This window comes from Zalophus californianus, chromosome 10 (assembly GCF_009762305.2).
Source record: "Zalophus californianus isolate mZalCal1 chromosome 10, mZalCal1.pri.v2, whole genome shotgun sequence".
NCBI lineage: Eukaryota > Metazoa > Chordata > Mammalia > Carnivora > Otariidae > Zalophus > Zalophus californianus.
This window is the reverse complement of record NC_045604.1, coordinates 21,326,569-21,453,493: the sequence shown is the minus strand read 5'-3', so window position 1 is coordinate 21,453,493 and position 126,925 is coordinate 21,326,569. Positions and strand designations below refer to the sequence as shown.

General features: G+C 37.0%; 3 protein-coding genes across 9 annotated transcripts in view; 2 read left to right on the top strand and 1 right to left on the bottom strand.

Moving 5' to 3' along the window:
* The window catches only part of GLRX2 (glutaredoxin 2), a 7,165-nt gene extending 1,475 nt beyond the window's left edge, over positions 1-5,690 (top strand). For both annotated transcript variants that reach the window (XM_027613682.1, XM_027613681.1), the window contains exons 2-4: positions 1,854-1,917; positions 4,374-4,550; positions 5,412-5,690. In XM_027613682.1, coding sequence (XP_027469483.1) covers positions 1,855-1,917; positions 4,374-4,550; positions 5,412-5,528 — 357 coding nt within the window. In that variant the 5' untranslated portion in view covers position 1,854 and the 3' untranslated portion in view covers positions 5,529-5,690. The remainder of the gene's footprint in view (positions 1-1,853; positions 1,918-4,373; positions 4,551-5,411) is intronic.
* A 4,601-nt stretch (positions 5,691-10,291) lies between these two features.
* RO60 (Ro60, Y RNA binding protein) lies at positions 10,292-39,166 on the bottom strand. Of its 3 annotated transcripts, none has more exons than XM_027610014.2 (9): positions 38,412-38,548; positions 28,432-29,031; positions 24,688-24,908; positions 24,040-24,186; positions 23,420-23,557; positions 20,081-20,197; positions 18,979-19,092; positions 18,549-18,695; positions 10,292-16,767 (listed from the first exon to the last, which is right to left on the bottom strand). In XM_027610014.2, exons 1-9 carry the CDS (start codon positions 38,446-38,448, stop codon positions 16,615-16,617), a joined length of 1,674 nt encoding a protein of 557 aa, XP_027465815.2. In that variant the 5' UTR covers positions 38,449-38,548; the 3' UTR covers positions 10,292-16,614. The 3 variants fall into 3 exon arrangements, with proteins under 3 accessions (XP_027465815.2, XP_027465817.2, XP_027465816.2); XM_027610016.2 differs by lacking the exon at positions 38,412-38,548 and adding an exon at positions 38,920-39,166 and having other exon boundaries at positions 16,453-16,767; XM_027610015.2 differs by having other exon boundaries at positions 16,453-16,767; positions 38,423-38,522.
* Positions 39,167-39,303: 137 nt separating this feature from the next.
* UCHL5 (ubiquitin C-terminal hydrolase L5) lies at positions 39,304-80,326 on the top strand. Of its 4 annotated transcripts, none has more exons than XM_027610020.1 (12): positions 39,380-39,497; positions 43,163-43,203; positions 47,715-47,778; positions 49,172-49,277; positions 63,699-63,824; positions 63,906-63,967; positions 64,045-64,175; positions 65,732-65,795; positions 70,933-71,035; positions 72,449-72,562; positions 74,743-74,841; positions 80,081-80,326. In XM_027610020.1, exons 2-12 carry the CDS (start codon positions 43,167-43,169, stop codon positions 80,123-80,125), a joined length of 951 nt encoding a protein of 316 aa, XP_027465821.1. In that variant the 5' UTR covers positions 39,380-39,497; positions 43,163-43,166; the 3' UTR covers positions 80,126-80,326. The 4 variants fall into 4 exon arrangements, with proteins under 4 accessions (XP_027465820.1, XP_027465819.1, XP_027465821.1 ...); XM_027610021.2 differs by lacking the exons at positions 39,380-39,497; positions 43,163-43,203 and adding exons at positions 43,254-43,794; positions 58,003-58,156; XM_027610019.2 differs by lacking the exon at positions 43,163-43,203 and having other exon boundaries at positions 39,304-39,497; positions 72,452-72,562.
* The last annotated feature ends 46,599 nt before the right edge of the window (positions 80,327-126,925 follow it).

Sequence of the window (126,925 nt, the reverse complement as noted above, 5' to 3'; positions counted from 1 at the left end):
AAACGTTTCTTGTGCGCTTCTCTGTTGATGTCTCTTTCCTTACTAGGTAATAACTTTTGCCAAGCTCAACCAGAATTGAAGGAGAAAGGTGCTTTCCAGAAACTTTTTCTTTTATTTGGGAGGGTAGGGGGTGATATTTCAGATGCACCTCCTACCTCCTCTCACTGCCCAAGATAACTTGGAGATGAAGGTTCTACTGGAACTCCTGCTTCAATAGTAAATATTGTGGTAGATGGTTTGGGGATGACAGTTAGATGTTGGACCAGAGATGAAAAGGACTTGTTTTCTTAGTTGATAAACCAGATAGGCTGCTGATTTATCACACCAAAAAAAGTTTTTGGGTCCAGGCCATGCCGATTAACATTTTGTTTGTTTGTTTACGCTCCAGGAACTCAGCCTGCTTTTTTCTTAACGCAGCTTCTGCCCTCCACCTAAGTTGGTTGCAGTCTCCCTAGCATGCTACTCCTAACCCCTTCCTAAGTACACAGGCCCTTTTTGTTTTAAAGATTTCCTTACCGACTATTGGGAAGTAAGGAATAATAGATTGTAAACACTGGGGAGTTCTAATGTTATAATGTTCCCTTGGAGTAGTTCCTGCCTCTAACTCTAATTACTGAAGGTGATGTTTGTTACAGCATCCTTATTCTAAGTGTGTGGGCATGGCTGTGTAGATCAGCCACTCATCATCCAAGGATAAAATGTAAAAAATCCTTTTAATTTTTTTCTTTTAAGTAAGTTCTACACCCAATGTGGGGCTCAAATTCATAGCCCCAAGATCAAGAGTCACATGCTCTACCAACTATGGCCAGCTAGGTGCCCCCAACATTTAAATTTTAAATGCACTCAAAATGAATGAATGAAGTGTTTGCAAGGAAAAGGTTTTCTATCAAAACTTGAATTTGGAACATAATCATAAGGAGACTATTTTTGGAAATATTTGAAACTTCAATTCTTTATCTTATTCTCTTAATCTTTAGATATTCAAGAAATTCTCTTTTGAAGCCCATATTATTCTGATTCTTTTCTAAGATTTGTAATTTTGCTCTAACTAGTTTGCATCAGGATGCTGTATATGGTTTGAACAATGCAATAGGGCCTGGCTGATCAAGAAAGATAAAGTGGATGGGGAAAAGCTCTAGGGGTAGGCAGAGAGATTCGATGATATAAAACTGGTCAATATTTTAGTGAATATATTCCTGTTACAATGAATGCCTCCTTTTACAAGCTCCCAACAGCTGGGTTTTAGATAATACATACCTACAGGGTCCCTGTAATCAGGAAATTATACTAATAGTGTTATTGAACATTTACTGTGATCAAGGCACTGTTTTGCTTTCTATCAATTCATTTAATCTTCATAAAACCCTTTGAGGTGGGTGTGACTATTATTCCTACTTTACAGATTGGGAAACTTAGAGCTATGAATGTTGTGGTTGACATACCTTAGTTTCCTTAAAATCTTTGAATTTTTGTAGGTTCTCTGTGTCACAGCGTGTTCATGGAGATTTGGCATATTTTAATACGAAAATGGAAACTTTTTTTAAACTAATGGTCAGGTTAAGGTCAGTCATTAGGACAGTCTATTCAAAATTTGGTGTTCGGAAATAAGAGTGTGCCAGGCTTTAAACACAGTAAATGTGGTTTTACCAAATAATTAAGAACATTGGGAGGCTAGAGAAGCATACAGTCCCTTTTGGTTATTTTTGTACTAATAAGTAAAACTTTTTTCTGTTTCATAGGTTTGGATATATATTTGCATATCAGGTTTTCTTCAAATGGATCTCATTTGCTATATTATCATTAATGATTATTTTTAATGTTTAAAGCTGCACTGCCTTTTAAAATCTTTTTAGGATGGGGAACAGCACATCATCATCTTGGGGGAAGTCAGCAACTGTTCCTGTGAATCAGATTCAAGTGAGTGATGTGGGAGATGTAGGAGAAACCTTTCCTCTGTAGAAAAAGAATTGTGTTTTACACATTTAATATGCTTATTCATTATCCAGCCTGACATAGTTCAGCAAATGAATTACTAAATGTATACTTTAAAATCTGCTATCAAAATAATCCATGTGACAGAAAAGTTCTAGATCATATTGGCAGTCAAAGTTTATGAGATTTATTATTAATGGAGTCTTTACTCCCTCTAAGTTGGGTCTGTGAGGTTAGCTCTTCCTTTCCCTCAGACCTACCTCAGGTCTCCTGTTGATACCAGGCAAGCTGCTCTTAGCCAGGGATGCTGTTTGATGTTGGCCTGGGAAGCTGCTTAACAGCTTTCTCCCCTAACACAGAACTTAGTATGCTGTAGTTACTCTATAAATGATCCTCTCAAGATCAAAAATAGGTCAAAAATAGACCAACTTGCAGACCATGCGCTGCTGGGTACTGTTTTCCTCTCTTTCACTGCAAAACCCAGTTCATTCTGCCTCAGAAAAACTCTCGTATGTTTTTCTTCCCTTGCAGTCTACAAGACATACTTATGTTTTCCTTTCTCTATTCTTCATCACCAACCACCACCACATGTATAACATTTCTGCCTTTAATTTATTTGGCTAAGAAAGTATTCACTCACAGCTGATGAAAGTAACAGCAATGCTAAAAACCTGTTGTGAGGGAATTCCTTTTTAAAACAAGAATACAAAATGATGAAAATTTAGCAAGGTTGAGCTTGAGAGAAGGTGAGAAGGATTGTTCGAGATACTCTGGCACTGTCATCTTGAGTTTCAGCTCACTTTGGAATCTCTTCATCAGTGTTTTTACTGCATATCAGCACCCGGGATGCTCAGCTCTCTCTACACGATGGTCTCAGTGTGCCTATAACCTGAGAGGTGGCATGGTGGAGGAAAGAGTGCTGGCTTTGGTGTTGGGACAGGTTGCGTTAAATCCTAGTGTTGTGAACTTCTCAGCCTCAATTTTCTCATCTATAAAATGGATTCGTTCATACATCTCTGGTATGGCTGGCTTTCTCCAAGACAGACTTCTATACTGAATATTATGAGTAATTAGAAGAGAAAGCATAAAAATAGACCAACTTGCAGAGAGCTAGACTGTGCCTTAAAACCCTTCTGACACCCAAGGATGGATGTAACTTTAGAATTACTTTGCCTGGGTACTCTACTTTCTGATTTTTGGCTTTCATCTTGAAGGTGTTGCTTATGACCCACATAAGAACAACTTAAGACAGATGCTTGGGTGCTACTTATCTATTCAGAATCTCTTGAAGGACCTGGACATTCATATACTCAGAAACAAAAAAGAAAACAAATTTTACAAGCAATGCAGATGCATAGCAAAATCATAGTCTTTGTGATAAAGGCCTGGAGAGTAGTTTCCAAACCGGGTTGATAATAGAATCATCTGGGAAGTTAAAAAAAAAAAAAAAAAAAGTTTCTGACTTCTGTCTGAAACCACCCCCCCTTTTTTTTTTTAAGATTTTATTTGTTTGAGACAGAGATACAGAGAGAGAAGGAACACAAGCAGGGGGAGTGGGAGAAGCAGGCTTCCTGCTGATCAGGGAGCCCGCCGTAGGGCTTGATCCCAGGACCCTGGGATCATGACCTGAGCCGAAGGCAGACACTTAACTATCTGAGCCACCCAGGCGCCCTGCCTGAAATCCTTTGAATCAGCATTTCTGGTAGTAGCTTTTCCAGGAACAACAATATAAGAATGCCTTAGCAATACTGTAATGACAATGACAGTTTTTTTTAACTATAAAGATATATAGGAAGGAGTGGAAGTTGAGGGGGTAAGCTGTTGTCTATACCTGGATCAGTGACAGCCTTACATGTTAAACAGAAATCATATATCAGTCCTCACCATTAAAAGTTAAGGAAGGTAAGGAGTTAACTCCTAAAACACCTACTGATTATTTAAGAGGCAATATAACAGAGTTTAAGTGCCTGGACTGTAGAATCAGACTTGCCTGGGCTCAAATCTCAGCTTTCCAGTTCTTATTAGTACTATGAGTAAGTCACTTATTTTCTTCTGTGTCTCACTTCCCCATTTGTAGAGTAGAGATAATAATAAGACCTATCTCAGGATTACAGTGAGGTTTACATGAGCTAGTAAAGGTCAGATGTGAAGAATTGTGTCTGGCACACAGAGATGTTTGCTGTATATGAATTGACTGTGATTATTGTTATCACTTCATGCCACCTTTGCATCTGTTCTATCCTTTTTTCCTAAAAACATCCCTTTTAAATGAATAATAATATTCTTAATCTGCAAATGAGAAAATAGCTGATGGAGACTTAGTTTGAACACTGAATCATGAGACTTCAGAATCCATCCTGTTTCCACTATAATAATGATTTCTTTCCAGAAGGTAATGTCTAGAATTAAAGAAAAAATTTTGTTTGTTTGTTTGACTTCAGGAAACAATTTCTGATAATTGTGTGGTGATTTTCTCAAAAACATCTTGTTCTTACTGTACAATGGCAAAAAAACTTTTCCATGACATGAATGTTAAGTATAAAGTGGTGGAATTGGACATGCTTGAATATGGAAGTCAATTTCAAGATGCTCTCTACAAAATGACTGGTGAAAAAACTGTAAGTGTATCCTCTATGGTGCTTTTCCTCCAAATAGGTGGTACCTGGGTCACGTAGAGCCTAGACGCTTACATAAAGGGAGCCAGGCATTCTCTCTGTCTCATCCTCTGAGAATCTTTTTTGGATAAAGAAATGGCAGATCTGGGAACAAAATTCAGAGACTGGGAAACAGCAGAATTCATTCATTTTATTTTTATTCTTGCCATATGTGTGTGCGTGCGTGTATGTGTGTGTGTTTTGACTAGGAGAGTGGGGTGATGGTGTTGTCATGGGTGTTTGTCTGTGAATCTTTAAGATCCTCCTGTAGCTCTTCTCAAGACGAAATCCTTCCTCCCTTTACTTCAACAGTACAGACCATGGGTCAGTCTTCAGTTACTGTGCTAATAGGAGTGCTTTAGTTCTTCATGTTTTTAGATTCCTGAAATTTGTCCAACCATATGCATTTTTTCAGTGAAATGCATTATTGGGAAAATATATAATGTTGCCATTTTCCTTCTTGTTTTAATGTGCATGGAAGATGTTTATAAACAATAATTACAGACTGTGTTATTTTATCTTTTATATGCCATAGCAATTAGAAGGAAAGGCTTGAGTGTCAGATTGCCCTGGATTTAAATCCTACCTCTGTCATTTGCTGTCATTGTGATTTTGGACAAGTTCCTGTGCCTCATTTCCCTCCAAAATAAGGCTAAAATTAGTACCTACCCCAAGAGTTGTAAAGATTTAAGTACTTTGTGAAAGAGCTTAGTCTGGTGCCTGGCCCATAAAAGTACCCAGAGTATGAGCATCTATTACTATTATGTGAAAGGTCTTAATACTTCCGACAATAGAGTGACAGCTAATCTTTTGTTTATCCAACAGGTACCAAGAATATTTATCAATGGAACTTTTATTGGAGGTGCAACTGACACTCATAGGCTTCACAAAGAAGGGAAATTGCTTCCACTAGTTCATCAGTGTTATTTAAAAAAAAAGTAAGAGAAAAGAATTTTAGTTATGTAGGTGCTTATAACCTTGCTGGTAAAATGTCAGTGATTGAAAGTGATAATGCCTTTTAAATGTTTGAGGATGTTTTAAATATGTAAATTATCTTGCTGAAAAAGTTGTAAAACTAATAATAAATTGCTGTGGAAATCTCTTCTTCCTACTTGCCAATTCTTGACCAAAGGAGATGATATTTAAAACTACAGGAGTGAAATTGTATCAAAAGATAAGCAAAGAATGTTTTATTAATAATTCATATATGAATTTCACAACCATGAGCTAGAAGGTAAGCATTTGGGATTATTTATTCTGTGTAATATTCAGAAGGAGCTGACTCCTTACCATATTTTATGGCTTTTAGTGGTGAGGACTGATTTGTGATTTCTCTTTAAAATGGAAGGTTCTGGGCGCCTGGGTGGCTCAGTTGGTTAAGCGACTGCCTTCGGCTCAGGTCATGATCCTGGAGTCCCAGGATCAAGCCCCACATCGGTCTCCCTGCTCAGTGGGGAGTCTGCTTCTCCCTCTGACCCTCCCCCCTCTCGTGTTCTCTCTCTCATTCTCTCTCTCAAATAAATAAATAAAATCTTTAAAATAAATAAATAAATAAATAAAATGGAAGGTTCTCCCAGATAGAGTTGTCAACTCAGTAGGGATATCCTTGTACTGTATTGTGACAAAGCTTCACACTTTGTACTTCTAGAGTGAGAGAAGTATATTAAATTTGTAGGATGGAATGAAATTTATTTCAGAGGAACCAAATCACTCCTTTAATGTCTTAGTAGTTCCAGAGAATGGAACTAACTGTACGTAAGGGGCAGAAATTAAAAGGAGGAAGATTTCAGCATTGTATGAAGATGAACTTTTGAAATAGTTCAGAAATGTACTTGAATTTTATTGTGAGGTGGAAAGTTCTGCTTTCCAAAATGTGTCAAAAGGCTGTTGGAAACATTCCATAAGAGATCCAAGTATTGGGTGGGAGGTTAGACTGTCCTTAATTTCTGATGTAGATATTCTTCAATTCTGTGACTGATTCAAACTGATCTTTTTTCAGATAAACTTAGCAAGCAAGATTTATTCTATAGGAAGTCTTATTTTAGAAAAATTAAAAATAGGGGCGCCTGGGTGTCTCAGTTGGTTAAGCGTCTGCCTTCGGCTCGGGTCATGATCACGGGGTCCTGGGATCGAGTCCTGCATTGGGCTCCCTGCTCAATGGGGGGCCTGCTTCTCCCTCTTCCTCTGCTGCTCCCCCTGCTTGTGCTTTCTCACTCTCTGTCAGATAAATAAATAAAATCTTAAAAAAATAGAATAATTAAAAATATTTTGGATACTTGATTAATCACATCCCTATTTCAAGCTTGTTATCAAGAATTTTTTAAGTGCACTTTCTAGGAAGCATTTTCCTAGCTGATCCCACAGAGTCACTAGGGCAGATTGCCAGATGCTAGGAAGAGAAAACTTCCTCAAAGGTGGAAGGACAATGCATTTTAAGTGAAGTGCTTCTGCTTTCTGGTCAAGATGGACCAAGGAATCGGGGACAGTTCTGCAGGAGACAGCTGGTGGCTTTTTTGGCCATATACCATCAGTGGTGCTTCATACATGGATTTATTAAACTGCCATTAGGAGACCTTGATAAAGCAAGAATTTGAATTATTTCATTCTCATGTGGTAAATTAGAACACTGGAATGGAACAGAATGGCATGTCCTTTAGTCCTTTATCTTGCATTGTGCCAATGAGAAATTTTAGATGCTTGCTATGTTCTCTCTTCCATCTGGATGTTCCTCCTATGTCCTTTTATAATAAACTTGTAATCTAATAAGTAAAATGTTTCTCTGAGATTGTGAGCCATTCTAGCAAATCAGTCATTGCAGGGTCCTTGGAACCCTTAATCTATAGCTGGTCAGTCAGAGTAACAGGTGACAACCTGGATTTCAGATTGGTGCCTGAAGCAGTGTTTGAGGGGCAGTCTTGTAGGACTCACCAGCTGCCCTGACATGCCCATCCCAGATAACCAATACTTACTTACTTTTAACTGAAAGGAGCTAGTTACAAAGCCTAGGGTTAAGGGGGAGGGATTTGAATAGGGACTAAACAAACCACCAAATCCTCAGTGAAAGAAAATCATCCCTAGTACTTAAACAGTGATTAATACATATTAGATCAAGACAGAAAAGTGTTCAAAACACAGATCACACACTTAACACCTACCCGTAGGTAGGTGAATCTCTTGGAACGATAAATTCCTTTTTATAAAATACGGATACCATCTTCCTTAGTGTTTATTTTGGGAAATGGAAATAATGTAAATCACACCGCATGGTCCTTAGCATGGACAGTAGACTTCAGTATGTAATGGCTGTTATAATCACAATGGCTCAGAAGTATGTATGGTTTTCTTGTGGACCCATCAGGATTTTCCAGCATCCTAGTTAAGATTTTAGAGGGGTAGATTTCCATTACTTCTCTATTCGCATGTCTTAGCTTGGGCTTTTAGAGCAAATTACCATAGACTGGATGGTTTGGACAAGAAGTATCTATTTCTCAAATTTCTGGAGGCTGGGAAGGCCAAGATCAGGGTGCCCACTAATTTGGTTTTTGGTGTGAACCCGCTTCCTGGTTTGCAGATGGCCATCTTCTGTGTCTCCACGTGGCAGCAGAGAGAAAGCAAGCCCTGTTGTCTCTTCTTACAAAGGCACTAAACCATCACGGGGGCTCCACCCTCACAACCTAATTACCTTCCTCATGGCCCTATCATCAAATACTATCACACTAGAAATCAGGGTTTAACATACAAACTTTGGGGAGACAATTTACTCCGTAACACTGTATTTTACAGCTTGATAAAAGTATAATACAGATCTAAGGCAAAACTAGGTGTAAGTTGTCTCAGCAGCTATTTTTCTAGAACCAAAGGCTAGAAAGAAGAGAATGGTGATGTTTAAGAAAAGGTAATATTACCTTTTTTTTCAGTCTATTTAATTTTTAATGTTGAGATTTGGAAGATAAACTTTATTGTAGCCTACTAATATTAAAAAATGGATCGTTTCTCATTTAATCACTAATCATTTTATCCTTGAATTGACAAAATATCTAATAGGGAAGCTAAAAAGCTGTTGAGAAAAAAATTGTCTTTTGTCTAAATGGATCTGGATTTACTAATATTAAAAATACTATTTGAACAAGGGGCACCTGGGTGGCTCAGTTGGTTAAGCGACTGCCTTCAGCTCAGGTCACGATTCTGGAGTCCCGGGATCGAGTCCCGCATCGGGCTCCCTGCTCAGCGGGGAGTCTGCTTCTCCCTCTGATCCTCCTCCCTCTCATGCTCTCTGTCTCTCATTCTTTCTCTCTCAAATGAATAAAATCTTAAAAAAAAAAACAATTTGAACAATAGTTTTAAAGTCAATATTAAATAGGTTTAATATTGTTAAATGTTTTTTTAAACTTTTTTTAAAAGATTTTATTTATTTGAGAGAGAGAGAATGAGAGAGAGCACGAGAGGGAGTAGGGTCAGAGGGAGAAGCAGACTCCCTGCTGAGCAGGGAGCCCGATGCAGGACTCGATCCCGGGACTCCAGGATCATGACCTGAGCCGAAGGCAGTTGCTTAACCAACTGAGCCACCCAGGCGCCGTTTTTTTAAACTTTTTTTTAAAAAAAATTAAGAGAGTAAGCGGGGGGGGGGGGGGCAGGAGATAGAATCCTGAAGCAGACTCCCTATTGAGCAGGGAGCCCAGCGTGGGGCTCGATCCGAGGACCCTGAGATCATGACCTGAGCCGAAATCAAGAGTGGGCTGCTTAACCAACTGAGCCACCCGGGCACCCCCTACTGTTAAACATTTTTTAAGTCTGGTTTTCTTCATCCATGAAGAATGCATAATTTGTGATCTTACTTTCTCCATACAACTGCTGTCATCTTTAAATAGAGAACTATAAAATCAACCAAATGTTCAAAGTTTTGGTAGGTATATTCTGATGTAACTTGCTTTTACTCTTTTGTATAACCTATATGCTCAGATCTTAGAGGTTTTCGTAGTTTTATGGGAGTTCAGAGAGAAAAGAGGAATGTCTGCATTGGCACTAAAACTTTGTTTACATAATTGATTTTTGGTGTTAACATCACTTCCCAAAGGTAACTTTTGAGTAATTTCTTCACAAAAGAATCCTGTTATAAAACTCTTTTTAAGAATGTGCATTTTGGTTAAATCCAGAAATCCACTGGGAGAGATTCCTCAACCACATGTATTTTTTTTTTTTTTAAAGATTTTATTTATTTATTTGACAGAGAAAGACACAGCAAGAGAGAGAACACAAGCGGGGGAATGGGAGAGGGAGAAGCAGGCTTCCCGCAGAGCAGGGGGCCCGATGTGAGGCTCGATCCCAGGACCCTGGGACCACGACCTGAGGCAAAGGCAGAGGCTTAACGACTGAACCACGCAGGCGCCACACACGTATTTTAAACATATATAACTAAACTAGAAGGCATTATAAGGCTAATGTTAATTATCAAACTAATTTCGGGCGCCTGGGTGGCTCAAGTCGTTAAGCATCTGCCTTCAGCTCAGGTCATGATCCCAGGGTCCTGGGATTGAGTCCCACATCGGGCTCCCCACTCAGCAGGAGGCCTGCTTCTCCCCCTCCCACTCCCCCTGCTTGTGTTCCCTCTCTCGCTGTGTCTCTGTCCAATAAATAGAGTCTTTAAAAAAAAATTATCAAACTAGTTTCATCTTATTGAAATATTAGATTACTAAGAGCCTCAGATTCTATAAGGCATATTATAACCTTAAAATTCTTATTTCTTTAAAGAAACGAAGACCATTATTTGATGTGCATAGAGTTTATTTGGTGTATCTATCAATTTCTACAATAATACAATTGATCAGAAGCAGTTCCCATAATGTGCATCTGCACCCCATGTCTACAGTGATGTATTCAGTATGGTATTTTGCAAGGCTAGAAAAGGAGAGAAAGTCAAGATTTCACAGTATCGGTGAAAACTTTTATCATGAAATAAATTTAATTCATTAGTATTTCATCCATTTTCTACCAGAAAACATCAAAATTACATTGTTAAGTATATTATTTACAGTGAAAACATGGAAGACTCAACAAAGCATCAGTAAGTTTATCAACAGACCTAAGAACCCCCCCTTTTGCAGGGTCCCTTCCTTTGAAATGAAACTTGTATAAATAAAACTTTGTATTCTTAAGCACCAGCTTGACAATTTAAAGTTTTCTTTCAGTTTTATAAAATATTCCTGCTTTGAAAGGCAACGTGAATGTAAAAATGTGAATGTAATTAAATGACGGGCCTGGTTTTTATTGCAACAATCACAATGTTTTACAACTATATTCACTTCATTGAACGAATGTGCTTATAGATTTGAAACAAAGTATTTGCCTTTTGTCTTGAAAAATTCCCTCAAAAAAGTAATCATTTTTGAAACTGTACAACTGTGTTTTTCATTCATAGTGTTTAAATATGCAGCTTGGTCCTTGGAGATTATGTTATACAAAGTCCAGCTTCTTGGATAACTTGTTATACCAAACAAAAAAACCTTAAACTACCACAAAATATTACTGATGTTAACAGTCTTGTATGTAGAATGTATCAGTGTACCCAGATTATCCTGTAAATGGGTGCTTAAACTACTAATGTACTATCAGGTTTTAAAACTTAACAGTTAAATTTCCATTATGTAAAAATGAAAGCTCTAAAAGACCCTTTGAGTTCTGTACTTCAGAAACACTAACACTATTAAGGCATTACTTAATGAACAGACGCTATCGAAAGTAACTAGTATGCCTGTTGGAGAGTTAGTCATATTTTAAGGCAGTCAGAAGATTCATTTTTTTCACTTTAAGGCTCTTGCATACTTATATTTTATTCTATGCAGGCATTATTCTGTGTAATTTAAATATTCAGTAAGTGGTCAATTATGGAAATCAAAGCCTTTATATAAAACAAATGGACAGTTTTTTAGAACTAGATTATAACCTCTCCCCTAACCAACTTTTTTAAAAAGATGATTTCATGTATCTCATCCCTTTAGAGAACTTCTTCATTATCAGAAGCTGACATAAAGGAAGAAAATATAACTCAAATGCATTGCAGAAATGTTGTCTACTCACACCAAACCACATTATCTATAGTCCGTATTTAAAATAATAGTACAACAAAAACATTTGATTACTATTCATTAGTTGTATAATATTTTAAACTTAATTTGGCTGTATATGAATTCTAAAGTTTACACTGCAAATAAAGCCCAGTAAGTATTTAAACGAAAGTTTCAATATTCTATCGATTATATGTGGTAATGATATATAAAATAGCAAGGCTTTACCTCATTTACTACCCTCAACAATCCAAGTGTTCATTAAGTGAAACCAGCAAAAATGTAGCTAACTTACTGTTTCTTTTGTTCAGTTTTCTGATAACTTCTAAAAGTACAGAAATCCAAATATATTTTAAAATTCAGTATGACTTATGTTCATAAAATTAATATGACACATGGTGGTGCTAAATTAAAAAAAAGCAAAGGGAAAAATCTCTTTAGGCTCAGAAACAGCTTTTGTGTATTTTCATTGTATTTATAAAATTCATAATCATTGAAAATAATCACCTTAATTTCAGTAATAAGAATTTTGCAATGCAACTCCTCTAGTTTATGTCTCTACCAATTTCTAATATAGAATTTGATACTTTCATGGTTTAGGAAAATGTGTTATTTATTATAATTTTATTCAAACAGTATGCTTAAGTACATGAAAAAATATTGCCATAGAATTTTAAAATTAACTTTATAATTTTTTAAAAGCAAATAACTTACCAATTAAAAAAATGTTAAATGTGAATACAAGTTATTTACAAGATCCTGTACACCACAAACGATGTATATATAAGCTCAGTGAAGTACTTAGTAGATGAAAGATTTGAAAGTCGTTTTTATATGGAAATATGAGCATGATGCTCATGATGCTATTTTCTGAGTATTCAGTTAATTATTTTTCTAAGAGTGCTTTTTCTAAGAGCAAAGTAGATCCAGAGTTGCAAACAAAGGCTAAATAATCTTACTTAAAGGCCACAAAATTTTTGCAACCATCTAACGTAAAAAGTATACAATGTAATTTGATTTGGGGAGAAAATATATTAATCCAATTATTGTTCCAAGAGACCTGCCCATTATTAGTTTGAAAAAATATGATCTTAAATCTGTATGGAACAAATGGAAATCTGCAAAGAAATTCATCCCAACCCTAAATATGGGTGATTTTCCTGTCATTCATTTTATTATTGAGGTAAGAGCAGGACTAGAAACAGAAGACAAAAATGTCAGAATAAAATAATTTTAAGAAAAAGGAAAAAAAAAACAAGGTATAATCTTCGAACAAATAAGATTAGGAAGCGGATAACAGGGAAATGCTAAATAAAATCTGTACAGTAAATATAACTGAATTCATACCTTTTTTTCTAATTCTTCCTTGTGCATGTTTATATTGAGGCTATAGAGCATTTCTCTAGAGGGGATATTGCCTTAACAGATCACCCCAAACCTGTGGCATATAAGACTAGAATTTTTCATTTTTGATAATTTACTCTAAGGGCACAATTTTTCAAGAAAGTTTTATTTGTGGGTATGTAATCTTTCGGTTAAATTAGGCCAAGTGCAATAAGTGATCACAATGATTTCCTTTCACTTATTGATTTAGATGTGCTTTTAAAATGTTTTTCACTTAACTGTCAGATCCTCCAATTTATTCAGGAATTTTGCTTTAAATTTCCAAAACTTTATATTATTTTTGCAAAATCTCTGAAAATGAGGGCTAAATCCTGATAAAATGTTATACTATCATTTGTAGATTTATCTGTTATTTTAAAAGGTTAATCAAATGCTTATTAATAGTGTTTCTTCATTTAGAGTATAAGTTTTTCTAGGTCTATCCAAGTGGATCTTAAGACTTGGAATATGTTACTTTCTCTTGATCAGACAGTAGTGACTTCTTAGTCAATAATACTCACCTTCACTGTGAACATGTATCTTCCACATTTTCCCACTCAGAACAGGAATGTTTTAACGAATTACTGAGCCTACTGAACGGTTTTTTGAAAACATTTTATCATTTGAAACATGTATCTCCTAATAAGAATGTTTTTAATTAAAAAAAGTTCTAATTTGTATTGCAAGCCCTCCTCCTAATTTAAACTTTTATACAGATATTAAATCATTGATTCTTCTAAGATCTCAGCATCAAGATAGGTCACATTTCAAAAGATAACAAAAACTGAAGGTTACACTGGTTGTCTACAGTCACAGTAAGATAAAGCAAGAGGTTCCAGAAGGGTAACACTAAATTCCATTCACTAGCATCTTCCTCACTCATGTTCCCATAAAACAGTAACTAAACTAAATAATATATAACGGTGTTAATAAATGGCATTTTCAAGAAATTTCAACTAATAAGGAAGGGTATGAGAATAAGATTAGTTTTGTTTGACTAATTATAACTATATCCTGAAAATATTTACATATTTTCTAAGAAATAAAGTTTTTCTTAGAATTGTTTTTAAAGCAAATTTCCCTAAATATTAATGTAGCAATAATCCTAAAAGTAAATCAGAAAATAAAACTTTATCACTTGAGTAAATTTTATTCATAATGAGGTAAAGTTTTAAAATTTTTTCTATAGGGTTATGTTATATATAGCAACACAGGTTGTTAAGACATTAATCGTAATTGAGGATTACTATGAACTACAAAAGTATACATGTTCACAATTTGTTTTTCTACTCCTAAAGCAATCATGTAGATACATTATTTCCTAATACCTAAAAAGATAAAAGTCTTGAATAATTTTATTTTACCTCCTACTCTTGTGAGTCATGTCTTCCCATTCTGTGGGGAGATGAATTCTGGAATGGGGATGAAGAGTCCAAGATGGCTAGATCTAGTACTCCAAAGCCATACTATTTTAGACCTTGCCTAACCTACACTTAATAATCTTTTAAATTTCAGATTTTCTTCTTCTTTAAATTTTACCCTAATCCATTTAATTAGATGTACCTAAATACTTCAAAAAGGTCACATCTAATCTTCTCTGATTGATTAGCTTGTGAACATCTAAAAGCACTATAGGAACAGTACGTAAGTGAAGGAAATAAAACTTTTATGCTATATTCCAGTTAACATTTCTATTAGGAATAAAAAGTTAGATCATGTTATTTTTAATTTAAGATCTTGAGTTTACTTAGAAACTTCAAAAACTATTATATAATTTTACTAGGCTCTTTAAACTTTAAGTTCAATCTGAACATATTTTAATGTTATCAAAAGGAGCTAACACCTTACATCCAATGTTTGACAGAGGGTCAAAAAACAATGACATCAGAAGCAATGTATGGGGGTGGTGGTATGCACATACTACTTTGTTGACAAAAAAATCTCAGGTAAATCACAATGTTTACTAATTGCTACCAGTTGCCTTGAAGGAATGACTCATAGCAGAGCCAGCATTAATGTCAAATAAGGTTGAAAGGGACATTTTGTCACTTCCAGAGCCCAAATTTCTCATGAAACAAAATATCTTCACAAATCGTAACGCTACTGAAGTCCCCTTTGCCCTCAAAACAAAACCTCAAACTCCTAACCACAGAAGGCTATAATTTACATTTACTAGTTTGACTTTTCACATGACAGCAAGAAGGGCTTTATAAATCCTCAGTAAATCATTATTATGAAAAGAACACATAAAAATTGAAATTTTATGTTATCTTAAACAACCATGATATAATTATGAGCAAAAATATTGGCATTTCAATAGGTTAAGCCTCCCCAGAAAGAAGGGACATTTGCTCAAGAAAATAATGCACTTTAGTGTAATGAAAAGGAAGTTTAATCATACACAAGTAAAAAAGAAAAAAAATTTTCTTACAGACTGGTTAGTAGTAATGTTACTCAAAAGTTGCCTTTGAAACGTGAAAGACCTAGCTTGCTTTATTATTATTTTTTTTACACTATCAAAAAAGAATGTCTTGCCACAAATGAATAATGGACAGAGAGATATGTCATTGACATGTTTACAATTAGGAAATAACTAAAACCCACTGACAACTGACTAAAAAAATAGTTAATTAGAATATTTATTTTCAAGTAAGGAAAAAGCTAATCTGGTTACAGTTGAGATTTTAATTATCATACTTTTAGATTTATGAGTGGGGGAGTTAAATGCTTAAAAGTTTGTTGTTTTCATTTGGTAGGACTATGAAAAAAAGAAAAAGTGCGGCTACACCTGGCTATGTTGTTATATTTTAGCACAAACTGTCAAGTCATGCCCCCACTCACAGCAATAAAATGCACAAAAACAAAAAGCAAACCAAACAGACTTCCTCACCTGACACAAACTTCTCAGGGGTTTTTCCACTATTTTTCTGGTTAATGTAACAATCCTACAAGTGTAAATAAAATATCAAAGCATCTTTTTCACCCAGTAAGAAAGCTGCTAGTTATGTGATCTTAGAAAACTCCAAGGAATTTGTAAAACTTGTTCATAATTTAATCAAATGTCTTTTTTTTTTTTTTAAACTGCTTGGTATAAAAATTTACATATGAATTTCATATTCCATCACAGTTACATGGTCCAGTGCATTTCGGAGTATTTGGACATTATCATAGCTGTCCTTTCCCAATGCAAACATTTAAAAAAACTTTTAAGCACTTTTCAAACAAGTGACATGATAAGGAACTACTACTTTTGGCTCTTACTTCTTTTACGTACAAATGTAATTATTCACCACAGCAAAACTGTTTGACTATTTTACAGTGTCTATCAACAAGAAGTTCTCTGTTAGATAGAGGGAGCTACAGTGTATTTTGAAGCTATTTCCCAAGAGCTAGTTTAGTAGACAGAAAGAACTTTGGGCTCATCTTTTTTTTTTTTTTTTGGTAAGGTAAATTTTCCATTATGCACATACTATACTATCATCTTACCATCTTTCATTGGATTAAGATTAGCTGGGAAGTAGCTACATACTTTTAGTGAGATCACTGATGGCAACGGACCTCTTAGATCATGCTGGTGCTTATGGTTAAATCACATCTAATGTGAAATTTCGAATTACATCCAGAGCTCCAGTATCAAAGCCACACATATCCAACATGCCTCTATCATCTGGGTCTGCAATGGTAAAACCATTTGACGTCATTCCACAAACAATCAATTTAGCTGGAATGTCCATTTTCTGTAGGAAAAGATCAAAATACATATTTTAAAAATTTATGTAAGCAAAAGCAAATAACCTCCGAAATTAAAACACTTCAAATTCTATCACAACTTTTCATTTCAAAGTCTTATTTTTTTCTCCCCATAAAATTGGTTAATCTTTCAGGGTCAGACTCTGTGATCTTCAGAACAGGAATGTAAACAGCCTGCCTGAAATTCCCACTTCTCTGTTCCATGGGCCATAGAATGCATTCTTTTTTTTTAAGATTTTATTTATTTATGTGACAGAGACACAGCGAGAGAGGGAACACAAGCAGGGGGAGTGGGAGAGGGAGAAGCAGACTTCCCCACGGAGCAGGGAGCCTGATGAGGGGCTCAATCCCAGGACCCTGGGATCATGACGTGAGCCAAAGGCAGACGCTTAACGACTGAGCCACCCAGGCGCCCCCATAGAGTGCATTCTTTTTTTTTTTTTTTTACGATTTTATTTATTTATTTGAGAGAGCGAGAATGAGAGAGAGAGAGAGCACATGAGAGGGGGGAGGGTCAGAGGGAGAAGCAGACTCCCCGCTGAGCAGGGAGCCCGATGTGGGACTCGATCCCGGGACTCCAGGATCATGACCTGAGCCGAAGGCAGTCGCTTAACCAACTGAGCCACCCAGGCACCCTAGAGTGCATTCTTATGCAGCCTAGACTTTCTACTTATGAAACCTGTCAGGACATTTGGGGGCATCAGATATTTTTACCAATATATGAAACACTGGGGCAGTGTGTGTGGGTATATATAAAGAAATATTTCCCTGCGATTATCAACTTTTGGTCTATAGTTTTGTTATATATACATGTCACATGTAAGAACTTGTTCTCTACAGCTATGACTTTAGGTTAAAATAATTGAATTTTGGAGAAAACCCAATAACCACTGAGTATACAATATGCCAGATACCATAATGAACTCGTTAAGTAACTTATCTAATGTAATTGTTATAACTCTAAAAGATTAGTACTGTTAAATACTATGACATGTATCAGTTAAATAATTTGCATAGGTCCACAGTTAGTAAAAGAGAAAGACCCAGGACTCAGAATCCAGGTTGCCTTGACTACAATTTCTATTCTCTCCCTTTTTCTCAAACTTAACATACATTAGAATCCCCAGGAGGGTTTGTTAAAACATAATCCCACTCTCTCAGTTTCTATTTAGCAGGTCTCCCATGGGGTCCAGGCATTTGCAATTCTAACAAGGTCCCAGGCTAAGGCTGCTGATAGGAAAACCCCAATCTGAGAACCAGAACTCCTGAAGTTCTAGTTCTCATCATACTAGCCACAATTCAAGTGCTTGATAGCCATATGTGACTAGTGGTTTCCACACTGGATACTGTAGATAAAGAACATTTCCATGATTTCAGAGAGAGCACTGATGAGAACACAGAAATAGCCATACAACTTAAAACACAGATGATAGCTTTGCTTTAACTTTATGTAGTGCTTTAACAAAATTAATAAATGATACTTTAATTTTTCAAGGAGCACAATGAATTATTAAAAATTCAGAGTTAAGGGAAAATATTTTTATTATTGCCAAAAATATTTTGCAGAGGATATTTTAGTAATGTCTAGAATTGGGACTAGTTGAAATAAACCATGTATGTATAGCCAATATTTTTTATTTCAAGTACTGTTGAACTGGCATATCCCTATACAAAGGTACAGAACTATCTTCAGTATTTTTTGGAAAAACAAGATGGATATTTGAGAACTAAGTCTTATTTGGGGTGAGAAAGAATATTAGAATTTTACCTTTCGATACTCCCTGAGAGCAATAGCAGGATGGACACTTCCAGCAAAAGTCTCATTATCAGTGAAGACAATGAAGACATCAGCAGCTGTGTTTGTCTTTTGAGCCCAGATCATTGGAAGAGAGCAATCAGTTCCACCTGCTGGGATCTAACTCAGAACAAAAACATGGATAAGAATAAAAGTGTCCTAGTTTCCATACTGAGATGTCTGAAATAATTAAATACTTAAAAATACTATTTTTTACATTATCACTTTGCTTACAGCTAATACACAGACCTTCTCAAAGCATGTGTATATATTTATTATTTTGTGCTCATGGGAAAACTGAGATAAAACTATTTGTTCTCATAAACTTATTAATATCAGGCATAACATCAAAATAAGATTATTACATAACACGTTAAGTAAACTTAATAAAACAGTTCCTTACCTGATTCATAGCCATTAAAACCTGTTGTAATGTCATATCTGTAGTCACTGGACATGGTACCATTTCATCTGAAAAAGCAACTACATAAGAATCTTTTTCTGTTCGTGTGACAACCTGAAAAATTCAAAGATGGTACTTTTCAGCAGATTTGGGTGAAATAAACACAGTATCTTGAAGTTCATAAAACTTCATCTTTAGAAAATATTTAATTTGGGGTGCCTGGGTGGCTCAGTTGGTTAAGCGTCTGCCTTCAGCTCAGGTCATGATCCCGGGGTCCTGGGATGGAGCCCTGCATCGGGCTCCCTGCTCGGTGGGGAGTCTGCTTCTCCCTCTCCCTCTGCCCCTCCCTCCTACTCCATGCTCTCTCACTCAAATAAAATCTTTAAAAGAAAAGATACTTATTTTATTTCTAAACTTACTTTGTTTTGGAACTACACAGTAACAGTATAGCTTTCAAAGTACTTTCACAAACTGTTACAAAGCGATTGGTTCTCATAACTATCCTTTGAAGCAAACAGAGTATATGTCCTTCTCATTTTATTAAATAAAGAATAAAGCCACAGAAGAGAAGTGACAGAGTCAGGCTAGAACCAAAGTCTGTTATTCTTAGTTCCTGATTTTTTAACTTCTGTATTTATTAATAATTTCTCTAAGCATTATCTACTTTCTCAACAATACATTATTTAATATTTGATAAAATTAAAATTTCTATTGTTATTAGACATGCTTTATAAATATTACCTACAATACTGTATGCATACAGTATACTTAAAACTTGTTTTTTTTCCTTGAGAGAAAGAGAGAAAAAGCACGCACATCAGTGGGGAGGGGCAGAGGGAAAGCGACAATCTTAAGCAGACTCCATGCCCAGTGTGGAGCCCGATGTAGGCTCAAACTCACTACCCTGAGATTGTGACCTGAGCCAAAATCAAGAGTTGGATGCTTAACTGACTGAGCCACCCAGGCTTAAAACTTTGCTTATGAAGCAAAATGACAAAAGCGAGTGAAAACGTAATCCTGATCATACCTAACTTTATAGTTTTGCCCCACATTAAACATTTTTTAGGGTGGCAAAAATTCTAAATTGTCTTAGTGTTCTCACCATGCACATTGCTGCAGCAACTGTGCTAGCATTGAGTACACTACCCAAAACTCTCTGGTTCATAGAAGCACTGACATCAATAGCCAGCAAGAAACGCTTTCCAGTTGGCTCCACTGTCTGAAAAAAACAAAACAAAACGAAACAATCATTAAAAGCAATCACAGAAATTACAATTAGATTCCTAAAAATCATTATTTACTCATCTTTCACTTGAGAGACTTCTAAGATAAAAGATGTGATTTTTGATTTACCAATTAATTGACAAGTACTTGAAAATGCTTAGCTTTTACTAGAGGGGAAAAACAAAGGAAATAAGATAGCCCACTTAGTAATTTTATTTAAAGAAGTTACCATATTCCTGTGTTTTCTTTTTTAGAAATCATTCCTCATAAAGTAAACTGAGAATTTCTAGCAAAATGTTTGTGGTAAAATATAAATAACATAAACTGCTTTTAAATCATTTTTAAGGGTACAATTTCATGGCATTAAGTACATTTACAATGGTATGTAACCACCACTATCTATTTCCAGAACCTTTTCATCATCCCAAATAGAAACTCTGTATCCATTAATAACTCCCCATTCCCATCCCCCCTTAGCCCCTTGCAACTGTTTTACTTTTTTATGAATTTGCCTATTCCAGATACCTCATATAAATGGAATCATATAATACCTGTCCTTTAGTATCTGGCTTATTTCACTTAGCATGATGTTTTCAAGGTTCATGTTGTAGCATGTTTCAAAATCCATTCCTTTTTAAAGCTGAATACTCCACTGTATGTATATACTGTATTTTGTTTATCCATTCATCTCTTGATGAACACTTGGGTTGTTTCTACCTTTTAGCTATTGTGAATAGTGTTCCTATTATCATTCATTTACAGGTACATTTGATTCTCTGTTTTCAATTCTTTTGGGTATATACATAGGTGGTGGAAATGCTGGATGGCATGGTAATGCTATGTTTAACTTTCTGAGGAACAACCAAACTTTCCACAGGCCTATACCAGTTTACATTCCCACCAGCAGTGCACTAGGGTTGCAATTTCTCCTATCCTCCCAAAGGCTTGTTATTTCTGCTTTTTTGATAAGAACCAATGATTTGCATTTCCCTGATGACTAATGATGTTGAACATCTTTTCACGTGCTAATTGGCTAGTTGGATATCTTCTCTGGAGAAATATCTTGTTCCAGTACTTTCCCCATTTTTGAATTGGTTTTTTTGTATTTTTACTGTGGAGTTAGAGCACTTTATATATGTTCTAAACATTAAAAAGCTATCAAATATATATCTACAAATATTTTCTCCTATTCTGTAGGTTATCTTTTCATTCTCTTGATAGTGTCCTTTGATGCACAAAAGGTTTATTAAATTTTGATGAACTCCAATTCATTTACTTTTCCTTTTATTGCCTGTGCTTTGGTGACATATGTAAGAATCTATTGCCAAATCTAATGTCGTGAAACTTCCACTCTTATGTTTTCTTCTAAGAGTTTTATAGTTTCAGCTCTTAGATAGAGGTCACTGGTCCACTTTAATTTTTGTATGTGGTGTAATTTAAAGAGGCAAGTTTGTTCTTTTAACGTGGTTATCCAGTTTCCCCAGCACCATTTTTTGAAGACCAGCTTTTCCTGCGTTAGCCTGTTTTGACACTCTTGTCAAAAAGCAATTGATCACACGTGTGAGAGTTCATTTCTAGCCTCTGCATTCTACTATTCCATTGGTCTATGTATTTGCTTTATGCCAGTACCACACGGTTGTGATTACTGTAGCTTTATACTGTTTTGAAACCCTTAAGTTTGGAAGTGTGAGTAGTCCAACTTCATTCTTTCTTTTTCAAGATTGGTTTTTTTTTTTTTTAAATATTTTATTTATTCATTTGACAGAGAGAGAACAGAAGTAGGCAGAGCGGCAGGCAGAGAGAGAGGGAGAAGCAGGCTCCCCGCGGAGCAGGGAGCCCGACGCAGGGCTTGATCCCAGGACCCTGGGATCATGACCTGAGCTGAAGGCAGATGATTAACCGACTGAGCCAAGATAGGTTTTGTTATTTGGGGGTCCCTTGAAAGTCCACATAAATTTTCAGTGGGTTCTATTTCTGCAAAACATGCCAGAGGAATTGCACTGAATGTGCAGATTGTTTTGGGTAGTACTGTCATCTTAACAAGTCTTCCAAACCATGTCTTTCCCCCCATTTATTTATGTCTTTTTAAACTTCTTGCAGCAATGTTTTATAGTTTTCAGTTTATGAATCTTGCACCTTCATAGTTTATTCCTAAGTCTTTTTATTTTATTTTATTTTTTTGATACTACTGTAAGTGGAAATGTTTTCTTAAGGCTAATCAAAAGCTAAATCCTTTGTTCATTGCTAGTATATAAAAATACTAATGATTTTAGTATTTTAGAAAAACATATTGGTTTTATATCCTGCAACTCTGGATTTGTTTGTTGGCTCTAAGCTCTCTGTGAATTCTGTAGGCTTTTCTCCTTATAAGATCATGTCATCTGAGAACAGAGATAATTTTTCGTCCTTTCCAATCTGGATACCTTTTATTTATTTTTCTTGCCTAACTGCTAGAACTTCCAGTACTTTGTAGGACTAAAGCGGAAAAAAGTTGGCATTTTTGTCTTGTTCTCTAGATTTAGGAGAAAAGATTTCAATCTTTCACCATTGAATATAATGATAGCTCTGGGTTTTTTATATATGGCCTTCATCATGTTGAGGAAGTTCATTTCTATTCCTAGTTTATTGTTTTTTTAAATCATGAAATGGTACTGAATTTTGCCAAATGCTTTTTCTGCATTGAGATCGTGTGACTGTCCTTTCATTCTATTAATGTGATGTATTACATTGATTTTGTATATTGAAGATAAATTTCATTTGTATAATCCCTTTAATTTGCTGAATTTAGTTACTATTTTGCGGAGTAACAAGAAAATTTTAAAGCCAAAAACTTTAACTTATAGCTCTGATGTAGGATTTTCAGTCCTAAAAAAAAAAATCACTTCCCACCAAGACAGAGGAGATCCACTACTGATTAAGAGAATGACAGAGGACCAAGTCAAAGGACTCTACAGGAATAAAAAATTTTAAATTTGGTATCTTAAAACTTAACAAAATGATTTTATGATTGGGTATTGTCCATAGGTAAGGAGAAATTCTTTACTCATAAACTTAACAATGTTAATTATATATCCACATTTACATGAACTATGGAAAAACAAATGAGTATCTAATAAAAAATGGTTAAACTACTAGTATCATCTTTAAAATGTGTTTTTATAAAATATATCAAGTCCCAACTGGGTCATTTGTTACAAAACAAAAGTCAAACCATTACCTTAAATGTTTTATAAAAAGCAGCATCCAAAGCTTTCAAAATTTCCTCATCAGGGCGCCACTTTAGTTTTCCTCTGAGACCATGACCTGTCTTATAAGTTTCTGATGCAATTAAAACATGAAACGGATGTATACGAGCCTAGAAACAAGACAGAGACAGAAAGTAAATGCAAAATTCAAATGAAAGATAGTCATTATGTGTCTTAGGTTTTGTTACTGTAGCTAATAAATGTATTTCATAGAGAAAAAACAAAAACGAGGACATAGATTTCAGAGTTAAATGAAATCTGGTATGATAAAAGTATCCAAGTCTCAGAACATCTGAAACTGCACTGGCTACATTTCCAAAATTTAGGAGGTGACTTTTTCAATTAGTAGTGGCTAACAAAGGTAATGCTTACCTTTTTCTTTTCTTTTCTTTAAGATTTTATTTATTTATTTGAGAGCGTGCACGCTCACACACACACACACACACAAAGCGGGGGGGGGGGGGGCAGGAGGGAGGGGCAGAGGGAGAGGGAGAGGGAGAAGTAGGCTCCCTGCTGAGCAGGGGGATCTGAGGAACCCGGGATCATGACCTGAGCCAAAGGCAGATGTTCAACCGAGCCACCCAATGCTTACCTTTTTTAACAGTTTTTCATTACACAGTTTTTCACATACTAAAGATACTTCTGAATTTCCTGGTTCAAGCACTGAATTAGCCGTCATCTTTCCTAGATTCCTTAGTAATGTGGTAAGAGGCATTTCTTGTAACAAAGCCTTCCATACCTATTGAAGTGACACAGGTAGAAATATAAGAAATTAAGGGCAAATGAATCAGTATAATAGTGGTATCAATAATAATATTACTAACATATTCTTTAAGGCTTTCTTTTGGGGTTCTAAGTATTTCCTAAATAAAAAGATTTGTACATTGGTTAAAGGCTTATCAAATTAATTTGCTCTTTACTAGAGTAAGAAAGTAAAGTATATTTTATGAAGGAACTGCACAGAATTTTATTTATTTTTAATTAGCAAGGCAAATTAGCCAGCCTTTATGAAGCAGAAATAACACTTAACTGAATGCCAACTACATCTGGGCACTGTATTAAGTATTTTAAATAAATATTAATTTCAAGGTATTAATTACATTTTTGTTAAAAAGAACTGATGTTACCCATCTTATAAATTACATATCTTAAATTTTATACATATCACATCATAAATTTTAATACGTAATACAAACCACAAATTACTCACATGTTTAATCACATGCTATAATATACTTACCTCTTTAGACTTTAAATGATTTGTTAGAAGATGTTCCCTAACTAATCTATGCTCTTCTATTAGATGAATGACTTCCAGTTCATCTTTTGTGCGTTTCACTTTCTCTACAGCCTCCAGATACTTTAATAATTTTTCAGTCTCCACAGAAAGTGCTTTTTCTTTATACAATTCATGGACTTCTTTCCAGCCCTTTGTAATATATTTGGTCACAATAGCAAGTCCTTTAAGAAAATAAAGAATTGAAATGGCATGAGAATTTCTGGGTGAAAAAGAAAAACAGAACATGTTTACTGAGAATGAAATAACTAGATACAGAGGAGCTAAACTCTACACTGTGAGGCTACTTTCTATGATATAAAAAAGACATTTAAGCCAATGGAGTCAAATAATTTTGTTTATTCCATCATAATAGTTTTAATATGAGGCTCTGGAAAAAAATCTCCTATATTCTAAGTCATTTTATTATAGAGTTTTTTTCTTTTTTGAGACACCAGCATTAGAAACTTTGGTAGACAATACCTATCTCAGGTCTACAATCTCAGAATGATTCACAAAGTACAGATCTGTCTCAAATAATCTATTCACTTGTCCCTTTCCACTACTAAATAAATAAACATTTACAAGTAGCAGAGATAAGTGGAAGTGGACAGGTAGGTAAGTAATTCGTTTTTTTTTTTTTAAATAAATGAGAAACTATTACAGGCCAAACTAAAGGAAAACAAGGTGTTCATTTCTTTTGTAATTTCTTTTAATAGTGGAAAGAACTTTGGATTGGGGTGCTGAGGAAGCTTGGGTTCTAGCCTACATTTTATCAATAAATGGCTGTGTGACCAATCTGGGCCTTAGCTTTCACTTCTGTAAAATGGGGAAGAGGATGTTTGAGTTATCAGACTCAAAGAGGCCTATGGGGTAAATGTTGGTAAAATAAATAAATGGCACAGGTCATGTAATAGAGAGTGGTTAAGATGATGGAACGAACTAAAGAGTACAACCTACTAATGTTTTAGCGAAATTTTGGCTTAGTGCTACCAAATAAAGTATTTTCAAGCTAGAATAGGTATTTTTATGTGATGTCTTCTGATTTTTTTAAAGTGATGTTAGCAAAGAATTCATTTTTTCCTTAAAATATTGTGCAGGCGAAATAAAATCCATCCTTAAGGCAGAGTGAGACTATGTGTTATCTCTGGACTCTAAATAATTTGATCAAAAGTCAATACTAATATGTAGGGACTTCTAAAGTATTCTGACTCTTGCTAACATCCAGTTTTTAGTACAGAATTTTATATTGTCTTAAATTACTAAATGTTTCGTATGTGAGCATGTCTTCTATTTTGTCTTTCCAACTAAAATATAACTTCCTTAAAGGCAGGCTTATTATTATTTTTATCTTACTCAAGTTCTATGTTGGCCACACAGTAAGTATACAATAAATACCTGATTAATTAAATTACATTTTGATGTGTTTCATCTGTTTCAAATACACATTTCAGTTAAAGTATTCCAATATTACTTATTTTGGAAGCTTAGAGTTTCTTTCCAAATTCTTTTCACTCTGAGAAGCCTAGGGATCTCTTACACCTGAACATGTTGCTATTACTACAAGATTTTAAGTATGAGTTCTGCCCTCAAAAAGTTTAGAATTAAAGAATACTGTCTGTGGGAGCAAGTTTAGGGAACATCTACTAATTCCTCATTTTATAGAACAAGAATTCAAAACCCAGAGTAACTATCTGCACAAATTCAGAAACTAGTTTTTCCAATTATAACTAGCACTTAGGTACACACCACCATGTAGTGTCTCAAGAGACAAAGCTGGATCCCTACATTCTTCTTATACTGAATTAAAGATTTAAAAACAAAAAATTAAAGCATGAATATGTTAGAGAAAAAAACAGGTAAATATTTTTATGACTTTAGGTTGGAAAAGGCCATTCTAAACCTAACACAAAACAAAAATCTATGGGGTGCCTGGGTGGCTCAGTTGGTTAAGCGACTGCCTTCGGCTCAGGTCATGATCCTGGAGTCCTGGGATCAAGTCCCGCATCGGGCTCCCTGCTCAGCAGGAGTCTGCTTCTCCCTCTGACCCTCCCCACTCTCATGTGCTCTCTTTCTCTCTCAAATAAATAAAATCTTTAAAAACAAAACAAAAAAATCTATGAAGAAAAACAGTCAAGTTTCATTACATTAAAATTCCAAACCTCAATATGCCAGAAACCCCCATCAAAAAAAACTGAAAGACAAAGAAAAAAAGGGGGGGAATGCGCATGATATGTATATAATATGAAGTTATAAATTCCTATGTGTCCCAAGTTCTTAGAACAGCGCCCATCCATTTGGTGCTCAATAAATATTTGTTGAATGAATGAATGGTGACAATCAATATTAAGATAAGCAACTCAATGGAAAAAAGGACAAAGATATACTCAAAAAATTACATATAATCAACATATGAGAAGATGAACATTTGCCCACAAATTCAATAAGATATAATTTTTCACCTATCCTCTTGGCAGAGATTAAAAAACACTGGTAATAGTCGGTGTTGAAATGTGGAGAAACCGGCCACTTCTATATACTCTGTGGGTTTACCCATTATATAAATATTTACATTATGCAAGTTTTTTCACTGTAGCAGTTTTCTAATAGTATAAGAAACCAGAAGCTATTTCACTGTCATCAGTAAGAGACTAGCTAAATTACAGTATATTCATACAATGGTATATAAGCAACTATTTCTACTGACTTGAAGAAATATCAATATGCTTTTAACTGAAACAAAGAAGGTATATAAAAATTTAAAACACTGTATGTTTAGGAGTCATATACAACACGTAACAGTGATTTCTTTTGAAGGGCAGGACTCCTACTTTCTGCATTATATTTTTATGTATTATCCAGCTATTTTAAAACAAACATAATTTCTAATAAAAAACCAAAATACAAATGGGTTTGTTTATATAACTATTTGCAATAATTTACTGTTTAAATTTCATTTTAAAAAGGCCACTCATAATAAAATGGATAAATGAGGAATTAATGAGGAGCTGTCTTTTCAAGTTTCACTTGTGGTATTAAAAAGGAGCAAATTTTGGAAATGTTATGGAAGTTCATATTTTACATTATTCTTGCCCAAATGTTTTTCTTATTTCCGTTCTAAGAAGGACTAAGTAATTATCATACATCCAACTAACTTCTCAAAAGTCTCTTTCCATAGACACAGAAAAACTGCCCCAAGTTACCAGGTCCCCTGGCTGACTGCTTGGAGACAATTAACATCCTGAATTGTTAAGTTCAGCACTATTTCAGGTAGCCTTTAGGTTCCATGGAACATATATCCTAGGAAGACAGGGAGGGAAAAAAATCATAAGGGACTAGAGCAGTATAGCCTGGCTATCTGCCATCTATTGGCTAGGAGTTGTTTTGCTTATTACTACAACTTTAATCATGTCCATGCTGCTTTCATAGTGCATAATCACTTGGATAAGCATTCTAGTTAGCATGGTGACATTTTGAGATTTAGATTAATCTGTATCTGTCATTCGATCCTTGATTAGTAACGTCTGGATTGCCTGTGGTAGGGGTTTAATTCCAGGTTGGCATTAAACATTTGAATTAGTCAACCAATGTGTTTTGAAACTGAAAGGCTATTTCTAGAAGATATTATATAATTATCTTATGTCAAATAAAAATTTGGTGTTTACCAGATATCTGCAACCTCCCCCAACCCAAAGATCTTATGCTTACCTTCACTGGAAGGTTTAAGATGTGACAATCTTAATAGATCTTTGTGAGACCAGCCATTTCTTTGTTTATACTTTGTAACTGCCAGAGCAAGGGCCATGCCCCCCTTTTCATTGTACCAGTCGGCTATAGCCTTCCGGAGGGCACGACCCCACATGCCACATTTCATGCTTTCCTTCAGATCTTTCTTAAACTGGATAAAAGTAAAGAGATGTGTAGGAATGCGACAAACTTCAGAAACAGCTTTAAATGCTGCTTGTTTTGTGCTTATGTCGGAACACTGAGAACAAATGGCAAGTGCAAAGAGCATAGGCTCTTGCTTTGCGGTTCTGCCTTCTTGACTAAATGACTTTATTTCCTGGATCACTTCACATCCTCTTCCATCTTCAATCAGTCTAATTAAAGCTTCAGCATTTTCAAGGCCCAACTTCTGTTCTTTGATATAATAAGTCCCACCTTCAGAACCAAAACATAAGAATCGGTGTAGTCGATTCATATCAGTGACTTGCCATACATATCCATCTTCAGAATTGGGTATTTGTTTCTCATTCAGTGGTTGCATTTGGTTTACTGATTCCTCCATTTTTCTGTCTTTTAGGAAACCTATCAAAAAGCAAAATGTTATTATAGCTAGAAAGAAAACAGTAAAATTATAAAAAGGAAAACATTTATTAATCTATGCTTTTTGAAATCTGTTACAAAATCTTTGATTTTTTTAAAAAAAGATTTTGAGAGCATGTGTGTGTGTGCGCGCGCACGCGCCAGCGTACACATGCGCACGATGCACACGTGCACTCACAGGGTAGAGGGGCAGAAGCAGACTCCCCACTGAGTGTAGAGTCTGCAGCTCAGGGCTCCATCCCAGGACTCTGAGATCACGACTTGAGCCGAAGTCAGAGGCTTAACCGACCCAAGGTGCCCCTGTTACACAATCTTTTTAACTTAACAGGTATTTTTTTAAGCTCATTAAGTGGTAGCATGATAGCCGGAAGCAACTAGGTTACATTTCTGAGGTATAGTTTGTTGTTTCAGAGACTAAGCCCACAGCTCAGCATGGGGCCTGGGGGCCTAGAAAGAGAATAAAAGGGTTAGGGAGGGCAGCTGTGGTAGCTGAGGCTAAAAAAGATCTTACTCCCTTTACTCTCCCAATAACTGGGTACACAGTTTTGGTTGCATATCCAACATCCATTCCTTCCCTCCCCTTTTTTTCCAGGCAGGAAAGTTCTTCAGGGGAGGCTAGCCTTTTCTCCAGCCCTAAGGGATGAATCCTGATTGCTCTAAGCCAGTGGTTTTCAAACTATGTGCATCAGATGTACTTGAATTGCTAGTTAAAACACAGAGTGGTGGGACCCACCCACCATCCCCAAAGTTTTTTTTTTAGATTTTTTATTATTGTTATTTTTTTATTTGACAGAGAGAGTACAAGCAGGGAATGCGGCAGGTAGAGGGAGAGGGAGAAGCAGGCTCCCTGCTCAGCAGGGAGCCCGGATGTGGGGCTGGATCCCAGGACCCCGGGATCATGACCTGAGCCAAAGGCAGATGCTTAACCGTCTGAACCACCCAGGCGCCCCTCCAAAGTTTCTTTTTTAATTCAGTATGTCTGGGGTAAGGCCTATGCATTTGTACTTATCACAAGTTCCCAGATGATGCTCTCATTTCTTTGGCCATGTGAGAAGTATAGGAAAGGGCATGTAACTGGCCACTGTGGCACGTTTAAGTCTGCAGAGAATACTTCTGAGATTTTCTTCACTCTTAAAAGTGGGCTTGGGCTCTTAAAAAGGAATGTTCCCCTTTCTACCTTCAGACATTCATTTACAAGTGATGCTTGGAGTGGTGGGTTAGAGCCACAGGGGAGTCAGTTTATGAAGACACACTAATTTATAAGCACAGAACTGAAAAAAGAAAAAAAATTAAGAATCTGGGTCCCTGCTATCTATGAGCTACCTGGAAATGCCTTACTTACAAATTTCAGAATATATCATAAATGTATCCTTATTGTTTAAGCCATTTGTAAGTTTTCTGTTACCTATGGTTGAGAGCATCCTAATTGATTAAATTCCTATCAACTATGCTCATTTATAGCTTATGTGATCTGTAACTACCTGTGCTTTCCTCCTTCCATTAACCCTAAAGCTACTAGAACTAGCTGTAAGACAGCAATATCCCCTTTCATCCTAACAGAGCAACCATAACCGTCCACTACTTTATCAGTCCACTGCTACTCTTAATACAGTAGAGCTGCTTATCCAGGTGCTCCAAGTCTCCTGCCTATACCATTATAGTGCACTGCACTAGGCTTCTCCCCATGGCAAACAAAACAAAACAATACAACCAACAACAACAACAAAAACTTAACCAGCATTTACTGCATGTTATGTGTAAGACATTAAAGAGATTCCTGTTCAATTAAAAATATTTTTTTTAAATTCCCCCCCATCCCCCCTAAAAGGTTTTTTTCTTGCCCTTAGAAAAACCACATTCTGTTTGGTGAGGCAGAAATATATACATATACAAAGCCAACTGTAATTAAGTGCTTTAATAAAAAAGTACTGTGAGTCAGCAGAGGAGAATAAAATAATGCTGTTTCAATAATACAAGAAGACTTGTGCAGAGAAGGCAAACTGAAAAACTGGTATATTAAGTTTGGGGGAATGTGTTCCAGAAAGGGATTCTGAAATCTTGCTATCTTTAGATTTTAGAAAAAGAACTAAGTATACTGGCACAGCTATAAAGAAATGACAGATAAGGTAGTAGCTTAAAGAGCAACACAAGGTAAGACATTTTGTTTTGGGGATGGTACAAGTTTGAACATGTCTATATATTGTGGGTAAGCCTTAAGATGGAATCCTGGTGAATATTAATAATTAAGAGCTAGGGAAAGGGGCACCTGGGTGGCTCGGTTGGGTGTCTGCCTTCAGCTCAGGTCGTGATCTTGGGGTCCTGGGATGGAGGCCCACATTGGGCTCCCTGCTCAGTGGGGAGTCTGCTTCTCCCTCCCCCCTGCTCCTGCTCTCTTTCTCAAAAATAAATAAATAAAATCTTTAAAAAAAGAGCTAGGGAGAAAAAGGCCCTTTTTAAAGGAGAAAGAGAAGGAGGGGTACATAGCAAACCAGAATAGTAGTATCATGGACCATAGGGAAGAGAATTTCAAGGAGTCAGTGGCTGGTAATTGCCAAATGCTCAGAGATGAAGTAAAATAACTCGGGAAAATGACCACTGGATTAGCAAACAGTAATGATGAGGAAGGGCAACTGTAGTAGAGTTCTGCAAGAGAGAGCCTGATCACAGTGGTAAGATTAGGAGTATGCGGGCGCCTGGGTGGCTCAGTTGGTTAAGCGACTGCCTTCGGCTCAGGTCATGATCCTGGAGTCCCGGGATCGAGTCCCACATCGGGCTCCCTGCTCAGCAGGGAGTCTGCTTCTCCCTCTGACCCTCCCCCCTCTCATTGTCTCTCTGTCATTCTCTCTCTCTCAAAAAATAAAAAAAAATAAAAAAAAAAGATTAGGAGTATGCAATGAGGGAGAGACTTCAAAGGTGGACTACTCTTTTCGGACGGTAACAGAGAAGATGAGAACATGAAGAAAAATCTTTTTACCTTTCTAGATGAGAGGACACTGAGGCTGAAGTTGAATGATTCAATTTGGAGACTGGAAAACAGTAAAGAAAGAATATAACTGAGGGAATGAGATCACTAAAAGCAGAACAGAATGAGCTTTAGAGCGTCCAGGTTGAGACTGGCCTATTGACAGCAAAAGAGGTATCTCCTTCACTAAGGGTGAAGATGGGTTTGAGAAAAGAGAGAAGAATACGGAAACTGAGGAAGTTTCCAATGTGGGAAGTCTGGTATGCAAGGGAGCAATGAGGTTGGGTCTCAGAATGGTGTGGGGATAAATGCATTGGAGAATGGAAACCCTCACATTTTGAATGTGACTGTGGCGGGGGGGTGATTTGGATTGTGTTGGAAATAAACAGCGTCACATTTCAAATAAAGCTCTGGTATAAAGTAGCTTATGTTAAGGCAGGCCTAGGCCTCAGGTGTCAAGTGTAATGATCATATTATATTAGTCATTAGGGACTGATTTATAGTTACCCAGTGCAGTATAGACTGGAACTCCTGGTGCAACAGATGATGCTTCTGCTATTTATTCTTACCCTTTTCAATATGGCTTCTTATCCGCCTTTCAATCAAAAAAACTTTTGAGAATAACAGGCTTCTCAAAGACTGACACCTTAACTGCTAATTCCAGTGGAAAATTTTCTATTATTTTGACTTTTACACTGCATTTGACATTGCTAGCTTCATCTCTAAGCTTTTACAAAAATATCCTTGGGTGGTACTTTAACCTGGCTATTCCTGCTTATTAGCTGTATTTGTTAGATGAATAATATTGAAATGATACTCAATATCAGATTATGCTAATAAAACAGCTTTCCTGAACCAAAATCCAAGAGGTGTGATTTAAAGGTCCCAATCCAAATCTCAAAATTCCCTCTCCTCCAAATTCTTTCCCTTGTTATTATTCTTTGTGAGTATGTCTAGCTAATATTAGTTCCTTTAAGAGCAGGGATCTGGTTTAGTTATGTATCCCTTCTCTGAACCTAGAGCACCACTAAGTAATACATACTTGAGGATAACTAAGCAGTATTAAAGTGATTTTCTGAACCATCTAAGAATCATGTATGACTGGTTTTTCTCTCCTGTAACATATTTATTTTGAAAATAAGACTCAACGTGTGCAATTAAAAATGTAATTCAAGCCTTTAAGATAAATTCTGTAATCAAGAAAAAATATACTATATACAGGTAGTGGATATACAATCAAGAAAAATTAAACGTGAAAAAGTTACAAAGAGGAAGTAATGAGTACGGAGTAAAAATGTCTTTTGAGCAGAACAGTATCTCTTTGTAAATTTTTCTAATATATTTAATATGAGGTATTCAACTTATCTTTTGTTGAGCAAGCAGAAAAATGAACTTTTAAATCTAGGGTAGATGCTTAAAAGCAATCCCTAAATGTAATCCTTGTAATCCCTATTACAAGAAATGTAGTTACTTACTCACTGCCTTATCAAAGGAATCTTACTCTTGTATATATTAAAAACAACCACGAAGACCTACCCTTTAAACATTTCTGCAGGAAAAAAGGCTCAGCTTTTCACATGCTTTGGTGACTATTCTTTCCAGGATGCAACATAAAACAGTGGAACAGATCACATGAATGGCCCTTCTCTACTCATTTGTATAAATTTGCCAGAATCAAATTTTTAAAAGTAAAATATGAAAAGCGGAATGGCAGCAGTTCTAAGCTACTCTCCTTGTCCCTAAGTGCTGATATATAAATTAACTTTAAAATTGGCTGGGTGATAAGACAGTGGTATAATAAAGAGTATCTAGTTTTTGTCCATGTTTCTTGGCAGGGCTTCAAAAATCCTTGGAATTTCCAGATTGATGAGTCTTTGTTATGCTAATGTGGCAATTCATTCTGGGCTTCAGGATGGGGGAGGGTCACCGGAAAGCCCAATCATTTGATTAAAGAGTTGGAATTCTGGGCCAGATCAAACACCCCAGGAGGGGTGTAGGGTCCAAGGCTGGGCTCAACCACATAGTCAACCAGTCACAATCAATCATGCCCCATGATAAAATCCCATGTACAAACTCTGAACATCGAAGTTCAGTGGAGCTTCCTAACTGGTTAAGAAATTGATGTGCTGGGAGTATGAACTACCAGGATTCAACACAGAGGGTATTCCCTCTCCTGCCTCTAGACTTTGGCCTATATGTGACTTCCACTTGGCTGTTCCTGAGTCATATCCTTTATATTAAAACTATAATCATAAGGATAGTGCTTTTAGTGAGTTATGTGAGTCATTCTAGTGAATTATCGACCCCAGGGGGGTTGTGGGAAGACTTACTGTATTTGGTTGCATAGACTAGGGACCCTACTCTAGCTGGTGTCTGAAATAAGGGCAGTCTTGTTGGGGATCTTGCCCTCTAACTTGTGGGATCTGAAGCTAACTCTGGAACTGAAATGAATTGCAGGACAGAGTCTGTGACAGAGAAGTGATCTCAAAACAGACACCAAAGGCAAAAGTAACAAAAGAAAAAAAAGATAAACTGGATTTCATCAAAATTTAAAACTTGTGTTTCAAAGAATACCACCAAGAATGTGAAGAGATCCCATGGAATGGGAGAAAATAGTTGCAAATCATACCATAAGGAACTTATATCTAGAATATATATTAAAAAAACCCTCCTAACTCAATAATAATAAAATAAACCAATTAAAAAACAGGCAAAGCATCTGAGTAGGCACTTCTTCAAAGATACACAAATGGCCAATAAATACATAAAAAGATGCCGAATATCAGTACTCACTGATGTGGAGAACAAAGGAGAAAGAAATACAGAAAAAATTAAATTTCCTTTGCAGCCCATTGACAAGTACTTGGGACAGGCAGAGAGAACTTGGTTATCAAGGAGCTTAGGTAGCTGTCTCAACGTTAATAAGGCAAAAGGCAACCTTAGCTTGACATTAGCCCAACCTCCAGGATCCTATCACAATCCTTTTGAAAATTTCCTTTATCTCTATCCCCTTCCTCCAGATATGTTAGCAGTCATCCTCCAAGCATCTGGCCTCCTGATATACATCTGAGTCTTATAACTAAGGTTTTATTAGACAGTAATAAATGACATTTTCCTAACAGCTAGCCCCTCAAGGTCCTGGAAACCTTGCTTTAAGTCTCCCTAACACCTTCCCAATTTGAAAGTATATAATCAGCCACTCCTCACAACCCCAATTCAGCTCTTTCTGCCCACGGGTCCTGTTCCTATGGTTAAATAAAACCACCCTTTCTGCACTAAAGACATTTCAAGAATTCTTTCTTGACTGTTTGCTCCTGAACCCCAACAGTTCATATCACTCATCAGGGAAATGCAAGTCAAAACTGAAATGAGATACCACTTCACACTCACTAGGATGGCTACAATGAAAATGACAGTAAGTGTGGGTAAGGATCTGGAGAAATTAGAACCCTCATACATTGCTAGTGGTAATGTAAAATGATGGATCACATGGTAACTCTATATTTAACCTTCTGAAGAACTGCCAGACTCTTCTCTGAAGTGGTAAGGGGTTTCTTTTTGGTGTGGTGAAGATGTTCTGAAACTAGATAGTGGTGATGGTTACACTGATAGGGAAACTGAAGGGAGTCCATGAAGAACTGCTTTTTTGCTCCCTTTCCTGCTTCTACTCTTGCTAGGACCTGCACCCCCACCTTACACATGTATGCCTTATACTTATGGTACAAATAATGTATGCCCTTCTTGTAAGGGTCCAGGAGTTAATGATTTCTTTGGAGTCTTCATTACAATAAATAGGAGTGACAGGGCAAGTTGTCATGTACATTTTGCAGACCACTGACTCTAGACACCCCGACGCCAAGCTTCCTGGTGTAAGTGACTTAAGGAGGACACAGAGGACTCGTCCTTGTTTTGCCCAGTTTCTGGACGTCTGAGAAGACATGCACACCAGATCACAATCCTCAATAAAAACCCCATCCCCCAAGCAAAACAGACTCACTCTCCTTTCCTTTTGGAGTCTCTCAGATACTGTGTCTCTATCTGTCCTCTCTCTGTATCTTCAAAAAAACTCTGCTCTCACTTCCTCTCAAATGGTGTTTGATTTCTATCCTTTGTAAAGCCAAGGACCCTCTTGGCTGGTCCTGCAGGACTCCTTCTGGTTCCATGGACTCAGTCTGCCTATAGCAACACAAGTCTGTGAATATACTAAAATTCACTGTATGGCATATTTTAAAAATAGTGAATTTCATGACACAGGAATTGTCTCAAAAATCTGTCATTAAAAAAATGAAAACTAAAAATTAACTATATTAAAATATAGCCAGGAAGTTATTTAAATCAATAGACATTCAAACAATATTTAACCCTGTATTTTTTATATTTGTCTTCAGAAAGCAATTTGAGATACACGCATACATATACAGGACCTTAATCTCCCTTTTCCCCAACTCCCATCATCTCCCTCCTCAAAGCTTAAGCTCCATTGTCAGTGATTTAGAAGGCATTCTGGACAGTGAGCGAGGTCAGAGCCTAGTCATCAATTAATCCACTCCTGAATAATCAAGTGTTGTAAATCCAGATTAACAACAACAACAAAAAAAGACAGTTAATTCTTTGGGTTGGCCTGTCCTATCCAGTGCTCTTACAGCACACTACTCCAAAGACTTTAATAGAGCTAAAGTTGTTTTAAACTTCAGTAAATTAAAATTTAGGGAAGAATTAAACAGATCACAGTATTTTTAAAGGTATGGCCACGATTTGGAATCGGTCGTGGCCATTTTATACATTGCCCACTTCTCTCTTAATATTGAATGCAAAAATCAGTGAACACTAGTAATTAATACACAATATGTAATAGCACTTCTTTCTGCTCTGTGTTCATGAGAACAACATTTATAGTTATCTTTTTTTAAAATTTGTTTTTAGACTTTATTTGTCAGAGAGAGAGAAGAGAGAGAGAGAGCAAGCACAAGCAGGGGGAGCTGCAGGCAGAGGGAGAGGGAGAAGCAGGCTTCCCGCCAAGCAGGCAGCCCGATGGCGGGACTTGATCCCAATACTTTGGGATCATGACCGGAGCCGAAGGCAGACGCTTAACTGAATGAGCCACCCAGGCGTCCCTATAGCTATCTTTTAACAATACTAATATTATTTCTTGGGTTACTGTTTTTCTTGAATGTACACATCTGAGTATCTTTCCAAAGTCTCTTGATCATTTGTTATTTGAAAATGCTTTCATCCCAAGAGGTCAAACAAGTTTTGCAGCTTAATCCTTTCTAAATGAAGTCAAAGCTGACATACATCTATGAGCATGCAAGACAATTTAAAAGAAACATTACTGCAAAAACAGGCCACAAATTCAAACTGTATCATTCCTGGTAGTGTACCTGAGTTGATCAAGTCAAATGTGATGCAATAAAAAGTGGTGAGGAACTGTGGCAAACATGACAGCATGCCATCCTGAAAGGCACACACTTTCAGCCAAGTGGCTGCCATGCGGTAGGGACCTTGTATTACCAAATCTTATTTTTCTCAAAGACCCAGAAATCTGGATTTTCATGTGAAGTTGGGATTAAATGTTAACATAACTGAAGAAATTTTAACCCTCCCTTCTGGTTACTTCTAGGTTGTGTAAAGGGCTAAATTTTCTGTTTGGTCTTTCTGCAACAGGCACCATGTTAAGTTGGATATCAAATAAATGTTAGTTATGAGTGCATATTCAGCACAGAAAATACTTTCAAGTTCACAGTAATATTATACGTTAAAATTTGCCACAGACAGCTTTGGGAGGAAATACAGCTAGACAAGAGTGCCTCACAAACTTTTCCATTTAGTATACTTAACGGAATAATGAACAAAAGTCCCCCCCACCAAAGTTTCAAATTAAAAAAAAAAAATCAAACACTTGATACAAACTTTCATTTCTACTCCATAATATAGCCATGCTCCCCCCCTTTTTTTTAAAGTAATCTCTACTACGCCCAATGGGGGGCTCGAACTCACAATTCGTAGATCAGGCGTTGCATGCTCTACCGACTGAGCCAGCCGGGCGCCCCATAGCCACGCTTGTTTTAGTATAAAACTGTTCTGTTGTTTCCCTCAGTAATATTTGTCATGTTTATTTTGTGGCTTCACATAGTCCGTAACACAATGCTCGCTAACTCTGAGGTCAGTTTTGTCTACTGAAGTATTTTTGTCTGGAATCCAAAGGCCCTTCTTGGAATTCAGAGCTTTAAGGAGTGATGCATAAATACACATACTCCTGAAGATTTTATCTTAACACTATTATTCTGCAAAAGCCTGCTGAATGAGGGCAATTTCACGATTTAGCGAAAACAGGCATTTTGGGGTTAACTCCTCATTTAATCTTAGAAACATTACAAATAATTTTAAGTTAATACACTACGTTTTTTCAACCTCCTTTTCTTTGAGGCATCTATCATCTCCACGAACTACAGCTCTTCCTCTCGTCATTCCCTCGAGGATAAATTCACCTTCTGTCTTCCCACAAAGATTCCTCTTCCCAAACTCCAAATCCGGGGCAACGCCTCTGGGCGCAAAAGCCGCGGGAGGAGGAGGAGGAGAGGAAGAGGAGGAGTAAAGCTAAAGCAGGCCCTCCGGACGCTGGCCTGTGGAAAGCTATGCAAGCACAAGACGGAGCGATCCGGGATTTGGGAAGGGCCCACCCTCGGGAGAGAACGAGCCGGGCCAAGCAAGGTTGTGCCCGCAGAGATGCTGCTTCCGCTATCCAGCAATGGCAGGACGCGAGAACGATGGTTTGGCTAAGTGTTTGTTCCGGCCTCAGCCGCTGGGATGCTGGATGAGGGACATGGAGGATCAGCCAAACCCTGCACGTCCCCGGGGCAACTCAGACCGCACAAAGGGCCCCAGCCGGCCTCCCGCAGTTTCCTCACCTATGCTTGGCGGCCGACACTCCGACCCCGCAGCGCCACCGGGAGAAGCCCTGCGCGGTGCGTGGAAACGATAAGAAGCTGCTGCAACCCCACGGCCGGTAACTGCTCCAACTCCACCGCCGCGGGGGACTCCGGGCTCGGCTCCCGGGAACGAGCCCCGCCCCTCTCCTTTTGCCCCACCCCCGGCTGGAGAGGATCCCGGATGTTACCTCCTACGGCGCTCTGAATCCCCGCCCTTTCTTCTTAGGCCCTAGCCCCTTCCGAATCCGCTACGGGTCCTGCATGGCCTAGGAAGAGTTTCTCTGTCTCCTGGGTGGCTAGAGCGTCCTCCCGCGCTCTGTCGCGCTGCAGGTGACGGCGCCCGGAGGCTGTCGGGAAGTAGGCGGGGTGACGTGGGATTGACGAGCTCAGCGGCGGGTTTGCCCAGATCAGTGGCTGGCTGCAGCTGGTGTGGGGGGCGGCCAGAGCTTGAGGTGGAGCGGGGCGGTGTGTGGCCGGGGCCATGACGGGCAATGCCGGGGAGTGGTGCCTCATGGAAAGCGACCCCGGGGTCTTCACCGAGCTCATTAAAGGATTCGGTGAGAGCCAAGGGACAGTCCTGGGCCGGGGGTCACGGGAGGAGGCCCAAGCTGGGCATGGAGTGGTTCTCTGCGGCCACCGCCGCCTCGTGTCTGAAGGGAGGCGACTCCAGAAACCTGGATCGCGGAGGTCTCTCGCCCCCTCCTCAGTCCTGGGCAGTCGCGTTTCCGCAGTAAATTTGAGAGCCACATCACGAGGGCAGGGATCGTATCTGTCTTGTGCGCTGTCGTATCCTCAGGACTCGGCACTCAATTACTTGTTAATTGACTGGAGCGCTCCCCGCCCCGCCCTTAACGCACATATCCTTCCCTTTCCACCGTCGCTCCTCTGGGGCGCGTTCCCCTTACCCAGCAGGTGTGTCTAGATGCACGTTCTCAGGCCATCAGTCCTGCAGGAAAAGCTAGGGTGTGCCTCCTCGACGGTGGGGTGTGTATGGCCCAAGCCGCGCAGGAACCCGAGATTCTGGTTACTCAAAGCAGAACACCTGGAGTGTGTGAATCGCTCTGCGGACGTTCACACACGCTGACTGCATGGGACTGACGAGCCACTTGGCTAGTTCTTCTCCCTGCTCATTTTTTGGCTTCCGGTAAAGTGTGGTTTCTTGATCTAGTGCTCTAAACTAGAGGCCACATGCTTTCCTCAGGTTTTTTTCTGGCCGTGTTCCTTGTCCTACATCCTAAATAGTCAGCGTATTTGACTTTATATCCTTTCTTGTCCTTGTACCTATCCTTTTCTTTGGGCAGTAACTTTATTGCTACATTTCTTCAAGTATTAATTCTAGCTATTATGTTAAAACTTGTCCTCGGGATAAAAACTAAACGTTGATACAGATACTGTCTATTGTACGTAGCTGAATATTTGGAATATAATTTATCAAGCGTATATTGTTTACCTACTATATCTCAGGCACGCTTGTTGGGCTTGGGAATTCTCAATGTGAATAAACCATGACTGCTCTTCTAAAGATATGACCCTCAAGTTAATATGGTGTATCAGTTGCTATGTTAGAGCATATGCAAAATGTTATGGGAACACACGTTATGGAAGAACACAGGCAAAGAAAAACAAAGTGTAGTAATGTTAAAGTATAGCCATAGGAAATAGCAAAGTGACGGAAAGCACATAATGTAACAGACAAGAGGACTATTTGAATCTGAAGCTGAAAAGTAAACTGAGGCCAGATTGTATGCTGAGTTGTATAGTTTGTCACTGGGACCAAGGATATTGAATGCTGAAATGACATATATAATTAAAAGGGTTTAACTATGTGTAGTGTGCAGGGTGGAGTAGTATGAAGGGAAAGAAGCTAGAAGTCTCTTAAAATGGTTGGAATTAGTTGATTAGCTTGACATAAAGTAATGGGTTAAAGAGGAGTTGAGGTTGTTGCAGTAATTTTGCTCTATTTAAATCAACAGGACTGCTGACTGGATGTAGGGGAAAGTGTGAAAATGACTCCATGGTTTCTAGCTTAAGTGGCTGGTGAAGCTTGATGAACAAGCTTGATGGACAAGAAAATGAATTCATTTTTGGATATTTAGTTTGAGATGTCTGCAGGTTTAGCCATAATATTTACTTTCAAAACCTTAACTATTATGACATACTAAAGTTAACTTTAAGAAATAGTATACTAGGCAAGTTTGTTTTTAAATTAATCCACTCCATTAACAGTTATTATTTCAGTTCCATATGTATAGAAAACTTAAAATTGAAAATGATTGAAAGTCGTGCATAAGAGAGTGATATGTAAATGTATCTTCTGCACTGGCACATATAAAAAGTGGAGCAATTGCTATTAATAGATTGGTTACATTAGCAGAAAAACTTTGCAAAAAGTTAAATGATGGAAATTGTATATCATCATCAGGTACTTCAAAGAGAAAATAAGTTTATTCCAAGCATTTCCATTTTTTTTCTTATCCAATTCATGGATTTAAAAAGCTTTTTGAAGTTCATTCTTTAAAAAGTGGACAATCTTACTGTGTTATGAATGCTATTGTCAATTTATTTTTAAAGTTTCTTCACTGGTGGGGAAAGTATTTGTGGTATCAGTGAATATATAAATACAAGTTTTAGTGGAATATAACGTCATGGTAAAACAAGACTTTTTTGTTTTTTAAAGACTTACTTATTTGAGAGAAAGAGTGCATGCATGTGTGCAAGTGTGGGGAGGGGCAGAGGGAGAGAGAATCCTCAAGCGGACTCCCACCTCGGGCCGACTCCTGGATGAGCACAGAACCCAGTGCAGATGCGGAGCTCAGTCTCACGACCCTGAGATCATGACCTGAGCTGAAACCAAGAGTGGGCCACTTAACCGGCTGAGCCACCCAGGCGCCTCAAAAAACAAAGTTCTTATTAAGAAACTGATGGAGCAGAACTTAAACTTTTAATTGGTGTGGTACATACATAATTCATAAATGCACCGAAACAAACTATTATGGTCTACTGATTAAAAACAGAAGCTGTAAACTTCTGTTTCCAGCCAAAATGGAATAACAGGGACTGCATTTACTTTTCCTACAACTTCAATGACCCCAACTTTTCATGTCAAGAAACTAGAAAAAGAAGAGCAAATGAAACCTGAAGTAAGCAGATGAAAGGAAATAATACAGATCAGAGTTGAAATTAGTAAAACAAAAAAGAAAAATAGTGGAGAAAATCAATGAAACAAAAAGCTGGTTTCTTAAAGATCAATAAAATGGATAAACCTCTAGTCAGCCTGATCAGAAAAAGGAGGAGAGGGGCGTTGGTAGAGCATGTGACTCTTGATCTCGGCGTTGTAAGTTTGAGCCCCATGTTGGGTGTAGAGATTGCTTAAAAATAAAATCTTAAAAAAAAAAAGAGACACCAATGACCAATATTAGAAGTAAGAGAGAGGATATCACTATAGATTTTATAGATTAAAAAGATAATAAGGGAGTATTCTAAACATTATGACCATAATTTGACAACTTGGGTGAAATGTATAAATTTCTTTAAAGACAAAAATTACCAAAACTCAAACAAGAATAGATAACCAGTATAGCCTTATATTTGTTAAATAAAATAAAATTATAATTTAAAATTTTCTCACAATGAAAACTAGCCAAAATTGCTTCACTGGTAAATTATTTCAAATATTTAAGGATTAAGTAATACCAATTCTACACAAACTTCCCCCCAAAAATGGAGAAGGAATTATTTCCCATCTCATTCTATGAGGGCCATCATTATCCTAACACCCAATCCAGACAAAGGCATTACAAGAAAAGTAAACTGCAGACCTAACTCCATCACCAACATATATATAAAAATTCTAAACAAAATTTCAGCAAATCAAATCTAATAGTATATTAAGTGGACAATATATCATGACTGAGTGGAATTTATCCTGGGAATTCAATGTTGGTTTAACATTTGAGATTCAATGTGATTTACCATATTAACAAACTAAGAAAAATATATGATTATCTCAATAGACACAAAAAGCATTTGATAAAATCCAACATCTGTTAAGAAATAGGTACTATTATATTTTATCCTGTTTGCCAGCTAACGAGTTAGCCTGCCACTGTTTTATAAAGAATTGTATTATTGATAGATTGATAAAGAGATAAAGAATTATATTACCTTTGGCACAGTAAGCAGCAGGGGATTCATGTTTGTTGTTGGTTCCTTTGTCCTACAGGTCCATGGGAGTGAAGGTGGATCCAGGTGGATGTTGCACACGTGGGTCTATGTCATAGCTAAGGAACCCTGAGCTTAGGGAACTCCCAATTTTATTAAAGAGGTTGCTAACAAACCTGATCTACCTTTAGCTTTAGGAAGATTCTATGGATAGCAAATAAGTCTTGTCTCTGCACCAGGAGGAGACGCTTTGTCTTTTAAGTTTGTTTATTAAAATAACGTCCTTGAAAAGGTAGTCCAGAACTCTCAGAAGACAAGCAGAAACAGGAGAAATTCATTGAAAATTGTTTTCCCACAAAATCCATTCTTGTTTTCTATACCAAACATGCCTTTCCCTCAGCTACTCTGATTTATTTGATCTGACCCACAGGGCTGGTACCAAATCTATTTAATTTACCTCTTGTAGTGTTTACATTAGAAAGCAGGTGGCTTTCTCCTTAAATTTTTGTATTGACTTTTCATCTTGGCTTAAGGCATGAACTCAGGTAGAGCAGGGTATTTTAGTGATTGCACGGACTCCTCCTGGGCTTGCAAGGAAGACTTGCAGAATTCCATCATCCACAACTCTGGCCCAGGAGTTGAGACAAATCTGAATGACTTTTGGGGCCAACATAGTGTTTCCTTGACAAGAAGGTTGGTTATCACTTCTCTTGAGGTATATGTTCCCTTGTTTTCAGGAGAGAGGCAAGTTAATGCCTGGCTTTCACACAAGAAGTAAAAGTATACTTAATGAGAGTGCACCTGGTACCCCTAGAAACAAGTATTTATAATCGTTGGAGCCCCCAAAATGGAACCCTCTCATTAGGGATACAAATTAACAGCTTTCCAACTTGAGGTTCCCAAATAGTTGAGTCTAGTCCTTGGTTTTGGAGTGCTTGCCTGGAGTGCCCACCACAATCCACTTTTTCCTGTTTGGTCACATCACTAACTAACATGAAATGACACGATTAAGGAAGATATCTGGGACTATTTTTTTTGTAGGAGGTACAGAAGCTGGGGCCATGCCTTTATTTCTGGTAGACTTGGTGAGGTTAGGGGATTGGAAGATAGCATTAAATTTAAATTTAAGGCACTGGCAACAGTTAGGGAGGGCCCCACCAGGGTATTTTTCTTGGGGAGAAATGCTCCAGGTATATTTTTAAGAGAATTAATTTTGAAATTAGTTTTTGAATAGAACTATTTTATGGAGCCATCATAAAATCACACATCATTGTATCATGATGCAAATGTGTTTGTCAATACGTAAATATTTTAAACATATTTTAATTTTAGTACTTTCTTTCATTTTGGAGTAGTGTTCCAGTTTGGATGACAGATTCTATGGTCATCCTATTTAAGACCCAGTTCAATTATCCAGGAAAGTTTCTCTGATCAGCAAATGTAAGAATGGTCTCTCCTACCTCTTAACTTCCAGAAGGCTCTCCACTGTACCTTTCATATGCAAATTATGTATGCTGCATTGTCTTTGAATTTTACATACTTGTTTCCTACTAGCTGTGAAGCCCTTTCCCTCCTTTGCTCCTTCCTTCCCTCCCTGCCTCCCTCCCTTCCTTCCTTCTTTCCTTCCCTCCCTGCCTCCCTCCCTTCCTTCCTTCCTTCCTCTAACCCCAGTGTGGGGCTGGAATTTAGGACCCTGAGATAAAGAGTAACAGGCTCTACTGACTGAACCAGCCAGGCGCCCCCTAGTTGTGATGTTCATTCGTTCATTCATTCATTCGTTCATTTTGGCGCCCCCTAGTCCTGATGTTCATTTATTTATTTATTTATTATTTATTATTCATTCATTCATTCATTCATTCATTCGCTTCCTTGCTCACTTGCCAGAGAGAGAGACAGCGAGAGAGAGAACACAAGCAGGGGGAGTGGGAGAGGGAGAAGCAGGCCTCCTACCCAGCAGAGAGCCCGACCTGGGGCTGGATCCCAGGACCGTGGGATCATGACCCGAGCTGAAGGCAGACGCCCAACGACTGAGCCACCCAGGTGCCCCTAGTTGTGATGTTCTTAAGTACTGTGACAATAGTTTATTTTCTGTCCTTGCCAGGGCCTAGTACTATGCTTGGCACATAGAAGGTGTTTGTAAAATACCAACATTTTGTTAACTTTTTAAAGCCTCTCCCCACCCTGCCCCCATCTTTTTACTTAATATATGTTAGGGAGTCTGCATTAGGGGATTCTTTATATTTAGTGTTTAATAATGTATACCTCACAAGAATTGTGTGGATTGGATGAAGCAGGGAGTAGGAATACCCTTGTTTTTTACACAAGGAAAGTGATGCTCAAAAACATTATGTTCTTGCTCAAGGTTAAGAATATAAGGCAGTGCTGGGATTGGAACCCAGGTCTCTTGAATCACTGCTTTTTTCTCTTTCCTATACCATGCATTATTTGAAATTGAGTGTACATAAGGGGATTATTAGATATTGAATGTATATAAGGAGATGGATACTAAGAGTTGAATACAATGTTTTCTTTACAGAAAGAGGTGTGTGTGTGTTTAGCATAAGGTTGTTTAAACAGGTGTGACCACTTGAAATTCAGCCTATGCAGATTTTGGGACACGTTTATTCAATGGGTTTTTGTTGTTGTTTTAGTATGATATGTGCAGTGTTTTAATGTTTGACCTCTTTATAATTGATTTCCAATAGCAGTAACCAGTGTTAACAGTTGCATTAGTGGACACCTGGGTGGCTCAGTTGATTAAGCGTCTGTCTTTGGCTCAGGTCATGATCCCAGGGTCCTAGGATCGAGTCCCGCATTGGGCTCCTTGCTCATCAGGGAGCCTGTTTCTTCCTCTGCCTGCCACTCCCCCTGCTTGTGCATGCTCGCTCTCTCTCTGACAAATTAAAAAAAAGAAAAAGAATCGTCTCCGGGATGCCTGGGTGGCTCATTGGGTTAATCGTCTGCCCTTGGCCCAGGTCATGATCCCAGAGTCCTGGGATCAAGTCCCATATTGGGCTCCTTGCTCAGCAAATACCCTGCTTCTCCCTCTTCCTGCTGCTCCCCCTGCTTGTGTGCACGCTCTCTCTTTTTGCCTAGCAAATAAATAAATAAAATCTTTAAAAAAAAACCCCAAAGAACAATTCCATTAGTGTCCTTTCGTGCCCTTTTCAACACTCATGTAAATATAGGTTCACACTTACAAGGCTTTTTCCTCCAGCTTCCTATATGTGAATGTCTAGCAACATGTTTTCTACTACAGACAACCTAGTAACTCTCCCTTGTACATATGTTTAATACGAGAGTAGGTACTTAATAGATATTTGCTGAATAGAGCAAATTGAGTCCTGGGATGGTATGAATGCCCAAAGTCATGGAGTTGGTTGACCCACCTGTTTTTTTCCTCCCCATGTCAAAGGCTTCTCTAGCTTTTACTTGAAAATATCTGGAATATTAAAAAGTGTCCAGACTTTGGGACCAGATGTGGGTTTTAATTTTTTAGCATATACTAACTGTAGTGAATTTAGGCAAGCCACTTAACATCCCTAAGCTATTTTTGTATAATACTTGCCTTGCAGTGATTAGGGAAATGCATTTAAAGCAGTTTACAGATAAAAGGCATGGTAAATATGGCTGGTTTTTGTATTGTGATAATATATTAATTAACTGTTAGTAAGCCCTTATAGGGTGCCAGGCACTGTATTAAATGTATCTCATGCATACTAAATTATCTCATTGATTCCTCATAACAACTCCCTAAGTATGAGGAACAGAGAGGTTAAATGGTCATATAGCTAGTAAATGGAGGAGCCGGGATCCAAACCCTGGCATTTTTGAAGCCAACATCTTAACCAGTACACTCTTACTATGATACATCTACTAGGACAGGGTTTCTCAACCTTGGCAGTGTTGACAATTTGGGCCAGATAATTCTTTGCTGTTGGTGGCTGTCCTGTGCGGTGTAGGATGTTTAGCATCTCTGGCCTCTATCCATTAGATGCCAAGGCCTTCCCACTGGTGACAGTAGTGACAGTAAAAATGTCTCCAGACATTGTAAAGTATTTCCCAGGCAGCGAGGTGGGGGCAAAAAACATCACCTGATTGAGAAACACTGTCCTAAGGAAGGGTATGTTTGGGGGACTCTGAGGTAGTTGAAAATAAAATTATATTAAAGACAGTATAGAATTGGAATTTAGGAAAAGGGTCAGAACTAAACATGTGATATGAAAGTTACTGTTAAATGGTATTTATTACCACTTAAAAAAATTGTCTAGTTAAGAAGAGGGTCAAGAGCAGAGCTAGGCAAACGGCAGTTGAGTGAAAAGAGCAGATGCAGAAGAGACAGATCGAGACTGAGAAGTCTGGGGTGGTGTTTCAGTGAAAACAAACTCTTGAAAATTCTTTAAATTATGAAAGGAATATACTCCCATTATAAATAATTAAGAAGTAGTAAAGGAAGTAAAAAGATATGGCTGTGAGCTTTATCAGTTTTACCATTTTAATTTGTCTTGTCTCATTGTCCCTAAATGTGCATTTCTTTCACTTAGTATTTTATTTAATGGTGAAGGAAAAAAATGAGTTATTTTGTTTTCTAAAGAAATAATTTCTTATTTCAGGTTGCCGAGGAGCCCAAGTAGAAGAAATATGGAGTTTAGAGCCTGAGAATTTTGAAAAATTAAAGTAAGTATGATCTTAGTTGTGTTAAAAATAATATGTCTGTACTTTAAGCAGACTGTTGTCTGTTTATTTTACTTGGATTGCTACGGGCTGATTACATCATCTCCTTTAAGTCTTTCTTTGATCTTGTGAGATAGGTATTATTACTCTATTTTATAACCCAGACCTGAGACTCAGATATAATTAACTTTTAAAGGATTAAAAACTAAGTCTCTGTAACTCCATATCAGAATTGGTTGATTGTTTTTTTTACAATATTCGCTTATAGATCAATAGGGTTAGATCGTAGAACACATTTTAACATTAAAAACGTGACTACAAAAACATATTTAGTAGATAACATATATGAATAGTAATTCAGAACTTGTCTATATATTATCACATCGCTTCTTGGGGAGGTTACAGTTCAAATTCCAAATTTAGATGCCAGGGAGTATCTTCCTTTTCCCCCATCCTTCTAGCTAGAGACTCTCTGAGACTCCCCTTACCTTCAACCTCCATGCCCCCAAGCATTGACCCTGTATTGTAAATAGAGGGCTAGAGGAATTTTCACTGGAGGGAGAATTCTTGGATTCTTGGAATGTGACAGAGAGTAGGCTTCTAAAGGGGAAATGGGGATTGCAGGGATATAGCTACTGTTTTTAATAGTAAAGAGATCGTTTGCTTCCCCCTACTTTCCCCTTCCCCACAGAAAGAGCAATGACTTGAAATGAAATGAGGGATTAATTCTGGCTGAGTAATCAGGAAAGGTTAATTAAAAATGCATCATTTGAACTGTCTTCAAAGGATAGGAATGGGTCTTGTTGCATGGAAGACAGTTATAAGAGACTGAAGAGAATCCTAAAGTGTGATTTAATGTTTCATGGGCAACAGGAGTTCCTTTAGGAAAGTGGATGACTTAATTATGTATAAGATGGTAGCATCCATTCATACTGCAGTTTGACAATTTTTCATGAATCCAACAATTGTATAAAGATGACTTAATATATTTTGTAATATATATGCTATAAACCATTTATCTATAAAAATCCCACATGGACTTTATTCATATAGATTAGAATTCAGTCTAGGGTTAACAGCTTCTTTTAGTTTTGCTACGTTCTTATTTTTAGTTTTTAAGTGAAGTGATACAAGGCGGAAGTGAATAATCCAGATTTGACAATAAACCTTCCATTATAATTATTTGGTTTGTAGGTTTGTGTAATTTTAAGGTTTATTAGCCATGTCATAGGCAACATTCTAGTGACTGTGAATAGCAATAGAAATCTTAAATAGTTTTCTCAAACTTAATTTTGTTGCAATGTATTTGTTAAGTAGCTGCTAAAATGTAATGTATTGACAGCATGTTCACAAAGAAGCAGGATTTGGTGTCACTAATTTGTATTTTATTTTGTAGGCCAGTTCATGGGTTAATTTTTCTTTTCAAGTGGCAGCCAGGAGAAGAACCAGCCGGCTCTGTAGTTCAGGACTCCAGACTTGACACAATATTTTTTGCCAAGCAGGTATGGTCCTTGGATACTCTGAAGTCTTGAGAGCAATCCTTTCTATAAACAGAACTCTATTTCACTTTTGTGTTTTTGGTGTAGCAGTCCACAAGCTTTTTTGTCTTAGGACCCCTTTACATTCTCAAAAATTACTGAGATCTCCAAAGAGTTTCTCTGTTTATATGGATTATATTTATCAATATTTATTATATTAGACATTAAGACTGAGACATTTTGAGAATATTAATTGATTTTAAAAAACAGTAAATGCATTACATGTTAACATAAATAACACATTTTTTAGTGAAATACAATCACACTTACCAAAATAAAAAAATAGCAAGAAACTTTACATTTACGTTTTACATTGTTTTACATTTTTGCAGATCTAATATCTGGCTTTAATAGCAGAGAGCTGGATTCTCCTATCTGCTTCTTTATTCAGTCTGTTGCAGTATTTTTGTTTTGTTTTGTTTTTGGTTGAAGTATATGAAGAAAATTCAGTTTCACACATATGTGTAGTTGGAAAGGGAGGAGTATTTTAATATCTTTTTATATCAGAGAATTATGGATATTCTTTGATATCAAAACTCCAAAAATGTTGCTTTCATAAAGGTTAGTTGCAGTGTGAAATCTGAAACCACATCAATGAACTTTATTCTTTATTATATTAAAATTCTTTGGTTTATCTTTTTCTGCAAATGGATCTTTTACTCATGTAGAATTTGATAATATGGTGCATTGGTCATTTTGAAAGTTCACTGACTTATACAGATCTTCTAAATGTTGACACATTTGATTACATACATTATCAACAAGTCACATGTGTATCATCAGAAAAGTTGTTAAGTATCATGAAACTTTTAAACTCACAGTGGGTTAAGTATCATGACACTTTTAAACTAACAGTGGAGGATCTTAGTCTTACCAAATTCTGATTTTCACTTGAAAGTTCAAATTTTATCAAAAAAACCCAAATACTGTCAGGTATATTCTTTGAAGTAACAGTTTTATTTCACTCAATTCAAAGAAAAATATCTGCCACATACCCTGTTTGGACAACTGTATTTGTCTGCCATTTGTGTTTTCAAGTGAAAAAGATGTTCCAAGGTAAAAGCAGCCAACCTAGCTCACAACTCAATCATCCTACTGCCTTCCCTTGAAATGACTAGCATATTTTGTTCTGCAAAGTGCTTTATTTGTGCTACCTATTTCATTTGATAGAATATTAAAGACTTATACTTCAGATTTTAATAAAAATAACTTTTACTGCTTCATTAAAGACAGTCTTCAGTAAACCTGGCTTTTTTTTTTTTTTAAACTATCTGTGTCAATCAAACAGTTTAATGCCACTGCCCAGATTGGTGCTAAAATACCAGCAGTATTATGTAGCATTGCTATTATACTATCAGTGCAAATATGAAAGCAGGGAAGAAGGCAAAACTGTCTTTAAATTATTAAGGAAACAATTTTTGAGCTCATGAACCCCTTGAGAAGTGTCTTAGGAATTCCGAGGGGTCCATGGACCACACTTGAGAATTGCTGTTCTAGTATATACAGTGAAGTGTTGAATATTATTAGATGCCTCCATACATTTGGTCCATTTTTGGAAAAGCTGAAAACGAAAATGATAAAAGGGGTTTGATTAATGTTTAAAATCTAAGCTAAATATGATGACATTTGTTTGAAAATTGCACTTATTTCTGAGACTCAAAAAATTTCTTAGGATAATCTATTTAACCTTTAGAAAGGTTGAAAATAGGGGCACCTGGGTGGCTCAGTCGTTAAGCATCTGCCCTGGGATCAAGCCCTGCATCGGGCTCCCTGCTCCGCGGGAGGCCTGATTTTCCCTCTCTCACTCCCCCTGCTTGTGTTCCCTCTCTCCCTGTGTCTCTCTGCCAAATAAATAAATAAAATCTTAAAGGTTGAAAATAAAACTGCTAATTCTCGTTACTGCCCTTTTGGATCAAGCCTTTGCTATTCAACTTAGTAACTTGTTTTCCCTTTTTCTCTTACTACTTCTTTCCATTTTCCCCCAACTTTTTAAAATTGAGTGTTTTTTTAGAGAAATTAGTACTTTCTTCTTTTTACTTTAAAGGTTTAGAGAACATTATTGTGTATTTTTTTCTGATAGCAGAACGTAAAGTACAGAAATAGATAGTGATAAAAGTATCTTTGTAATCCCACACCCATCTCTACTAACCACTTTTAATGGTTTGACTCATTCATTTAATTAACAAGTAGTTATTGAGCATCCACTTTGTGCTAGGCATTGTTTTAGGTACTAGGGGTATAATGGTGAATAAGACAGGCATGTGTCTTCTTAGTTTCAACAATAATGAAAACAATACCAACAGTAACTAACCTTTACCATTCTTATTGTGTATCTGATATTGTGCTTTAGAAATATTTATTTAATCCTTGCAACAACTCTGTAAGGTTATTATCCTAACGTCACAGATGAAGAAATTGAGACCTGGAAAAATTAACTTATTTTTCAGAGGTCACACAGAATTTAAACCCAGGTCTAAAACACAGGTTTGTGATTCCACATGTTATACTATCTCCCACATTGTCTTTTTATATGCTAACACATTCTCATAATTTTCTTACTAAAACTGGATTGTTATACAAAATATTTTGTATCTTTTTTCACTTAATGTTAAAAGTCTGACTCTGTTCCATTTCCATACACATAATAGTATTAGCTAACATTTTCTGAAGGCTTATTAGATACTTCCATATGTATTATTTTTTATGTATTAATTTATGTATAGTAGCTGATACAACAATGCTTTGTGGTTTTATAGATTCCTTATTATTTCACAGATGTGGAAACAATCCCAGAGAGCTTATGAAACTTGCCCAGGTTATGCAGCTAGTCATTGACAGTGCTGGAGTATAGGCTCAGGCACTGTAGCTCTGAAGTTTATGCTCTTGACCACATGACAACGTTGCCTCTTTTAAAAGTATTCTTGGTGTAAATGTCCTATAATTTATTTAACTAATCTCTTCATGATCAACATTTTGAGTTTCTAGTTACTTTTCTAACACAAATAATTTATACATTTATATATAACTATATAATTTATATATTACTTGTACTGATGTATTATTGTACAACAATAATTATAATTTCAAAACCACAGTTTGTGATTTTCAAGATCTCAATAGTAGAGAAAAAGTAGGAGACAGGTAATTTTAAAAGCCCTTCAGGTGTTTTTTCTCCTTTTAAAGAAAGGTTTTATATTTTAAGTTCTATGAATATATATATTCATTTTACAAAATTTAAGCATTGTAACTATATGATATAGGAAATTAAAGTCCCTTATAATCCCTGCTTCAGAGATAACCACTGAAAATGATTTATATTCTTCCGGATTTTTTCTGTGTATATGTGTGCATTTAATTTCTTCCACACTAAATTGTGAACCTGGGAGTCTGGGCTTTTGTTTCTATGTACAGTCCTTGGCGCATAGTAGATATCCAGTAAATGTAGACTGAGCTCTTCATCTCTAAGAATATTACAATTAACACTAGTATTCACTAACACTACGGCGTTAATGATTTATAGAGGTCTAAGTATTTTTAAGGTAAAAGAAAGTACTCTAAAGAAAAATGGTACTAGGGTTTGAATTTGTGATATTTTTCTAGGTCTGTATTTTTTTAGGTCTGTCTTTCTGTCTTAACTATAATTTAATGTTTTATTTGTATTATTCCTGCCATGTTTATTAATGTCTAGGATTAGTGATTTTCCAATAATACTGGGTGTTTTTTGTACTGTATTATCTCAATAGTTCTTAGTGAACGGACAGATCAGTAATTTCCCAATAGTATCTTTTAGTCTTTTTAGTGTATGCCTCCTATGAGCCTATGCCAGAAACTTTGCATTGCATAAATATAAAATCCTTAATTCTAGGCTTCAAGAACTAATAATTTTATCCAGGAGTCTCCTATTTTCAGAAATTGTAATTAAAATTATATTTATTTATGATAGAGTTCATAAATATTAACTAAGTATATAGTTTTGGTCTTTATGGATGGAATCGCACCAATTTAGAGAGGTAATAGTAAAACTGACTGTCTTAAGCTGGTCATACACTCTAATTGTAGGAATGCATGTACACGGATCACTGATTAATAAAGTATTGAGAAAAGAATCTCGTAATTATAATTTGTGGGTAGGAAATGACATTTTGGTAATACTTCTCTGCAAAACATCATTGTCTTGTTATCATTTTTCACTGATTTACTTGCTAAGATTGTACTTGCTAAGTTTGTACTGGGTTTGTCTATCTATTCAGCCTTCCAGGAAAGGATGATTGCCTACAATGTGCCAGATACTCTGCTAGGTGCTTGAAGAATGAAAAACAGTCATAATCCCTTCCCACAAGGTGCTTAGAGTTTAGTTGAAGAGATTGGTTTTAATCAATGAAATACAAAATTATGGTGGTGATAAGTACTAAGTAGAGTGAAATGACAACCATATCATACTGTGAAGTTTGAAAACAATCTGAGACCACCCTCACTTCGAACACCAACTACAGAATTCAGGTTCCCCAAGCCACCCTCACTTCTGACAATTACAAATTTGGGGGGTCCCCAAAACCACCCTCAGTTTCTGTAATTTGCCAGAAAAACTTCATAGACCTTATTGAAAGCTGTTATAGTTACAGTTATGATTTAATACAGTGAAAGATACAGATTAAATTCAGCCAAGGGAAGAGATGGATGGGGCAGAGTCTGGGAAATTTCCTTGCTGAGAGCTTCCAGTTGTCTTCTAACAATAGAGTCACAGATGGCACTAACTTTTCTGGTAACCATATGTGACAGTATATACAGAGCATTGTCATCCAGGGAATCTCAACCAATTCTTGGTATCCAGAGGTTTTTTTTTTGGCCTCAGTCTCATAGACCTGGCTGACCACCCAATGTGGCTGACTTCAGTCTCCAGTCACCTTGGAGGTTGAGCTGATACTGTTGACCCAAAATTCTACCCGAAATCACAGTGTTAGACTACCTTTGTGGACCATATGCCCAGGTAAACAAAGATGCTCTTATGAGGCCTGGCTTTTCAAGAGCTTAGGGTTTAGCTCCCAGGAGCCAAGGGCAAAGGTAAGGCCTCTTTTTGGGCAAGATTAAGTTTTTTATTATATATATATAAAATGGGACTTGACCCCTTTAGGGAGATCTGAGAAAACTCTGAGAAAGTGACGGTTCAGCTGAAGTCTAAAGGTTAAGTAGGTGTTAAATGGGGGAAAGAGGTTGAAGATCATCCCAGATTAGTAACAGCTTTATAGCAAAAGGGAGTAAGACGTAAAATGCACTAAAAGAAGGCCAGTGTAACTGACATATACAGAGCAGGGGGCAGGTGGCATGAGATGTGAGGCTGAACAGGCAGCATGTTAATCAGAATTAGGTAAGTTAGGTGTAGAGACACAATGGTTTATAAGAAATAGAAGTTTTTCTCTTTCACTTCCGAGAACTGTCGGGATTACAGGCTCTTTTGTTTTGTTCCTTTGTGTGTGGATTCTATTCTAAAGATTACTTCGCGGCCCAAGATGGTTGTTGGAGTTTTAGCCATTCTATCTTAATTCCACATTCCAGAAAGCAGAAAGAGGATGACAGCACACTTCTCTCCTTTTATGGACATTTTCTAGAATTTGCCAATGTCACATACTTAATTCTCTCTGGCCAGAACTCAGTCACATTGCTGTACTTAGCAGCAAAGGAGAGTGGGAAAGTTGTCTTCATTCCAGGTGGTCATGAACCCAGATAAAATTTGGGTACTTAATTTATATGGAAGAAGGAGAAGATGGTTATTAGAGAATATCAGCCTTCTGCCAAATATGCTGACAGAGGTCATATCATGCATTGTATTTTAGGCCATGATTGAGGCTTTTTGTCTGTATCCTAAGAGTAATAGAAGGTTATTGAAGTGCTTAAAGAAGTATGACACGATCAGATTTTTATTTAGAAGAGATTCCCTTTGGCTATAGTGTGAAGAATGCATTTGAGGAGGAGACAGTGGTGTAGAATATGACTAGTTATCAGGAGGCTTTTGCAGAAGTACATGCAAAAGTAGATGAAAGACTGGTGGTAGAGATGAATATGAACAGATTTGAATAATACTTAGTAGATAAAGTAGTTAGCACCCTTAATGTGTAATGGATTGGATGTGGGGATGAAGGAGGAAGACATAGCAATCAATGATGATGCCTGTTTTTTTTCTTTTTTAAAAAAATCCATCTTCAGGTACATGGAATGGGATTATGATAATCCTTGATTGATGACACACACTCATGACTCCTATTTATTTGTTTGTTTCATAATTTTAAGTACTATGTTAAGCACCTAAGAACTCACCAACCAAGTAAACTTCATCTATTATTTCCTTCTCTCTCACCCACTGTTCAACATAACTCTCATTCTCCCTCCCTCCATTCCTTGTAATCTTTCCTGTTGAATTTGGTATATCATTTCCTTGCTTTTTTTAAAGAATTTATTTATTTGAGAGAGAGAGAGTTTGAGCAGGAGAGAGAGGGAGAGAGAATCTGAAGTAGACTCAGCACTGAGCACAGAGCCAGACTTGGGGCTCGTTGCGAGATCATGACCTGAGCCAAAACCAAGAGTCAGCCAGGCAACCCCCTTGCTTTCTCTTTTTATGTATTTTTTGTAATCCTAAAAAGGGTGTATGTATATAAAATTTTGGCTAGATAAAAAGTATTATGCTTATCAATTGAGAAAAGAGGCAGTGCTGAAATAAAATAAAAGCATTTATTTGGGGTCTCAAAATTGCAGTTGGGGAGCAGAGATTTGGGTAGCAATCCAAATTGTGTTCCCTAGGGAATGAAAATCAAGGGGTTTATTATTTATTTATTTATTTATTTATTTATAAATATTTTATTTATTTATTTGGCACCGAAAGACAGAGCAAGAGAGGGAATACAAGCAGGGGGAGTGGGAGAGGGAGAAGCAGGCTTCCCTCGGAGCAAGGAGCCCAACACGGGGCTCGATTCCAGGACCCTTGGATCATGACCTGAGCCGAAGGCAGATGCTTAACGACCGAGCCACCCAGGTGCCCCGAAAATCAAGGGTTTTAAAAGACAAAAGGAATGTTTGTATGTGTTGTTTACAAAGAATTTTTATTGGTGTTGGCTCACAGAAAACTAATCTTGACTGAATATAATTGGTTGCTAAGGCTTTCACTAAACAAAGTCTTACTGTAGCAAGTTGCAGGTGTATGGGCAGAGGCCTTGGAATTTATTCCCTTTTGCCCATTCAAAGTTCGTGGTTTTATTCTGTGAGGATGTGCATAAAGCCCATTTCCTTATTGGCCTCCTGGCTCCATTTTATTTTATTTTATTTGTTTAATAAAACAAGGAGCCTGAGGCGGGACTCAGTCTCAGGATCCTGGGATCATGACCTGATCTGAAGGCAGATGCTTAACCAACTGAGCCACCCAGGCATCCCTCATGGCTCCACTTTAAAACCCCTTGACATAAGTGATTCATTTCATTTCATCTCTCACATCCTCTGTGTGATTTTGGGGGACTGACTTTTTTTTTGTTTTTTTAAGATTTTGTTTATTTATTTGACAGCGGGAGAGGGAATACAAATAAGGGGAGTGGGAGAGGGAGAAGCAGGCCTCCAGCCAGGCAGGAAGCCCCGATGTAGGGCTCGATCCCAGGACTCCTGGGGGGACTTACTTTTTGACTTAATATTATATCTTTAAGATTCTTCTATAACTTGTTCATCATAGTATTTCCTTTATTTTGCATGCTGTATAATATCAACTGCATGAACAGGCTGGGTTTATTTACTTACTCTTCCTAGGTTGGCATTTGGGTTTTACATGAGTTACTCTGAATTGTGTGGCCATAAACATTTTTCTACATACATGTCTGCTGTTGTATATGTGCAGATTTCTTCTGGTGTATACCTAGAAGTAGAATTGACTACTTCATGTGATACATAAATGTATCAAAATGTTTTCTGAAGTAGATGCTCCAATTACACTCCCATTAGCAATATCTGAGTAACTGTGTAGCCACATGCTCTGATGTGGTATTGTCAGGCCTTTTTAATTTTTGCCAGCCTGCTTGTCCTAAAATGGTACTTCATTGTGGTCTTGGTTTATGTCTGCTTGGACACTAATCATTTTGAAAGTAGCCATATGTGTTTCTTCTCTGAAATTTCTATTTATTTTTCTTTTTCTTTGGGGTGAATCGTGCTTTTCTTTTTGATTTGTATGAGTTGTTTATGTATTCTTGATATTGCTTCTTCAAGTTGGCACCTTAATGTTTTACCTGGGTGTCTTTTGATGAATAGAATTTTATATTTTAGAGCCAGTGCTTTTTGTATCTTGTTTAAGAAATTGTTATCTGTGTGAAATTGTAAATGATATTTACCTATGTATTTAAATTTTAATTTTTGACATCTATGTCCATAATTCATTGGGAGTTGGGTTTTGGTGAGTGAAGTAGGAGTTCAGTTTTATCTTTTTCCATATGGATCATCATTTTTTTCTAGCCTCATTTATTAAACATCTGTTGTTTTCCCTACTTATCTAACATTACACCTCTGTTGTAAATCAGAGTTGTGTGTGTGTGTGTTTTCTGGGCTGTCCTCTGTCCCATTCATCAGTTTGTCTCTGTGCCAGTATCACTGTCCTAATTCCTTTCACTTCTTCTTAAGGTCCGATATCTAATAGGTCATGTCTCCCCTCCCTGCTCTTTTTCAGAAATATCCTTCTGTTCTTGGCCCCATGCTCTTCATGTAAATTTCAGAGTCATCAAGTTGTATGAAAAATTCTGTTGGAATTTTGACTGGAATAGCATTGACTATATATATCAATTTGGGGAGAATTTATATCTTCAAATTAAGTCATGAACATAGTATGTATCTCTTTAGAACTTTATTATCTTTAACATGTATAATTTTCTCTGTAGAGGTCATTTCCTCTTTTGTTAGATTTATCCTAACTCCTTGATATTTCTGTTGTAATTATAAATCCTATCTTCTCTTCAATTAATTTTCTAGGTGTTCGATGCTGGTAAAAAAATGCAATTCACTTTTATGTTTTAATATTTAGCTATATCGCTAAACTCTTCTATTATCTCTAATATTTATTTGTTTTTTTTTTGAGAGGGTTCTATCTAAATTACTATATCAAATGATAACAGTCTTATTTCCTCCTTTCAAATCCTTATGCTTCTAATTTATTTTTCTTATTGCCTAAGAGCTTCAGTGAAATCACGATTTTTTTTTTTAAGATTTTATTTATTTATTTGACAGAGAAAGACACAGAGAGAGAGGGAACACAATCAGGGGGAGTGGGAGAGGGAGAAGCAGGCTTCCCGCGGAGCAGGGAGCCCGATGTGAGGCTCGATCCCAGGACCCTGGGATCATGACCTGAGCCGAAGGCAGACGTTTAACGACTGAGCCACCCAGGCGCCCCAGAAATCATCATGATTTTAAAGGGAATGCTTTTACCATTTTCTTGTTTTGGATAATGTTTACTCAGGTTTTTATTTTTATTTTTTAAAATGTTCTTTCTCAGGTAAGGGCATTCTGTTATTAATTTAGTGAGTGTCTTTATTATGAAAAATTTTCAAATGCTTTTTCTGTACTTACTGTAACGATTGTGTTTATTTTCTCTTTTAATAAATTAGTGCAGTCAGTTATGTTCATGATTTTTCTAAATATTACATCATCCTTCATATCTGGTATAAGCCCAGTTGAACATGATACATTCTCTGTTTATGTACTGTCAGATTTATTATTTGTTTAGTGTTTTGCATTTGTATTTATGAATGAAATGGGCCTTAATTTTCTTTTCTTATAATGGCTTTGATTAGGTTTAGTACTGGGGTTTGCTGGTTTCATGGAATGAATTGGAATTTCCTCTTTTTTTTATAGTTCCAAAGAATTTGTATAAAATTTAGATGATCTTTTTCTTCAGATTTTGATAGAATTGGCCTGTACAGCCAATTCTGGGCTTTTACAGTCAATTCTGGGCCTGGTATTTTCTTTGTAAGTATATGTAACTACTGGTTCAACTTAAAAGATCACTTATTTCTTGACTTGGTTTTGATAAGATTTTTAAAAAATTTCTCCATTTTACCTTAAATTTACAAAATTGTTTCATATGGTTATTAGTATTCCCTTATCTTTTTTAACCTTATTTATTTTTTTAAAGATTTTATTTATTTATTTGAGAGAGAGAGAGAGCATGAGCAAGGGGAGGGGCAGAGGGAGAAGCAGACTCTCTGCTGAGCAGGGAGCCCGTTGCGGGGCTCCATCCTGGGACTCTAGGATCATGACCTTAGCCAAAGGCAGATGCCAACTGAGCCACCCAGGCGCTCAACCTTTTTTTTTTTTTTTTTTTAAGATTTTACTTATTTGTTAGAGAGAGAGAGCATGAGAGGGGGAGGGTCAGAGGGAGAAGCAGACTCTCTGCTGAGCAGGGAGCCCGTTGCGGGGCTCCATCCTGGGACTCTAGGATCATGACCTGAGCCGACGGCTGTTGCTTAACCAACTAAGCTGCCCAGGTGCCCAACCTTTTTTTTTTTATAGTTGTATTCCTGACTCCTAGAATTCTGACTTGCATATTTGTGTGATGGAGGTTTCATATATCCATTAATCTATCACCTTTTATTGTTTCATATCTGCATTAGGGTAGCAATCCAGCTGATCTTGTTTCTGTTTTCAGCCGTCTTCAATCCTTGCTGTAAATTGTCAGACTGAATCTTTCATAATAAAAAAAAACTTTTTATTATGTTATTTCCCTATTAAAAATCTTTTGCTCCTAGGGCAAACTACTAATTGCTCAAGGTCAGTGATTTTCAAGGTAGCAAATGATGCCATACCCTGACCACAGCCATTCTAATACAAACCAGTATGCACATTGTCTCTTGAACATACCATGTAAATTTGTTCCTTTGTTCATACCCTCTCGCTTCCCTGAATGAATTTCCTTCTCTATTCTCTAGGTCCTGTCAAGCTTTCAAAAGTTCTGTTAAAAATTTTACATTCATAGGGGCACCTGGGTGGCTCAGTCATTAAGCATCTGCCTTCGGCTCAGGTCATGATCTCAGGGTCCTAGGATCGAGACACGCATCGGGCTCCCTGCTCGGCGGGAAGTCTGCTTTTCCCTCTCCTCTGCTTGTGTTCCTTCTCTCACTATCTCTCTGTCAAATAAATAAATAAATAAATAAACCTTTAAAAAAATTTTTTTTTACATTCATAGAGAAACCCCTGATACTTCAGTTAAAGATGATTTCTTCCTTCATCATTTTGGTTTTTTATTCATCTCTTTCATGTATGGATTTTTTCTAAATTTTTCACAGGCAGGGCATATACTTTTTTTGTTTTGTGTTTATTTTAGAGTCACCTTCCCTTTAGGAACCCACAGTTTCATTCTCAACCTTTTTTTCCCTTGAGTATAAATAGTGAAAATTTTATTTTATAGCTACAACTCAGTGAAGATTGTAATTTATAATGCAGTACCTTAAACTACTTTAGGAGCATTCCTCTGAGCACCCACCATATTCTTTTATATAAACTATGAAAAGAAGTTATTCTCTAGTCCAGGGGTTATAAGTCAAATGGCTGCAGTATCAGGTTGGCAACATGTATGCATGCATGAATCAGGTTGTGTGTAAGAAATAGGGAGTGAAGAGCCTAGATGAACTAAAGAATATATGTTCTCTCAAAGGAATTCAAACCAAATTCTTAAGGGCCTGGGCCAGCCCTGTCTGTGATCTCTTACTCTAGTCTTCCGTTTCCTGTTAAACTCTACTACTCTTTTTGAAAATGTTGCAAGCCAGAGCATATAATAGAATACTCAGGATAAATTAAAGATTTAAAAAGTTGGGAACTACAAAATAATTTATGCTGCAGTGAATTTTTTGTGACATGAACTAAAGTTAAAGTTCTGCCAAGTAGATGTATATAAGGTGATTTTTATGTGAGTTTCATGAGATGAAAGACCTCTCTAACTCTCTCGTTCACTGTGCATCCCACACACCACAATGTCTGGCACACCGCAGGTGCTTAGTAAATACTTGAATGACTATATGGAGGTACCCTTTTTAAGGTCTTTTTTCTTTTCTTTTTTTTAAGATATTTATTTATTTGACAGAGAGAGACAGAGTGAGAGGGAATACAAGCAGGGGGAGTGGGAGAGGGAGAAGCAGGCGTCCCACGGAGCAGGGAGCCCAACGTGGGGCTCAAACCCAGGACCCTGGGATCATGACCTGAGCCGAAGGCAGACGCTTAACGACTGAGCTACCCAGGCACCCCTAAGGTCTTTTTTCTTTTGGCAATTCTATGCTATATGTAGCATAACCACTTGGTGGTGCTAAACTCATTTTTAAACCTGGAAAGGTATTTTTTATATTCGTGCACACCATGATTACTATTCTTCATACACACACAAAATAAGTTGTAATAAATCATGGACAGTGTGAATCATTATTAACATTGAAGGAGAAATAGTAACCACAGGATATTTGTCTTTTTAAAAAAATATTGAAGTTGATTATACAAAAATTGCATGTTTAATGTATATAACTTGATGATTTTGGAAGGAGTTTTTTTTTTTTCTAATTCTTTAAAAAAGTTTTCTAAAGTGATGGATTACAGATTTGAAGTCCTTAGGTCATAGGAATGTTTGAGAGTATTCTCTGCCATAGCCTCAGCATCTAGCCTGGCGCTGTGTACATTGTGTGTCCTTAATGTGTGAATTTGAAAGAATGTGTGAATGAATATAAATTTTAACTTCATCTAACTTCACTCCTACCAACCCATTCCCAGATAATTTTATCCCAGATAATTTTGGTCCAAGATAAAGGGGCACTGAGTCTTACAAAGTGTTAGTTAACCACCTTTATGAAGTCTCCTTTAGTCAGTGAAATTTTTTCTCCAAATTTACTAAACAACTGTGATTCAGAGAAAAATACATATTAAAAGAAATCAGCAATATTAATTGGATTCTAGACTTCCTGTTAGTTTTCTCTAATTTGTCAATTATAAGATGGTTTTGAGTACAAGATAATATCAGAGAGGAATATCCGAAGTGTGGTGGTATCATTATATTTGTTTGAGAACTGGGTGTAAGAGAATGTTTCTTAGTAGAGAAAGCAGTGTTATCAAGGAATTTTTCAAACATATTGCAGCAAACGATGTAAGATCTAGTGGATTTCACAAGACCTCCAAAGCCTCTGGCAACACAATAAGTAGAGGAATATAAGAATTAAAAAGACAGAAGATAATTGAAAATTTTTCTTCTGAAATCTGGCAGGTTATAAATAGTTTGCTAAATTGTAAAATCATAAGTGAATTAGCATTTTGGAAAGACTCTATTTAGAAAATAGTATTTAATTATAATGTAGTAACAAAATATAGCAATAGGACTAAACTGTATTTTTAAAAATCATTCACCAAATTTAAGTTCAACTTTATAATTAATGTTGCTGGTATTCACACTGATCATCTGAGGTTCTTTCTAGCTCTATAGTCTCAACACTGTATAGGGGCTATAGGAAATATGGAAGAAGCCCTTGTCCACAGTAGGTTATAATCTTGTTAGACCATATATATGTATAGAGCCAGCCTAACATGGTGGCTAAGTGCACAAATTCTAGAATGAGACTATCTGCCTGTTGCTTAGCTCTGTGCCCTTGGGGCAAGTTACTTAACTTCTTTGTGCCTTAGCTTCCACAAATGTAAAATGGGGATAATAATATTACTCCTTCATAGGTTGTTGAGAGAATTAAAAGAATTAATACATGTGAGGTGCCTAGAAAAGTACCTGGCACATAGTAAGTGCTATCTAAATGTTTTTTCACTCTAAAATGTAAGGTCCACATAATTTGTTAAATAAATAGTTAACAACTAGATGACAGCAGTGCAAAGACTATATATGACTGAGCTGAAAAAATGTGTGGACAGTATATATCCTTTTTAGGAACTTGAAGGTAGAAACTAATAGCAGTTGTTGGATAATTTCTCTAAAAGCCACCTAGGTGAGTTGGAGCTTGTGCTGAATACTGAAATATGGGTTAAATTTGGATAGGCAGGACTCAATTTAGGAAGAAGTGTGAATAGGAGGGGGGGACAAGTTCTGTTGATTTAATCAGCTGTGTTTAGATCAGGAAAGATTGGTCTTATTACCCTAACTGGATTGGTTTCACTGATATTATGAGTTTATTTAATTTATTTGGTTTCCTAGTATCCTCAACTCCAGAATTGCAGCAAATTCCTGAAAATACATTAGAATGGAATTAAAGACATTTATTATGTTTATGTTAAGACTATATGAAATACATTTTGAAAACTGTTAACGTTATTCATATTTTGGAGGGCATTGTCATCAGTTAAAAGCTGCTTTTTAAAAAAATAAATTGATAATATTTTTGCTTTTATGTTTTATAGGTAATTAACAATGCTTGTGCTACCCAAGCTATAGTAAGTGTGTTGTTGAACTGTACCCATCAAGATGTCCATTTGGGAGAGACATTATCAGAGTTTAAAGAATTTTCACAAAGTTTTGATGCAGCTGTGAGTATAATCTTATTATTCCTAAAATGCTCTATTTGTGATAGTTCTCTTTTTAATAGGCTACTTTAACAATTATTTTAGATGAAAGGTTTGGCACTGAGCAATTCAGATGTGATTCGACAAGTACACAACAGTTTTGCCAGGTAAAGAGACTTTTTGTTAAATAAACACTTTCTTTTTTGCTTGTTTGTCTCTCACTATTTTTTTTTCTTTACTGTAGACAGCAAATGTTTGAATTTGATGCAAAGACATCAGCAAAAGAAGAAGATGCTTTTCACTTTGTCAGTTATGTTCCTGTAAATGGAAGATTGTATGAATTAGATGGATTAAGAGAAGGACCAATTGATTTAGGTAATCTGGTTTCTGTTCCTGCTATTTCACTTTTGACAAGGAAAAAAGATTGGGTATTCTCCTTTGTTTTTGCCACAATGCTCCTTAGGTTTTTGAAGGGGAAGGTGACTATCAGGTATAATGTCATGAAAACTTAAGCTTTTCATTACTTTATGAGGTTAAATAAGATAGGAAGGACATGTTAACTACTATGGTTCAACTGGGATCTTTAATTTTTTTCTAAGAAAATTTCTTTAACCCATAGATTACATAATTTATTTATTTTTATTTTCCAGTTAACTTAAAAAAGCTGATTTTTATAGTGAATATAAGTTATTCTTGTCATTTTTAACCTGATAAGGGGTAGTAAGCATTTCTTACCATCTTGCATTAAAATATTTTCACTTAGAATTGGATCATTCAGAATCACTTTAATTCAGTGTTTAACAATCTACAAGAAGTGTTTTTCTTTGAAGTTTCTGTTTAAATAGTGTGTTAATATGCTGTCCTTTGGGCCAAAGGGTAGATTTGTCCCAATCCCACCCATCTCTAACCTTAAGCAAAAATGATAAATGGTTAGCAAGGTTGAGGATATAATTGGTGGTTCTGATATAATGATAAAATCATCGACCCACAAAGAAATTTTAACTCCTTATTTTTACCTCATTAAGTTTCCTTTTTTCAAAAATTAGGTTCATTTTTAAGTCCAACGAAACCTGATTTTATTGAACCTAATGTTATCTGCTGTTCATAAAACTTTATAGTTTTTTTAGATTAAAAAATGAACATTGGTTCATTTTGTTTGTACTTTTTGACCATGTCCCCTGCATAGAACCAATAATTTGTCTAATGCAGATTTACGTGTTACCTCTATGTTTAAAAATATTTATTTTTCTGTGTCACAGAAAATTAATAGAATGTTCTTTAAATTCTCTTGAAGTTTTTTGTAGTTTGATGGTTGAGCTGATCTCTGCACTTTCTCTGTTGGCTTCTATCTGGTCACTTATTCTATATTCGTTAGAACCATCAAACACAAAGGACGTAAAAGATAAAGTAGAACAGCCAGTTTGCTATACAACTGGTGCTATGCTAAAAATTATGGTGAAAAGAGGATTAAAACAAGTGGGTAAAATTGGTTTTGCATTATGTGTAGTTTTAGTTTTTTATTTTATAGTTATGATGGTAGGGAGTCAGACTGGTAAGGATTGAATCCTTATTTGCTGCTGACTTGTGCTGATTTTTCTTACCCCTCAGTTTCATTACTGTGAAATGGTAGTTATTCTTATTTCACAAAGTTGTGGATTGTAATGGGATCACTCCCTAATTAATTACTTTTCCAGACATTTGTTCAGTACCTACTAAGTGACACAAGAATGTGGTAATGCAAATTATACTAATGCTTTTTGCCCTTACCTTTACTCCGAAACTAAGAATTGAAGCTTAACATTGTTATGCTAAAAGGATTTTTACCATCCTGAATTTCCCAAAATATTTATAAAACAATATTTTAGACTAACTTTTGAAATAATTTTAATGTTGATTTTATTTGATTTAATTGCTTTCATATTTCTTTCTAGGTGCATGCAATCAAGATGACTGGATCAGCGCAGTGAGGCCAGTCATAGAAAAAAGGATACAAAAGTAAATGCTCAGCTATTCTCACTGGCATAGTAGTCTGGATTTTAAACATTTTTTTTTCAACTTTTATTTTATTATTATTTTATCCATGCTTGTTGAACATCTACTTTTGATTGGATTAATATGTTCAGGAAATCTATTTCAGAAATATTTAAATTCTACAGAGTAATATGTCCTCTAAAGTTAAACATGCAGATCTCCATTAGATATTTTATACAGTTGTTTTGTAGAATTGTTTTTAAACATCTTTTTTTTATTAAATTAAAACTCTTATTTTGAGATAATTATGTATTCACATTCAGTTATAAAAATAATACAGAGAGATCCGGTGTACCCTTTACCCAGCAGTGGTAACATCTTATCGAACTGGAGTACAGTATCAACAGCCAGGTTGTTGCCATTGATACAGTCAAGGTACAGAATGATTTCATAAGCACAAGGATTCCTCATGTTGCCCTTTTAGAGCCACAGCCACTTCCTTCCTCTGTTGCCACTCTCCCCTCCCATCTTTAATCCCAGGTTTAATAATTTTTGTCAGTTAAAGAATGTTGTGTAAATGGAAATGTACAATATGTAACCTTTCTGGATTGGCTTCTTTCACTCAGAATAATTTTCTGGAGATTTGTCCAGGTCACTAAGTACATAAGTGCTTCATTCTTTTCTAATGATGGGTGCTAGTGTATGGTATGGGTAGGATTTTTTTTTTTTTTTTTTGCCTATTTACCCATTGAAGGACATATGGATTGCTTCTAGTTTTTGGCTGTGATGAATAAAGCAGCAAGAAACATTTGTGTACACATTTTTGTGTGAACATAAGTTTTCATTTCTCTGGGATAAATGCCCAGGAGTGCCACTGCTGAGTTGTAAATGGATGTTTAATTTTCTAAGAAACTGCCAGACTCTTCCAAAGTGGCTGTACCATTTTACATTCCTACTAGCATGTATGAGCGATCCAGTTTTTCCACATCCTTGCTAGCATTTGGTTTTGTCAAAATTTTTTATTTTAGCCATTCTAGTAGGTGGGTAGTGATATTTCATTATTGTTTTAATCTGCATTTCCCTGATGACTAATTATGTTGAAAATCTTTTCATGCCTTTTGCCTGTTTTGTAAGTGGATTGTTTTTTGACTGTTGAGCCTTGAGTTTCCTTACATACTCTAGATAGTACTAGTTCTTCATCAGACATGTTGCCTGCAAATACTATCTCCCAGTCTGAAGCCTATCTCCTAATTCTTCCAATACAGTCTTTCACAGAGCAAAAGCTCTTAATCCCAGTGAAATCTAATTTATCATTCTTTTCCACTATGAATTGTTTTTTCTTGTCAAATCTAAGAAGTCTTTGGTCCTAGATCCTAAAGATTTTCTTTTTTCCTAAAAAGTTTATATTTTAACATTTTGCATTTAAGTCTGTGATCCATTTTGAGTTAATTTTTGTACATGTTGTGAAGTTAAATCAAAGTTCATTTTGTTGCCTATGCATGTCCGTTTGCTCTAGTACCCTTTGTTGAAAAGGCTATCCTTCCTCTAGCAGTTTGGTAGAATTATAAAAAACCAGTTGGGTGTATTTGTGTGAGTCTATTTCTGGGTTCACTACTCTGTTCTGTTGACCTGTTTGTCTGCTCTCTGCCAATCCTGCACAGTCTTGATTACTGTAGCTGTATTGTAAGTCTTGAAATCAGATAAACTGATACCCACAACTTTATTCTTTTTCATCAAAATTGTTTTAGCTGTTATAGTTCCTCTGTCTTCCCATATAAATTTTAGTATAATAATCCCATATAAATTTTAGTATAATCTTTTATATCCACAAAAATTCTTGCTGGAATTTTGATAGGAATTGTGTCAAACATTTATATCCATTTGGGGAGAATTGGCATCTTTACTATGATGAGTCTTCCTGTCCATGAACATGGTATGTCTCTCTATTTACTTTGATCTTCTCTAATTTCTTTCATCAGTACTTTGTACTTTTTAGCATACAGGTCCTGTACATGTTTTGTCAGATTTATACCCACATACTTTTTTTGTCTTTTGAGTGATTACAAATGAAACTGTATTTTCATATTTGATTTATTTGATCATTGTTAGTCTGTAGAAACACATTTGATTGTTTTCTTTCTTTTTCTTGCATCCTTTAACCTTGCTGAACTCATGCACCAGCTTTAGAAGTTATCTGTGAGTTCTTTGGCATTTTCTCCGTAATCATGTCATTTGCAAATAGGGGCAGTTTTGGATTTGTCTACTTCTAATTTCAGTTTTAATCAGTTTTTACTTTACATGTTTTGCAGGTCTATTGTTTGGTGCATAAACTAAACATTTATCACTATTTCTTCTTAGTGGATTGATCTTTTTATCATTATGTCATGTCCTTCTCTAGTAATTTTCTTTGTTTTGAAATTTAGTTTATCTCATAGTAATATAGCCAGTCCTACTTGCTTTCTTTCTTTTTTTTTTTTTTAAGATTCTATTTATTTATTTGACAGAGAGAGACACAGCGAGAGAGAGAGAACACAAGCCAGGGGGAGTGGGAGAGGGAGACGCAGGCGTCCCGCGGAGCAGGGAGCCCAATGTGGGACTTGATCCCAGGACCCTGGGTTCATGACGTGAGCCAAAGGCAGACGCTTAACGACTGAGCCACCCAGGCACCCCAGTCCTGCTTTCTTTTGATTTAGTGTTTTCATTCAAGTTGAGATTTTCATCATTTTTAATATGACAAATGATTATAGATTGAAACCTGGACGTTTGTGGTTTTATATAATAAAACACTGGATTTTTTTAAATAAAATTTCTGTTAAGCTGGTTTATATGAGCACTGCTCTGGCCAGGTAAATCAGGATGCTACCTCATTACTGCCAGGTGAGAGTAGAAGTTCAGGCTCCCCACTCTGCTTCCATTGACATCTGAGATGGGAAGAGGTTCCCTGTTATTGCTGGGCAGGGGTGGGAGTTCTGGCCCCAAAGGGGTGTCCACTTGATACTACCCTGGCTGGAAGAAGTAGGAATGCCTTGTTACTCCTTACTACATGGCTTCACTGTTGCTGAAGTGGGGGAGGCTTCTTTACCACTGTATGGTAGTGACTTCCCACTTGGCTTCCCATTTAGTCTCTTCTAGACACTGCAAATAGGTGTCATTCCTGCCCGCAGAGATGAAAGTCCTATCTCCCTACTCAGTCTTTGCTGGTGGGTAGGGTTAGGGCACAGTTTTTTTTCAGTTGTGTTTACCTATGGTAGAGTGGTAATTATCTAAAGGTTTTGTTTCATGAGTCGCCCCTTTCCTATTTGGATAGAAGGAGCAGACTTTTGTTGGTGCTTTTTTTGTCTGTGCCTGTCGGCGTTTCTTAGTTGCTGGCTTCTTTAATTCCAAGTCTAGGCTGTATGAAGGCAAATGAGATAACTCAAGGAGTTCACCACTGTGTCATTTTTGCGTCTTGGTTCCCTAGCTTATCTACCTTCTCTCCACCTTTCAGAATTTTCGTTCATCCTTTCATTTTCTTTTTAAAAATATATATTATGTCTAGTGTTTTTATTTGGTGTTTTCTTAGTGAAAGAAATAAGGAAATGAAGTTCCATTTTATTTTTATTTTTTTATTTTTTTTTAATTTGAATTCATTTAACATATAATGTATTAATTGTTTCAGGAGTACAGGTCTGTGATTCATCAGTCTTACATAATACCCAGGGCTCATTATAACACATACCCTACCCATTGTCCATCACCCAGTTACCCTAACCCTCCATCCCCCTCCCCTCCAGCAGCCCTGTTTGTTTCCTATGATTAAGAGTCTCTTATGGTTTGTCTCCCTCTCTGGTTTCCTCTCGCTTCATTTTTTCTTCTCTTCCCCTATGGTCCTCTGTCTTGTTTCTTAAATTCCACATACCAGTGAGATCATATGATAATTGTCCACAGCAGAGTTTTATTTTATTTTTTAATTTTTTGAAAGATTTTATTTATTTGTTTGACAGAGAGAGACATAGCGAGAGAGGGAACACAAGCAGGGGGTATGGGAGAGGGAGAAGCAGGCTTCCCACTGAGCAGGGAGCCCAGTGTGGGGCTTGATCCCAGGACCCTGGGATCATGACCTGAGCCGAAGGCAGATGCTTAATGACTGAGCCACCCAGGTGCCCCCACAGCAGAGTTTTAAAAACAACATTTTTACATAAGTTCAAAGCACTGTAGTTAATATTGCTCCATATTCTTTCAGTGAATAGAACTATCTATGAGAAACTGTTATAAGTGAATAATGCAAAAACAGGCTTACATTTTCTATATATTCTCATCTTGATTAAGCACCATTTACATAATCTTACCAGTAATTCTTCTAATGTCAATCCTTACCATAAATAAACTAATACTATGAGATGTCTCATTGTGATACTCTGGTATCAGAGTAGTGAAAATAAAACAGCATTCAGAAATTTTGCAACAGGATATAACCGTATTATATTAATAAAATATACAAATATTTTATAATTTATAATGTAAAGTATAAGTGAAATATAAAAATATATTAACTAAAAATTATATCATGACTTGGGAAAAAAATATATAGTTAGGAATATAGTTAATTACCATCATAATGACAGTATAATTAATCCAACAACGGTGAGGTCTTATTTTTTTCTGAGATCTGAATTAAATGATGGTTGCCATGTTTCTTATAAAAGTAGGAAAACAAATATTTTTTATTTCACATGTTTAGTGGTATAATTTTATTTTAGAAGATTTGAAAATATTTGTGGTTAAATTTAGTTTTTTTCTGCAGTTGTAGCCTTTCATATGTGAAAGCTTTATTTATTTATTTTTTAAAAGATTTTATTTATTAATTAGAGAGCGAGCAAGAGAGAAACAGCATGAGAGGGGAGAGGGTCAGAGGGAGAAGCAGGCTCCCCGCTGAGCCGGGAGCCCGATGCGGGACTTGATTCCAGGACCCCGGGATCATGACCTGAGCCGAAGGCAGTCGCTTAACCAACTGAGCCACCCAGGCACCCTGTGAAAGCTTTTTTTAAATGTCAGTTTTCACTGCTAGCCAATTGATAGATTTGTGTTTATCCTAAAGAACCATGGGGTAGTCACAATAGATTATCTTACTTATAATAGTATTACAATTGTTTATTACATTATAAACTTTAACTTTTTTTAGGTACAGTGAAGGTGAAATTCGATTTAACTTAATGGCCATTGTGTCTGACAGAAAAATGATATATGAACAGAAGATAGCAGAGTTACAAAGACAACTTGCTGAGGTTTGTGACCATGTTTTTAGGTGCAAAGTTCTAGTTTATGTCTCAGGGAAAGTATTCTCTCTCTATCTTTGTTCTTTCTCTTTCTTTATTCTTTCTCTTTCTTTGTTTCTTTCTCTTTTCATTTCCTTCCTTCCTTCCTTCCTCTCTCTCTCTCTCTCTCTCTCTCTCTCTCTCTCTCCCCCCCCCACCCCCTTCCTCCCTCTTGATTTGATGAAGTGTCCTGAGTGGTGATTAAGAGAATACACTCTGGAGTCAGGCTGCCTAGATTCAGCTCCTGGCTTTGCCACTTAGTGGATGTATGAATTGGAATATACTTCTTTGTGCTTCAGTTTTTCTTTCTTTTCTTTTTCTTTCTTCCTTTCTTCCTTTCTTTCCTTTCTTTCTTTCTTTCTTTCTTTCTTTCTTTCTTTCTTTCTTTCTTTCTTTCTTTCTTTCTTTCTTTCTTTCTCTTTCTTTCTTTCTTTCTTTCTTTCTTTCTTTCTTTCTTTCTTTCTTTCTTTCTTTCTTTCTTTCTTTCTTTCTTTCTTTCTTTCTTTCTTTCTTTCTTTTTTCCTTTCTTTCTTCCTTTCTCTCTGTCTCTTTCTCTCTCTCTCTTTCCTTTCCCTCTCTTTCTTTCTTTTTTGAGAGAGAGGGCGAGCACATGTGCGTGCAAATGGTAGCAGGGCAGGGAGAGGGAGAGAGACTCTCAAGCTCCATGCCCTGCATGGAGCCCATGAGGGGCTTCATCTCATCATCCTGAGATCATGACCTGAACCTAAATCAAGAGTCAGTCGCTTAACTGACAGAGCCACCCAGGAGCCCCTGCCCCTGTGCTTCAGTTTCTTAATGAAAAATGAGGTTAGTAGTATTTACCTTAGAAAGCTGTTGTGAGGATTAACTGAGATAATATATGTAAGCCACTTAAAACAGACTGACAAATATTACATGCTAAGTGTTAGCAATTAACTATTTAATTTCATTATTATAATTAAGCAAGTTAGAATATATTTCTCACGGAATTAATTGGGTACATTTAGGTTTACATGTAATATTTACTAGTCTGTAATTGATTGTTTTTTTGTAGTAAATATCGGAGAAGATAATTAGTAATAGTACCTTTTTTACATTCCTTTGATGACATTTTCTTAATAGCATATTTAAGCAAATTTATTTTGTAGCTAAGCAAAAGATTGTAGCAATATAGTATTTTGCAGTATAATTTTTTTTTAGGTAAAAATTCCTATGTGTTATTGTAGAACATAGAAATATGGGAGGTACTACTTAGGGCTTTTGTCCTTTAATATTGCAGTTAGACTGGTATTCTGTCACCAATATTAAGAGTAAAATTTGAAAATAATTGTACTGTGTTTATTAAATATTTTGGACTCAAGCCTCAATCATTAGGGTATGCTGTTCCTTTTTCTTTACCCTAAGGAGGAACCCATGGATACAGACCAGGGTAATAATATGTTAAGTGCTATTCAGTCAGAGGTTGCCAAAAACCAGATGCTTATTGAAGAAGAAGTACAGAAACTAAAAAGATATAAGGTATGTTTTCTTTTTTTTGTTCCTTTGTTTTAATATAGAGTAGTATATTTTGACATGAAGGTATGTTAAATATTTGATTTTTCCCCCCATCATTTACTAGTTTTCAGAATTATGAGTTGGTTCCTTGGCACCCCACAAAGGTAACTAGGAGGTTTCTTTCTTTTTAATTTTTTTTGAAGTATCATTATGAACAAATTTTTAACCTATTTGATGTTTCAATTCACTGCAATTAATGATGATCAAATTGTCATCTTTGGCCATTAGGATCCACTTCAAGCCCTAAGTCCTTTTGATATGATTCTCTTCATCTTTGATAGCTTCCTTGATTTCCAGTGTGACAAGATGGTTCAGACTCATCCTGTCCATTTTCTACTTCAGACTTTGATTAGCCATTTTTTTCAAGAAGCCCTGGGTTCTTTTGTTGGGAAATGTTATTTAGAAACCACTCTTTGGATGCTCAGTGATACTGATTAGTCATTATGTCTAGGCCTTTTCAGAGCTAAGAAATAATTTTTGTTTGCTTCTTATTTTAGTTTTGAAGAGAAAATAGAATGTGAATTTGTACAATGTGAATTCAGTCTTCAAATTTAGAATTGAAGGGCTTGGGGCTCCTTACTGGCTCAGTTGGTAGAGCATGCGACTCTTGATCTCAGGGTCACAAATTCAAGCCCAAGTTGGGCAGGGAACCTACTGAAAAAAAAAAAAAAAGAAAGAAAGAATTAAAGGGCTTTATACTTGAAGTTAACCATTTGCATCTCTTCTCTTAAGCTGTGTGAGTTTGGAAATGGTAGTTAACGTCATTTCTCATGTGTATCATAGTAGAAAAAGCATTGTTATTTGAAGCTGAGCTGAAGGCAAGGATTGTCCTTTTTTCTTTTTCATTGCTCACGAAAGCATTAGCATAGTGCTTTGTATCATACTTAACAGCCAATAAATGACTGTTAAATAAAATAAACGAACCTTGAACTGGTACAGTTTCTTCAGTTGGAAGTGGTGTAGGGGCTGGCTCCAGAGTATTCCAAGTTAATGGAGATAGGAAAGTAAGGGATGAAAGCATGAATATTTATCTTCCATTTTATGCGGTATACAAAAATAACTACCCATCACTTATATATTCTTAATTCAGGGTTATTTCATCACTAAGTTTTAATATTAGCCTAAAATAAAACACAAATTAAGTTTTCAGAATCTTTACCTGCTACATTGCTTGAAAATGCTTGTTCAAAAAGGTGAAATGATTCTTACTGCTACAAAATGAACATGTGTTAAGATTTTATTTAATTCATTAATTAATTGAAGGAACCTGTAGTCACAACTAGTTCAAACGAGAAGTTAAAGCAGCTCAAGTTTATATGGAGTAAAGGAATGTTGAAATGAATTTACTGAAGATGGAAACTTTTTTTTTCTATGGGAGAAGGGAAGTAAATTGAACCTCTACCAGAGAGAATATTTAATAGCTCAATGGCAGTGAAAAACTAGAATCACGTAACTTGGGAGGGGTGCTGTAGACAATGCATAGTTTTCACTTGAAGCATAGATCTTTCTCTATAGTCTATCTTCTTCATTAAAAGTTATTCAAAGAAAGATTATTCTTATTTTTTTAAAAAATTTTATTTATTTATTTGAGAGAGAGAGAATGAGAGATAGAGAGCATGAGAGGGAAGAGGGTCAGAGGGAGAAGCAGACTCCCTGCTGAGCAGGGAGCCCGACATGGGACTCGATCCGGGGACTCCAGGATCATGACCTGAGCCGAAGGCAGTCGCTTAACCAGCTGAGCCACCCAGGCGCCCCAAGAAAGATTATTCTTGATCACAAAATAAAGCTGGTTTCATTAGGCGTGACCTGATTATTTGCATAGTTGTAGTAGTAAGAGTATTAATTTATCATGTGGGCTTCTTAAATTTACTTTCATCTTAAGTTTTCATAAATAATTTTAGACTTTTAAAAGTGTTATTTGCTAAGCCAAGAGTAGGAAGCCACACCCAAGAAACTCTTCACATGTTTTATTGTATTGGTCTTTATTCTCAGTGGGGATGGAATCTCATTATTTCTAATATTTTTTCTTATGAGAATGGAAGGTTTTCTCCCATTTCTATTTTGAGTTGGATGCAAAGATCAAAATATCAGAAACTTAGTGGAAATGTAAAGTTAGTGTGGTTTGATATTTGTTTTATTTTCAGATTGAAAATATCAGAAGGAAGCATAATTACCTGCCTTTCATTATGGAATTATTAAAGACTTTAGCAGAACACCAACAGTTAATACCACTAGTAGAGAAGGTAAGTGTTTTACTGATGAATACTTAAATTAGATTTAGATTCCCCCAAAACAAGGTGTTTTTTTGGTTTGAGTAGAGGTAAAATTTGTTGAAGCATTCCTATGTTAATTTTTTTTGCATTTATCTATTGTTTTATATTCTAGATGAGCATTAGTTTAACCTGATTTTTTTTTAGTTCAGCCTGATATAAAATCAAAATAAGGAATTGTCCCATTGCTTTAGTCTTCCCAAATCTTTAGTGTTAAGAACTTAGGTTGTACCTAATATTAGAATAAAATTTAAAACTTTTCCTGTCTTTAAGCTGAAAGCAAAATTTTTTTTAAGATTTTACTTATTTATTTGAGAGAGAGAGAGAGCAGTGGGGAGGGCCAGAGGAAGAGGGAGAGAGAATCTCAAGCAGACTCCATGCTGAGTGTAGAGCCTGATGTGTGGGGCTTGATCTCATGACCCTGAGCTTATGACCTGAGCCAAAAGCAAGAGTCGGACACTTAACCAACTGAGCCACCCAGGCACCCCTAAGTTGAAAGCAACTTTTTAATGTTAACAATTGAAATAATAGATTCCTTGTTATTTAATTTAGGAAAAATTTGAATTATCATAGAATTTAAAACTAGAATGGACATTGAAGGGGGAAAAAAATAACTATAGCCTAGACTAATAAATGGGTTTTTTTATTCATTCCTAAGCTAGCATTCTTTCTGCCAAAGAAAAGCTCACATAGGTTTGTGAAAAATTCTGATTTCTAAGATTTTTTCTTCTTCAGTATAAGACACTTAAATATTAATTGTATAATTGCAATGCAGTTAAATTGTTTTTAAGTTTATATTGTAAATCAGTGTTTCTGAACGTGACCATCACTGGATACTCTTTAAAATACATGTTACCTGGCCCCTCCCCAGATATTCTGATATAGGGGAAGGAATCTTTAATAAGTTACCCCAAGTGACTCTAATGCAGCTGGTTTGTGTACCACATTTTGAGAAACACTTTGAGAAGACACTACTAGGCAAATAAAAGTTTGGGCCATTAACTTAAGAGCAGAGTACATGGTAGGTATGTGTTTCTTATTAATTTTAAAGTTTCTGAAGCAAAGATACATTTCAACCCAGCCTTTTTGTATCATCATAAATAATAGGAAATGAGAATTGAGGTTTTTGTGTATACCTTATTACCCAGATCCTGAAACATGTGCTTCTGCTTTTAGCACTAAGTGCACAAATTATTGCAGAAAATTGCTAAGTCTTCTCTTTTCCATACAGATTTTTCTGTTCATGTATCCCATGGTGTTATTTCAAGATGGGAAACTGATTTTAAAAAGTTTTAGATTAACATTTAGGGTTCTGTGATTCTCAGAAGTTCCTAGATACTGTGTTCTTTGTATGAAACACTATGAAATATTTCTCTATTAAAAATATTAAAATAATATATTGTTGTGTTAAATCATATGATCTGTTGCATCAGATTCAACTATAGATAAATATTACTAAAGGCCAAATGTTATTAGAGAAATTTAAAATTGGTCTGTGAATAAACTTTTTGGTGCAAATTAGGAAAACGACTATTCTTGTTTGATTTTAATGACAGTATATCCCCAGATTTTTTTTGAAAGCATAATTGGAGAACAAGCATTGAACTGTAATTTCTTACTTCACATTTTGGACACAGGGTGGCAGTATGTGAATGCCTGGTGTTAGTGGGACACCAGCTCAGTGTGTTCTTGTGTTTACACCTTTTTTTGAAGGGATAGTTATTGATCTACTTTTGCCTATTTCTTCAGACTACTCTTTGATTAATAATATTGCATAAGCAATATTGAGGTTACATTTATTCCTTGTGTATATACAATATCTGTTATCCCCTAAGGAATTCCCTTAAAGGAATCAATCTGTTATCCCCTAAGGAATATCCCCTAAAGAATATCCCCTAAGGAATATAAAGGAATTCAGATGCATTATTTGATTAAAATTTTTGAAATTTTAAAATTATTCATCATTTATCTAGCTGTAAGTATATTCTAGGACTTCTTACAGTCTATAGATATACGTACAACTAAGATATACTCTTCTCTCTTAAGCAGTTCATGATGTAGTTGGGGAAAGGAATAAATAATTATAGTATCATGCTGAAATAGGATTGTTCTGATAAGTGCCAGAATCAACAACATGCTGAAAGTCCTGGGGGAGCACAGGGTGGCTCCTTAATAGCCTTATGCCACTTGAAGTTTCACATCCATAAAATTTTAAATCTGTGGTTAGAATCAAATGCTTATTCTCTACCAATAAATCAGCTTCCTTAAGCATAAATGTATTTTGTTCATCACAGTTTGAAAAAAAAATCATTATATCATATTGAATATTACTTTCTACAGATAAACATGTTACAAATGAAAAAACAATAATGATGAGATTTTATAATTATATACAATACAAAGGCTTTAATAGTGATAATTGCTTAATAGTAATACTTCTAAGAAAAATAACATGTAGAATTCAGAAATGGATAAGTTGAAATTACTAAGAAATTAATAAGTTTAACTGTTCCTCCCCCCACCCCTCGGTCCCCTATGCCAAGGGAAAGTAGAATAAAGGAACAAATTATAAAAGAAGTAGAAAGAACCAAAGAGGAAAGATGTGGCTACTCTTGGCAGTGATGTCAATACCAAACCTGTCCAGGATCAGATCTCTGAGTAATTGAGATAGTTGCTTAGAGCCTGTAATGGCATGAAAGTATTTGAATTTGAACATCTTTTTATTTTACAGAATAATAAAGAAAAGATCAAGACTTTGATTCTCCTGAGAGCGTATGGCTATAATGAATTAGATTAAGATCTTACCTTTTATAAGTATTTTTGTTATATGAGGCTTCTTCTCTTTTCTGAGGAGTGAATATACATTATGTAATACCTGCTTGGGAAATAGCCTAAAAATACATAGTTATAAAACTTCTTGTGCCATATACCAAATCTTAACTGTGAAACTTTTGCTGAGTTCAGGTATACTCAGTAAAATTCTTTTAATATTTTTATCTTAACCTAGTAATTCTGGATCATTGTCTATCCCAGGTTTTTAATAATCACCAATAACCTACCATAATATAAAATCATAGAATCAGTTGCTATGGGACTCAAAGCACCTTCAAAATACTGAATTTTGTCCACATTTTACTAAGACATTATAATTCAGTTGGTAATAATCTTTAGAACTGGGGCGCCTGGGTGGCTCAGTCGGTTAAGCATCTGCCTTCGGCTCAGGTCATGATCCCAGGGTTCTGGGATTGAGCCCCACATTGGGCTCCCTGCTCCATGGGAAGCCAGCTTCTCCCTCTCCCACTCCCCCTGCTTGTGTTCCCTCTCTCTCTCTCTCTCTGTGTGTCAAACAAATAAATAAAATCTTTAAAAAATAATAATAATCTTTAGAACTTACTTTTTCTATTCCTTAATAGAAATAAGGTAGAAGAATAGTTGGTATTCACAATAATACCGACATTGATATCTGTGATTACAGAATTATCTGATTTGAGTCAGTGAGTTTTGATGTTTCATTGACATACTGTATAGAATGTAACAATGTACCTTTTTTCCATGCTATGTAGAAATGTAATATTGTTTTTTATTTGTAACAAAGGCTGAACAGAATACAGGCTTTTGGTTTTAAATCGCTGGTGCAAATTTAGCTGGTGCTTTTAGGCAAGTTACTTGCTTATAGTTTCCATCTCTTCATCTGTAAATTACGAATCATACCTACTTCACATTCTTGAGGACTAAATATCTATAAAGTACTTAAATGAGTGCTCAATAAATGGTAATTATTGTTAACTTATTTCGCTTATTCTTAATTTTATCTGAATTATATAGTTTAATAAATTATATAGTTTAATAAATATATCGTTTAATAAATTTTATCTGAAATATAGTTTAATAAATTATAATTTAATAAATTATATAGTTTATCTGTATTATTTGCTCATTTAATTATATTATAAAATTTATGTCATAAACCAGTAAGTTTATTTTTGTTAATCCTACTAAACATTCTGTATATTCAGAGTATATTTAGAGATCAATATGGGAAAAGTACATATTTTTATTTCAAATTATATCTGAAATTAAATTGTATTTTTATTTGGAAACAGAACTTCTTTGTTAAAAATCATATACATATCAAATTATAAATTTTGCTAACTAAAAATGTTCATGCAAGCAATTTTATTTTATATGATACATATAACATTTCTTCTTAATATATTCTAAGGCATAGCACTTTATTTTATCATATAGTTGTATAATAATTATACTACCTAATACATTATAAAAATATTGTAGTTGTTCTAATTACCCTATTTTTTAATCTAAGGAAGTTTTTTTTCTTAGTTGTATAATAACAAAACTCTATTTGTTCCTTTCTGATTCAATTGGCATAGTGGAAAGAACATTATATTCTAGTACTCTAAGATCGTATTTCTCAAAGTGTCATCTGAGGACCAGCGGAATTGGTATCCTCTAAAAATTTATTAGAAATTTAGAATCTCAGGCATTTTATTGAATCAGCATTATAACAGGGTCCCCAGATCATTGGTCTGTACGTTGAAAAGCACCACTATAGAACAGGTGTCTTTTGACCTCTTGAGGTTCTGTTTTATGCTAGCTGTGTGACTTTTGTCAAGTTTGAGATCTATAAGCTGTCTTTCTCATCTGCTGAAAAACAGAATAGAATTACTGGGTTCAAGCTATATAATTGTTATGAGGATTGAATGAAATAAGGTAAGAGAGCATTTTTTAAAAAGGTTCTATAAGTAATGTTTATTAATACTACAGATATGTGATCCTTTAGTGATATTCTGTTAAACTCATTCAAACATGCAGAAACTAATATGAGATTTTTCTTATACTCAATTTGAGAAATGGGCGCATATGTAAATATATCGTTTTGAAGTATTTATGAATGAGTATGACTTTGTGGCATGAGTAATTATGTATATTTAAATTATTACAATTATATTTCAACTGCAGATAAGAAAGAACTATAAACCACACATGATCCTTTTTTACTGAGGGCAAAACATAACTATAAGTGGTCCAGCAGTAGTTTGTTGCAAGTCTTGAGTTATGAAAGATAATGCTCTAGAAATCTTAAAAACAATGCATTTCAAGCCTTTTAGCTTAAGAATGCCCACTTACACACATTTTAACATGATCTAAAATGGACTTTTAAGATTTATAGAATACTATCTTTAACTTCTAGGCAAAAGAAAAACAGAATGCAAAGAAAGCACAGGAAACCAAATGAAGAAGATGCTTTGGGATGTATACACATTTCTGCTTCTGCACTTATTTTCATGGAAACCATTAAGTATAAGGAACTTTGAGCATCATCCTAATTGACTCAGTGCACGTTTGGCAATAGTACCAGTCTGTCTTGTCTTTAATGCATGGATTCTTTCCCTACCTGCATCATGTGCATGTAGTGCATATTAAATAAAAGTGATATTCAGAGTGCTTGCCCAAATTCCGTTATTTGACATTGGATCTGAGAGCTTCTGCTATTGGTTCTGTGGATATACACTATCATAATGAACCTAGGAATTACAAAATGTTATTCTCAACCTGTAATTGTTATAATTAATCTCTCAATCTTTTAGCTCAGTTACATGCTTAAAATTTATGAATGTCAAATCTTGATTAAATTAGATCTCTTGTTTCTCCTCATCATTAATGAAAAAGATCAGTATTTGTCTATGATATCTAAACATTTTGAGGATTTTAAAACTGAATTTTATCTTGAGAAAGTATGGTTTTAATGCAGATCATTTGAAAAAGACAAAAGTATAGTTTCTAGTGATTTTTACTGCTGCTGGTAGAAAAAGTAATAAACATTCAGTTTATTTTAGCAGACTTTCTTTAAGTGTTTGGGATTATTTATTATTAGAATTATTTCAGGAAGGTGTGATTATTATGCTTCAAAGCAGAATTTCAGGTTAAGAACAAATCTTAAAAGATTTTTGGTGTTACTCTCAGTCTGGCAACATTTTTCAGGCTGCTAAGCTGTATCTTTGTAAAAAATCAGAGGTTTGACAATTTAGGCTATCTGCTTTTTTAAAAAAATAGGATGTGGTGGTGGAGGATTCTTCTATGCCAATTTGAATGAAATTGGCACAGCCCAGTAGTTTCAAGAACCATGTACAGTTCGTTCACAATGGAATTTTTGAAATTACTTTTGGGAGTTGCTTTGTTTTTTTTTGTTTTATGCAATAATTGTATTCTTGCTCCTAATCTTTTCCAAGTTAAACTTTAAAGGAGATTTTATGGAACTTCTTTTTATAAAGGAAATTATCTACTTTTCTTTCTTACTAGATACATTTCTGAAATTGATACATGACTTTTTTTTTAACAGTTTATTATGGTAAAGTTTAAACATACATAGAGCAACTGCTTATTCATCTTCTAGCTTCAAACACATGAATTTTTTAAGGATTATTTTAAAACTTACTACATTGTGGTATTATTAAATAACTAATGTGAAAAAATCTGGTGGGAAATTGAGTAGAAAAATTAATGAAATATTTTTCATACATAATTTTAGTTGAAGGTAATAAAGAAGAATTTGTAGTTTTTCATTTGTGGGTAAATGTATTTTGCTCTGGATACAATAGTAATTATGGAGTGCTTTTAAAGCCATGATACAATTTTAAAAAGTGATTTCTTAAGGATTATTTTAGGCTCATCTTGATCCCATGCAATTATTTCAACTTAATTTATATACCTTGTTTTTTTTTTTTTTTAAGATATTTTTAGTTTGGAGTAATCTCTATGCCCGGTGTGGGGCTTGAACTCACAATGCCGAGATCAAAAGTTGCGCACTCTACTGAGTGAGCCAGCCAGGTGCCCTTATATACCCGTTTTATAGAGGCTTAAATTTTGTAAAGCAATACAAGGAATATTATAGTCAGTAGTATACAGTCATCAACACAGTGTGACACTAGCATAAGGATCAACAACAAATTGATCAGTGGAATAGAAGACTAATCCTATAAATAAATCCACATTTATGTGGTTACTTGATTTTTGACAAAGGTCGCGAAGCAATCCAACAGAAAAGAAAAGTCTTTTCAATGAATGAGGCCAGAACAGCTAAACCTTCATGTGGAAAAAAAAAGGAACCAAGACCTCCTTCCTCACAAAAATGAATTTGAGATGGATCATTGACCTTCAATTAATAGCTAAAGTACAAAGGTTTTTAGAGGAAAACATAGGTGAATATCTTTGTGACTTGAGTGTAGCCAAAGGTTTCTTAGGTCACAGAAAGCAATAACCATAAAGATCCAAAATCTGTTTATAAAAATTAAAAACTTGTCACTGAAAGATGCTTTTAATAAGAGTAAGCAGTATCAAATGACATTAAAATAGCTTTATAAAACTGTGTTAATAGGTATAAGGATATTTTCTTATAATCTAATTCTAATAAAATTCTTTGATAGGAATTTCCATAGCTTAAGAATGGCTTATTTTATCTGCTGCTTCTTTGATAATTGTAAATGCATTGTAATCCTTCATGATAATGTTTGCCAGTGAATAAAGAAATATGACTTGTCTTTGTCTGGGTCTTAAGTCATGAAGCTGATGGGTAGAGAAAATGGATGAATAAAGAACAATCCAGAAATATATGTTAGTTATGTGGGAAGTTTTTTCTTTTTTAAAAAGGTGTATTGAAAGGAGTGTTTAAAAGAAAGTCTCCTTTGTTCATTTCACTTTTGCCCTTTTCTAATATCTCATTTAATGCTTGGATAGGTGAAGGCACTTCCATTCTGTTTTGTGCCTTTTAAAATAACTAGCCAATTCTAAGCAATATACTTTTGCTATCATAAACAAAGAAAGCTTGCCAACAGCTGCTGCACTGGCTAGTCTCACCTCATATGTTTAGTTCCCAAGATAGCTGCCCTTTTTCTAGCAGAGAGCAGTCTGCTTGACTGTGCCACTGGAATAGACAAATATTTGTTCGAGATCGTGAACGATGGGGACTTGCTCCCCTATTTAGACCATGATACATACTTCTGTGTGTATTATGGTGTTACATGCAGATTAATAACTTCAGTTAATCTAGTTGCCTAAAACATTTCAAGATACATTTAGAAATCACTTTTTTTACCCCCTGTAGGAGTATTTTGTGTCTTGGGGGGGAAAAACTTTTAAGGTTTTTCCTTTAAAAAATTTGAAGAAAGATAAGCAAAAATAAAATTTAAATTACCCATCGTTCTACCATCAGAGATGACTACATTGACATTTTAGTGTGTTTAGTGATTCTTTTACCCCATATGTGTGCGTTTCTGTGTGTTAGTCTTGCATGCCCTCCCCATATGCCAAAATAGATTTATGTACTATAAGTTATTTTTAAAGCAGATGATATGCAATTTATCATCTTTGTATCATTGACAACTTATTCTCAGGAAACAAACCACTCCAGCTATTTGAAGAGGAATAGGGATTAATATTGAACATTTTGAAAGCTAGTTTCTTACAAGGTCATTGGAAGTTATGGAGGAGTAGGCTCTAGTTTGGGTTTCCAGGAATGACTCCCAGCAAAACCTGTGTTACTGGCCCACCAGCAGAACTGCTACATCTGCAGCAGTCAAGGGTTCACCATTGGAGTCCCTGGTGTTAGGACCCGCTGCAGCAGCTGTGGTCTAGGAATGAGGAATGTGCTGCAATTATGTGTTGTCACCCAGTGACTATATACTAGAACTGTGGAAAAATTCAACCGCTCCATGGCTAAGCACTCAGAATAGTGAAAGCCACTCAGAATAAATTCTGCCACTCAGATTAGCTAAAGCAACAGGCAGATGGCCTCTGCCTTTTGACTTTCAAAACTTAGGTTTTCTGCAAGGGAATCTAGGAAGTGAGTTTTTAGCTTTGCAGTCTCTGCAGATTAGGAAGGCATTCTAGGAGGGAGCTGGCAAGTCCACTCAATCACACATTACTACATTCTTCTACAGTAACAATTTTTTCTTTTTACAGAAGTAATACATATTTATTTTAGAGAAATGAGAAAATACAGAGAAAAAATATGAAAATAAAATCTAATCCTATTACCCAGAGATAATCACTGTTAGTGTTCTGATGTATATCTCACCAAAGAATGTGTTTACACTCACACATGTAGTAAATATTTTTGTTTTTATGAAAGGGATTACAATTAAATATTTTGTTCCATGCTTCCCCCCACAAACGTCTCATATTAATAAATATGCTTGTATCACATCTTTTTTTTAATGGTTGCTTAGTATTCCATTATATAAGTATGCTCTATTGTATTTAACAAGCCCCTAGTAGTGTGGAATAAAGCATAGAAATAAAATGGGCAAACTGGATAGTTTGATTTTGGGGGGAGGAATTTATTTTTTAAACTGACATGATTTCTTAGATCTGTCAAATATGAATGTTCTTCAGTTTGTTCTTTTCCTTAACATGTGGTTAATTGGCTTAAATCCAATGACTGAGAGGTCAAAGAGTCACCACTTCTAGCATACCTAGTACTTTTTATTTTATTTTATTTTTTATTATTTATTTATTTATTTTTTAAAGATTTTATTTGACAGAGAGAGCGAGAGCAGGAACACAAGCAGGGGGAGTGGAAGAGGGAGAAGCAGGCTTCCCGCTGAGCAGGGAGCCCGATGCGGGGCTCGATCCCAGGACCCTGGGACCATGACCTGAGCCGAAGGCAGACGCCCAACAACTAAGCCACCCAGGCGCCCCCTAGTACTTTTTATTTTTGACTTTATATTAATGTCTTGAGAACTTGATAATTTATCCAACATATATCTGAGTTGTTCTAGATGCTGGAGATCAAGCCTCTGCCCTCAAGGTGAGAGGCAGTAGGCAAGCCTGTATAATATAATTTTTCAAGTACTGGAAAGAACTATAAAAAAAACAGCAGGCCAAAAGAATGGAGGGAGGTGAGGTTTGATGGGATGGCCATGGAAAATACCTTTAAGGAGATGATATTGAAGCAGAGATCTAAATGAAGAGAATTTTCTCTGTAGTACTGACTCAGCACTATGAAAGAGGATTGCATACAGGCAGAATCAACATGCAGTAATTCTGAATATTAATTTTTAATAATGTGTGATAGTTAAATGGTTTATGAAAGTTGATTTGGGGTGATTTTGATTTGATTTTTAATATGAAAATAGGTTGAATAAAAATTACATGTAGGAAACTCTAGGACCACTGGCCTATGTGCTTTTTTAGGCTATCCAGATAGTCTACATAAACTTATATAACACTTTCTTGTAGCAATGTAGTATAGTATTGACTAAACCAGAAAATTAGTGGGAAAAGTCTCATGCAAGTATATTTTAAAAACAATTTGACATATACCATGATTAAAGAAATAAACATGAAAACTAAAACAATGAAGTTATTAGAAAAATATGGGAGGATATTTTATTATTTTGGGATAGAGAAAAGCTTCCTAAGCAAGCAATAAAACATAGAAAAAAAAATCTAGAAGAGAAACACTTGACTGTATAGAAATTTCTGTACAACAAACACCACAAAAACTTAAAAGTGAGAACAAAATTTCATCATACATAACAATGTAATATGTATATTAGAAATATAATTAATGTCTAATATACAGAGACCTCTCCCCCAGGAGAAAAATTGGCAGGTGACATGAACAGGCAATTCACAGAAGGTGTTAAACAATGGCTAGTGACATTGTAAAAGATGGTAAATCCACTAGTGATCAAGAAAATACAAATCAAAATTTAAAGAGATGCCTTTTTCCTGTCAGATTATCAGGAAATTAAAACGCTTGTAAACATCCACTTTACAGTGTGGGCATAAATGGGCAGGCAGGCTGATGGACCAGTGGCAGAAGTCTTTTTGAAAAGCAATTTAGCAATTCTCAAAATCTAGATGGTACATATCCTTACAATAATTTCACTTCCAAGAACCATATTACATATGTATTCACACAACTATATAAAGACGTATAAGAAGATTCATCATAGGGTTATTTGTAATAGCAAATAATTGGAGACAACCTAAAAGCATAGCAAGAGGGAATGGGAAAATAAGTTATAGTATGTTGGAATACTATGCAAATCACTGAAGATAATGAGATAAATTTCATGTATTAAATGGAAGGACGTCTGTGATCCTTTTTTAAGGAAAATGAAAGCTGCACTATAGTGGTATAGTATAAATACATTTTCTGAAGAAAAATCTTACATGTGTATACATGAAAACAAAAATATTTGGAAGTATCACATGAGATTCTTAACAGTTAGTAGCCCAGGGGCTTAGAAGTGGAAGGGTGAAGTGGGGAATTTTCCATTTTAAAGTTACAGGTTTCTGACATGATTGAATTTTTTCCTACCAGAATATATTACTTTTGTGTTCTAAACCATATCAATAAGTTAGCCAATTATTCTTGTGACAAAAGTATTGTCAGGATTTCTTTCAATAAGATGCTCCCTAAATGCATTTAAAAATGAACAAAACATAAATGCGGCATATATATATATATATATATATATATATATATATACATATATATATACACACATATATGTATAACACATACATTTGAGTAATATATTTATTGTGTAATCTAAGGCATACCTATGTCTTCCTAGCAATAATACTGGTGTTTATGGGGTACTTCCCCCTGGTGGCTATTCTCATAGCAGTTTATTTTTTAATTAATTTTTTGTACTTTCAAGTTTTTTTTTAAATTCCAGTTAGTTAACATATGGTGTAATATTAGTTTCAGGAGTAGAATTTAGTGATTTGTCCATCACATATAACACCCAGTGCCCATCACAAGTGCCCTCCTTAATACCCATCACCTATTTAACCAATTGCTCACCCACTTCCCTCTAGCAACCCTCTGTTTGTTCTCTATAGTTAAGAATCTGTTTTATGGTTTGTCTCTCTCTCTTTTTTCCCCATGTTCATTTGTTTCTTAAATTCCACATATGAATGGAATCCTATGGTATTTATCTTTCTCTGACTTATATCACTTAGCATAATAGTCTCTAGCTCATCCCTCGCATTAAAGATATTTTATTTCACTTTGTTCATCTTATGTATGTATATATGTATGTATGTATTTAAATCAAGTCATCTATAACAAGGTTACTCAAAATCATGGTCTTCAGACCAGCAGTGTCAGCATCACCTCAGAACTTGTTAGAAATGCAGAATCCCAGGCCAATGAAATCAGAATCTGCATTTTAACAAGATGCCTAGTTAATTCCTGTGCACATTCAAATTTAACAAGCAGAGGCTCATTTGTTATATTTATGGAAATACTGTTTTCATCATCAGTGGATATTGTGCTATATTTTCTGCACTTAAGAAATTGATATTAGGATTTTTGCAGTTTCAGTAGCATTAGAATTAGTAGGTTTAGAAAATTGATTAGACTAAATGGTGCTGGGAAAATTGGACAGCCACATGCAGAAGAATGAAACTGGACCATTCTCTTACACCATTCACAAAGATAAACTCAAAGTGGATGAAAGACCTAAATGTGAGACAGGAATCCATCAAAATCCTAGAGGAGAACACAGACAGTAACCTCTTCAACCTTTGCCACAGCAACTTCTTGCAAGACACATCTCTAGAGGCAAGGGAAACAAAAACGAAAATGAACTATTGGGACTTCATCAAGATAAAAAATTTCTGCACGACAAAGGAAACAGTCAACAAAACTAAAAGGCAACCTATGGAATGGGAGAAGATATTTGCAAATGACATATCAGATAAAGGACTGGTATCCAAGATGTATAAAGAATTTATCAAACTCAACACCCATAAAACAAATAATCCAGTCAAGAAATGGGCAGAAGACATGAACAGACACTTCTCCAAGGAAGACATACAAATGGCCAATAGACACATGAAATAATGCTCCACATCACTTGTCATCAGGGAAATACAAATCAAAACCACAATGAGATACCACTTTACACCAGTTAGAGTAGCTAAAGTTAACAGGAAATGGAACAACAAATGTTGATGAGGATGTGGAGAAAGAGGAACCCTCTTACACTGTTGGTGGGAATGCAAGCTGGTACAGCCACTCTGGAAAACAGTATGGCAGTTCCTCAAGAAGTTAAAAATAGAGCTACCCTATGACCCAGCAATTGCACTACTGGGTATTTACCCCAAACATACAGATGTAGTGAAAAGAAGGGGCACCTGCACCCCAATGTTCATAACAGCAATGTCCACGATAGCTGAACTTTGGGAGGACTGAGATGTCCTTCAACAGATGAATGGATAAAGATGTGGCCCATATATACAATGCAATATTACTCAGCCATTAAAAAGGATGAATACATGCCATTTGCATCGACATGGATGGAATTGGAGGGTATTATGCTAAGTGAAATAAGTCAATCAGAGAAATACAATTATCATATGGTTTCACTCATATGTGGAATATAAGAAATAGGGGAAGGTAAGGAAAACTGAATGGGAAGAAATCCTAGAGGAAGACAAACCATGAGAAACTCGACTCCGGGAAACAAACTGAGGGTTGTGGAAAGGAAGGTAGGTCGGGGGATGGGGTAACTGGGTGATGGGCATTAAGGAGGGCATGTGATATGGTGAGCACTGGGTGTTCTATGCAACTCATGAATCATTGAACACTACATCAAAAACTAATGATGTACTATATGTTGGCTAATTGAATTTAAGTATATTAAAAAAAAATGCAGCAGGTGCCTGGCTGGCTCAGTCGGTGGAGCATGTGACTCAATCTCAGGATCATGAGTTCAAGCCCCATGTTGGGCATGGAGCCTACCTAAAATATAAAAAAAAATTAAAGAGTTAAAAATAAAATTATAAAGAGATGGAGGGAGGGAGAGAGGAAGAAAATACAAAACCATCCACAATGTGCCAGGCACTGTTCTAAGTATTTTTGCATATTAACTCTAATCTTCACAAGATATGAAATACATCCTGTTATTCCCATTTTCATATGAGGATACTAAAGCACTAAAACAGTAAGTAATTTACTCAAGTTCACACAGCTCTGTAAGCAGTAGACCTAGGGTTCAAACCCAACTAACTGGGTCCTGAATTCTTCTCTCCCTCCCTCTGTCCCTCCCTCCCTCATTTCCTGCCTCCCTCCCGTCCTCACAATCAACCCCCTCTCTCCTACCTTGCTTCCCTCCCTCCCTTCTTATCTTTCTCCCTTCTTCCCTCCCTCTCTTCCTTCCTCCACCCCCCCTTCCCTCATTCTTAGGGGTGAAAGTTTCATTACGGACAGAAACGAAAAGTGGAGGTTCTTGGTAAAAAAACTACCCTATCTCTGGATTTATTAGAAGCTCTGTAGGAGACATTAATCACCTTCACTGAATTATTAAGGAATGCATAGAGTAAGTGGTAATCATGAGCTCTGGGATCCGGTGCCTCTCTGTGGGCTGGTAATTATAATGATTTTGATAAGAGACTAACAAGCTATCCAGGTTGGGCCTCCCAGGCTGTGTCTCCTAGTGAAGTTACCAAAGTCCAAGTTATGCCCTTTCAGCTTATGATTTGAGGCGTTGAGTGTACACTCACTGAAGGTGATAAAGACATTGGGTAGTTGAAACAACTTAATAAAACTTAGAGAATAATGTACACCTGAAAGACAATTTACTAATTTACTTTACTATTATAACTGCCAAGGAGACCAGACATTCCTATCAACCTATCAGTACCTTGTCTCCCCGGCAGATAAACTTACCAAGGAAACCAAATTAAGACCAGAAGGTAGGATGACTATAGAACTGGTCCAGAGGAAAGTATTTGTTTTTGAGACATACTGGATGTGACAACCTATTAGATGTTTTGCCATACTAGACACTAACCAAATCTGCCTGGTACACTCACACCTCTTGGCCAAAATGTTACTGCATCCTTCTACACATTACTAGAGACACAATGACAAAATTTTAAACTCCATAATGATCACTTTTCTGGTTGATATTTTCCTACTCCCCTTATACCGAAAAATGTTCTCAAATATGTTGTAATTTAAGTTTATATTCATTTAATTTCAATTTTATTTTTATCTGGCTTCCTCATGAATTTTCTCTATATATTTTCTATAACCTATGTAACGCCTATGTGTGAGGAATCAGTGTTTCTGTTCTAATATGGCACTATGACCTTCCTTAATATCGCATGCCTGAAATGGTTTATATCTAACTTACATATTTGGGATGCCCTGCACACCTAAGGTGATGTGGGAAGTGTTTCTCTTAGAGCACACAGGATTGTTATTGGGGTAGTTGTGTTGCTAATACAGTGACCGCCTTGGGTGATGCAGTTACTCTTTCAGATTGTAGGCCAAAATTTACTTGAATTAACATTTGCAATAAGAAACAATAGTGTCAACCTAAGTAGCCTCATTATATCTTCCATGAGTAACTTGGCCACTCTAGCCTCTGCTATCATTCTACGAACTATATATACATTCTTGCCAACTTTCTTGAAGTTGGCAAACACAATGTCACAGGTAAGACACTGAACTTTCTGCATACCAATTTATTCTCAAATTGTAACCTCATGGTGCAGTGTGTGGGAGAGCAGACTACCAGACTTGGACTTTGGAGACCTGGGATTATGGTCCTGCTCTGCTATTAACTATTGTATGATCTTGGCCCATGTTGTGTTACCTGCTGGAATGTACTTTGTCCTTTCTTATAAATTTCAAATAGCACTTAGCAAACATATTTCACGTATGTTCTAACCCCTAAAACAAATTAAAATGGAAGCTTTGTGGTATTAGGCACAAACACTTCTGGCCCTCTCTTGCTGTCTCTCGTGGTTGAGTCTAAACATAAGAAATCACACGTATATGACTTTCTTTTCTTTTAAAAAACACAGATGATATTTAGAAGAAGTTTGGTTACATTTCCTAAGCTTTTATCCCTATGCTTTGGGGATCTTTCAGCCTCCTGCACTGACAACCTTATAAACTTATACATCTAATTTGTATTATTATCTTGAGGCAGTCCTTTTGCTAATTTTAACCTCTAAGATGGTATTAAGAGTGTAAGCTAATGCAGATCTTCCTCAGCTTACGAGGATAAATCTATTGTAAGTTGAAAATATTCTAAGTCTAAAATGCATTTAATACACCTAAACTACTGAACATCATGGCTTAGCCTACCTTGAATGTGCTCAGAACACTTACATTAGCCTACAGTTGGCCTAACACTCATAATTGCATGGCTGACTGGGAGCTGCCCAGCATCACAAGAGAGCATCATAATGCATATTACCAGCCCAGGAAAAGATCAACATTCTAAATTTGAAGTATAGTTTCTACTGAATGCATATCGCTTTTGCACCATTGAAGAGTTGAAAAATTGTAAGTTGAAGCATTATTAAGTTGGGAACCATCTGTATAAACTATTCTGACACAGCATCTCCAATTTGAAATCTAGTCATTTTTATACACAATCTTTATTCACAAAAAGGAAAATCAACTCCTTTCTGGATACATATTTAAAGAAATGTAGACAATTCTGGAGCCTTGTGATAGAATTACCATTTAAAGAATTTTGAATGATATATTTTAGCATCAGTATATGTAAGGAAAGAAGCCCTACTATAAACACCACATGATAGTATTATAGTAGAAGAAGTAAGATTGAAGATAGGCTTGAATGTCTTCTTGTTCATTCATTAATTCATTCGACCAAAAGGTATTATTAAGCATCGACTCAGAGTGAGATTTAATTCTGTTTTGGGGATACATGAATGCAAAGACATGGTCTTGCTCTGTGAGCTTGGACTGGTTGTTAGCCTTGGGGGGTTATAAATCTCACTGGTGATAACTTCCTCAAAGAGCAGAGACAACATTATGATAAGTAACTGTTACCAGTGAATAGACAAAACAGTCTTAGAATAAGTCTATTTTGCCCCATATGCAGTAATAATGTTTATGTAGTTTGGGCAAATGTTTATGAGAATTGACTTACACTTGAGATACCAGCTTACTATTATATTTTGTGGTCACAGAGTGAACATTCCTGTCAACTTTTGTCTTTTTTAAGATTCAGTAACAGCTTATTTTGGGAGGAGGAAACAAGAGTAGAAAAGAGAACTGAGGTGTTAGCTGTATTTATGTTAAGGTTCAAGGTAGATAATAAGTAGCAATTGCAACTTTTAAGTTCTATTAGCATTTGGGGGCTAGTGAGGTGCTTTCCAGGAACTTGGGAATTACAGAAGTAATATTGCATTCTGAAAATTAAATTGTAAGGCCAACACATAACAGAGTATGAATTTGGAAAGTTCCTAGAATGAAACAGACTGCTTCCAGGCCATTTGGATGTTACTCAGAGGTCACTAACATAACACGTATTGAGCTAGGTGAGTAATGTGAAGGAGTGAAGGTGACCAGATATCGGTGTAGTAACCACAAAGTGATAGTCTCCACTTCCACCAATATACGTGCTTTCCTCCATTTTTCTTGACATATAGACCATTCTTTGTCCAGTCTTCTATTTTCCCTCATCTGAAAGCTAGAACAACAAGTGTTATTTTTTTCTCTCAAGTTTACTCTAAGAAGGGGGAAGAAAGAACATACACAGATTAATGGCGAATGACACTTGGCAGAGATGCTAGCAAACAGGAAAGGACACCCTATCTAAAGGGAGCAGCTATTCCTCAGCTGTAGCTGATTACTTGCAGGTAGAAATGGGCTAGTATTGCCAGAATTTCTGTTTTTTTTTTTTGAGAGACGCCAAAAATCTAAATTTATTGAAGTTTCTCAGTTTGTAAATGTGGGCTTTAGTTTTTTTAAAACATCTCAGGCCAAATAAGACAATCTGTGGGCTGAACCTGACCCAAAGTCTCTACTTTGTAATCTCTGCTATAGCATTAAATATACTTATATAAAGCAAGAAGGAGTTAATTAAAAAGGAACAGCCAGCTCTAGAAGTGCAGATACAATAGAGTCATAGAATTTATTGAAGAATATCCAGAGGAAGAGTCTTATCTATGAAATGCCTGAGTATTTCTGATCTCAACACTTAAATATTTCCATTGTTAAACCCACCTTACATTTCTTGGATAAACCTAATTCAGTCCTGCTATAGTATGTATTTTTATGTATTACTGGACTCTATTGTTATTTGGAATTTGTGCCTCTAGCATCTGTCAGTAATACCGGTCTCCTTTTTGCCTTTCTCATACTACGTTGCTTGGATTTTGATAATAAGGTTATTTGATATAAGGTTATGCTACTACATAATGAGTCTGATAATTCCAATATCTGAAGTCTGTTTTTAATTTCTGTGGTTTCTGTTAGTTCTTGCTCAAGCTGTCTGTGTGTGTGTGTGTGCGCATGCATGTATGTATTTCTTACCTCATTGTTCTTGAAAAGTTATTTGTAAGAATGTTTCGAGGCCTAGGATGTTTTCTTCCAGTTTACATTGCTTATGGCAGTACCTAAAGGCTCAGCAAGTTTGGAAGAGCCTTATTCTTTTTTTTTTTTTTTTAAGATTTTATTTATTTACTTGACAGAGAGAGAAAGTAGGGGGAGCAGCAAGCAGAGGGAGAGGGAGAAGCAGGCTCCCCACTGAGCAGCGAGCCTGATGCCGGGATGCGGGGCTCGATCTCAGGACCCTGGGATCATGACCTGAGCCGAAGGTAGCCACTTAACTGCTGAGCCACCCAGGTGCCCCTTATTCTATGTTGAAGACCCAGGGTTTCCTGGACTACCCAAGTCATTCAAACCTGGACTACAAAATGACGCAAGGCTGATCTAAGTATGGTCTCTCTTGTCATGGTGTATAACCCTTTGGAGTCCCAAGGATCTTTGTGGGAAGGGTTTCCAATTGAATTATTTTATGGGAGACAGGGCTTTGAATTTTATTCCTGCTGACCTGGGAGGCCATAAAAATGAAAGTTAAAATTTTCAGAGTTTGGCAAAAACATCTTCATGTGTTCTTATCCCTCTTAAACTGTTCTTTTCTTTTTTTCTTTTGGTCTGGGAATTCCTTACTATTTTATTGGTACTTTGTTCATTTCATCCATTTAAAAAAATTAATTAATTTTAAAGTTCTTGTAAGCAGGAGATCTAGGACGCTCCCAGGACAGCATCAGTAGACAGTGAAGTTCTTTCTCTGTTCATTTCTATATGTAAAAACTGTCAAGGTTTACTAGTAGTTCTTAATTATTTAAAAAAAATTGACAGTAATTTCAATAAAAATATAAAAATACATGTAGTTCTTATCTCTGCACTAATGACATACTTTGTGTTTCCATGCTCCTTGATTATTAGTGGAGTTAATCTTTTTTTTTTAAGATTTTATTTATTTATTTGAGAGAGGGAGAATGAGAGAGAGAGAGCGCACATGAGGGGGGGAGGGTCAGAGGGAGAAGCAGACTCCCTGCTGAGCAGGGAGCCCGATGTGGGACTCGATCCAGGGACTCCAGGATCATGACCTGAGCGGAAGGCAGTCGCTCAACCAACTGAGCCACCCAGGTGCCCTGGAGTTAATCTTTTGTGTGTTTGATGGCCATTTGTCTTTCTTTGCTAATGAAGTACCTGTTGTGTATTTAGCCCATTATTCTATTGCTGTGTTAGTATTTTTGTTATTCATTTGAAATAGCTTTTTAGATATTAAGAAATTTTGTTTCCTAAGGAAAGCTGAAATCTTATTCCTAATGCTTCTCTACCATCAGATTACTAATAAGGAGGGACATTGACGTGAATGGTTTAAGGCTAATGACATTTGCCTCATCGTAGTGCTGGAGACTGTCCTCTAGATCAAGTCATTTAATAAATATTTATTGAACATATACTAAGCACCAGGTTAATGAGGTTCTGGGCATGTAATGGTAAAAACCACAGATATTATCTTTGTCTTCATGGGACTTACTCTAGTGAGGTTGACAGACGTGAACCAGATAATCACAAGTGTGTATTTGCGAACCATTGTAAGTGCTGTGAAAGCAAAAATTTCTATGAGATCATCAAACAGGAGAACCTGACCTATCTGAGTTACAGTTTGAGCTGAAATCTGGGGGACAAGTGGGAGTTAAGTAGGCGAAACCTGGGGTTTGTGTGTGAAGGGAAGTACTGCAGACAGAAGGAAGTACAAAGTCTGTGAGGCAGGAAAGAATTTAGCGTTTCAGAATGTTAAAAAGGCAGTATGCCTGGGGTGCACGAAGCAAATGCGTGTGTTGAGTCTGGAGAGCTGAGAAGGGTGCTTGTGCGTAGTTTTGTGAATTACACTAAGGATTTTAGTCTTCGTACTAAAATGAATAGAAGCCATTAAAGAAGTTTAAGAAGGGGAAGGATATGGTCAAACTTGCAGTTTTATAAGATCACACTTGCTGTAACACAGAGAACTGATAAAGAGGGAGCAAGCGTGGCTATGGGAAGGAACGGACAAATAAAGCATGATGCCCATCGTGCTCTTCATACTTATTGACGTACCATAAAACTGCACAGACTCCCACGTCTTCCCTATCCCCCTGAGTCTACTCACCTGTAGACCCTTTGTGTCCTTTGGCCACCCTCTCCAACTCTGGATACCTTTCCACATTGCCCACCGTGTAATTTATGTAATTTATGTCCTCAATCTAGATTTTAAACATTTCTTTTACCTTCTTGCTCTAACGAAAATGTGACTTTCTCCACTGCCCTATAGCGGTTGCTATTTCTTCCTCCCACTGCGTCTTGAGATTGGGTAGGTCTCGTCTTCCTTGTTCACCATTGCCTCTTTCATTCTCCCTCTTTCCTCCTGAAAACTTGCTGTTTTTGGATCTCATGTCATCAAATTATATGACTCATCATTACTGTCAACACCCATCATTTCTTGGTAATTTTAACTCCCAAGTCATGTTATCTACTCCTACACAACTCTTGTTTCCATTCTTGACTATTTCAATGCAGAGCACCCTGGTCACTCAGTGCTTTGAAGTCTTCCTCTTCAGCAATATTCTCTAGTCTTGCCCTCAAGCCACTCAATGCTGCGATCATACCCTTGACGTTTATTATCACCAATAATTGCATCTCTTTAACCCGAATTTCATGCCCTTCACTCTCTGAACACCACCTCTTATCTCCCCCATCTGGCTCCTTCCAGAATTCTAATTCCAGCAATCTTTTGACTCCACTGGAGCCCTCATTTCCATCAATTCCACAACATTTCCAATTTTCCTCTTTTTTTTTTTTTTTTTTTTGATATCCTTATTTTCTCCTTTCCCAGCCTAAGTTTCATGGTCAGTTATTACAAGCTCTCTCTTGCATACACCCTTAATTCTTTTACCCTTCTCTTTGCGCTATTCTTTTGGCAAAACTACATTCTGGTTGAGTCCAAATCGCTGTTATTCTGAACCTGCATCTGATTTGGTGGGGAAAAAACACTAAACCAAGTTACCTTGTTTCCCTTGAAATTCTTTTTTTTTAAAGATTTTTATTTATTTGACAGAGAGAGACACAGCGAGAGAGGGAACACAAGCAGGGGGAGTGGGTGAGGGAGAAGCAGGCTTCCCGCCAAGCAGGGAGCCCCATGTGGGGCTTGATCCCAGGACCCTGGGATCATGACCTGAGCCGAAGGCAGACGCTTAATGACTGAGCCACCCAGGTGCCCATCCCTTGAAATTCTGATCATGAACCTCAAGTGGGCCCTTAATTCTATTAGGTAGGCATTCTATACATCCGTAGACCCTTTCATCTCTCTTTTTGAGGTGATTATATGGGGACTTTCCTCATTTTACTTAAATCTCAACATCTCTCCTATGTTCAGCTGATGACTGTAACTTCCTCCTTTACTGAGAAATGGAACCGATCAGAAGAAAACTTGCATAGACTTCCACCACTGCATCTACTTACTTAAAAGCATTAGCACCTCCTCTGCATTCTTACCTGTTCCTGCAGATGAACCACCCATTTTCCTATCTAAAGCTGGCTTCTTTACTTGTCATTGGATGCCATCCCCTCTTGTCTGCTCAAGAAAAACATTCCAGAAATTCTCTCCTCTTTCTCCTACATTATTATTTTTTTCATTTTTTACTGGATCATTCTAGTTAACTTATAAAAAAAAGCATCTTGACTCCACTTCCCTCAACAACTAACACTCAATTTCCTTGTTCCCTTTTGCAGCAAATCTCCTTCTTAAAAGCATTATTATTTCCTGTCATCAATTTCTCTCCTGTCCGTTTTCTCTTATAACAACGGCAACAGGTATTTGCCATCACTGCATGGAAACTACTCTCCAAGTTACGCTAACCCCAGTGGTTAATATCCAAAATATATAATGAACTCACACAACTCAATAGCAACCAACAAACAAGCCAAATAATTCAATGACAGAATGGGCAGAGGAGCTGGCTAGACATTTTTTTCCAAAAGAAGAATACAGATGGCCAATAGTCACATGGAAAGATGCTCAGCATTACTAATCACCAGGGAAATGCAGGTCAAAATCACAATGAGATATCACCTCATGCCTGTTAGAATGGCTATTATCAAAAAGATGAGAAACAAGTGTTGGTGAGGAAGTGGAGAAAAGAAGACAAGTGGCCTACTCTTGGTGGGAATGTAAAGTGGTACAGGCACTAGGGAAAACTATGGAGGATTCTCAAAAAGTTAAAAATGGAGCTACCATATGATCCAGCAATTCCACTTCTGGGTATTTATCTGAAGAAAATGAAACACTAATTTGGAAAGACATATGTACCCCTATGTTCACTGCAGCATTATTTATAATAGCCAAGATATGGAAACAACCTAAATGTCCACTGATGGATAACGTATAAAGAAGATGTGGGAGATATATATAGATATAGATATAATATTATTAATTATTAATATAATATATATTATGGAATACTACTATTATATATATATATATATATATAGTATGGAATACTATTCAGCCATAGAAAAGAATGAAATCTTGCTATCTGTGACAACATGGATGGACTTTGAGGGTATTATGATAAGCAAAATAAGTCAGAGAAAGATAAATATTGTATGATTTCACTTATATGTGGAATCTAAAAAACAAAACAAATAGAATCAAAACAGAACAAAACTCATACAGAGTAGTTGCTAGAGGGGAGGGAGGATGGGGAGTGGATGAAATGGGTGAAGGGGGTCAAGAAGTATAAGCTTCTGTTTATAGAATAAATTAGTCATGGGATATAATGTACAGTATGGTAACTATAGTCAATAATGTAGTGCATACCTGAAAGTTGTCAATAGAGTAAATCCTAAAGGTTAACTTTTTTTTTTTTAAGATTTTATTTATTTGTCATAGAGAGAGAGAGCACAAGCAGGGGGAATGGCAAACAGAAGGAGAAGCAGGCTCCCTGCCGAGCAATGGGCCAGATGTGGGACTAGATCCCAGGCCCTGGGATCATGACCTGAGCTGAAAGCAGATGCTCATCTGACTGAGCCACCCAGGCGTCCCAAGTTTAACTTTGTATAGGGAGAGATAGTAACTAGATTTACTGTGGTGATTACTTGGCAATATATACAAATCATTATTTTGTACACCTGAAGTCAAGATGATGTCATATGTCAATTTTACATTTTAACAAATAAAATAAAAAAAAAAATAAAGAGGTAAGAACGCTTTCTTTAATTTGCACTGCTCTTTAAATGCCTTCTTTCTCTAAATTCCCATTTAGCTGATAACATAAGAAGGCCTTAGGATGGGTGAACCTTCTGACCTGGAAAGGATCCTCCAGCTTTTTTTCTGGGTCAAGGTGGAATCTAGTGGGAACGAAGGCATGGGGTGGACTATTAGGCTGCCTATGCTCAAGTCTTTAAGGAAAAAACTTTTTCTTTGAGTTGGTCATGCTGTGGGGGTAGAAGACCTTGGTGGCTAAAGGTAGGCTGTAGGCTTAAGGAAAGGAGCCAAGAGGGCCAACTTTTAGTCTAGGCCTTAGGAATATGGGTAAAGGGACTCCTTGTGGGATATATGTGGCTTAGCCCCCTATAAGGTGCATTGATTTCCTAGCGCTACTATGACAATGTACCACAAACTGGGTGACCTAAAACAATAGGAATTTATTTTCTCATAGTTTGGGAGGCCAGAAGTCTGAAATCAAGGTGTTGATAAGTTTGGTTCCTTCTGGAGGCTCTGAGGGAGTTGTTTCATGCCTCTCTTGCAGCTCCTGGTGGTTGCTGGTGATCTTCAGTGTTCTTTGGCATGGAGCTCCAATATCTGCCACTCCGGTATCTGCCTCTGTTATCACATGGACTTCTTCCTCATGTGTCTCCTTTTCTTATAAGGACAAATGTGATTGGATTTAGAGCCCCAATACCCTGCTTCAGTATGACCTCATCTGAGCTCCAAATAGAATGATCTTCCAAGGTTCTGAGTGGATCTAAAGTTTTGGGGGACACTATTCAACCCACTACATAAGCGTGAGAGTCTCATAGGAGTTTTTAATCAAATCTCTATAGAATAAAGTGTATATTTTTGTAGAGTATCCATTCTGCAAATGTCTCTCACAAATTTGCTATGGCAGGAAGTGGTGGGTCTAGAATTCAAAAAAAATGTCTTTCCTATCTTCATCATAAGAAATTCTTTTTTTCCTTGCTACCCTCATTATAATGAATACATCTAACTTTGATTGTGACTCCTTAAATTTCTTAAAGATTCCTTTAGGTATTTGACTTATCTAGTAATGTTCCATTTAAATGTTTTCAACTGACCAAAGTGAATAATTACACAGTAAAATACCATCCAAACAAAAGACAGGAGTGGGCACATATATATCAGTGATGATAGGGACGCCTGGGTGGCTCAGTTGGTTAAGTGTCTGCCTTCGGCTCAGGTCATGATCCCAGGGTTCTGGGATCGGGCTCCCTACTCAGCAGGAGTCTGTTTCTCCCTCTCCCTCTGCTTCTCCCTCTCCCTCTGCTGCTCCCCCCACCCTGCTTGTGCTCTCTCTCTCAAATAAACAGACAAACAATAAAAAAATATCAGTGATGATTATTGAGTCAGGAGAATCAGCCAGTTAACATAAGAGGAGGCCTAGTGCTTCAATCTTGAAATTAAAAACTTACATTTTTCCTCTTTAGCACTTAGATATTTCATTAACCTAACCCAAACTCTTTTTCTCTCTACACCATAATCAAATACATATCAAGCACTTAAAGTAGTGATTAAAAAAAAAAAAAACAACCTCAGAAAATCAGAATTGCTGGTTTTGTAACAGTATTTCTCAAAGTGAGCTGGAGAAGGAGGGTATCGCAACCAGAGTTTTCCCAGGAGACATCACTGTAAGCTGCATCACGGCTGTCATCTGCAGTGATTTGAAACCATGGAAACGAATCAAGGCTACTGCCAGTGTTTGCATTGAGCTGAGCTTGCATGTGTGTGACTGTTCACACCACCAAAAATGGTTAAGAGTTTTCACCAGCCAAAAATAGATTCAGGTACATTTGCCCTGTCTCGATGCATTTATGAACGCTGACTTATTTTGACATTTATGCAGTCATCTCGCTGGTCTCCTGACATGGTTGAGAAAGTGACTTCAGTTGTCTTTTATGGTAATTCAATTTGGGGGCAAGAATAGGATGAGAAGAAATAAGATTGCAAAGCTGAGCTGCAGGGTGACTCTTAGCACTATGCCTGCAAAGCAAAACCCTCAATAAAATGGTGTAGGAAATCATCCACTCTCTTTGTTTGCATGTGGTTGGCACATACAGCTCAGAATGCTTAGAAGAGAGGTGGAAAGCAGCCATCTTTGATACACTGTATAGAACAAAAGCACATTGAATTCCTGCTAGATCTGCTGTCACTCGAATAGAAATAAAACAAGATGATTGAATTGCCCGGGTACTTAAGAATCTTACTGCTGAGGAATAGGAGCTGTTTTACTTATGTTGAGAATCAGTCTTGAAAATGTAAAATGTTTTGTGATAATAATTTAGAGAAACTCTTTACATTTGATATTATATGTGAAATCCATACAAATGAAATAGAACCCAATAGAATTGGTTTTTGGAAAAGAATTGGATATATGGAAAATTTAAACACAAAATAAAGGGCAGAAATGTTTTAGAAAAAACGATCAAACTTCAGGCTTCTGCAAATGTTTCGACATTTGAATATTGGAATTAGATATTTTCAAATGATTCTTCTCAACTCTTCTACCAAGAGTCACAGATTGGCAGCCCAAGAGCCAAATTAGGCTCTCAAGTGGGTTTCTTTTGGCTTTTACATTTTCTTAAACTTGTTTTGAATGTGAATGTCTTTCTCCATTTGGACTGTCCAGCCAACCTTCCTCTTTGATTTCCTGCTTTTTGCTTGACCTTCCTCATGTGTTCAGTCACATTTCCTATGTCACTCTTGTATCCATCTGATGCCATTTTCTCAACCTCAGATAATTATTTTTCTCAGTCTTCCAGACTGATGCTACTCTTCTTTCTAGATTTCTGAAAATCTGTTTTTTTCCCCACTAAACTTGTAATGATTACTTACAACTTGCTCTTCTGTTTTCCAGCATGCTTCTCACCCAAACGCCACACAGCAAGGTAACATACAACAAAGAAAGAGTACTGGGCGCCTGGGTGGCTCAGTTGGTTAAGCGACTGCCTTCGGCTCGGGTCATGATCCTGGAGTCCCGGGATTGAATCCCACATCAGGCTCCCTGCTCAGCAGGGAGTCTGCTTCTCCCTCTGACCCTCTTCCCTCTCGTGCTCTCTATCTCTCATTCTCTCTTTCTCTCAAATAAATAAATAAAATCTTTAAAACTAAAACAAAAACAAAAACCAAAGAAACAGAATACTGACAAAACTCAAACTGATTTAGTTTCCAGGTATTCCTCACTGTTCCACAATTGAAAACCTAGAGACTGAACTGGTATCAATAAACAGGTTCCCCTCTGCCTCTACCAGGGCCATCACCTTTATTGATAATTGCTGCCTGGGAGGCATTACTAATGATGAAGCCACAGAACAATGAGAAAAGTATGACATCAGAATTCTTTGCATCTCTCCTTCCTAATTTTGCTTAAGTACCCACCCCTTCACCATACAACCTAAGCTCAAGGAAAAGTTGGCTCCATCTGCCACTCAGGCAAATGTATTCTGACTATCTTAAGCCATTCACAGGAGTTCTATGATATCCATTTCAGGCCAAAGAGATACGGGGACAGGTCTGCTGAAGACTTCTGGAAAAACTTCTTTTGCTTTTAAGTAGGTGACACTAAAGATACAGACCTTTTCAACAAGTTTATCTTGTTGGGATGTGATACTTGGAAATGCTGCAGCCATCTTGCTACCAGCTGAGGAAGATGCCAACATATGAAGAAGGGCAGAGCCAAGAGAATTCCTAAGAAGCTGAACTGGGACCCTGACAAACTATAGCTGAAGTTGTCCTACCTCTATTGTTTAAGACACTATGAGTCAGGGCTTCCTGGTACCCACAGCCCAAGGCATCTTAAATGACAGGCTCCCAGATTCATCATATCTTCATTTAATAGGCAAAATACTCTGACTTTTGTGACTTAGACAAAGAACAGAAATCCATTTGTTCCTTTGTTGTTCTTTGGAATATAAACTGCTTGTCGATAGGGATTCACCCTCTGGGAAAGTTCCTTGTAGAAGAATTACCTCAATACTATGCCAAGAACAGGTACTGAACAGTTATCGATGATTACTATGATTGGTTTTTTTCTTTTTCCCATGGTTACAGTTTGGTTATAAATATTATACCTTGTATTTGCAAAGTGATTTATAGTCTACTAAAGTGCTTTATGTGTTATTTTATTTAATTCTAATAACAGCCCCATAAGATAGAGGAAAAGATGAAGATGCAGAGAATGGAGCTCAGAAAGGTTACCTGATTTGACCCAAGATCATAAATCTAGAGTGTGAGGCCAGGACTTAAATCTTGGCACTCTAATCCTAGGTCTAATGGTTTTGCCACCAAATCACAGCTAGCGGTTAGAGCAAACCAATGATTTATCATGAAGAAACAGTTTACAGAAGAGAAGTGGTGAGGTAGCTCCGGAAAAATGGTAAGGAAATGGATCTGCCTGCTCCTGGCTACATCATTCACCAGCTGTGAAATCTTAGGTGAATCATTACACCTCCCTGAGTCTCAATTTCAAGGAATTATACTAGATGATCTGTTATGTGTTTCCTGATTCTAACATCCTGTGATTCTATAATTGAGAATTGCATATGCAAATAGGGTACAAATCATGCTTTATATAAGCTACAAAGCTTCCCTTTTTGACTACCAGAGAGAGATTGACTGTGTGTGTTCTGCTTGTGCTTCTATTTGAGCCTCCATATTCACGCTTCTTGAGCACCTGTAAAAATGTCAGCAGTTAACAGATGCGTTGAACATCAACTTAAACTCGCTCTATAGCTGAAGTCATGGGCTTTTCATTTGTAGAATAATTTTACTCTAGAGCAGCAAAAATCACTTGTTTGATGAACTAATCTTGTCACCGTGGTTCTTGGAACGGATTGAAAATGGCATGAAAAGCCAGCACCACCGAGTCTTGGGGATGCTTATTTATTAGGCACTTGAGTGGCAGGTTTCCATAATTAATTGTCCTATGACTGACTTCCCTTCACTATTCTAATGAAGCATGTGACATTTGCTGCCTCAACAGATTGAAGTTTGCAAATTTAGCACTCCAGAGGCTATTTTTTCCTAAGCAATATGTCAGCAATTTGAGAAAATTGGCATCAGGGAAACCGTGGTGCTTTGGCTGCGGTTTCATAGTCCAAAAGCTCATTTGCACACAGACAAATTATTAAGTCAGAGAAAATGTAGCACACGAGGACTTATGTCTCTGGAATAGAAACTGGTCTGTGTTCGATAATGGGAAATGCTATTTGCTGCAAAATGTTAAAGTGCCACTTTATGAATAAATGTAAGCAACAGCTGACTACCACTACCAGGTGTTATGGCTACATGAGGAAAATAGCTAGAAGAGGGTGGGAAAAATTTTGGGAAAGTCTAGTTGAGTGTGGAATGTAGTGGCCCTTGCTTTTGTTCTTAGAAAAAAGATGCTGGAAATTGAGTCCTCAGAGGGATGATTGTGAGTATAAAGGTGGTGATGTAAAACTTTGTGTTAGGTATCTTTTGAAGTAACAGAAACCCAACTCACACTAGTCAAGTAAAATAGAATTGATTGGCTTATATAATTGGGAAGTCCAAAAGACAGGCTGGACCCCCTCACTGTAACCAGGGGCTTGCACGCTATCATCTTTTGGCTTTGCTTCTCTCTGGGTATGGGCTTCATTGTTTTGGCAAGATCTTGGCACATAGAAGAAAAGTTGGCTATAGGAAGCTTCAGGCCATATCCTTTTTCTTTCCATCACGTGTATATCCATCCCAGGGAAGAGTCCCTTTCACACTATTTAGCTCATAAACTCAAATGCTAAGGAGATAGAGTACTCATTGCCCAGCCTGGATCACTGCTCATGCCTTGGGGTAGAGTAGCATCATGACTGACACCCCATCAGGACCATAAGTTGTAGGGATGGGGAGTTTTTCCATAGGAAGGGATGCTGGGCAGATAAACTCAGAAGTATCCTTGAAGCTTCTCTTGAGATTAAAAAACTATCTTCATATTTAACAGTAAAGGCAAGTTATGCACAAGCTTTTTCAAATTATCTAGAAATGTTTTACACTAAAACTAGGACAAATGAAGTATTCAAAACTGAATAAAGCTTGAGTCAGTGCGTTTTTTTCACTGAATTCATATTTTCCCTATAAACTCATTATTAAAAGAACTATACATGAATAAGTACAAACTACTAAATGCAAAATGACCAACAATTTGAGGAATATTTAAATAATTATGAATTAGTTATTTCTTTTATAATGGCAGAATCTGTCCTCAATTATTACTTTTTTTCTTATTTAAAGATTTTATTTATTTGAAAGAGAGCGAGAGTGAGAGAGGGCCAGCAGGGGGAGGGGAAGAGTCCCCATTGAGCAGGGACCCTGATGCGGGACGCTATCCTAAGACCCTGAGATCATGACCTGAGCTGAAGGCAAACACTTAACCGGCAGAGCCACCCAGGTGCTCTGTCCTCAATTATTAATTTCTGTTTCCGCATTTCAATGGATCTAATGAATTTCAGTAGATCTATCTAACCCGTAAGATATTGGAAATGAAGTGATCATTAAACCTTAATAGTATTAGTGATTAGACTGGATTCCAGGCTCTGAGATGAATGGTTGCATGTAGAAGTTTTATAAGAAAGGAAGGAAGACAGAGAAAGAAGTTGATCTGCCCACTTGATTGCCATGATCTCAGTCCATCCTGCAGGAGTTCTGGAGCTGGGGTGGCCTTCAACGTTGTCCCAATTAAGGCAAGGGGCCAAGCCTTTGTATCTACTTTGAAGCAGGCTGATCCTGGGTGGGGAGAGGAACATGAACAGAGTCAAGGCAGCTCCCTCAGCTGAGGCTAGTTCCCTGGGAGGTTCTCAGCTATGAACCAGGAGTAGACAACACAGACTGGGGCTGAGGAGTGAGTGCCTGAGTCCTGCGGTAGTGAGTGCCTAGGTGGTCATCATGGCACCCACCACAGAAGGACATTTAATGGCACTATCCAAGTGTTAGATGTATTTTCATTTTGGACTCCAGCTGAAATAGTCTCTTTTAGCCAGAGAATCTTTGAAACATTTCCCATTGTCACAACAAACAAGAGAATAAAGCAGTCAGATCAAAGAATGCTAATTCTGCTTAGAGAAGGCAGTTATTTAAGAAAGCACATAGGATAACGAATCAGATCATTCCAGTGGGAGGAAAACAGAGTATTACACAGTCATCCCAGGATTAATAAGCAAAGACTCATCTGCAAAGACCTCAAAGAAAAGATGAAAATATCTCAGAAAAATCTTGACACAACAGCTTGAGGGAAACAAAAGAAAATTCTCCAAGCTCAGAGTCAGTTCTTTTAACCCAAGCCACTTAATTGTGATCACCAGTACTTTGGTGAGAACTGGGAGAATGTCACATTCTAGATCATTCAATATAACTGCTATAACTTAGATGCCCATTTTGCTTCTCCTTAAATGTCCTCTTACGCTGCCAGATGAGGGTCAAAAAGGAGGGTGTCTTATATCTATTCTCAAGTTTATGTCCAGTAAGTGTTCTCCAAAGCATGTTCTCCTTCTTGTCATCCCCACCTCTATTAGGAGCCAAATTTTGCCTCCTAACCCAGTTTTCTTGAGTGGTAAGAGCTCTGTTCCTATAAGCACCAAAATTACGAGATGTGGGCAAATCATACTTCCCTTTACTGTCCTGCACCTTTGTTCTCCATATTAACCACACAGAAGACTGTGTGGGCATATTAGATTTTACTGATGGGTTTGGGTGACAAATGGAAATTATAGTGTGGGATGAGAAAAAAAACTATTTTTTTAAAGATTTTATTTATTTATTTGACAGAGAGAGATAGCAAGAGCTGATAACTATAGTTACAGAATTAGAAGAAATTCTTTTAAAAAATATTTTATTTATTTACTTGAGAGAGAGGAAGACAGAAAGCACAAGCAGGGTGAGGGGCAGAGGCAGAAGCAGCCTCCCCGCTGAGCAAGGAGCCTGATGTGGGACTCAATCTCAGGACCCAGGGATCATGACCTGAGCTCAAGGCAGACACTTGACTGAGCCACCAGGCATCCCAATTACTTCCTTTCTTTTCTTTCTTCCTTCCTTCCTTCCTTCCTTCCTTCCTTCCTTCCTTCCTTCCTTCCTTCTTTCCTTCCTTCCTTCCTTTAAGATTTTATTTATTTATTTGAGATAGAACACAAGCTAGGGGACTGAGAGAGGAGGAGAAGCAGGCTCCTCACTGAGCAGGGAGCCCGATGCAGGGCTTGATCCCAGGACCCTGGTATCATGACCTGAGCAAAAAGCAGACACTTAACTGACTGAGCCACCCAGGCACCTCATTTTTTTAAAATTTAAATTCAATTAGCCAACATATAGTATATCATTAGTCTCAGATGTAGTGTTCTACAATTTATCAGTTGTGTATAACACCCAGTAAGAGCATCACTTTCTAAATCTGCCTACAGTGTTTCATATTCTTTTTTGGATGTGTGATTAGTGATGTATTTGGATTTATTTCTATAATATATATACATCTAAAGCTGTACATATTTAATATATACAACTCGATGAGTTTGGGGATAAGTATACACTCATGAAACCATAACTACTTCCCATTTAGTTTTTAGGTAATTCTGTCTTTACTCATGAGGGTTGACATTCCCCTCAAGATACACACTTTCCTTCTCAGCAGTATTATTAGCCAAATCCGAATGGATCTGTTCAGAATGAAATTTGGCAGGACTCATGAAGGACAGTCTTTGGTGGGTGTTGGTGCTCTCAGTCCTTAGGTCACTTTGGGAGTGAGAATGACTGTACCGGAGACCTTGGTACCCCAGAACCCTGAAGAACTGATCAGACACTCAAGATTGGTCCTCCTTAAGGCTTCCGCCTGTGTGAGTTGTAGACTTCTCTTTATTCTTTCCCTTGTCTGGCAAATAACTGTTGAATCTCCCACCTTCCTCCCAAAAAACAAAATCACCCACACAAACTCCTTCCAAGATAGACTATACATTTAAGAAAGAAGAAAAGTTTTCTTATTGTCAAATTTGTGAAGTCAAGTTATTCTCCAAAGGCATAATCGATATTACACATGGAGTATTTCATTTAATTCCCAACTTGTTCCTCAATTTTGAATTATGCAGACTTGGGTCTATTAGAAATATAGGAAGCTGACCATTTACTGAGTAAGTATTTCTTTTTCAGCATACCTCTAGCTATGTAATGACAAAAGAGAAGTTTAGAAACTACCTTTTTGCAAGGGTTTGATTAAATTATTTGTTAGGAGTCTGTCTTGGGTTAATTAGAGGTCAATTACTAGGGAAGAAAGGACATAGAGATCTACCTTCCTAGATATCTGGAACAAATTTTATATAATTCTCATTTTAGAGTTGGTTTAGTTTTTTTTTTATTTTAAAGATTTTTATTTTTAAGTAATCTCTACACCCACAATGGGGCTTGAACCCACAACCTGGAGATCAAGAGTCTCATGCTCTATCTGAGCCAGCCAGGTGCCCCAGTTTAGTTATTTTCAATAAATTCCTTTATACTCTCAGGAAATCCTCCCACATGTTGATCTATCTATCTATCTATCTAAATCTAGTGGACACCACTTTTTTTTTTTTTTTTTTTTTTTAAGATTGTGATGTCCAAAGTGAGTAATACTAGGTAAATAACTCCTCTTAAGGAATTCTGTCTAGGTGTGCTATACTTAATTCTAACTTACCTGGAATATTATTTGGTTTTTAATAAAGAAGCATCCCAGGTTATTTAGGTAATTTAGGGTGTTTATTTGAAATAAGGCTTTTTTGAAGTATTTAATTTATCTGTAGTAAGGTTGAAGAAGAGCAGTGATATTAAGCAATCAGTCATTATAAGAAACAAAGCTGGAGAGGTAAGCAAGCCAGGTCATAAAGAATCTTGTATTCCATGCTGAAAAGGTTTAGATGTAAAGTCAATTGCTAAAGGCAGTGGGAGTCCCTTGAAAATTTTTATACAGTGGAGTGACATGACTGTGTTTTGGAAAGATTAGGCTGGTGGCAGTGTGGAAATGGATTTAAGAAGGATTTATCCATTCCTTCATCCAACAAATGAGTGTTATGTTCCCTCAGGGAGCTTATATTTTTTGAGGGACACAAATGGCAAACAACATAATGAATCATTTATTTATAACTCTGATGTGTGCTCTGAATGAGGAGTACAAATTTGAATAAGAATGTTAAAGGAAGAAACTGGCTGGGGGAGAAATTTCAGGGAAGGCTTTCTAGAGAATAAGATTCAAGGCACAGGGACAAATTATGTCTGTTGCCTGACAAGAATAGTGGGTAGAATTGGATCTGTTGCAGAGATATCACAGAACAGAATAGAATAGACTAGAACAGAATAAAAAGAGTTGATACTGCATATAAGAGGGGAACTAGGACCTTGGAGAAGATATACAGTATCTGGTTTAGGCAACGGGGTGGATGATGTGGCATCCACAGATGAAGAATATAGGAGAAGAGGATTTGTGAGATTGGGAGATGAGGGAAAAGTATGTTTTTTTTGGAATGTTCATGGATCAAGTTGGTTCAAATGCCCAGTGGGTAATTGGAATAAAAGAGAAAAACTTGTACTGGATTATAATTATAGTTGTTTTTTTTTTTTTACATATTAAAATGTAGCTGATAACTATAGTTACAGAATTAGAAGAAATTCTTTTAAAAAATATTTTATTTATTTACTTGAGAGAGAGGAAGACAGAAAGCACAAGCAGGGTGAGGGGCAGAGGGAGAAGCAGTCTTCCCACTGAACAGGGAGCCTGATGTGGGGCTCGATCCCAGGACCTGGGGATCATGACCTGGGGCTGAAGGTAGACGCTTAACTGACTCAGTCACCCAGGTGTCCCAAAAGAAGTAATTTATAAATAATTTTTAGAATGAGACTAGAAGAGACTCAGTGCAGAATCTTGAAAAATATTAACATTTAAAAAATAAACAGAATAAGAGGAACTCATGGGGAATACTAAGGAGGAACTAATAGAGGAGACCTAGATATTGTGGTTTGTGGAAGACAGGGGAGGCATTGGTGTCAAGTGCTAGAGAGGTCAAGTATGATAATGAAAAGTAGCAATTAAATTTAATAACAAAGATGTAACTTGATGAGGATAGTTTCCATGGATGACAGCAAAGGCAGGATTGCAGTATCTGAAGAATCACTGGGAAATAAGGAGCTAGAGAAGCAAATGGAGACAATTACCTCAATATTCTTGGCTTTTGAGAGAGGAAAGAGGTTGTTATGAAAAGGTGCAATAGGGTTTAGTACCGTTTTATTAAAAAATTTTTTTTTCTTGGGTGCCTGGGTGGCTCAGTTGGTCAAGCATCTGCCTTTGGCTTGGGTCATGATCCCGGGGTCCTGGGATCGAGCCCCGCATCGGGCTCCTTGCTTGGTGGGCAGTCTGCTTCTCCCTCTGCCTCTCCCCTTGGCTTGTGCTCTCTCTCTTTCTCTCAAATAAGTAAAATCTTTAAAAAAAATTTTTTTTCCTTTCCTCTCCTCTCTTCTTTCCTTCTTCTCATTCTCCTTCTAGTTTATAGAGATCTGAACATGTGCCATGGTAAAAGCCAGTTAGAGAGGGAATGATCAGAAGAGATGTATGACAGTCGGGGTGTCCTGGCAAGAGTGAAGTCCCGCAGGCTGGGCGGAGTCCAAGATGGCGGAGGAGTAGGAGACCTGGATTTCGTCTGCTCCCAGGAATTCGGCTGGATAGGGATCAAACCCCTCTGAACACCTATGAACTCAACTGGAGAACGAAGAAAAGAATAGCAGCAACTCTCTGAACAGAAAAGCAGCCACTTTCTGGAAGGTAGGAGGTACGGGGAAGTGAGTCCGAGGTGATATTCGGAGGATAGACAGCGGGGGAGGGGGCCTCTGTTGGCCGCTTCTGGCAAGTGATAGAGCCGCGGAGCACAAAATCGGAACTTTTAGAAGCCTGCTCCGCTGAGGGACGTGGCTCCAGTGGCTAAGCGGGGGGTGGAACCCTCGCTGGGACAGTGTGGTCTCAGGACCCTCGGGGTCACAGAAAGACCGGGGGTGCCTGAGTGCGGCAGAGCTCCCAGGGATCGGAGCAGGGAAGCCGGCTACAGAGACGGAGCCGAGGCGCGGGCTCTCAGCTCGGGGTTGCCATAAACTGTGATCCGCGGCCCAGTCGGGCCACTGCTCCTCCAGCAGGGACCCAACAAGCGGCAGATCCGGGGAGACTCCTCTTCCTCCCCCGGGAGGAGCGGCACAGGAGCACACTGCAGGGATCTGCTGGGTTTGGAGACTCCACACGGGGTTGCGTGCCAGAGATAAAAACGCTTGGTCATAGGCCTGGTGAGCACGGAGTGCGGCCGGAGACCGAGGAGATGGGAGTGACTGCTTTTCTCTGGGGGCACACTGAGGAGTGGGGCCCCAAATTCTTGGCTCCTCCGGGGTGGAGATCGGGAGGCCGCCATTTTCACTCTCGTCCTCCAAAGCTGTACGGAAAGCTTGCAGGGAACAAAAGCTCCTGAGAGCAAACCCGAGCAGATGGCTTAGCCTGGACCGACAAGGGCGGGGCAATTCCGCCTCCGGCAAAGACATTTGGGAACCACGGCAACAGGCCCCTCCCCCAGAAGATCAGCACGAACAGCCAGCCAAGACCAAGTTTACTGATCAATGAGAACGGGAGAACTCCAGCACTAGGGGAATACTGCACATATTATTCATGGCTTTTTTCCCCCATGATGCTTTAGTCTTTCAAAGTTAATTTTTAAAATTTTCTTTATTTTTTCTTTTTTTTAGTTATTCTTCGTTCCTTTTTCAACCAACTTCTTATCAGTTCCTTTTTAAAATCCTTTTTATTTATTTATTTTTTTTCAAATATTTTTTTATTTATCTATTTGACAGAGAGAGAGAGAGAGAGCGAGAGCAGGAACACAAGCGGGGGAGTGCGAGAGGGAGAAGCAGGCTTCCCACCGAGCAGAGAGCCCAATGCAGGGCTCAATCCCAGGATGGGATCATGACCTGAGCCAAAGGCAGACACGTAACAACTGAGCCACCCAGACGCCCCTTAAAATCCTTTTTAATTTTCATTTTACAGTCATAGTCTATCCTTTCATTGTATTTAACCTCATTATATATATATATAAAACATATATATATGTTTTTCTTTCTTTAAAATTTTGGGATGCAGTTTTTTCTAACAGAACAAAATATACCCAAAATCTAGTGTATGGCTCTGTTCTATTCATCTGCCTGATCACATTCTCAATCTCTCTCTCTCTCTTTTTTTTAATTTTTCTTCTTTCTTCAACCAACTTACCAATTCTTTCTTTAAAATCTTTTTTAATTTTCATTTTTACAGTCATATTCTATCGTTTCATTGTATTTAACCTCATTTTTTGTATATATATAAGTTTTTCTTTCTTTAAAATTTTGGGGTGCAGTTTCTTCTAACAGACCAAAATATACTCAGAATCTAGTGTATGGCTCTGTTCTATTCACAAGCCTGATCATATTCTTTTTTTTTTTTTCTTTTCCCCCTGGTTATAGGTCTCTTCTGATTTGTTTAGTGTATATTTCTCTGGGGTCGTTGTTACCCTTTTAGCATTTTGTTCTCTCATTCATCTAGTCTTCTCTCGACAAAATAACAAAATGGAAAAACTCACCACAAAATATAGAACAAGAGGCAGTACCATCTGCCAGGGACCTAATCAATACAGACATTAGTAAGATGTCGGAACTAGAGTTCAGATAACAATTATAAAGAAACTAGCTGGGCTTGAAAAAAGCATAGAAGACACTAGAGAATCTCTTCCTGGAGAAATAAAATCTAACCAAGTCGAAACAAAAAAGGCTATTAATGAGGTGCAATCAAAAATGGAGGCTCTAGGGGCGCCTGGGTGGCTCAGTCATTAAGTGTCTGCCTTCCGCTCAGGTCATGATCCCAGAGTCCTGGGATTGAGCCCCACATCAGGCTCCTTGCTCAGTGGGAAGCCTGCTTCTCCCTCTTTCACTCCTTCTGCTTGTGTTCCCTCTCTTGCTGTGTCTCTCTCTGTCAAATAAATAAAATCTTAAAAAAAAATGGAGGCTCTAACTGCTAGGATAAATGAGGCAGAAGAGAGAATTAGTGACATAGAAAACCAAATGATGGAGAATAAAGAAGCTGACAAAAAGAGAGATAAACAACTACTGGATCACGAGGGAGAATTCAAGAGATAAGTAATACCATAAAGTGATACAACATTAGAATAATTGGGATCCCAGAAGAAGAAGAAAGAAAGAGGGGGGCAGAAGGTATATTGGAGCAAATTATAGTGGAGAACTTACCTAATTTGGGGAAGGAAACAGGCATCAAAATCCAGGACTCTCGGAGAACCCCCCTCAAAATCAATAAAAATAGGTCAACACCCCAACATCTAATAGTAAAACTTACAAATCTCAGAGACAAAGAGAAAATCCTGAAAGCAGCTCAGGACAAGGTCTGTAACCTACAACAGTAGAAACATTAGATTGGCAGCAGACCTATCCACAGAGACCTGGCAGGCCAGAAAGGACTGGCATGATTTTCATTTCATTTCATCCTGAGTATTCAGGATACTAAATGGGAAAAATATGCAGCCAGGAATACTTTATCCAGCTAGGTTGACACTGAAAATAAAGGGAGTAATAAAATCTTCCAGGACAAACAGAAACTAAAAGAATTTGCAATCACCAAACCAGCCCTAAAAAAAATATTGAAAGGGGTCCTTGAAGCAAAGAGAGAGCCCAAAAGTAACACAGACCAGAAAGGAACAGAGACAATATACAGTAACAGTCACCTTACAGGCAATACATTGACACTAAATTCCCATCTTTCAATAGTTACCCTGAATGTAAATGGGCTAAATGCCCCAAACAAAAGACACAGGGTATCAGATTGCATAAAAAAAGCAAGACCCATAGATATGCTGTCTGCAAGAGACTCATTTTAGAACCAAAGACATCTCCAGATTGAAAGTGAGGGGGTGGAAAACCATTTACCATGCTAATGGACATCAAAAGAAAGCTGTGGTGGCAATCCTTCTATCAGACAAATTAGATTTTAAACCAAAGACTATAATAAGAGATGAGGAAGGACACTATATCATACTTAAAGGGTCTATCCAACAAGAAGATCTAACAATTGTAAATATTTATGCCTCTAACATAAGAGCAGCCAATTATATAAGCCGATTAATAACAAAATCAAAGAAACACATTGACAATAATATAATAATATTAGGGGACTTGAACACCCCCCTCACTGAAATGGACAGATCATCTAAACAAAATATCAACAAGGAAATAAAGACTTTAAATGACACACTGGACCAGACAGACTTCACAGATGTATTCAGAACATTTCATCCCAAAGCAACGGAATACACATTCTTCTCTAGTGCCCATGGAACATTCTCCAGAATAGATCACACCCTGGGTCACAAATCAGGTCTCAACCGGTACCAAAAGATTCGGATCATTCCCTGCATATTTTCAGACCACAGTGCTTTGAAACTGAAACTCAATCACAAGAGGAAAGTTGGAAAGAACTCAAATACATGGAGGCTAAAGAGCACCCTACTAAAGAATGAATGGGTCAACCAGGAAATTAAAGAAGAATTAAAAAAATTCATGGAAACAAATGAAAATGAAAACACTACTGTTCAAAATCTTTGGGATGTATCAGAGGTGATCCTAAGAGTGAAGTATATAGCAATACAAGCTTTTCTCAAGAAACAAGAAAGGTCTCAAATACACAGCCTAACCCTACACCTAAAGGAGCTGGAGAAAGAACAGCAAATAGAGCTTAAACCCAGGAGGAGAAGAGAATTAGTAAATACCAGAGCAAAAATCAATGAAATAGAAACCAAAAGAATGGTAGAAAAGATCAACGAAACTAGGAGCTGGTTCTTTGAAAGAATTAACAAGATTGATAAACCCCTGGCCAGACTTATCAAAAAGAAAAGAGAAATGACCTAAATAAATAAAATAATGAATGAAAGGGGAGAGATCACAACCAACACGGAAGAAATACAAACCATTATAAGAACATATGAGCAACTATATTCCAACAAATTAGATAATCTGGAAGAAATGGATGCATTCCTAGAGATGTATAAACTACCAAAACTAAAACTGAACCAGGAAGAAATAGAAAACCTGAACAGACCCATAACCGGCAAGGAAATTGAAGCAGTCATCAAAAATCTCCCAACAAACAAGAGCCCAGGACCAGATTTCTTCCCAGGGGAATTCTAACAAACATTTAAAGAAAAATTAATACCTATTCTTCTAAAACTGTTCCAAAAAATAGAAATGGAAGGGAAACTTCCAAACTCATTTTATGAGGCCAGCATTACCTTGATCCCAAAACCAGACAAAGACCCCACCAAAAAGGAGAATTACAGACCAATATCCCTGATAAACATGGATACAAAAATTCTCACCAAAATGCTAGCCAATAGCATCCAACAGCACATTAAAGGGATTATTCACCACGACCAAGTGGGATTTATTCCTGGGCTGCAAGGTTGGTTCAACATCCACAAATCAATCAATGTGATACATTAATAAAAGAAAGGACAAGAACCATATGATACTTTCAATAGATGTAGAAAAAGCATTTGACAAAGTACAGCATCCTTTTTTTTAAAAGATTTTATTTATTTCTTTATTTGACAGAGAGAGCACAAGCAGGGGGAGCAGCAGAGGGAGAGGGAGAAGCAGACTCCCCACTGAGCAGGGAGCCTGATGTGGGACTCAATCCCAGGACCCTGAGATCATGACCTGAGCCAAAGGCAGACGCTTAACAACTGAGCCACCCAGGTGCCCCTACAGCATCCTTTCTCGATTAAAACTTCACTGTGTAGGGATAGAGGATACATACTTCAATATGATAAAAGCCATCTATGAAAAACCCACAGTGAATATCATTCTCAATGGGGAAAAACAGAGCTTTTCCCCTAAGGTCAGGAACACGGCAGGGATGTCCACTATCACCACTGCATTTTCAACATAGTACTAGAAGTCCTAGCCTCAGCAATTAGACAACAAAAAGAAATAAAGGGCATCTGAATCGGCGAAGAAGAAGTCAAACTCTCACTCTTTGCAGATGATATGATACTTTATGTGGAAAACCCAAAAGACTCCACCCCAAAATGGCTAGAACTTATACAGGAATTCAGTAAAGTGGCAGGATATAAAATCAATGCACAGAAATCAGTTGCATTTCTATACCAACAATGAGACAGAGAAAGACATTAAGGAGTCAATTCCATTTACAATTGCACCAAAACCCATAAGATACCTAGAAATAAATCTAACCAAAGAGGCAAAGGATCTATATTCAGAAAACTATTACCCCAAATATACAAATGTAATGATCTGAAGGGGCACTGCTACTCCAGTGTTTATAGCAGCACTGTCTGCAATAGCCAAACTATGGAAAGATCCCAGATGTCCCTTGACAGATGAATGGATAAAGAACATGTGGTGTGTCTGTGTATACACACACACACACACACACACACACACATACACACACAATGTAATATTATGCAGCCATCAAAAAATGAAATCGTACCATTTGCAACAATGTGGTTGGAACTAGAGGGTATTATGCTAAGTGAAATAAGTCAGTCAGAGAAAGACAGTTATCGTATGATCTCACTAATATGTGAAATTTGAGAAAAAAGGGATCATAGGGGAAGATAGGAAAAAATGAAACAAGATGAAATCAGAGAGGGAGACAAACCATAAGAGACTCTTAATCTCAGGAAACAAACTGAGGGTTACTGGAGTGGTGGGGTGGGAGGGATGGGGTGGCTGGGTGATGGACACTGGGGAGGGTATGTGCTATGGTGAGCGCTGTGAATTGTGCAAGACGGATGAATCACAGACCTGTACCCCTGAAACAAATAATACATTATATGTTAATAATAAAAAATCTATTAATAAAAAGAGTGAAGTCCCACAGAGATAGATAAAGTGGGATCCCAAGCAGTGGTGGGGTAGAGATGAGACTTCTGGTTGGAGCCAGCACTTATCACTTCTCCTCCTGACCCAGTAATAAAATGATCACAAAAGAATAATTTCATGCAAATATATAGGAGAGAATGCAAGAGGTGCCACTGGAAGATGAGATAGTTCAACAAAATTCTAGAAGGTGGAAAGTGAATAGAGTTTTCATAGATGTAGCGAGGAAGCGGCACCTGAGAGTCTTAGAAAAAAAAGGAATAAGAAGAAAGCTGATTTGCTCTGCAGAATCTGGAGAGAACTCAGAGATGCAGGGTTCACAAGGGGGTGGAAGTCTACATATGAAATTGTCAATTGCTACAATGTGCATAATGCTGGTATGATTCCCTTTAATCCACAGAAGATCAGAGGTTTCTTCTCTAAATAAACAGCATTCCCTCACAAATGACCTCCAAATAGTATCTTTGAGGAACCCTGGTATAATGGCTTATTCATTCAGTTATGATCTTAAAGCAAACTGTCAGTTGAAAAAACTTCATTCATGTTAATGAAACCTCCAACTGGCTTATTAGTGCCTTATACTCAAATATGAATGATGACTATGGGATTACTATGCATTTGAGGTAACACTCCAACACCACTGGAAAACATACAAACAAAGTATCCCTGAGGAAATAAATATAGTGTAAGGAACAAAAGAGAAATGTGAATAAATTCTTTTTTTTTATTTTTTTATTTTTTAATTGATTTTTTTTTAAGATTTTATTTATTTATTCATGAGAGACAGAGAGAGAGAGAGAGAGAGAGAGAGGCAGAGGGAGAAGCAGGCTCCCGAGGAGCAGGGAGCCCGACGCGGGACCCGATCCCAGGACCCTGGGATCATGACCCGAGCCGAAGGCAGACGCTTAACCATCTGAGCCACCCAGGCGCCCGAAATGTGAATAAATTCTAATAACTATCCTCACAAGAGGGATTAAGGATGCCATGAGAAAGAAAATTAGAGAACAAAAGACAATTCTTGGAAATTAAAGACGTTTATTCAAAGTTCTCTAAAAAAAAATGGAAGATAAAATTGAAGAATCTTCCAGAAAGTAGAACAAAATGACAAAGTACAGGGTCAAGATTTCATGCAGAGTAATAAAGATTTAAAATTGCTGATCTACAAAAGGGCAGAAAGAGCTGAATTGGAGATACCCAAGACTGGTAGGCAGTATTGAGATTCTGGAAAAGATAGAGGTAAGGGCATAGTAGAGAAAACTGTGGTCCCAAAGCTGTGTGAATCGAACCTCTTTGAATTTTCTCATCAGCAAAATTAGACAATACAATTATTAAAAAGGTTAAAATACTTCAAACAGGAAGAAGCATCTGCCTTACAGTAACTGCTTTCTAAATGTTGGTGATTAATATGATCTGAGTCCAGGGGTGCCTGAGTGGCTCAGTTGGTTAAGTGTCTAACTCTTGATCTCAGTTCAGGTCTTGTACTCGGATTATGAGTTTAAGCCTTGCCTTGAGTTCCACAGCCAGTGGAGCCTACTTAAAATAAATTAAAAAAAAAAATAATATAACCTGAGTCCTTTTCTCTCTGGAAAACCAAGCTCCTGGGATAGAAAAAAATATTAAAAAACAGACTTCTATGTCCAAAAACTCACCCTTGTAGGTGAGCCCACACTTTGTCTTCAGACCATTGCTTATGGTATAAGTTTAAAAAATCTATTTAGAAGATCATTTAAATTTGCTGTTCTTTCTGTATTGTTTTGCCCTCTCGTAAGACTCTGAGGAACACTGTGAACAACAAGAATAAAAATATTGGTGTGTAATTCCCAAGTTGATTCCATCACACAAATGGATGTGAAATTTCAACTGTTACAAGAGCACTGAAGAGTCAGATGATGGTAGGATTAAGTGTTCTTGAAGTTTGTGACCAGATTTAGGTTGAAACAGATAGCAGCCTCTGTAGTCACACTTCTCTTGAGGAAGCCAGGCCTGATTACAGGAAACGCGATTAGTGTTTTCCCAGGATCCTTACCCATAATAGCAACAGCCCTCAGTGGAGAGGGGGACAGAAGCTCTTCTCTGGAAGGGGTACTTTCTTCCTTCTTGCTTCCTTCCCCAGGGATATTCTACTTTCTTTGCCTTTCTGTGGCCTCGTATTATTTTATGATTGGGGCGGTATTTTCTGTTTTTATACACTGCATGTAAGCTCACCATAAACCTGAGCCAAAGCAATAACCTTTAAGTTATCTGCAAATCTTGAGACAGGTCTCTGTAAGGCCTTATGTTTTCAAGTATTAGAAATTTTGTTGGTTGGGAATTTGTGTGAATCAGGGCACATGGCTGCAAAGAATAGAAAGGACTTCTCAAATCAACTTCATAAAAGAAAAATATTTGTTTGCTCACATACCTGGAAGTCTGGGATATAGCTAACTTGAGATACAGTTGGGCACAAGGGTTTAAATGTTGCTAGCAGTTTCTCTCTCTGTTTCTTATCGCTGTTTATTTCTGTTTATGTTAGCACCTTGGCCTCTTTTTCTTGTAATATAGAAAGGTTTCCACCATGTGACTTGGGAAGATGACAGTTAAGCAACATTATATTTAAATCTTCCCATATCTGTGACTCCAAAGACAAAGAGGAAACGCACCTTATTTGAACAACTTAACAGGCACATGGAGGACTCTGATTGGCCCATGGGGGACCTTGTGCTCATCTCTGAGTGAATTACTGTTGCTAGAGGTATGGGAGACCCTGATTGGTTTCACATGGTTCTTTGCTCCCACCTGTGGCAGTGTTGCCATATGCAGGTGATCTTCCTCAAAGAAGAGGGAGCATGCTGTTACCAAACAGGTTTAACAGATAAAAACTATAGTTACCATATTTCGTATCATGAGTTAGAAAAGAGGAGTTAGATCTGCCTTTGTTTTCATTATATCCTTGACTAGATAACCATATTCAATCATAGCTCCTCAAACACATGTCTTGGTTTTTAAGTTAGTGCTTGGCAAGATATATTTGGCAATCGGCAATCATACACATGCATATACAATATTATGAGATTTCATTGTGCCTAATGCTCTTGATTGCGCTGTTCATTCATTCATTCACTCATTAACTCATTCTTACTTCCAACAACCTTTATCAAGTACCTAGTATAGGCCATTAATAGAAAAAAAAGAATCAGGGGTGCCTGGGTGTCTCGGTTAAGCATCAGCCTTCAGCTCAGGTCATGATCTCTGGGTCCTGGGATAGAGCCCCACACCAGTCTCCTGGCTCAGCGGGAGTCTGCTTCTCCTTCTGCCTCTACCCCTGCTCATGATTTCTCTCCCTCTCTCTCTCTCAAATGAATAAAAAAAATCTTTAAAAAAAAAAAGAAAAAAAAAGAATCATAGTATCTGCCCTCATCAGACTTACAGGCTGTCAAAAGAGAAAGACAATCAGATCTATACACACACACATACACACAACTTGAAATTGTTTTGAATGCTATTGGATTATATAACAAAAGTGGATATCTGTGTTATGTTGACATATTAGAGAAACCTCTCACAGGAAGTTACATTTCAGTGGAGTCTTGAATGATGAGTAGGAATTAGCCAGTTAAGAGTATGGGGAAGAGCTTTCAGAGAGGAGAAACAGCATGTGTGAAGTGCCTGAGTTGGAAAGAAAGTCCTTAATGAAATCTGCTGTATCTGACTGAAGAGAGTGAGGGGCATAAAATGTGAGGCAAAAGATGAAGTAGGAGATCATGCAAGACTTTACAGGCTGGGCGAAGAAGTTAGTATTTTAATTATACACCCAATGGGGAGTCCCCAAGGGGTTTAAACCAAGGCAATGATACAATTTGATTTATGTTGACAGAAATCATTCTGGTTCATTCATTCATCTATTTATTTAGGCTATAGGTTATGGGACTATGGAATAAGACTTCCTGGGCTTGAAGTCTATTCTGTCACTTACTACTTGTATGACCCAAAACACTTTTTCTAACCTATTTGTGCCTCAGTTTCTTCATCTGTAAAATGGGGATAGCAACAGTAACTGCCTCATAAGTTTGTTGTGAGATTTAAATGAGTTAAGATATATGAAACAACTAGGTGATGGGCATTAAGGAGGGCACGTGATGTAATGAGCACCGGGTATTATATGCAACTGATGAATCATTGAACTCTACCTCTGAAACTAATAATACACTGTATGTTAATTAATTGAACTTAAAATTGACAACAAAAAATATATGAAGTTTAGAAAAGTGCTTGGAGTGTGGTGTTATCTAAGTGTTCACTATTACCACTACTACTATTATTATTAAACATATATTTATTGAGAGAGGCTCCTGTGTGCCAAGCATCGAGGAAGTATGAAATGGTCTTGGCAAAGAGTGAGAGTGTCTTCTCACCAGAGAATTTGTAGTAAGACTGTTAGTGTTGAGTACCATTTGCGTTGAGTGATTATGAGTTACAGGGCTTCCAATGTGCCTCCATGTTTTATAATTATCCAGGCAATTGCCTATGGATTTCAGAGTTAGATAGACAGACCTGGATTTCATTCCTTGCTTTGCCTCTTACTAACCAAGTATCTCCATTCAGTAAGTCTCATTTCCTTGTCTGTAATATGGGGACATTAAAAGCACCAAAAGGTAGTATCATTATGAAGAATAAACAAATATGTCTGTTATGTACGTATGAATGTGTATGTGTGAAATTTTTAGCGTAGTGCCTGCTATATGGTAAGTACTCACTAGATGGTAGTTACTACTAATCTTAAGAAGTAGTGATATTGCTATTTTTTTCAAGGCAAGCCTCTATGCTTTATTTATGTATCATTCTGACATGTGCTCTGAGTTATTAAGAATTTGGGTTCATTGTTAGCTGCTTAAAATATAGCCTGTAGGGAAAGAATACACACAACTATTATTGTAGTTATTTTTAGGTAGGGCAATTAAAAAAAGCAGAATAGGAATAAGGAGAGGGTTATGTGTTTTACTAAAAATACTTATGCAATTTTTAAACCATTGATGGTGAAATAGGTTTATAAGTTATTTGTATGTTAAAAATAATTATTGAGGGTTGCCTGGGTGGTGCAGTAGGTTCAGTGTCCGACTCTTGGTTTTGGCTCAGGTCGTGATCTCAGGGTCATTGGATCCAGCCCAGCATGGGGCTCCAAGCTCCGTGCAGAGTCTGCTTAAGATTCTCTCTCTCCTGGGGTGGCTGGGTGGCTCAGTCATTAAACGTCTGCCTTCGGCTCAGGTCATGATCCCAGGGTCCTGGGATCGAGCCCCTCATCGGGCTCCCTGCTCTGCAGGAAGCCTGCTTCTCCCTCTCCCACTCCCTCTGTTTGTGTTCCCTCTCTCACTGTTGTCTCTCTCTGTCAAATAAATAAATAAAATCTTTAAAAAAAAAAAGGATTCTCTCTCTCCCTCTGTTTCTCCCTCCTGCCCTCTCTCTCTCTAAAATAAATCTTTATAAAAAATTATTGAGAAGAAAATAAAATAATGATATACTCTGAAAATATTTTCTTATCTGATAAAAATTAACATTTCTAAAACGTACATATGCAGCTTTAAATTTTATCCTCTTCTTTCATTATTTATAAGGAAACAAACACGTTTCATGGATTTTACAAAGCACACATGTCTGCTCTTTAAAGGCAAAGTCTAATTTGAAAATCTGTTTGTCATTTTCTAACCTGTCCTCAGATCTACCCTTCTAATTTCTATTCTTCTTGTCTCTAACTAAACATACCATGCAGATGCTAGGGGCAGACGGACTTAATTTGTAGTATGATCCAACATAAATGGAAAGTGAAATATGAAAAGGATATATCCATTTATATAGCAATAAGTTACCATTAAATCTAGTTTTATGATGTTTAACTTTGAGATATCCTGCCCAAACACAATTGATTGATAGGATTGAAATTGAAACCACTGATGGTTTAACCTCAGTCTGTAAATCAGGGATGAGGATTATGGAGCTAAGGTCATCTTCTTTATTGCGCACTGTGGGAAGAAGAAGGTAAACAGACTTGAATGAGTCTGTGGGCCTGGGTGCCGGGCAAGGATACGAACAGAAGACGAAAGAACTGATCTCAAGGAGTTTATGTGCCTGTGGCTGGCAGAATACAACCACTCAAGGAACAAATGAGGACCAAGCTCTTGCGAGTAGATGGACTGTAGGACGGAGAACAAGAACAATGCTGAAAAAAAATCACGCAAAGGAAACGTGAATTATAAGGTGAAATTCCCAGCAAATACCCTGCAATTCTGCTGCATTCCACAGGCCAGAACAATTCCTTCCTTGTCAGACTTGTGAACACATCGACTGGGGGAGGTTTTTCAGCATTAAAAAATTGGGAGAATAAAGATTCACAGGGTAAAAAACTTTCCCTGATAGCCAGTTGTACAGAAGACACATCTCATAAAGAAAGGGAATTTATCCCTCCGACTTGTATTTCAGGCCCCAAAATGAGTCTCCTAAAAATACAGATGTGTGACCTAGACATTTGGTATGAAAAATCTAAAAGAAAGATATACTGTGTCTCAAAATAAATTATTCCAAACTTGCGGGGAATAAATGCTATATTTGCTAGTAAAATTTAGCTCTTTTCCCACCTCCACACTTTCTCCTAGACCACTGGAATTTCCTCTAACTCTCTGATTTCTCTCTTGTGTTTCCTGTGTTTTTGCTTAGCTTATTTTCCTTTTTCTGGCTATTTTCAGTGTCTAGTGAAACAGGACAACTATAGTCCAGTAGTTTATTGAACTTAAGTTTTCTTTCATGGGCGAAAAACCAAAAACGTATGAGGGGGCACCAACATAGGGTTGTCAGTTTTTTGTTTTGTTAATGACAGACACACACAAAAAAATTGAGTAGATTTAAGTTGTATACCAAATTCACTACATTGTACTTATTTCTCTTATTGCGTCTTAGACTGGTGAAAATTTATTACTGGCTGACCCTAACCTGGGGACTCACTTTGGGTTACTGTAATCTGAAAGAATTAGTCTCAAGGATCTAAAACTTCAGGCTATGAAAAGAGTTAGTTCTCTTTTTTGGTTTTATGATTACAAAAAACATACATTAAAAAACTTTAAAAATTGAGTTTACTTTTTTGTTAAAAAATATAATTTTCAGTGGCTTCTTCATGAAGCCACTTTTTTTTAAAGATTTATTTAGTTTAGAGAGGAAGTGGGAGTCATGGGAGGGGCGGGGGGGGAGAGAGAGAGAGAGAGAGAGAGAGAGAGAGAGAAAGAGGATCCTCAGACTCCCTGCTGAGCACGGAGCCCAACGTAGGGCTTGATCCCAAGACCCTGAGATCATGACCTGAGATGAAATGAAGAACCGGCTGCTTAACCAACTGAGCCACCCAGGTGTCCCCATGAGGGCACTTTGAAGATGGCTTGCATTTTCATTCTCTAGTGGAGTTTTTATTCTCTGGCACAGTGTCTGGAATAAATATTTGTTGAATGAAGGACAAAACATCTCCTCAATACTTTTATTTATGTGTGATTTGAGAATCTAATAGGTCCATCGCTGACCTTACATGCAGCCTCCAATGGGAAAACAGGAAGGAAAGTGAAAGGGAAGCGGTGGGGAAAGAGTGACTCATTCTGTTTTTGTGTTCTCTCTTATCATAAGGTAGAAAACAGTGGGGAAAAAAATGTGGTTTCACAAAACATCATCATCATTTCCTTACGAAAATGACAATGTAGCAACAGATGATTATGAAAATTGATTTGGGTGCCCGGATTGTATGCCCTTGACGCAGGATGCAGCAGTTACCTTAACCAAAACATTACCTTTACTGAGGTATTAAGAATTCTGACATCATAGTATGAAATAAAGTAATGGAGAAAATAATAAATTAATTTGAGACATCTTTAAATATATGTATTGAGCATTATATTATGGGCAAGAGGCACGCAGTTGGAAAGGACCTACCCTCCGAGTGTTTAAGACTGGTTAATGAGGTGATGGGGCAATCCTGCCCAACACCAAGAGGGCTGAGAAGATCCTACTTTTTCTCCAAATGTCTTCTTTAAATTCTTCCAACCTTTTCTTGGCACCTTGAACTGCTTCCTCCCTCTGCTTCTCTCCTCATGCACCTGACCGCCTAGCGATTTGACTAGGATGTGAAGGCACCCTGGCTCCAGCTCCAAACCATTGTTTATTATATGAGGCCTGCTGTTGCCTGGAGGAACCCCCCAGCCTTCATCTTCTCCAGCCTTTGTGCATGAGCCATTGTTCTGAATAGGGAGGGAGGGCCTTTACTTTAACAGTTCCGCAAAACAGGGTTTAGGGAATAGCTGTGGTCACTTAGGGTATGAGTTGCTTGCTCAAAAGCCAACCTCTTTTTTCTCCTTCCTAGCAAAGCCCTGACTTTGTTTAGATGTTCACTTCCCCCCCCCCCCCTTTGATGATCAAGGGTAAAATCTTGGTTGCTTTTGGCAATCCCATTCCCTTTCAGAGATTGGTTTAGGAATGATTATATGATGTGGGTCAAGCCAAATGGGAAGACAGCTGGACAGCTCAGGGGATGGATCTTCTCCTTCTTAAAAGGAGGCCCAGGGATGAAGTCATCTCTCTTCTTATACTGGCTGCTGTGGTACATGCAGTGATGGCAAGAGCCACATAGGCCACCTTATGACATGAAGGGAGATCCAACCCCACATGGCAAGGATGGCACAAAAGAGAAAAATGGAAAAAACAAGGTTTTCTGACAAATTTGAGAAACAAATCCTGGAAGAACCTACCTCTGGACTTCTTTCTCACATGAGATATTAAATTGACTGATTTGTTGAAATTGAGGTCCTCTGCTTCTTGCAGCTAGAAGCATCCTTATTGCTAAACTCTCAACATTAGGAGGCCCTAATCTTGATGTAGGACCCTTGGCCACTCAGTCAGTTTCTGACTCCAGTGCTTTTATATATATAATCCCTATTCTCTTTCCTTTTTCCAATCAAAAATTCTATTTAATACAAAATGTTGTAAAACATGGTGAAAAAGCAATTAGACTTCTCCACCTAGCCTAATTCTGTGCTTTTCCAACTTTGGATACTTTCTTCATTGCTTCTATCAAATTGCATTGTAGAATTCCTGGGACACGCATGGTTTTTACTATTAATGAATCTTTACCAACACTTCCATCTATGGAAAACAACTTTTTACTGTGCTTATTTCTAGTGAAACTCTATCCCTTCTTCAAATTTAGCTCACAACCTATTTACTTCCAACATTTCACCAGCCCAAATAACTTCCTTCTGTCTATGGATTGCACCTCGTTTGAATTAATCTTTTTGCAATTATCCTTCTCTGCATGTATACAGTATCAGTCTCCTCAAATAAACAGAAAACTTCTTTAAGGCATAAGTGAAATTGTTTTTGTTAAATGATTTGAGGAATCATGCATTTTTCATATTCGTGTCTCTCCTGGTACATTGCTTCTTAGGTAGCACCAGGTGCTCCATACAATTTGTCAAGTTGGTCATGTGTGAAATGAAAGGATGGGATTAAGTGATACTTTGGATCCTTTCTGACTCTAAGGAACAGAGCTGATGATATCTAAGGTGAAGTGAAAACATGATTCTTAGAGATATATAAAAGTTTGAGAGTTGAAAAAGAAAAGAAAACTGTAAATGTGGGTGGTGGTGAAATACTTTCTTTTTAGATTAGTATTTTTGAATCCATACTTTTATTTTTGGAGGTCTTTACTCATGATATTTACTTTTTGATGACTCTCCAGGATAGCTGTTTGCAAATGTAGCAAGTCCCGTTGTCTGGGAGGAAAGTGATAAAAATAGTCTTTCATAATATGTGACCAGTCCTAAATCTTTTATGGGCCTGCCAATATTTTGGACTTTATTGTAGAGTTATTCACCCTTGTTTTAAACTTTGCCCATGTTGGACTTGGAGGGGGATTTGCTTTGCTTAAGGGAAACACTCCAGTGGGCTATTTTTGAACTTGCCTTGACATTTAGATTTGGAAATACTGTGTTTCCAAGATACTTATCCCTGGATAAGCTTGCAGTGCAGATGTAAAATTATATCAAGTCAAAATTTTAATCATCTGCTAACATGATCTTTCATAGGAGATTTCCCTATCGTGTAGATTAAGTGATGGGTACAAATTAATACAAGATGGGGAAAAGTATGGAAGGTTCAAGGACTAAAACTTTTCCCTTAATTACTTACCTCACTTTCTCATCTCTAGGGTTTCTGAACACAGGAAAGAGACATACACAAAACTCCCAGACTCTCTGTTTTATTTTAGCTTAATGATGGATCAAATCTCTGCTTGTTTTTCCACCACTTCTTCAATTAGTTCTATTGGCTCACATGAGAGCTGGCAGCTAGGTACACATTCACTGCGTGGAAGGTCCCACTGAGGAGAAGAAATGGAGGCGGGGTGTGGAGGAAGCCCTGGGAGGGTAAAAAAGCAGGAGTGGGGAGCTTCATCTCTTCCGTGGCCTGGTGTAGGAAGTGGACTCCCCTGTCCAGCTGCGGCACATCCTCTGTGTGCTGGTCTAGAAGCAGGCACA

What these genes read in the sequence shown, in the direction of transcription:
- UCHL5 (XM_027610018.2), top strand. Translation starts at nt 39,422, where the DNA reads ATGACGGGCAATGCCGGGGAGTGGTGCCTCATGGAAAGCGACCCCGGG. An exon ending in GAGAATTTTGAAAAATTAAA is followed by an intron (nt 47,779 to 49,171) that starts GTAAGTATGATC and finishes TTTATTTTGTAG; the next exon opens with GCCAGTTCATGGGTTAATTT. An exon ending in AGAAACTAAAAAGATATAAG is followed by an intron (nt 72,563 to 74,742) that starts GTATGTTTTCTT and finishes TTTTATTTTCAG; the next exon opens with ATTGAAAATATCAGAAGGAA.
- RO60 (XM_027610014.2), bottom strand. Translation starts at nt 38,448, where the DNA reads ATGATAGATGCCTCAAAGAAAAGGAGGTTGAAAAAAC. An exon ending in ATGAAAAACTGTTAAAAAAG is followed by an intron (nt 23,558 to 24,039) that starts GTAAGCATTGGG and finishes TCTTGTTTCTAG; the next exon opens with GCTCGTATACATCCGTTTCA. An exon ending in TTGCTGCAGCAATGTGCATG is followed by an intron (nt 19,093 to 20,080) that starts GTGAGAACACTA and finishes TGAATTTTTCAG; the next exon opens with GTTGTCACACGAACAGAAAA.